This window comes from Equus asinus, chromosome 10 (genome assembly GCF_041296235.1).
Source record: "Equus asinus isolate D_3611 breed Donkey chromosome 10, EquAss-T2T_v2, whole genome shotgun sequence".
Classification (NCBI taxonomy): domain Eukaryota; kingdom Metazoa; phylum Chordata; class Mammalia; order Perissodactyla; family Equidae; genus Equus; species Equus asinus.
In genome coordinates, this window is record NC_091799.1 from 33,506,137 (window position 1) to 33,643,936 (window position 137,800).

The window sequence follows — 137,800 nt, forward strand, 5'->3', positions numbered from 1 at the left end:
CAGAGAGCAGGGATGGCTGTGGGCTGTCAATCAGGGTGGTCAACGAGAGGCTTCACCATCGGCTGGAGCCCCACAAAATGCTCTGTGAGTAGATTGGAAGATTTCCTGGGAAGGGGCCTTGGTGTGAGCGTTGAATCTGGAAAGAGAGGCAGAATAGAACATGGGGAAAATGTTACAGTCTCACAGAGGATGGAAGGATGGAGGAATAACAGCTCTCTCCAGGAGCGAAATATACCGAAGTATTATATCCTCAGAGTGGAATCCTTCATCACTTCAACAATTTAGGAGGCTCTAACTCAGCCTGCCTATACCCTCCCCATGAAGCGTTTGAACCAGATATGCACAGCTCACAGGTAGCCATCCCTTTGAAGAGAGAGACTTCTGCATAAACATTCCAACAAAATTGCAAAGGAACCCCACTCCTGCTACCAACATGAATAAGAAAAACTTTACATTTGTAATTGTATATGGTAAATCAGTGATCAACAGACATTTATGGAAAACAAAAGCACAAAAGAAGAGAGGCAGAAGAAAGAGGAAGAAAAAAATAATGGTGGAACAGAAGAGAACGTAGAAATTCGGTGATATCTTAAATGATACTTCATCCATAAAATAGAGGAAATAAGAATTAATGGATCTTAAAATATGTTATCAAATTAAAATAATTGGATACCATTATTTGTTTGGCAATGTGTACATATTTACATAATCACATTATTATAGACATTTTGCTTCTTTTTTCATAATTAGAAGCAACCAACAGTCAACACCCAAATTTTAATTGGTTGCAGAACAAAATGCAAATGTTACAGATCCTGACAGCACAGAAATAGGTGTCTGACTGACAGAGCATAAGGGAAGGGAAAAAGTGGTGGGAGGAAGTGTGGGAGCTCTTATTGTATCTTACATAGTCCAGCATCGACAGGTAACTTTTGTTCAAGTACATTTTTAAAAGTTATAATGATAAACAATAGAACTGACAATAAAAAGTTATATCTCAGGAGTTCGAGAGGAGGTTTGAGTAAAGGTGTTCTAAACTGCCCATCTTCATGAAGTGAGATAGTACATACCTTTTAAACTGATCAATTCAGAAAGAGATGTGAGCATATTTTTAGAGTTGCAGTTGTAATCACCAGAAGAACTGAAACCAGAAATGGTTAAAGTGCTTTTCACTTAAGGCTAGGACTAGAAATAAATAGCAGGAGGGGAATTTTTGTTTTTAAATTTGTACCCTACTTAGGAGTTTTTAAAAAAACGTGTAGGTATTGCTTTTATAAATAAACTACAATTATTTAAAAATAAACTAACAAAGATCATAGGGAAACTCCTATGTTTATGAAACTATCATAATGCTGATACCAAACTGTAACAGAGAAAAAACTGACAAACTTTTAATTTTATTAACTTATAAATATTGATGCAAATAAATGTTAATAAAACAGATTTGGTAGTAAATTAAAAGATTGATGCGACACACCCAAAGAGAGTTTATTCCCAGAACATAAGAATATTTCGACATTAGCAAATCAGTTCATACATCTACATATTAACAGATTAATTAAGGAAAAAGCCACAATCATCTCAATAGACTGAAAATTCAACATTCTTTCCTGATTAATAAAATCTTATCGTAAAAGACAAATAGAAGTATACGTTTTTAACGTGATTAAAGTGGTTGGAACATGTATGACAAAATTTAACTCCTTAATATATAAAGTGCTTTTACAAAGCAACAAGAAGATACATCCAATAGAAAAATAACAGTAGGAGGTATATCACAGAGTAAATCAATTGTCCCCAAAACATTGAAAAAATGTTCAACTTTATCTTATTTAAAGAAATGTAAGCATAGGCTACAAAATAAAAATTTTAAGCTGTTTATTGGCAATTATTAAAATGCTAATACTTAGTATTGGTGAGGTTGAAAGAAATGGGCTCTCCTGTCTGGCTGGAAGATGTATATGTTAATAAAATAATTCAGGAAGGTAATTTGTCAATATATTATAAAGCATTAGAAGTTTATCTACCCCTTGATCTACAAATTCCATTTCTAGTAATTATAGCTAAAGAAATCACTTAAGATAGACGCTCACAAAATTTAGCAACAGGATTAATTATGAAAATACTGTATTATATAAGAAAAAATAGACATAAACCAAATGTCCAACAATAGAATAATAATTAAATAAATTATAATAAGTCTGTATAATAGAATATTATTCTACCATCAAAAGTGATGCTGCACATGAATACTTGCTGATATGGAAGATGCTTATTGTACATCTTGTGATAAAGACAGAGATTGAAACAGTATAACAGTATGATCTTGTTTTCATTTAAAATGATTATCATCTATCTATTTACATACCTACCTACTTGAAAAAGACTAGGAGAATATTTATCATGATGTTAATGCTAGTTACTACTGGTTGGTGTTTTCATTTTCTTTATTATTGTACATCATACGTTATTGCTTATTATTTTTTCTTTTCAAAAAATAAACAAGTATTGCTTTTGCAATAAAAAGTAAATGTTATTTTAAAGTAAAACTATGTATATATTTTCTCTTTTGTGTAAAGTATGATAAAAGTTTAATCTTATTTTTATAAAATGACTCTTACAAATTAGAAAATGGACAACACAATAAAAAAATAGACTATAGATGATTCCCCCAAATACAAACAATAAATGACCTAGGAACAAGAAAAATTCAACCTCACTAGTAATTTAAAAAATAAAATCAAAATGAGATAATCTTTTTCTATAACCAAATAGACAAAAGGCTTCTAAAAAATAGAGAATTAATTCTCTATGACAGCAAATGTGTAGGGCTATGGGATCTCTTGTACAATGCAGAGATGGGAACTATTTCTAGAGAATGTGACAATACATAATAAAAGCCTTAATGTTCAGCATGCCATTTGGCCCAGACATTCCCTACTCAGAATTTCCATAAAGAGATAATTATGGACATGTGATGTAAGGATGACTATTACAGTATTGTTTGTAATAGTGAAAATTAGAAAAAACTCGTGTTAAAAAATGCGAGATTAAATGATGATACATCCATACAATGGAATATCATTCAGAAATCAAATTGGACTTTCAGAAGAATATTTAATGACATGGAACAGGTTCATGATATACTACAAAGTGGAAAGAAGTGTTCTTTTCCTGCTCTATTGCAATACCAGGGAATGGGTTTTTTGACATCATGTGCTATACTCTGTTCCTCTTATCATGTTTGATATATGACCATTTAAATGACTTGGTGCCTCACGGATGCCTGTCCTGACAGTTAGTAACAATGGCACTATAAGTGTCTCTCTTGTCTCCTGCTTTGAATTTGTACAATGATTCTACAGTGGGAAAAAAAATCTTTATTTAAAAAAGAAGACAATACTGGTAAATAACAGTTCGTGTTCCTGAGCTCCAGAACCTTGGGGTGAGCACTGAGAAAATAAGATTGTGATCGTAACATAAATTTAAAAGTGCACTTAGAGCTAATGAATAACTAAACTTGCCACCTCTTTGAGTTTTTGATGAAACTGACAACGCTAAAATAGACTTTTTTGCTATTCAATAAAAAGACTTGGGAAGGAATTAGTGGTAAAGGGGTATAGTGGGTGCTTTGAAACTGCATGCAAATTGCAAATCACCTCCACACAGTCTTCAAAGGTCAGTTATTTGCTCGCTGATGAACTGAAGCACATGTTATTGTGGTTGAGAGCCAAGCCTCTTCAGGTCATAAACGAGCCTCTGTTGCTGTGTGTGTTTGGGCCAGTTACACAATCTCTCTGTACCTGTTTCCTCACCTAAAAAGTGGGCATAATGATAGTTCTGACATCATAGCTATGTTGAGTGGTTTAACTTAATGTATTTAGAGGCCTTAGAATATACATAGTAAGCCTTCAACGAATGCTAGCTGATAGTATTATTTTTATACTACCATTACTATAATGGGAGTTCTACTTATTTTAGTTTTCAGTTACTTTAAATATTTAATGAAATTGAATGGTTTCCATAATATTTACTTGCTCACTCACTCACTATATTTACCTATATCTCTATGATTATTTTTCCTTTGGGATCTTGAATAGCAAAGCCTAAAAAAAATACACAGACTGAGCATCCGTGAGGCTGTAGAAGCCGCGCGGGAGAGACAGGGAAGTAAGGGCAGTTATTCAGCTGTGGGAGGGAAACAGAGACCAGCTCAAAGCGGCGGGCAACAGAACTGGCGCGATGGAAACCTGGTTCTGAGGGACAACATGGTACCTGCAGTACAAGCCACATGGTGGGTTCTCCAAGTAACTGTCTCTATCCTGCTTTCCTGTGGGGTAGCTTTTCCAATTGGCCTGACTTCCATGGCTTGCTTTTATCCATAAACTCTATCAGCTGAGGAAACCTGAGGACATCTTTGAAGTTGGCAGAGCATATGTGACCCACGTATGTGAACCATTTGAAGTATGCCATGGATATCTACATGAAAGTTCTAGACTTCTTGGTGGTCCTCTCCAATTTTTCTGCTTTCTTGGCCTCTTGGCCTTCTGTTTGGGACTCATGCTTCAAGCTTTTTCCTTCATCTAGCCCTTTGGATGACCGTCTCAATTTTGGACTTACAACCAGGACTTCAAAGCACTTCGTTAGGTCTCAATCCTAAAGTTCTACTTCTCTATTTATGAATCAGAACTGTGAATGAGCACATTCTTACATTGTGGAATCTGCTCTGGCCTGATAAGGGGGGGAGGGTAGATAACAGATAATTAGGCAGTGATAGCGCGTGAATAATGGGCAGGCAGATTGAAGGGGAGGGAAGGAGAGCAGGAGCATTTCAGAAAGCAAGACTGATAGAATGTCAGGGGTGAAGGCGAAGGCAAAGTCCAGGGTAATTTCTATGTTTTTGTCTTGGTTGCCTGGTGGGACTGTGAACAAGAAATGGCAGCTTTTCCAGCAAAGATGACAAGTTGTTGCATGCAGGTGGATTTGGAGAATTCAGGTGGAGCCTTCCAGCAGACCGTTGAAAATCTACTCAAGAATTCAGACCATTTCTCCATTGCCCTAACTACCAATTAGTTTGAATTAAAGTAAGTGGTATTGAGTAGACTGCTATTTTCTCTTCCCTGTTTATTTGCTTTTCAGGAGAATCTGGGTCCATCCTTTATCAGGAATAGACTCCTATCATTGATGTTGGCCTTAGATAAAGATATATTGTGTGGGGCTCCACTGAGAAATCTTGTATACCAGGAATCTGAGTTCCAGAGGGATTTTGTTTTTAAGAATCAAAAGATGTAACAAGATAGGTTAATAGTCGTGCATAAAGTTGGTAAGCAACACTATGTTAATCCTACTGCCTATCGAATTGGTTTCTAGAAGGAAAAAAATATCAGAATGCGCACAAACATCAAACATCAGGTTAGAAATAACTCAGAGCCACAAGAGCATCTTGTGAAATCCAATGGTATAAACCATGGTTTCAGAGATTTAATAGACTGTGGCAATTAAATTAGAGATGACAAATTTGAAATGTGTGGCCTCAAAAGCAGGTACAGAAGAAAATAGTAATACTTTGTAAAGGCATATACATACTAGTCCACAAGGTTATTTAGAATGTTATTATTTCTTCCAGGGTGTTTACTGTATGTATGAAATAAAAGGAAAAAAAATAGCCAAATAACTGAAAAAAGATAGGAAGTCCTGGAAAGAAGAAGAAATAAAGATTAAAGCAAATAAAAAGGTACCAATAAAATTTTCAAAGGAAGAGGAAAATTAATAAGACACAAAAACTTTTTTCAGAAAAAAACTATAGGAATAAAATAAGCAGATTAAATTCTTGACAAGTGCACACAAAGGAAACACTCCTAGAGAAGGAGTCAGCGACAGAAAAGGGAACTAAAAATCACACTAAGAATAGAGCCTTGCAGATTTGTCATTTTATTCCTTAGGCACCCTCTATCAATAAAGTAAACCACACCTCTGTAGCATACAAACAAATAGAAAGGTATGCATTTAATGCAAGAAAGAAATTCAATAAGAAACTAACACCCATCTTTGGGTGTGGAGAATGAATGGTTTTTTCCTTCTTTTTAGTTTTCTGAACTTTACCTAAATTTCTTACAGGAAGATATACTACTTTCATAATGGACAGGAATTAACTCTACTGAAAATGAAGCTCCGAATTATATTTCATATTAAAATTTCATACAGCAGAGTCTTACTCCACTGCCAACTAATTCAGGAACTGAACAGGATGACATTCTTTCCTGTACAATATGTAATACAAACTTTCCCCGCGAGGAATAGTTATCTCTGGTTATCTGACACAATTCCTAGCCTGCATTCGCAATCATCAACTTTCAATAGATTGGTCTACTATATGAGTTCTGCACTGTCTTTGTTTCTCTCAAGAAACAAACAACATGCTACTCGTGTCTACTATTAGTCTTTCCTATCTGTGTCTTCTTGGGCCTGTGGCATTGGATTCCTCTGGCTCAGAGAGTCTATTGACACATCTTTGACCCTAGACACTCACAGTTCCCTCTGCCCTCTCACACATGCGTTCCAGAATTCGGTGAATACTGGTGAAACTGGGTCTGTCCGCAGGTAGCTTGCTCCAACACAGCCGCATTAGATTATACAGCTCCAGGGGGCAATTCTCAGGGCAGGAGAGGATGTTGCCATCTCGCACATAGTAAATGACCTCCTCATGGGCCATCCCATAGTAGGGCTGCAGGCCGTAGGAGAAGATCTCCCACAGGACCACCCCGTAGGCCCACACATCAGACTCCGTGGTGTAGCGGTTATAGAAAATGGATTCAGGTGGCATCCAACGGATGGGGATAGCATCGTTTTCATTAGCTTTGTAGTAGTCAGCTGAGTAGATGTTTCTAGAGAGGCCAAAGTCAGCAATTTTCACCACCATGTTCTCACCCACCAGGCAGTTCCTGGTGGCTAAATCCCGGTGGACAAACTTGCGCTCTGAGAGGTAAGCCATGCCAGCTGCCACCTGCCTGGCGATGCAGAGCTGCTCAGCACAGGAGAGGGGCGGGGGTCCAGGGCTGGAGACCTGAGCCCTCGTGGACAGGTCACTGTGGCTGAGGCTGCACACGCTATGAGGAGACATGCTGCGGAGGAACTCGTTGAGGTCCCCATAGGCCATGTATTCAAAGAGCAGGCACATCGGCTTGCCGACAGCACACACGCCTGGAACCAAAATAACGTTCTTTGTGAGGTTGGGTTTGTAAAGTGACACACTGGAAAGAACATCCAAAAGGCTAATGCACAGATCAGAAAATATGGGGCCCTGTTTTTTTGTTGACAGCATTATAGCAGAACCCTGACCATGTTTCTTTGTATCAAGATCTCCTATTTACCTGGTAAGATGCAGCTTATTTATCACTCTTCCTTATTTATGGCTCCCGACCCTTCCAGTAACAGATTTTCCATCAGCCTTTAACAAAGCCCCTGCATCCTGCTATAATCACCCATTTATTGGAGGTTTCTCCCCCAACATTTTAGCACTTTGAAAGTAGCAATCACGTCTGATTCTCGTTTAAATTCTGCACACCTACCACATGTCTGGCAGAGCGAGTGCTCAATAAGTGTTTGGTGAACGAACTTATGAATGCTGTTTGCTTTGAGTCTATAACGTAATTCCTCTGTGTTTCTGCTACTTCTCTGGAGAAGGATAATAAGGAGGCTGTCATGTGAAATTTGGAAAGGATAACAAAAACAATCCAAGATCTTAGATGCAGTCTTCAGCTTGCTGTGATAAAACATTCTGAAATTTAGGTTTTACAATATTCATTCCAGAAAGGAAAATATGCTAATATAGACTCTTAGATTTAGTGCCTAGAGGACATTTGAAAATCTTAAATTCTTGCTATATTTGAGACAGAACCTGGACATCTTGGAGGGTTGGATCAATTGAGCACAATTTCACGTCATTGTAAAAATAGATTATTGGATCTATTTCTTTTTCAGGCAAAAATTAGAAGTCTCTGTCCAAAAAAGAAAGAGAAATAAAAAATAGCATTATCCTGGCTTATTTGTTCTGGGGTCAGTTTTTAATTGCAGGGACTTTAGCCATCATTCTTATTTATATATGCTAGAGAGAAAGTTAAAGAAATTACAATATATTTCTCTAAGCAATTTAAAAAACCAATTTTTTGAACTAGGTTATTTAATGAAATGTTTCACTCCCTGGTACAGAAAATATTATATGGAAAGGAGCAGAGACATCTCTTTGGTCAAAGAGTAAAGGAAAAAGCTTAAGTATGAAGGAGACAAACTCGGAAAGCCTCTCTTTTTGGATACAATAAGTTCATTTATTTATATTTCCCTACCTAAGAGTTTCACAATGTTCGGGTTATCAAATTCTGCCATGAGGGCTGCCTCCCTCTGGAAGTCGGCCTGCATGTCTGCTGAGGCTTCCTCCTTGAGCATCTTCACTGCCACCATGGTGAAAGGTTCATAGGGAAGTAAGCCTGGAGCCCTGAGAGTTACATTTATTTAGAAAGAAATCAAAGAACAGGAACATTATACATACTTACTTTGTATCTACCCACATTCATACACATCCCCCAGCTTATGCAGCCTTTCCCAGAGCCACAGAATCAAATAAAGATGCCAAGAGTAGATTGTACTTAAAACGCCTTGACTCCAATTAATAAACTTGCAAGGACTATTTTCAACATAGATTAAGTTTGAAAAATGCATTATTTATAAATTACAGGAATTCTAAAGTGCGCAGATCCAATGAGATTATCATCACCATGCTAACCCCTATATCACTGGCCAGAATCTAAATTCCTGGAAGGCAGGAACCATGATTTATTCATTTTATATCCCCAAAGGGCCTAAAATGGTGCCTTGCATATTTTTGGTTCCCAATAAGGATTTGTGTGAGATTTTCATTAATCACGTAACCTCCATACCAGGGCCACTATGAGTGGAGGTAAGGTTGTGTCCTGCCCAAGAGCACCAGGGCAAAGTCATAAGTGGTGATTAAAACCAAATCCGTATTCTCTGGCTCAGCTGTGTGTCCATGAGCTACATCTGCGCAGAGAGGGTATTTTATTCCAATACACACAAAGACATTAAATGGGCTAGTGTTGGCCTTCATGCATACTCATTTCTGGAGTTCATTGTTTTCTGACATTTTTGTATTATTTTTTCCCTTTTCTGTTCTGCCATCCCATGAACATCTATTTAATATCTACACATGTCAGGCTCTGAGTTCTTAAACGGAAACACTAGTTTGAAGTAAACTTCAAATGAAGTGGAGAATGTAGCAAGAGAAAATGGAAGAGAAGTAAATTTCAGAATTATTTACTAAAAACTGCAAGAAATTATGATTGAAAACATATGAGAAAATTATTTTCTGAAAAGGAAACATGATTAAATTTTGCTAACTGCTTGTAATTTGAATGCTACATGAATGAAGATTCTCTCCATATACACACTACCCTATTTTCCAGCACAGAGGGAAAATTAAGATTCAAAGTATAGTACTCAATACAAATAAGGTCAACGATGTGAAGACCGAGCTAATTTGTTAATAACTATTATACACGCTGTATAGACAGCAGATAATGGTCTGGTAGCTTTTCAGATGCAGCATATTTCACTGGAGAGATTTTTACATTGGTAACTTTACCTTGCTTGAAAGACCCTCCCGAATGCTCCCTCTCCGATATCTCTCACATATTCAATGTTATTCCTTGGATACTCCAGACTGAGCAATTTGGGATTCAGAAGGAGTGGCATCCTCTGGTACATGGGGTTGGGATGAAGTCTGTCTAGCAAGAGCTCAGAAGGAAGAGTAGTGAGGGTTACTGCTGCTGATTCTCTGCAGATAAGACAGGTAAGACCAACAATGAGCTCAGGACCAGGTGAGAGCTTTGTACTCAGACTTAGGTTCTAAAGAGATATGACATTAAGGAGGAAACAAAAGAAATTATACTAAGGTGGACAAAGATTCTTCGGTTCTAGAGTAAGAAGTATCTTGTTTGATCTGGAGTCAAAAGGCACATTTTCTCAGGAATTTTGTCACTACCCAATCTAGCAGTGGCAATGGGGCTGAGAGGGAAGATGGGGAGCAGGAATAGCCATATTCTTCCAAATGATTGTTTAGATTCTATCTGCTGTGAAAAATTAGCTTTAGGAGATGTGATCCTATGCAAAAAGTTATTGATATTTTTAAAGATTGTGGTGGGGGTACTTAATTTTAAAGCAAGGAAATGGATGTCAAAAAGAGACTGGCAGTGTTATCAATATTCCTCCTCCCATCATCAATTCCAGTATAAAATATGTAGATTTTAAAATATTACTACATGTGATTAGCTTAAATCAGAATCTCACCTTTTCTTATTTTTCCATTGTTTTCGTCTTCGGCAGCAGTAAAGAGTAGTTATGGTAAGAAGCACAAATATCGCAAAGCTGGACATGATGGAAATTATTACAGTCATGGAGTATGTAGGTGAGACAGCGAAGGAGGAAGAGGAGGAGGAAGGCAAATCTGGAATGTCCACACTCGGCTTTGAGGATGGCATTGGCGGGAATGCTGTAAGTAAACAATAATTCTTTTCATTCATTCTTAAACATTTTTCTTTTGGTGAGAAAGATTGGCCCTGAGCTAACATCCATGCCAATCTTCCTCTATTTTGTATGTGAAACGCCACCTCAGCATTGCTTGATGAGCGGTGTTGTAGGTCTGTGCCTGGGATCTGAACCCCCAAACCCCAGGCTGCCAAAGTGTAGCGGGTAAACTTAACCACTACATCAGTAGGCTGGCCCCCAAGTCTTAAACTTTTAAGAAGCAATTTTTGTATTCAAGCAATCAGTAAACTGAATTTAATTTTAAGACTATGGTTTTATGTATCAGGTTCTTCCTGGTTATCTATCTATAAAGTCCAATTGTAAGAATCCAGTGAGGTCCAGTTGTAAGCAAATCCAGTTTATAGAATCACAGAATTTTAAAGATGGGACTCAGAGAAAGGAAATATTTTTTCCAAGACAAATGCAGATGCTGAGCTAGTGCTCTTTACACTACATCACATATTGTTTATGACCTGACAACAATCATGGAATTATTAAGTTCTTAAATAAAATATTTTTATGAAATTATACTTGAGGTCAGGATTGTCTAAATAAAAATACATATTTACCGTTGATTTACAAACAGAATAAAAAGAATGGAAGAAGACGAAGAATGAAAATATGAGGACAGAAATGAGCAAAGTTAGCTCATCTAACAATTGAACTTCTATCAAACTCCTGTTTGAAAGGTCAATGTGATATAAAACAACATAAAATCTGCATTATTGATGCAAATTACAAGATATCATACTCACATCACTTTGTATGGTGCAAAGCCCATTGTATATCTATTAAAATAACCTTATTAATTATATTTTAAACGCTTTTGTTGATTGAGTAAAGACAAAAACATGGATACAGAGGATTTTAATAATATAATCGACAAGAATGTTTTAATAGTGAAGAATCAACTTTGTTCCCTAAAAAGAGAGAATAACCCTTATTTTCAAATATTTGCAGAACACTGACAGACATGATCTTTTGTCAGGCCACAAAGGTAAATCTCAATAAATTTCAAAAGAAAAAATTATGTAGATCTATTCTTTGACCAAAATGCAATTCACAATAGATTAAATAAAATCCAATAGGACATCTAACAAAAGAAAAAATTCAATAACTTTTCAATCAAAGAGTAAAAAGTAGCCGTTGAGACAGATTAGACAATAACTTCCTAATAGTGTGTATGAGATTTGGCCAAAGCTGTGCTCAATGATAAACTTGTAAGTTTCTCTCTTTCCATTAGATAGAATGAATGAAAATGAATGAACTAAACATTTAAATCAAGACTTTGGAAAAGAAACAAAAACTCAGAATACAAAGGAAAATAGGTGATAAAGTAACAGCCATGTCCAAGCAGAAGTTAACATGTTAGAATCCACATACTACAAACTATAGACTTAAAGAATAGGTCAATAGTGGGTCTTATTCGTATTTATAAGGTAGCCTAATCAGTGGAATTTTAATTTTAAAAAGATAAGAAAGGCACAAACATACAAAATTAAGAAGATAAAGGAATTATGACGATAGATTCAAAGGTCCATAAAATTGAAATAATATATAATTATTCAATTACATTTTTAAAATCTTAAGGAAAATGATAGGAACATATTAATTACCAAGTTTGAAGCATAGGAAAATCTGAATATAGCCACAACCAGGAAATTTAAACGTCCTTATAGAATTATGGATACATTCAGTCTTGGAAGAGATAAAATTTCCATATTTTATAATATGTTCCAGTAAGAGTAAAACCTTTCAAATTATTTTAGGAAGTTATGATAATATTAATATCACAACCTGACAATGTCAGCACAAACGTGCATGCATAGATTGTAGAATGTAGATTTAAAAGCTCCAAAATGAAATATTAACAGTTGACTGCAATACAGTAAAAGAATAATGATTTAATATAAGGAAATATATTAATATTATACATCATGAAGTCAAAAGAAAATATTTATTACAGCAGATGCCTAAAGCATTTGAAATGGGACCCTTGTAAAAGCAGAGATTACAGGAGGTGCCATGTATGACTTCTTGGTCCAGGTGTGGACTCAGAGATTACGCCCTTGACACCAATGGCTAAACAAGTGGTTTTGAAGCCTGGGGAGGCTTAATTTCATCACTGCTGTGACTGGGAGAACATCAGCACGGCAGTAAAAGATCTGTGAAGGACCAATGACAGCATTTCTTACCAAGCATTACAGCAATGGTGAATTTAACAGACTGCCCAGGTTCCTCTTTGATTGGTTTGAAAGCCAATATGACTTTCTTTGGATTGAGTCATCCAAAAGTTTAAAAAATCAATCCAAGATGGATGGAGAGTGGGGCTTAAACTGGGGAGCTAAACCTCTGGTGAAAAATAAAGTAGGAGCCGTCATTAAAAGACTGGGAGAGGTGACTATTTTTGTATCTGGCTTTTACAGAGCAGTTCATACCATATTTAACATGTGAAAGAACGTAATGTAATTTCTAAAACTGGCAGTGTAATCTCATTAGTAAATATAAGGGTAATTTTTCTCAAAAATATCAGAAAATAGAATTTAATGACATTACAAGAATAATCCACTGTCACTTAGTAACATTTATTTTCAAAATGCAAGAATTGGCATAGTTTGAACAATAATTTTGCTCTATGGATTTAATGATTTCTTCCTTTCAGCATAGTTTTGTCTTGTTATTCCTTGATCATTGTTTCTGATCTGTTTTCTCTGGCCTTCCTCACAGCGACATCAGTTATTTCTTTGGATTCAAGTTTTCAATTTGAAGCTCCAGTTTCTTTCCTTTTAAACTTTTTATTCTCATCAATTTTATCTCTTTATCCTTGTTCTTTGAACATCAGGGTAGTATTATTCACTCATTCATCCATACATTAATGTATTCACTAAATTAATATTGATTGTTAGGTATCAAGAATATTATGGTGGACATGACAAATCTTTGTGTTAAACCATATAACTGGGAAACAATTAGTAAGCAGATAATTATAATAAAATGTAACAAGTGTTACAAGAGTGGCAAGAACAGGATGCTTAAGAACATCCTCAGCCCAACTCCAGGTCTAAGGGTACTGGGTAGACTTTCTAGAGCAAGTATCTTTAAATTAAATGTAAAGGGTGAGTAGGTAGTTGAAGTTGAACATATAAGTGTGTGTGGGAGGCTGTAGTGGGGGAAGGCAGTGGGGTGGAGTCAGGGTGGGAGATAGTATTCCACAAAGAAGGAACAGCATGTGTCAGGGCCCAAACCAGGCAGTTGTAGTGCTTTTCTAAAAGTGCACCTAGAAGTTCCACTGTTGAGTTGGGGAGTGTCTATAGGTAAGCCGCAGATATCAGGTCTAGGTCATAAAAGGCCTTGCAAGACAAATTAAGTAATTTGGACTTTGCCCTGTAGTAAATGGAGAGAATCATCAGAGGGTTTTAAACAGTGGAGTAGCATGATCAGCTTTTTGCTTGAGAAAGATCACCTGGCTACAGCCTGACTTCTGTGATGGCTGACAAGCTACCAACATGAAGTCCTGAATGTGGAATTGGAAAGAGATGTTCGGTAACACACCGTTCCAAAGGATTTCCGTGATGCAGATAACAAGGAAAAAAGAGACAATCTGAAAGTTCTTTCTAGACAGAAAGAACAAATTACTTATAGGAAAAAATAACCAGACTCATATCAGACTACTCATTTCTAAAACTAGAAGCTAGGAAAGGATGAAATCACATTTGTAGACCACTGAGAGAAAAGAGATGTCACATAAGAATTCTATATCTAGCTAAATAGCTTTCAGCTATCCCAGCTATCCAGGTAAAAGAAAGCTATTCTGAAGATATGCAAGGATTCAGAGACTCTCTCACCCAAGAACTCATTTAAGGAAATACATAAAATTGTGCAGTCCCACAGAATTCAGGAATTCAGGAATAGTGAAATGTAGACAAATAATGTAAAAAATACGAAGGTATTACATGCTCAAAAAGATATCTCACTTCAACAAAAGAGTTATAAAAATGAAAACTACTGAAATTCTAGTCTGTTCAAGTGAGAAAGGAAAAATGTAAAAGATAAACTAGTGACTTTTTAAAAACTGTTTCATCATTCTTTAAAGTGAACTAACTGGTACTAATCTTTAGACTTTACTCAGAAATCAAGAAACTCTTCTTGAAATGTTTGAGGGCTTTACATGCTTCTGTAGAATATGAGACATTTTGCCTAATAAGGATGCCTTCTTTACTCAACTATTGATCTACCAGAAGAGCTAAAACCAATTTCTTTAATAATAATTGCATTTAACTCAGGGAGCACATTTTTACACATTCCTCACAACATGTTCAGATGAAATGATCATTTGGAGTTCATTTTGCTTACATGTACAAAAGATTTCATAAACCTTTTTTTTAAGAATAGGAAATTAGTTTATTGCAGTTAATTTATGCTTATATCCTTATAATCAAGGTACAGGACAGAAATATGCATGCTTTTTTGTGTGCGTTGTTCCCATCTAATCTAGGATTGAAGGTCAGCAGCTTTCACACAGTAAACCCTCAATGAATGAACAATCAAAGGATAGCAAAGACCACAGACATCAATTAAAAGTCTAATCAAAGGAAACTTTGGTTGCTTATATGACAAAGAATTGAAACATTTCTTTTTCACTCTTTCAACTTGGGAATAACAATTTGACAGACTTCCAGAATAATACTTTTTTAGGGTTTTCCATAACTGCTCTTGTTTACTAACTCTGAGGGAGTCAGTTGGGACCAGTAGAGTTCCTTCTTTTAGAATTCTAAGTCTTAATCCTTTAAGTAAGCTGGTAAAACCAAGTCCTGGCACTTAACCAAGTGCACAGGCCATTAAACCTGGAATATATATCACAGGAAATGGATATGATTTGAGCCTTAGAACATGAAAACCAGAGGAAGTTAATTTGCATGAAAAACTTTCCTAATTTCATTCTGAAGATTTCTGCATTCTGGTAGGTTTAAAGCATCATCTGATAAAAGTTAGTTTCCAGGACATCCCTTTGCAAGTAACCTTCTTGAATTCTTTCCTAGGGATTTTGAGACAACTCTTTTAAAACCATTTAATTTGACCCTGTAAACTTTGTACTGGAAACTAGCTGTCTTAAAAAAACTTCTATCTTCCAAAAGAAAGACCTCTTGTCACAAATGAAGATCTTGAATTGGCTCACTGAAGAAATAAACATTTGTTTTCATCTAGATATAAATAATATCATATAGATATAAATAATTCGATGGTACAAAAATCATGCATGCAAAATCAAAAGGTGACACTTTTAATTTGGCTTATTTTATATCTCTGGAAGAGATAAGACAGGTTAATAACCTTAAAGTAGGAGATATTGTTTGTATCATTCACTAAATATAGTGCTCTCCATGGCCTAATTAGAAGCTGTAAACTGGGATCCTCAATGATCTTCCTTCATGATCCACCCAGAGTAAGTACTGTGAAAAGCCTTTGAGAGCGGCTGTACATTCTGTTCTGGACATCCTGAAGCATGAGTGTAAATACGCATGCATGAATCCAATTACATACACGTAAGGTTTCAAGGGCATAAGAAAAATTACTTACTTGTTAGGTTTTCTTTTTTATAATCTGAAGGGGAAAGGATAAAAATTTGTTTTAAAAGAGCATCCAGATATCGCAAATAATCTGTGAGAGAGCACTAAGAAACGCAAGTTCTCTTTCAGTTTTTTAATATACAACTGGAAAACAGTCTTTGCATTCGAATGAGAAAGGACTGCGTCTTTGAAATTAAACCAGCTGTTAGGGCTAACGACAGAGTTCCTTACAAACGAAATTCATTAAAGCAACATGCAATGATTCAGCCTTGTCTTGCACGATCAGCATTTTCAAACATGTAGCTTATTTTTCCATGCTTAAAAGTCTGCTTCATTGGCTAAGAAAGAGGACTTTTTTCCCTTATTCCACTGCTCTGACAAAATATGAGATGTTTCCTAGCCATTTCTTTTCACATTCCAGAAAACATTACAAGCTCTCATAAAACCCCCTGTATGAAATACGGTAAGATTTTAAGCAGCAGTTAAACATACTCTTTAATTTATTATATGACTAGTGAAATAAAATCTTATGATTACCTCTGAAATTAGGATAGCAGTAAGATTCTGTTATTAGATAGCTAAGAAAGGCAGAACTCAAAAAAACGTTAGAAATGCCTAGAAATATTAGGAGATTTAAGTTCACACCTTAGTTTCTTCAAAACAGTAAATGTCTCTTAACTCCAAAGTCTCGAGAGAATTCAGTTACCTAAATATGGCAGTCTGGTACAGGCCATGGGGTCCCAGTGCATGCTGGGAAGCTTGTTGCATTCTGGCACTGAGAGCAGATGCATCCCAGATCTGTAGAGTCCTCTGTGGGTCTTTTCTTCCATCTCCAGCCATTCTTTTGCACAGAAGAGCTCCTTTACTGCCAGGCAGTATTCTCTAAAATATTTTTTGGAGAACAAAACTTGATGAATCATAACATGTTAAAGCCAAATTGGTGACAAAACATAAATTCTGTATTTTTTTTTTGAGGAAGATTAGCCCTGAGCTAACGTCTGTGCCAATCTTCCTCTATTTTATATGTGGGACACCTGCCACAGCATGGCTTGATAAGCAGTGCATAGGTCTGCACCCGGGATCCGAACTGGTGAACCCTGGGCTACTGAAGTGGAATGTGCAAACTTAATCGCTGCACCACTGGGGTGGCCTCTAAATTCTGTATTTTCAAAACGTCATCATAGTACCTTGTCTGTTCTTGCAAAAGTGTTTTTGAAAGGACTCTTCTATTGTAAATAATGTGAGACTTTATGAGATAAAGTATATTATCCTGTGAGATGAAATGCTATTTTGTTTTGTTTTTAAAACATAATTAAATGCTACCAAGGAAAAGAATGTTCAAGTTCAAAAAGTAATCAGTTAGGAATGCCTGATATGTTTTATCTCAACTTCTTATTTAAAATAATTACAGGAATTGGTGTCAAGATGGCAGCATAGGTGGACTCTGAACTCACCTCCTCCCATGGACACAATAAATTTACAACTACTCTTGGAACAATTACCCCTGAGAGAGAACTGAAAACTGGATAAAAAGAACCCCCGCAACAACGGACAGTGCTGACTGAGGTGGAAGAGGCAGAAATTGCTTTCTGGAGAGAAAAAAGCCACCTTTACAAACTGCGGTGCTTCATGGCCAGCCAGGAGCAATCCTAAGGTACGAAGCCTTCCCTGGATGAGAGGGAATCTGAGTGGGGGAGCATTACCACTATAAGCAGCTTTTGGACTCAGCACAACTGAGGCGAGTGTCAAAATATCTGGCTTTGCTAGCTACTAACAACAATGGGGAACACCCTAGATAAGCTATGGGGCATAAGGGGAAAAAATCCTGCTCTTAAAGGGCCCATGCACAAATTCACCCATTTCAGGAAAAACCCTAAAATCACCAGAAAGAAAGGTACACAGTCCTTTGGTGAAGAGATTCACATGATAGGCTCTGGGTGCATCTCAGTGAGAGGTGAGACATCTCCAGGGACTGAGACATTGGCAGCAGCCATTATTGTGACCCAGTATAGGCATGCTTACGCAGATGCTGGCAGATGTCATTAGAGTTCTTCCCCTGTCATGTTAGACCAGGGTCTGTCCTACCCACAAGAGAGCTGATTTAATCTATCTCAGCCAGGGGAGGCAGCCTGAGCTAGGATCTGGCCCTACCCAATGGCAAGCTCTCAAGCAACTTGTGGGCCTGCATAGGCTGGGTGCCTGGATCCTCTGCAGCCAGGCAAGTGGGTCTGCCTCTCCAGGGCAAGACATGCATGCATAAGGAGCAGGTGGAGTGTACGGGGCATTGGTGGAATGTGTGGGGCCTCTGCTGTGGGGTGCCTGGATCCACTTCAGGGGGCCCAGGAAGGCATGTGGGGCAGGACTTTGTTGATGGTGTGTGTGGCCCTGTGGGCAGTGGGGCTTGTGAGCTGCAGCAGACTTGTGCTTCTCTAACAGCTACACAGGGGATTGGCCCCACCTTCCAAAGCCTGAAAAAATTGGGTTTTCCCATGCCTGGGGCTAGCCCCAGTCAGCTGCAATCTTGAGAGAGCTGACAATGGCCTTGCAGGCCAGAGGCCTACAGCAATTGTAAGCCCCTGAGACCAGCCACACTGGGGGCCTACTCACTTAACAGAAAAACTGGACCAGGAATGTGCTATTAGACCTTGCAGCCAACTGTGCTGGGGCTCCCCATGCCCAATAAAGTGACTGAAGCATCCATAGCAGCCACACACAGCTGAGCATTACAACCAGTTGGCCAGGGGAACAGCCTATCCTCCCTGGGCACCTGCAGCAAGAGCAACTCTGCCACAACAGAAGGACACGTGTAGCCCACACAGGGGTCACTCCTGGAACATTTGGAACTGGTGATGAGAGGGAAGCATACTGCTGGGCCTCATAAGGCATGTGTTACATAAGGCCACCTTTCAAAGATCAGGAGACGTAGCTGACCTACCTAATGCACAGAAATAAGCACAGAGAAAGAGGCAAAGTGAGGAGGCAAAGGAATATGTTTCAAGTAAGAGAACAATAAAACACCAGAAAAAGAACTAAACAAAACAAAAATAACCTACCTGACGAAGAGTTCAAACAAAGGTTATAAGGATGCTCACTAATCTTGGGAGAAGAATGGATGAATTCAGTGAAAACTTCAACAAAGAATTGGAAAATATAAAAAAGAACCAATCAGAAATGAAGAACACAATACTGGAATTGAAAAATCACTAGAGGGACTCAATAGCAGAGTAGACAATACAGAAGAATGAATCAGTGAGCTGAACGAAAGATTAGAGGAAATCACCCAAGCTGAAGAGATAAAAGAAAAAAGAATTAAAAAGAATGAGAACAGTCTCAGGGACCTCTAGGACAACATAAAGTGCACTAACATTCATAGTATAGTTGTCCCAGAAGGAGAAGAGGGAGACAAAGGGGCAGAGGATCTATTCGAAGAAATAATAGCTGAAAACTTCCCTAACCTAAGGAGGGAAACAGACATCCAGGTACAGGAAGCACAGAGAGCACTAAACAAGAGAAACCAAAGAGGCCCACACCAAGCACATTATCATTAAAATGTCCAAAATTAAAGAGAGAATCATAAAAGCTGCAAGAGAAAGGCAACAAGTGTCATACAAAGGAAACCCCATAAGGCTATCAGCTGACTTCTCAGAAGAAACCTTATAGGCTAGAAGAGAGTGGCATGATAGATTTAAAGTGCTGAAAGGAAAAAATCTACAGCCAAGAATACTCTGCCCAGCAAGGTTATCATTCAGAATGGAAGGAGAGAGAAAAAGTTTCCCAGACAAGCGAAAATTAGAAAAGTTTATCACCAAGAAACCAGTCTTACAAGAAATGTTAAAGGGACTTATTTAAGTGGGAAAGAGAAGACCACAAAGAGGAATAAGAAAATTATCAAAAAAAAAAAGAGCAATAAAATCACTTGTAAAGACAAAAATACAGTTAAGGTAGCAGATCAATCACCTATGAAGATAATATGAAGGTCAAAAGACAAAAGTATTATAATTACCTGTTTCCATGATAAGAGGGTAATGGATACACAGACACAAACAAAGAGGTTAGATATGATATCAAAAACATAAAATATGGAGGAGGGGAGTAAAAGAGTAGAGCTTTTAGCAAGAGGTCAAACTAAAGAGACCATCAACTTAATATAGATTGCTATATAAGTAGATTATTATATATGAATCTCATGGTAACCACAAACCAGAAAGCTATAATAAATACACAAAAAATTAAGGGAAAGGAGCCCAAACACAATACTAAAGAAAGCCGTAAAACCACAGGGGAAGAGAGCAAGAGAAGAATAAAGAAACAGAGAAGAACTACTAAAACACCCATAAAAAAAGTAACAAAATGGCAATAAGTACATACTTATCAATAGCTACTTTAAATGTCGATTGACTAAATGCTCTAATCAAAAGGCATAAGGTGGCTGATTGGATAAAAAAATAAGACCTACGTATATGCTGCATACAAGAGACACACTTCAGACCTAAAGACACTCACAAACTGAAAGTGAAGGGATGGAAAAAGACACTTCATGCAAATGGCAAAGAAAAGAAAGCTGGGGTAGCAATATTTATATCAGACAAAATAGACTTTAACAAAAACTATAATAAGAGACAAAGACACTACATAATGATAAAGGGAACAATCCAACAAGAGCATATAACACTTGTAAATATCTATGCACGCAACATAGGAGCACATAAATATATAAAACAATTATTAACAGACATAAAAGGAGAAATAGACAGCAACACAATAATAGTAGGGGACTTTAACACTCCACTTACACCAATGGATAGATCATCCAAACAGGAGATCAATAAGGAAACCTTGGCCTTAAATGACACATTAGACTAGGTGGGCACAGTAGATATATACAGAGCACTCCATCCAAAAACTGCAGAATACATATTCTTTTCAAATGCACATGGAACATTCTCCAGGATTGATCACATATTAGGCCACAAATCAATTCTCAATAAATTTAAGATTGAAATAATACCAATCATCTTTTCTGACCACAACAGTATGAAACTAGAAATCAACTAAAGGAAGAAAATCAGACAAGCCACAAATATGTGGGGATTAAACAAAATGCTCTGAACAATTACTGGGTCAATGAAGAAGTCAAAGGAGAAATCAAAAATACCTGGAGACAAATGAAAATGAAAATACGACATGCCAAAATTTATGGGATACAGCAAAAGCAGTTCTAAGAGGGAAGTTTATAGCAACACAGGCCTACCTCAACAAACAAGAAAAATGTCAAATAAACAATCTCACAATGCATCTAAAGGAACTGGAAAATGAAGAACAAATAAAGCCCTAAATCAGTAGAAGGAAGGAAATAATAAAAATCGGAGCAGAAATAAATGAAATAGAGACTGAAAAAGCAATAGAAGAAATCAACAAAAACAAGAGCTGGTTCTTTGAAAAGATAAACAAAATTGACAAATCTCTAGCTAGACTCACTAAGAAAAATAGAGAGAAGGCTCAAATAAATACAATCAGAAATGAAAGAGGAGAAATTACAACAGACACCTTAGAAGTACAAAAGATTATAAGAGAATACTACAAAAAGCAATATGCCAACAAATTCGATAATCTAGAAGAAATGGATATATTCTTAGAATCATACAACCTTCCAAAACTGAATCAAGAAGAAATAGGGAATTTGAATAGACCAATCACCAGTAAGGATATCAAAACAGTAATGAAAAACTTCCCCCAAAATAAAAGTCCAGGACCAGATGGCTTCCCTGGAGAATTCTACCAAACATTCAAAGAAGACTTAATACCTATCCTTCTCAAACTCTTCCAAAAAATTGAAGAGTAGAGGAGGCTTCCTAACTCCTTCTACGAAGCAAACATTATTCTGATACCAAAACCAGACAAGGACAACACAAAAAAAGAAAATTACAGGCCAATATTGCTGATGAACATCCATGCAAAAATCCTCAACAAAATACTAGCAAGTCAAATACAACAATACATTAAAAAGATCATACACCATTATCAAGCGGGATTTATTCCAGGGATTCAGGGATGGCTCAACATCTGCAAATCAGCCAACATGATTTACCACATTAACAAAATGAAGAATAAAAATCACATGATCATCTCAATGGATGCCAAGAAAGCATTCGACAAGATACAGCATCCATTTATGATAAAAACTCTGAATAAAATGGGTATAGAAGGAAATTACCTCAACATAATAGAGGTCTTATATGACAAACCCACAGCTAATATCATTCTCAATGGAGAAAAACTGAAAGTTATCCCTCTAAGAACAGGAACCAGACAAGGATGCACATTTTCACCACCCTTATTTAACATAGTATTGGAAGTCTTAGCCAGAACAATCAGGCAAGAAAAAGAAATAAAAGGGATCCAAATTGGAAAGGAAGAAGTGAAACTGTCGCTATTTGCAGATGACATGATTCGTATATAGAAAACCATAAAGAATCTACCAAAAAATGTTTAGAAATAATAAATGAATATGGTTGAAGTGCAGGATACAAAATCAACATACAAAAATCAGTTGCATTTCTATATGCTAACAATAGAGTAGCAGAAAGAGAAATTAAGAATACAATCACATTTACAATTGCAACAAAAAGAATAAAATACCTAGGAGTAAACTTAACCAAAGAGGTGAAATATCTGTACATGAAAACTATAAAACATTGCTGAGAGAGATAGAAGAAGACACAAAGAAATGGAAAGATATTCTGTGCTCTTGGATTGGAAGAATTAACACACTTAAAATGTTCATACTTCCTAAAGCAATCTACAGATTCAATGCAATACCTATCAAAGTTCCAACAACATTTTCGACAGAAATAGAACAAAGAATCCTAAAATTTATGTGGAACAACAAAAGACCCAAAATAGCCAAAGAAATCCTGTGAAAAAAGAACAAAGCTAGAGGCACCACACTCCCTGATTTCAAAATATACTACAAAGCTTTAGTAGCCAAAACAGCAGGTACTGGCACAAAAACAAACACACAGATCAATGGAACAGAATCGGGAGCCCAGAAATATACCCACACATCTATGGACAACTAATTTTTGACAAGGGAGCCAAGAACATACAATGGAGAAAGGAAATTCTCTTCAATAGATGGTGTTGGGAAGACTGGACAGCCACATGCAAAAGAATGAAAGTAGACCATTATCTTACACCACACTCAAAATGGATTAAAGACTTGAATGTAAGACCTGAAACCAAGAAACTTCTAGAAGAAAACATAGGCAGTTTGCTCTTCGACATGTCTTAGCAGCATATTTTCAAGTACAATGTCTGACCAGGCAAGGGAAACAACAGAAAAAATTTAAAAATGGGACTACATCAAACTAAAAAGCTTCTGCCCAGCAAAGGAATCCATCAACAAAACAAAAAGACAACCTAACAACTGGGAGAAGATATTTGCAAACTATATATCTGATAATGAGTTAATATCCAAAATACATAAAGAACTCATACATCTCAACAATAAAAAAACTAACAACCCAATTAAAAAATGGGCAAAAGATCTGAACAGACATTTCTCCAAAGAAGAGATACAGATGGCCAACAGGCACAAGAAAAGATGTTCAACATCATTAACTATCATGGAAATGGATATCAAAACTACAATAAGATATCTCCTCACCCTGTCAGAATGGCTATGATTAACAAGATAGCAAACAAGTGTTGGAGAGGATGTGGAGAAAAGGGATGTTTCAGACACTGCTGGTGGGAGTGCAAACTAGTGCAGCCACTATGGAAAATAGTGTGGAGATTCCTCAAAAAATTACGAATAGAACTACCACACCACCCAGCTATTCCACTGCTGGGTATTTATCCAAAGAACATGAAAACATGAATGCATAAAGATACATGCACCCCTATGTTCATCGCAGCATTATTCACAATAGCCAAGACTTGGAAGCAACCTAGGTGCCCATCAAGGGATGAATGGATAAAGATGTGGTATATATACACAATGGAATGCTACTCAGCCATAAAAAATGATGAAATCTGGCCATTTGTGACAACATGGATGAACCTTGAGGGTATTATGCCACGCGAAATAAGTCAGAGGGAGAAAGTCAAATACCATATGATCTCACTCATAAGTAGAAGATAAAAACATCAACAAACAATCAAATAGAGACAGAGATGGGATTGATGGTTACCAGAGCGGGAGGGAGGAGGGCCAAAGAGGTGATTAGGTGCATGTGTGTAGTGATATATTATAATTAGTCTTTGGGTGGTTAACATGATGTAGTCCACACAGAAATCGAAATATAATGATGTACACCTGAAATTTATATAATGTTATAAACCAATGTTACCACAATAAAAAAATTAATTAAATAATTACAAAGGTACAGAAACAAGGTACACAGAGTTTTAGAAGCAAATATACTAAAAGTCATGGATCACTGTCGATTATTTTCCAGCCTGTGAGATTTTCTTACAAACTCAGGGCTAAAGGGCAGGACCTGAGGAACACAGTCAGCGCCTCTGCCTGCTTTGTTCTCTGAAACAGAACAGTACCACCTTCCTGGCAGGTTATAGGAGGGTATATGGGTCCTTACCCGGCTCTAGTGTTGAGAACGCCGAGTCCTGTCCCATTGCTAAGTGTGTGCACATCTGAGAAAGCCAGAGTAATATCTGCTTGAATATGAAGCTGTTACATTCATCCACGTGCTGTATGATGAGTGAAGATGCTGAATAAAGACTAGTTAGATTAATTAGAATTTTGTAGATTAATATGTGTTCCAGCTTATCCTATAGAAAATAGGATAGACTATATTGGAGAAACCTGATTAATTCCAAATTAAGATATTTGTGATTAATAAAAAGATGAAATTAAAGATAAAGAAATGAAAGATTATCAAAGAAATTGAAGATAATAGCAATGTCAATCATTCAATATCTGAAGGATTCAGAGAGGAGGAAATTGTGTGTGTGTATACCTACATACGTGTGTGTGTATATATATGTATACATATATATGCCACAATGGTGTCTTTTTTCAATACTCATGCCTACACTCCTGCTTTCCTAGGCAACCACTTGCCAATATGGGCCAAATAGGCATGGGTAGAAGAAAGAGCTGTGCATACGAATGTGATGGGATACAATGGGAGTCAGGGGTACAATAACAGGATTTAGAATTCTTGATATGTCTGCAAGGGAAGGGGGAGCGATGGGGCTTTCAAGGCTTCTGAGAAGCTGAAGAATTAGTGGAGCATACCTTAATTTGTTTTTTTCATGCCTGGGTCCCACCTTTGAGTTGCACAAGCACATCTTTCTGCACTCAGCACAAAAAGCAATGTGGGACATATGAAAAAACTCTGTAGCCCAAGTTATGTGGAGGAAGCAAATACCTGGGAGGATTTCTTGTTCTAAATGGAAGAACACATTAGAGAATGTGTTTTTGTTTTGCTTTGTTTTCATTGACGTGCTTTAAAGCATGCCCTGTATGGAAGAGTTTTTCACAAGGGAAAAAATCAGGATAAAATGGAAAATAGACTGAAAACTAGGTTAACCTGAACAAGGTAGTCATTGAAGAAAATAAAGACTGTAAAGAAGTGAAATGAATACCAAGAGATTTAAAATCTTCACGGAAAACAGTCAAGAAATGGCACCTCAGGAAATTGAACAAATAATAGAGGAAAACTTTGGAAGTCTTAATTGAATGCAGAAAGAAAGAACCAAAAGATGAAAATGATGTGTGAGTAGATAGCAAAGAGGCAGAAACAAGTGAGAAATCCTAAGTGTAAATAATAATGTTTCCCAACAAGAAAACCAGAGCACATAAAAAATAGAAAATAGTCAATGATGTACTATATGAAAACATTCTTTAGATAAAATGGACATAAAACTGATAATCAAAGCATATTATCCATTATTTTTTATATTACTTATAGGAAAGAACATAATGAAAAGAGATCTACGCCCAGATGAATTTTACAAATATTTTGAATCTCAAGGGTTAAAGAAATAATCTTTTTACTCTCTGGCAAGAGAAAATTATTCCCTACAAATGAATAAAATTCAGGATGGCCTTATATGTTCTTCATTACAACACCCAAAAAACAATAGGTCAGAGTGCACAGAATTTTGAGGAAAATTAAAGGTAACACAAGACTTAAATATCCAGTGAAAAACATGTATTTATAAGATTACAGAAAAAAAATTTTTTCTACATGTAATCTTCTAAAAAACACCTACTCTAGCTGAATGAGAGATAAGTCAAAATTGAGAATTTAAGAGAAGGGAATATTTTCTATGAAGTGAGTCACTGTGAGCATCAGGGATAAGGGACGTGAAGAGCTCCTTCAGGCACCTGTGTATGTGATTATGCAATCAAATGGAGAAGCTGAAAATAATGGTCCAAAAATTAAGCGTATGCAAATAAAACATAATTGAATAATACTAACCTGCTTATAATTCCAGATAACGTTTCAGAGAGCAAGTGTGGAGGACCCAGTAAAATTATGCTAAGTTAATTAGGCTGACCCTCAAGACTCTATTTTTAAATTACAATTTTCTCCCCTACCCTTAGCACTCCTCATCTCCCCTAGATTGGTGCTCATTTTTTCTTCTTCTATGACACTTAACACCTTCTTGGGTAGTATAGAAGTTATTTATTTCTCTTGCTCATTGACTTCTCCTGCTGGAATGTAAACCCCATGGACAAATGACCTAGAACAGTGCTTGGAGCCCAGTAAGAGCTCAATAAATATTTGTGGAATAAATGGAATTCCTTGTTATTCATGGAAAGAGGCATGAATTATCGAATGGCTGTTTATGGTTAGAAAATGATGAGCAAGAGTATGCATTTAAAAATCTTATGAATAACTGGAAGTAGAATACAAAATGGTGGAATGAAATGGTTTGAACCACTTCGAAAGCTAAAGGCAAACAAAAACCATTATGAAAGACATGATAAGAAAGCAAGGAAGCATTAAGTAAGAACATCTGAAGAGCAAACTTACTAGTTATTAACTTTTATTTCAAATGTTATTAGTGCAAAAAGCAGAAGTTGCCAGAATTGCAAGGAAACATTCTTAGAAAAAACAATCATGAAAAGATTTACTGCATCACTATTGAACTATTGAATCAAATAGACAAAACTCACTTAAGAGCAGAAAGGACTGGACAATTTAATTACCAATTATACTAATATATACATAATACATGAATTTTGTAACTTAAAAGCAGAAATGTCTTTTCTTAAATGTCTAATTTTTTTAAATAATTATTAATTATATATGAGAGAAAAGAAGATCTCAATAAAATGCAAAAATGTGAAAACTTCTAGACTATATTTTCTGACCCCAAAGTGAATAAAATGTTTAACTATAAGAATTTAAGGGGCCGGCCCGGTGGTGCAGCGGTTAAGTTTGCATGTCCCACTTCTCAGCGGCCCGGGGTTTGCCGGTTCACATCCTGGGTGCGGACATGGCACCGCTTGGCAAAAGCCATGCTGTGGTAGGCATCCCAGGTATGGAGTAGAGGAAGATGGGCATGGGTGTTAGCTCAGGGCCAGTCTTCCTCAGCAAAAAGAGGAGGATTGGCAGTAGTTAGCTCAGGGCTGATCTTCCTCAGAAAAAAAAAAAGAATTTAAAAAAAGGGGCTGGTCATGTGGCCAAATGGTTATGTTCACGTCTTCTGCTTTGGCAGCCTGGGGTTCACCCGTTCAGATCCTGGGCACAGACCTGTGCACTGCTCATCAAGCCATGCTGTGGAGGCATCCCACATAGAAGAACTAAAGTGATCTACAACTAGGATATACAACGATGTACTGGGGCTTTGGGGAGAAAAAAATAAAAAGAGGAGGATTGGCAACAGATGTTAGCTCAGGGCCAATCTTTAAAAAAAAAAAAAAAGAAACGGGACCAGCCTGGTGGCATAGTGGTTAAGTTGGCATGTTCCACTTCAGCAGCCCACAGTTCACAGGTTTGGATCCCGGGTGTGGACCTACACACTGCTTGTCAAGCCATGCTGTTGTGGCATCCCACATACAAAATAGAGGAAGATGGGCACAGACATTAGCTCAGGGTCAATCTTCCTCAAGCAAAAAGAGGAAGACTGGCAACAGATGTTAGCTCAGGGCCAATCTTCCTCACACACATACACACATACACACACACACACAAAATAGAAACAATTTTCAAATAAAAAATGCTTATCTAAATAATTGAAATTAAGAAAAAAATTTACACTACAAACGACTTACAGATTTAGGAGATAATTAACTATGCTATTCTAATAAATTTGAAATCTCAATGAAAGGGTTTTTTCCTGAAGAAACAAAAAAGCTAAATTATTTTCAATCTTAAAAAGATCATTTAAGGCCCATTCAGGTAAACTTAAGACATAAATGTTTGCAAGTTACTCCATAAATTTATTTGTACTAGCATACAAGATAGAATTTGATTTTCATTCTGGCTTTTCCTTGAGAGATACTTAGTTGTCATGTCTGACGAAAATATAATCTTCTTAGGGGAAGCAACAACAAATTATATTACTCTTAGAATGTCTCCAAACCCTCAGAATCTGCAGTAAGTTGAGGAATAGAGCACTCTATTTTAATGCTCTCACCGTAGTCCTTTTATGCTAAATAGAATGCCCTACAGTTATTTCAATATTTAAATAGTTCCTGGTTTTATCAAAACAGAGGTGGAAATGTGCTGTGTTGGTAGTTTTCATGTGTTTTCTTCAAAAGAAAACAATGTCTATCTAGTTTCTAATATATGCCATGGGAGCAATTTATCCTTTAATCCTCTCAACTCTTATTTTACTGATGAGAAAACTGAAGTTTAGCCAAGAACACAAACAGGATTGGAACTTTGTCTTTTCTACATAAGAAGTAAATAAAGGCAAAGATAATTCTATTGAACACGGATTTATGAATTTCAGTATTTAAAGAGTATGGGGTTTTTAAAGAAATATCAGTTTATAACCTATCCCCCAACCCCCCCAAAAAAGTGAGACAAGAGCATCAGGACTTAAATTAGATTATTAGGTAGAATGTATTTTAAAATAATATTCTGAAATACTCACCAAGATCTCATTTATTGGCAAATAACGCTGAAACACTTGAAATGTAGTCTTTATCTTCTTTATTTTGGCTCGCTAATGAGGTCCATGTTAGTTTAGGATTTCATCTTTTATTTCATAGAAAGCAGGGATATTTATGAATATGATTATGTGAACATAACAAGGGTAATAAATATTATACCTTTTATGACATTTTCTAGAAGCTCAGGGCCCTTATTTTATAATGTATCATCAGTGATTTATATGGTAGGAATTTTGTCCAATTAATGACTTTCTATTTTGGACAAAAGCCAGCTTTGCCTTTACTATTGCACATGACAACTTCCTCTTTTGAAAATGCTTCCTGTTTGCAGACAGACAAATGGAATTTTCCCATCTATTTATTTTTTTAAATTTTACCTGCAAATGGGTATAGGAGTAGGTACTACTCCAGGGTTGCATTCTTGGAAGATGTGGTTACACAGCAAAGCCTCAGCAGCTGGCCGGCAGAACGGGCTCACTGTGTTCAGTTCATTCCAGGCGCTGTGGACCAGTAGTTCTTGAGCCTCCTCAGGGTCTGCGTAGGAGTTGTTGAAGAAAACAAGAGCATCTTTTGCCAGGACAGCATTACACACCTCCCCTCTGTACTGGGCGCAGTAGCCTTTGTTATCTTTCTGTGGTTTACTGAAAGAGGCAGTGAACAAGTTCCCATCACACGCTATTTCTTAGCATTCAGTCTGCTATTTTTTTTTTTGTTGTTGGTTTCCACATCTGCATCACAGAAATAGGAGAAGATTGTATTAGCAAATTGGTGGAAATGTTCATCTGAATATTGTCTTCATTTCCAGCTATAATCATTATCACCTCCAGCTACTCCAGAGGGCTCGTAGGAAAACCAAATGTGATAATGGATGTGGAAAGCTTTGGGAACTATCAAGGATTGAATAGATTTAAGTATTTTTATTATTTACATTAAAAATAGAATTTGACTACTCTTAGTTAAGCTGCCTCATACGCTTCTTACAAATAAGTTGATTTAAGCAAATAAATACATCTAAAAAACATATTCATCATGATGATTAACAAATGATTAAGCATAATAATTGCTCTGATCCAAGAAGCTTGCAGCTTATGATAGTTAAATACCTGAATTTTGTGGAACATATCCATCTTTGCAACACCTTCCACACTCAGATCTCTCACTCACGCATCTTCCCAGCATTCCATTAAAGAATAAAAAGAAAGCCACGTATCGGGGAGAAAGCACAGGATATGGATCTCAGAGGAGCTAAGCAACATCTTTAGCTTTTCTATTTTCTCATCACATCTTGGGGAAAGTCGTCTGGTCCCTCAGAGCCCCAGTGTCCTAATCTGTAGAGTGATGTAAGTAATTATTCTGGACTCAGATTATTGTGTGTTAATGGGTAATATTATTGGGTAATAATATTAATGGGCATGTTAATACGTGCAAAAAACTAAATCCTATAGTGCTAGCACAAAAATAAGATTAAAAGCTTATCTGCTATAACAGCTGAAGAGGACAATAAGGAGAATGGAAAATGCTGCTAGTACTCTCTTCACATATCCACTGCCCCCTTAATGGAATGCCGGGAATTATAATAATAACTCCTATACTCACCTGACAAATAGTTATTGAACACTTATTATGTGTAGGCACTGTAATGGTCTCAACGCACTCTTATGCCTTCCGTCACATTTATATTGTAACAATGACACAAACCTCTTAACTTATATTCTCATTTAGATTTGTACAACTGTTGGAATTTAGCATTTTATTGTCTTTATATAAAGGATCTTAAGGTAAGAAAACTAAACCAATTGGAATTTGTAGGAAAATTTTAAATTAAGGGACTCCATTTGAATTTGAAAAATTGATTCTTTAAGTAGAAACCATCATTGACTAGTCTTTAAAGCAAATCTATTAAATGTGATACAACTCATTCAGGTAAAACAATGAACTTTCGAGAAATACTATATTTTAAAATAATGTTCCATAATATAGAATCCTCCTGTAATTCATACTAGCCTTTTCCTAATTAGCCAACGTGAGTTTTATTGCATTACTTGTAGTTTGTTGAAGATTTTTAAAATGATGGCCTTGAATAAGAAAACACACACACACAAAAACCTCCATGAAAACTTGGGCCAGGTAAGGTTGAGAAAATACCCAGAGAAATATCACATGACCCCAGCTCTTAGGGAACCTGGTCGATGATAGCACTAAGAAAGTTCAAGAAAAGCAAGGATTCTGGGCTTTAAGAAACAATAATAATACCTAATAGCTAGAAATAGCTCAAACTGGTTTACAAAATGGTCTCACATATTAATATCTTGGTAAAAAGGGAAGATGAGTAAGAGCAAGTATAACTCCGTTCACTTAATACAAAAAACTGTATCATGTCAGAGTTAAATACTTCCCCCACTGTCTCTGAGCTGAGAATCGCTCAACCAGGTTCTGCTGTCATGTGTTAACTACTGAATGACTCTGTTCTTTATTTTCCTGTGAGTATTTTTTAATTACACAGGCTAAAAACAGTTTTTGAGAAAACATTATAAACTAAGAAATAGTACACAAAAGAAAAATTAATGCAAGCTTCAGAGATAAGGATTATTAACAATTAGTTAATAATCTCTCTCTCTGGATTTATGCTGATTCTCTTAATAAAAGCCCTAGAAACATCTCTGGGACAACCTCTTGGGACAACCTCAGCTGACTTAACAGTATTGAGTCCTCATTTATTTTTGAGTGTTAGGGACATGATGCAAAAGAAAAAAATAAAAAACAAAAGTATAAAAGCAGAATAGATTTTGAATTGAAATTAGAGTTTAGCTGTAATTTTGGTTTTTCTTTCTACCAGCTTAAAGATAACTAGCCTATGAAAACCCTTTGCATGTTGAGCAAAACCATACAAATACGAAGTATAGGGTTCTTGTTAATTTTCTACATCTCTGATGTGTTCCTGGGAGAATTAAAAACTTAGTTTGGGTAGTATATCTATGCTAGGATGGCTCCACAAAGTAAGGGATATATGGGACCAAATATATACATATATTATTTATATATACATAGTGAGAGAGAGGGACTGCCTAGTCACAGTTTCAGAGTTTAAACAACTTCCTTTTCCTTTTTCTCTCCTCTTTTGTAGACCTAATAAACCTCAAATTTTAGGCAGTTAATCAAATTTTAGAGGCAAGATGTGGAGGCAAATTGGGCCATTTTGTCCCTCACTTGAAAAAATTTTTAAAGGAGTTTACAACAAAAACAGGCAAACAAGATGAAGGCAAAGAATTTCTATTGGTGTCTTCTGCTGTCTTCTGCAAGTAATGAGACCCCTCTCTATCCAAGAGGAGCTGTGTTTCTCTGCATGCAGTTCTTGGGGCTGCCGGTGGAGCAACACCAGAAGCAGCTGGTCCTGTTGCTCATGGGAACAGTGGGGAAGAGGTCACGAGGATCCGTTCACAGAATGCTGGTTATTTTGGAACGATCCGCCGGACTATCTCCAAAAATGCTAGTTAATATTGCACATGGAGCCAGGCCCTCTCTCGCCTCCTGACAAGCTAAAACTGACTGACCTCCCTTTTTGCAGTTTCTCTTTTTAGAAGCAACAATGGCTATTTGATCTGAAATCCTCTTTTGAACTTCTTTTCTAACAGACACCTCTCCTTGGTCAAATGGAATATTTAAAGGATTCTCAGTACAGCTTTTACTCTTAGTTCTCTCTGCTTTCACATGTATGAATCACGTTCAATAGAACATTTTAAAATGTGTTCTTGCAGTTTCTATGAGAGAGACCTCTACTCCCTTTGAACACATACTACTTTGTCCAAGGACACGTGCAGATGACCAGCTGTGGCTTGCTCGGGTTAACACAACCCTACTACTCCAGTGGAAACTCCACACCTTATTTTCCTGCTCTCCCCAGGAGGGGCCCATCTCATAGCTCTACCTCTCCTCTGGTGTAGGCAAATCTTTCCTTATTTAGCAACAGCCTGGTCTCCAGTCCTACTTTCCCAGCAAACGTGATGACGAGGGTTCTACGCCACTTCCGGTCTCCAAAGTAAACTGGAATTATCTGTATTCTTTCACGCCTATGTCTGTATATGATTCATTTTCTAAGGTGGAGTCCACAAATACAACCTTGCCTGTTGTCAAATTTCGGCAGCTCAAATTTGGCCTGCTGCCTGTTTTTATAGAGCCTGTGAGCTGAGAATGGTGTTTACAGTTTTAAATGGTTGAAAAAAATCAAAAGAAGTGAAAAAATATGAAATTTAAATTTTAGTGGCCATAAGTAAAGTTTTATTGGAACAGAGCCATGTTCATCCATTTCCGAATTGTCTGTGATTGCTTTCACGCTGCAACAGCAGACGTGAGCAGTTGCAACCGAGACCGTGTGGCCCACAAAGCCAAATATATTTAATATCTGACCCTTTAAAGAAAAAGTGTGGCAACCCTTGCTCTAAAACACAGGTCAAATGTCATTTTTCTGAAATGCCATACCCAATGTGCTCAAGAAGAAGGACACAGCCTCCTCTGAAAAATATCTCTTCTATTTCTCTGGCTAAAATTAATACCTATTTATTGTGTAAAATAAAGAGTGGTATAAATAAAAAAATTTTTTAATTAAAAAAGCTTGAAAATTAATTATAGTAGCCAAATAAACACTTTATATACTTGCACATATATCAGTTATAATCAGTATGTACCTAATTATAATATATACAGTATACTATGTAATATGTACATAGTATATATACCATATAAGTATAATTAGAATTATCCTGTACATACATTTTTGCATCCGGTATTTTTACTTAGTGTGATATTATAAACATTTGCCAATGCCATTAATTACTTTTCAAAAACATGGTTTTTAATCACATCAGTTTCCCTTATTGGTAGATATTGACATTGCTCATATTTTTCACTGATAAATATAAAGTTGTTTTTAATTCTGTTGTGCATAACTCTTATTATCTCATTAGAATAGTTCATTAAAAGTAGATTTATTCAACCAATAGATACAAACATTTTAAGGTTCTTAACAAAAATTGCCAAATGCTGTCTAGAAAGGTTATAAGAGTTTGAGAGAGTGCTTGTGTTATCACAGCTGAAAAATGGTATATAATTTGTCTTCATAATTCTTCTTCAGTTAATATTTATTTGACTACTAATGAGTTTTAAAATTTTCATTTGCATTACTTGCATGTGAATGATCTATTTCTGTCCTTGAGCACTTGAGATTTGTACATGCGTCCATTATTATATTGCCTTGTAATTAATCTTTATGGGCATGTGTGTATCCCCTAGTAAGATGTAAATTCCTTGAGGACAAGGCATATGTACGATTTGTTTTGTTGCTATGCTTTCTAATATATGCCAGGAACAGACTGAGTGGCTTAAAAATGCATGGGGAGGACAGGTGTGCTGACCGGTGTGAATGAAGATGACATCTCTTCTGTTGGTGGCCTGCATGGGATTTTCCTTTGACCACGTTTATGTTGTATAACCCTTCAGTAGACGTTTGGTTTTACCCTGAAGTCCTTACGAGTCAGGTCTCTGTCTTTAGAACTGTGATAGTCTCAACACCTATTTATCAGGTGAATGAATGTATCAAAGCTATATGAATTGGGACAAAATTGAGAACAAACCAGATATTTTTATGCAATGAATTACTTCATTCCATGGAATTAGAATCAATGGCTGGGGTTCCAGGTCCTGCTGAGTTACTGTGCTACCTGGGTTAGTGGGGTACTTATGAATCTGTGTTCTTAAGTCTGTCTGCCTGAGCTGAGATTGAGGCTTCACAGTTTGCTAGCTATGTGGTCTGGGCAAATCTTGGTGCATCAGACTCCTTAGATAAAGAAACAGGGATGATAATAGTTCTTGCCCCATAAAGTTGCTGAAATGTTAATGTGAGAAAAGTGGTAATCATAAATGTACCACCAAATTTAGCTGCTATTATCATTATTATTATTATTTATTAATCATTCTGAATCTCAGTTTCATCATTTGTAAAATTAGATAAAAATAGTGATTGTACTTCACAGCGATTTTATGAAAGTCGACATTATGCAAATAGAACACTGTAAGTTGCAGAATGTTGTATTACAAGGTGACACTTCCTTATCTACAGGATAAAGTTATGATGGAGAATTTGGGAGTCAGTACTTGCTTCATTTTCCATGCCTATCATTTACTAGCTTGTGTAATTTACTAGCTAGTATAAGTAACTTGAACTCTCCAGTTCAAAGAAACTCTCTTAGTTTCTTTTCTGTACAATAAGGATAATAACAGTACCTATTTCATAGGGTTGTCCTGAGGTTAATTTAAATAATGCAAGTAAAGCAGTGCCTGATACATAGTAAGTATTCAAAGATGTTACCTATCTTCATCTTCATCATCATTGCGTAAGAGTATTAAAAGGATTAGAAATGAAAAAGTTTCTGGAATATTATAGTGCTCAGTAAATAGTAGACATTCAATAAATGGCAGGTTAAACAGAACAAAACATTGGTATAGTAACAATATCTTACCTCCATTCTATTAACAGGAAAGGAAGTTCCCACAGGAAATCAAATTAAAGGGGAAAAGAAAGAAATGTTAGTCTATTTTTATCTCATGATTTGCAAGAGATAGTTTTGATACCTCTAATCTCTAAGTTTCTGGAAAGTTCTCTGCTTCTGCTAGGAGGCCAGGTACTGCATTAACAGGCAGATTTGGAGAAAGAGATTAAGATAATACTGAGTATCCCCAGCAACTGAATTCTTCTTTTCAAGTTGAGGCAACCTTGACATCATCATCAGCCCAAACTGTGTCAAAGCTCCGAATTTCCCTCTGTAAGCCACCCAGGGACTTTGCATCAAGAAAGCAAGGTGTGGAGGTTAAGCTGGAAAAGGTGGGAGAGGAGGGGTGGAGGAGAGGTTAGAGGGCTGTTATTCCCACAGATCCACTGGCTTCATGGATGTGTGACCTGTGCAGCCACACAGGGAACTGTGCTCAGAAGAGCCCTGTGCCTAGTTTAATGCTCTTCTGTCACCATCTTGAAACAAGGACCCTGCATTTTCATTTTGCACTAGGTACCATAAATTATACCAATAGAGGTGAAAGCTCAGGGCACTGAGGGGACTGCCCCTCTCCTCAGGTGAGTTATGGGGCTCCTGGCGTGAATAGCTCCAACTCACACTCTGCCTAGGCATGAGGGCTCTTAGGAGCATGTAATGGGACCAGCATTTCTGAATGATTCCATCTCTTTTTGTATAGGAAGTCTAAAACTTCACACTCTTTACCAAGCACTTTGTGGTTTACTTCCTCCTGTCCTCCCCAACCCCATTATAAAAGTAAGAAGTAGAACATATGCTTTGTCTAAAACTAATTTCCTTATTAGAATTTCTGCTAGTATCAAGGTCTAACTCCTTTTGAAGGTTTTATGTCCATCTGGGTGTTATTCTTTTGGTATTTTTAAGAGTTCTAAAATAAATTCCTCAGAGAAGTCAGTCTTCTTGAAAAACATCATAAACTCAGAGTTTTATTTCTAATCATTCCCTTTTACATTTGGGGGGTTGGTGAGTATGAGGTCTTGGTAACCTTGAGTGTGTGACTTTTTTGTCTTTATGGACTTTTTATTCAATGAGCCTGAAGATGAGGCACAGAAACCAATCTACACGAGGCACCTACAGGACCCAAACCTCATGACAATTCTGCCACTGTGCAGATAGAACAGATGGAAGGAGACGTCAGGAAATTCTTCCAGAGAAAATGGTATATAATTTGGAGGGGTGAAGGCAGATTCTAATTGAAGCTGAGCAGGGAATCCTGTTGAAACATGAGGAGGCCAAAGTCATGTATATGAAAAAACCCTCAATTTAAGATGTAAAAGGAGGATTCAGTAGCGTGGAGATGAGCCAATGTCTAAAAGAATCCAGCCATAGTACTTGGGAGGAGATAATAAGCTTAGACAGGCTTCTATTTCAAAGACAAGTAAGCAAAGAAAAATGAAGCTAATTGAAGGGTGCTTGGTTGTCTCAAGAATATTAAGAGAATCAAAGGATGCCCTCATTACCAGATTTCTACTAGTCATATTTTCTTTTTGGGGGAAAGTGGGGAGCAGGGAAGGGGTCCAAAACCCTTGCAATTATAAACAAGTGCTTTTATCTCAAAACTAGATTTTTAAAAATTCCAGAAATTTCCAACAGTCATCAATATTTGTAGTATCTTTAAAACTATCTGGAAAAGTGAGTAAAGCTTTGGTTCTCTTCTAAAACATACAGCTACTCTATTATAAGAAAGCTGCCTGTGCCACAACTAGAAGGACCCACAACTAAGATATACAACTATGTACGGAGGGATTTGGGGAGATAAAGCAGGAAAAAAAAAAAGATTGGCAACAGTTGTTAGCTCAGGTGCCAATCTTTAAAAAAAAAAAGAAAAAAAGAAAGCTGCCTGATTGTAAAAAGAAGGCTTACCTCTTAGGTCTAACTGCAGAACAGCTGGTAGCAATTTAGTGTGGCTACTGGCTGTTACTCATTTATTCTGTTCCCTTTTATTAAAAGCAAAAACAAACACCTTTAATCAATTTAAAACCAGATAAAGCCGCCGTGAAACACCAGGGATGGTTTCTATTTTGTTGATAAGAACACTATCTATTGTGGCTGAAGCACTGAGTGGTAAAGGGGGTATGTGCTCCTGCTGTGTCACATGTCTCCTAATTGGGGAGGACATTGGGGGGACAGAGAGTGTGGCTGACACGAGAGAGAGAGCGTGAAACATGGTAGTACATTCAATCAGCTATATGGATTTAAAAATATAATTCAAGGTTCTATGTACTTTCTGTAACAGCGTGAAATATTGACTCCTTTAAAATATAGAAAGTAAAACTATGTGCTACATTTGGGGGTGGGGGACTTCAATACCACCACATCAGATTTCTCCCTACTGCTCATTTTTGGTTAGGCTACACATATTCATTTGAATTTTAAATTTAGTGACCAGAAGCCCCAGACCCTGAGGTCAGTTCAAAGAAGGGACATTGCAGATGGCATGAGTCTTGGTAGAATGGGGAGTGACTTATGTTAGAGGAGGGATGTGGCCACAGGCTCATTTGTCTTGAGACTGAATAAGCATAGACAGAACTTTGGACCTCACACTCTCATGAAGGACCTATTAATACCATGGGAAAAGGGAAATGCAAACACGTATTTTCCTCTACTGAATCCCTGTGTCTATTTTTTTCTTAGCTTTATTGAGGTATAATTGGCATATAACATGGTGTAAATTTAAGGTATACAATGTGTCCATTTATACACTTATATATTGCAAAATGATTCCCACCATAGCGTTAGCTAACACCTCCATCACATCACATAATTACTTTTTTTTAGTGAGAACACTTAAGATCTACTGTCTTAGTAACTTTCAAATATATAATACAGTATTATTAGCTATATCACCATGCTGTACATTAGATTTCCAGAACTAATTCATTTTATAACTGTAAGTTTGTACCCTTTGATCAACATCTTCCCATTTCCCCCACTCCCAGACCCTGTTAACCACCACTGCACTCTGTTTCTATGAGTTAGACTGTTTTAGATTCCACATATAAGTGATATGATACGGAATTTGTCTTTGCTGTTGGAAATGGCAAGATTTCGTTCTTTTTTATGGCTGAATAATATTCCCTTGCATATATATACACCACATCTTCTTTCTCCATTTGTCCACTGACAGACACTTAGGTTGTTTCCATATCTTGGCTATTGTGAATAATGATGCAATGGACATGAGAGTGCAGATATCTCTTTGATATCCTGTTTTCATTTTCTTAGCTATAAACCCAGAAGTGGGATGGTTGGCTCATATGGTAGTTCTATTTTTAATTTCTTGAGGAATCTCTATACTATTTTCCATAGTGGTTGAACTGATTACATTCCCGTCAATAGTGGTCAAGGGACCCCTTTTCTCCACATCCTTGCCAACACCTGTTAACTCTTGTCTTTTTGATGATAATCATTCTAACAGGTGGAGGTGAGATCTCGTTGTGGTGTTTACTTGTATTTCCCTGATGATTAGTGATGTAGAGCACCTTTTTCATGTACGTGTTGGCCATCTGTATGTCTTCTTTGGAAAAATGTCTATTCAGATCCTTTGTCCATTTTTAAATCAGATTATTTGTTTTTTGCTATTGAGTTGTATGAGTTCTTTATATATTTTGGATGTTAACCCCAAATCAGATATACGATTTGAAAATATTTTCTCCCATTCCATAGGTTGCATTTTCATTTTGTTGATGGTTTCCTTTGTGAGGCAGAAGCTTTTTAGTTTGATGTAGTTCCACTTGTTTACTTTGCTTTTGTTGCTTGTGCTTTTGGCGTCATATCCAAAAAATCATCGCCAAGACTGATGTCATAAGCTTGCTACCTACATTTTCTTCTGGGAGTTTTATTGTTTCAGGTCTTACGTTGAAGTCTTTAATCCATTTCAAGTTAATTTTTGTGAGTGGTGTAAAATAGGGGTCCAATTTCATTCTTCTGCATGTAGTTATCCAGTTTTCCCAACACCATTTGTTAAAGAGACTGTCCTTTTGCTATTGTATATTCTTGCCTCCTTTGTCGTAAATTGACCATATATGCATGGGTTTATTCCTGGGATCTCTGTTCTGTTCTATTGATCTATGTGTTTGTTTTTATGCCACTTCCATACTGGTTTAACCATTATAGCTTTGTAATATAGTTCAAAATCAGGAAGTATGATGCCTCCAGCTTTGTTCTTCTTTCTCAGGATTACTTTGGCTACTTGGGATCCTTGGTGGTTCCATATAATTTTACAGTTGTTTGCTATATTTCTGTGAAAAATGCCGTTGGAATTTTGATAGAGATTGCATTGAATCTGTAGATTGCTTTGGGTAGTATGGACATTTTAACAATGTTAATTCTTCTGATCTATGAACATGGGTTTTTCCATTTCTTTGTTTCTACTTAAACATCTTTCATCAAAGTCTTGGAGTTTTCAGTGTATAGCTCTTTCACCTCCTTGGTTAAATTTATTCCTAAGTATTTTGTTTTTGATGCTATTGTGAATGGAATGGTTTTATTTCATTTTCAGATGTTTTGTTGTTAGTGTATGGAAACACAACTGTTGTCTGTATGTTGATTTTGTATGCTGCAACTTTATTGAATTTGTTGATTAGTTCTAATAGATTTTTGTTGGAGTCTTTAGGATTTTCTATATATAAGTTCACATCATCTGCAAACAAAGACAATTTTACTTCATCCTTTCTAATTTAGATGCCTTCTATTTCTTTTTATTGCCTGATTGGTCTGGCTGGGACTTCCAGTACTATGTTGAATAGCAGTGGTGAGAGCAGGTACCCTTGTCTTGTTCCTGATCTTAGAGGAAAAGCTTACAATCTTTCATTATTGAGTATGATGTTGGTTGTGGGTTTGTCATATATGGCCCATATTGTATTGAGGTATGTTCCTTCTATAGCCAACTTGTTGAGTGTTTTTTATCATGAAAAGATATTGTATTTTGTCAAATGCTTTTTCCACATCTATTGAGAGGATCATAAGATTTTTATCTTTCGTTCTATTAATGTGGTATTTCACATTTATTGATTTGTGTATGTTGAACCATCCTTGAATCCAAGCGATAAATCCCACTTAATCATGGTGTATGCTTCTTTTAATGTACTGCTGAATTCAGATTTCTATTATTTTGTTGAGAAATTTTGCATCTACATTCATCAGGCATAGTGGTCTGTAGTTTTCTTTTCTTACAGTGTCCTTATCTGGCTTTGGTATCAGGGTAATCCTGGCCTAGTAAATTTGTCTTGGAGTTTTCCTTCTTGTTCACTGTTTTGGAAGGGTTTGAGAAGGATTGGTGTTAATTCTTCTTTAAATGTTTGGTAGAATTAATACCTGTCTATTTTGATGGCCTCTGGCTCTTCCAGGACTATGCTCATTACAGGGATCATGGGCAGGTCTCTGGTGTCTTACTGGTCTCTGCCACACGGCTGAGGATTCTGATGACAAAAAGAAGGCATCTTGCCAACTATCTGGCATCCTGGCGAGTTTAAATTGCAACTTGAGCCTTTCAAGTTTGTGACTGGAGGGGAAATGCAACTTCCTGGTTCATAGGGAGAGGTTCCAAAAGTTTTTCTGACTCCTTTTGATGACTAACAGCAAATGTAAATGAGTCAGATAGAAGTATATCACATTTCTCAAACAATGCATAACGATCTGGGCATACACATGGAAGAGTTTTAGGAAAATGAAGGCTGGTCTTTATTTTTTGTTGTCCCTCAAACACTAAAATATCATTAGCCATAATACTAAGCACTAGATTAGATTTTTCCATTTCCAGTTTTCCTGCTGGGATGAGTAAATAAACAGATGGAATAAAAGCTTCAAAGCAAAACACGGAGAAATTGACAAAGGGAGCTGTTGACTACAGAACAGTACGGGAGGATAGGGATGGCTGAAATGAGAGAAAGGAGAGTCTGGGGTAAGGAAGCAATGACAGAATGTCGAGGGGAGGCACCATGTCTGACTGGAAGCTCTGGACCTCTGGTCAGCCCCATTAGAGGCCAAAGGAGACAGGCGCTGAAAGCATAAGTGGAGAAAGTAGATGCTACACCCAAACTCTGGGAGATCTGGGGAGCATAAGACCATGCTTCTTTGAAACAATTCTGAATTAAAATGGCTCTACAGATCTGATTTTCACCAGAGTGGCCTTATTTCCCTGAAATATTGGTTCAGGGAGCACCCCAGAGTTGGGAGGTAGTTTCCTCAGTGATGACAGAGGGACCCTCATAAGGCATCTAGCAGGTTTAACTGAAAAAATAAAGACAGGAAGAGAAAATGGCAGATGTCTCATGGGGTTTGAGGTCTTATTCCATGGCACTCATGAGACACCCTCATTAGATCTGCTTGGGGAAATTTTAGGAAAAGTAGGGGAGCTTCAAGTCTCATAGTCAGCAAGACGCAACAGGGAAGACAGATTAGGAGATGAACAAAAGAGTCTTCTAGCTTTTTATAAATTAGCTCCTTGAGGTCGTCCCTCTTTATTCATCTTAGTAACTTTTTTTTCCCATGTGCAGAAAGATTCACATTTATTAGTTCAAATAAATACCTAACACTCTCTAAACACACATCACCAGGCCCGTTGGCTGAAGTCAAGACATTACTGGTTCTAGTCTACATGACTGTTGCCCCACCTGGGGTCACTGCTCCTCATCTGCATTCAACTCTGCTGCTGCAGCAGATTTCAAGCCCTCTCTGCTGCTACACGCCAATCCATGCATTGCTCCCACATCAGTTTCCCCATGCACATTCTACTGTTATGTCCCTCATGTTACTGTTGCTGATTGCCCTCATCCTCACCCTGGTCTATTATCCACGTTGATGTCTAAGACCACTTCTCCCTGCATCCTGGGACATGCCTTTCTATGTTGCCTGTCCACATCTAAAGTTTCTTTCTACCACCAGAGGATACCATTATTTTTTAGGATTAGAGCTTCCTCTATTTGTATATTCCATTTATTAATGGAGTTGGATCAGGTTCTCATTTGGGCTAGGACAGGGATGAAGGGGTGATGCTGCCATATACGATATGGTGGCAGTCATGCTCTGTAGTCCTTTCAGCATCTTGGAGATCATGTCTGTGTGATGAATCTGCTTTTGTGTGGGGTAGACTACCCATTTTATTAAGTTCTCCTCCTTATTGGTCATAGCAGTGCCTTCAAGCCCATCTTTATACTTATGATGGGTAGGCTCTGAAGGTTACCACTCTGAAGGGCGAGTCCCTAACCAGTGCCTCCAGGAATCTTTGGTCAGATACATAGTTTATACATTCCTTTCTCTGAACCAAAATCCTAAAAGAGAGATATATTGATAAATTAAGGAAAAAGCCAAAAGCAGTGGGAATTTTTCCTACTTCTTATTTGGGACTCTAGAAACAGAGAACCTTATAGGGGTCCTTTACCCCAACGAGAGATGGCCATATTAGTGTAATGGTGCATGACATGGTTGGGTAGATGGCAGAACTGAGTTAGTAGATCTGAATCTCTCTTGGATTTTGTATGATATAAAAGTGAACCAGAAGTCACCTCAGGGTCCATGAGGGATAAGGAAGGAGCTGAGTTGGAATTAAGCAGGCCTGCCATAGTAAGGAGAGATAGGGTGACCTAGTTGCAGAGGTTTCAGAGTAGACTTTTAAGAGGAGCTTGCTGAAGGCTTTGACTGAGATATAGAGGGCTGTGCTGCTCCAGGAGGAGCCTCGAAGGGGCTGAGCCAGCCAGGGAGAGCCTCTGGGCCCTAACGAAGCCAAGAGATGACATCACAAGTTTTCCAACTATAGACTTCGCCAGAGATCAGGGGGGTTCCAGGGGGGTACCATTGCATGAATCCAAGTTCCCTTTTCCCCTGCCACGTAGTGAAGAGACAGAAGGAGGAGGAAGAGGCTGGCAGAGAATTGATCTTTGAATGACTGAATAGTTACCTGAAATGAGACTCTCTTAAGATTAGCAAATTAATTTTTCTCTTCTGCCCAGTGGAAGTGTGGGTTAAAGTAGACTAGATCAGTTTATTTTCTTGGATTTGAGCATTCATATGTAAATGTTTCTCTCTCTCTCTGCACACCTACACACATATGTTATACAAATAGATATATGAAATATAAACATATATATTTATTTAACATTGGGTCTGATCAAATATCAACTAAAACATAAGATAGTGAGAACAAAATAATTCCAAGGCATCAACAATTTTAATTATTTTATCATCTCCTGATTCTTCTCATGTTCTTATGCTTTGTTTCATCTATTGTTATTTGTCCTAGACACTTTCTTAGAAATCTCAGACATATCTTAACTCATCCTTCTACCACACTGCCATATTCAAGCACTTTCAAATCTTATCATTACCATCCTGAGGGGTCACATGCATCTCTCCTCTTCTCTCTGTACTGATTCCTGCTGCTGTTGTTCAGACCTTCATTCTAAACTCTTGGAATAGCCTCCTAACTACTTGCAATGCCTCCCAACCTTTTGACACCCAACATCTGTTACTTTGCTAAAGAATATACCTGACCATATTACCTGTCTCCTCTAAAATAATTAAATGACTTCCCATTGTTGGAAGAACACATTCAACCTACTCCCGTTCTTCATAACCTGGCTAGAGCCCACATTTCAAGCCTTCCTTCCCACTCTCCACCTCACTCCCAGTCTCCATCATGCAATAGAACATAGGCTGTGCCATAATATATATGGTTGACTGACTTCCTTTCTAGACTCCATTGCTAATGATCCCATTTGTTAATTAAGCTTGTATCCTTCACTCTACCTAACACAATGGCCTGAATCCAGTGTATTTAATAAGTGCATGTAAGAATGCTTTATCAGCAACAAAGTGCTATATAAATAGTAATTATTTTATTATTATTTGTTAAATTGAGTTGGATTTACTTTTAGGATTCCCACTATTGTCTAGGAGAAATGATTTCCCATCAGTGGAAATTCTAGAAAAACCTACATGATGTCTGAAAATACTATAGGCAGATATATCCCTGGAGGAGAAGGCAGGAGGATCCCTTGGTTTTGGAATCTTCTCTTTCCTTCATGAGCATGCCTCAGGGGGCCAGCCTTGTCTAATGCTCCCTATGTGTTTCTCTGTGTTCTCTATTCACCTCATATTAAAAATTACAAACATTACTGGAAATTTCCCCATCAAAGAAGATCAAAGAAGTGTCACTGAAATAAGAAATAGCAGGCTCTGGAGAGCTGGCCCTGGGCACAGGTTCTGCCAGTGCTTGCCTTACATGTGAGGCCAAGCAACTCTGCTGACCCTTGGGCGGTAGGCATGCTATGAATATAACATGCCTGGCATTTCCTGGTACAGGGAATTTCATCTCTAGGAATTCCACAAATGTTCTCAGAAGCCTTTGGGACATTTAAATTTTAAAAATAAACCTTTATACCTCAACACAAATATCCTAGAAATCCATGTGTCAGCCCTTTTCCTTGAAAACACCTGTAAGTCCTTTCATCACTTGCATGAAACAGGAAAGGGAAAGACCACAAGGCAGATCACATGCTCATAAGTCAGAATGCCCTCAAGAAATAGCCACGCAGAAATTGGCACAACTACGTTAAACACCTGCCAACTTACTCTTTGAAAGCCCTGGAAAGTTTGATTAACCCCGAGAAAGAAAGAGAGAGGAGGAAGGGAAGAAGGAGAGAGAGAGGGGGGAAGGGAAAGAGAAGAAAGAAAAGGAAAGAAAGAAAAAGAAAGAAAGGAAGGAAGGAAAGAGGGAGGTAGAGAGAAAGCAAAGAGGAAGAAAGGGAAGAAAAGAAAAGAAAGAAAAAGAGATAGAGAGAAATGAGCTCCTGGAAGCTCTTACCCATCACTTGGGCAGGTATACGAGGATTTAGTTTTTGAAGCAACAAATCAGCCAAAATCAATGATCGAGGTCAACCTCTGGAGTGTCCCCATGGAGGAAGAAATAGCCCAAAGAGACATGAGTAAGAGGTAAAAGCAAAAAGATTTCCCCAATATGAGATGTTGTGGAACAGTGCCAAATTTCCCCTCTCCTGGTATAATGCAAATGTCAAAATCTATCCTACCTGCTATACTGATGGTGGCTGCAGCCTTTGCAGTACTGAATTTCTCTCCATGCTTATTAGTAGCTATGCACGTATAGAGGCCTGGCTTGGTGATGAATAGCTGTAGTCTTGAATCAATCACTCGGTCTTTCACACTTTCTTGAATGGACCCAGAAGAAACCTGGTGGAGTAGGGGAAAACAGAAGATGAGATTAGGTCAAGGATTTCCTAATATGCTGCATCAGCAGACTTAAAAGGAAGTGGATTAGGATTATGATCAAAAGGCATGTGGTGGATTGCAAAAATAGCCAAAAACTTTTCCCTCCTTAGGCCCATGAACTTGCAATGTGACTTTGTATCTCTTCCCTCAGGAGGTAGCATCTTTCTCCATGCTTTGAGTCTAGATTGGCCTTCTGACGTGTTTTAGAAAGACATACAGACTTGTAAAGTTCTGGCATGTCGTGGCTTGCTTTCTTGTTGCTGTTGGAGCCTGTGAACTTCTGTGAACAAGCCAGAGCTACCCTGTTAGAGGATGAGGCTCACGTGGCCTGGTTATCCCCACTGCCCCAGCTGGGAGCCAACAATAACCACCAGATATACGAGTAAGGCCATTCTAGATCAACCAGCATGCAGTCCATCTGCGAACTATAGGAGGTTAATCAGTGAAGATCAGGCAATCCTGGCCCAAATCAGCAAAACCACCCAGTTGACCCACAACTTGTGAGCATTAATAAATGGTTACTGTTTTAAGCCATTGAGCTTTGAGGTGGTTGTGATAGAGCAAGAGATAACTAATGCAAGGTACAGAAGATATATTGTGTGGATATTTCAATATGTGATCTCTAAATCTTGAAGATAGAGGCAGTCAGTTTTGAGAGGTTTCAGACTTTTTTGACTTACTTCCATAAGTCCTGTTCAGTTCCCCACAAATACACATCAGAGAGATGGATAGTTATCAAGAAAAATGGTTTTGAAGCCAATTCTATTTCTGAGGCATGACATACATCATACCATACTACTTAAATCAGAAAATGAAATGTCCTTGAAGAGCCAGAATATCAATGCAATATTAGTACATAGTTGACAGGTTAATCTATGTAAGTGCTAATTTATTAGCCATCATCATTGCAACTCTGTGGGAAAAACAGCTGCCCAGCACATTCTGTTAGGTTGCAGAGTTGGAATTTGTACCCTAGTTTATTTGACCCCAAAGCCTGTGCTTTAATCATTATGTTACAGTGCCTTCCCTAGTGTAGGAGAACAAATAGTTGTTAAAAAACCAGAACAACAATAACCTCAACAAGTCAACCATGAACAATACAGATGTCTGACTTAAATGTATTGTTAAGGATGGTGGCATGTTTTTAAAATAGTGATACTTTCTTCACCATTTTCTTGAGCACTATGCCACCTTTTCAATCATTATTATTTAATTATCACTGTTTATATGAGGGAAAAATGTCAGTGTGAGGGAAGTTTGAATCGAATGACAGCCAAGGAATCAGCCTCTAGTTTGCCTTGGCTTTATCTTGAAGGAGTGGGAGTGGGTTCCATGGTGGCCTTGAAAGAGGTCTCTCTGTCACAGCAGTTGGGAATGAGAAATTTGGAGGCAGTTATTTTACTGCTTTGTACAAGGGAGGATTTTCACAGACTAGTGAGGAGAAGGGAAGCCCTGAGATGAGACTAGCTTTGTTCCTTCTGCTGCCGGGTGGCTGGCTGGTCTTGGAACCAAGCACTCTCTGTAGCAATTAAGCAGTGAAAGTTTGTCCAATTAGCTTCTTTGTCCTTTTATTCTCTCCCTTCACTGCTAGTCTCCATCCTTGTGATATACACTGGTTTATGCCACCATCAATTTACCTTAACTGGGGAAACTTCCCAGGTCAGATCAAGTATTGTGGCATTTTCCCCAGATAAGCAGCCTGGACTCTATGAGAAATTGACAAGGCAGAGAAAAAAAATGTCTTTAAGAGACACACTCAGGAGGGAATTCAAATAGAATTCATCACTATCATATTTGTCCATGGTGCAACTTCTTATGGATTTGAGCGTCCAAGTTAGACGGAAAGGACTGAACAATTTGAAATACAATTGTGGACTATCCCTGAATTTTAATACCAGAAAAAAACCTCACCCCTCTGTGCTCAATCAGTATGCTTTATGCTATAAGGATATTTTATTTATAAATATAATTTTTTTCCACTATATAGAATTCTGTAGAATAGTTATCTTCTTCCTTAACAAAGTTAGTTCCCTCCTTCAAGAAGTAGGTCTGTACAATGCCTAGGAGACAGCTTATTCCTCAAATGCTGTCTAAACCCCCACTATTTTCATGTTCACACCTAAGAAAGTCATTCCTAAATACCTCTTCAAGGTCACTGAAAACGTTCTTGGTAGGAAAGAGAAGTGAGTTTTGAACTGCCTCATCTCTTTTCTCCTGGACTTCATCCAGGTGTTGAAACAGTTCAGCAAATAGACCGACAAGTTACAAGACTCATTGCTTGATTATGATGTGGCTCCTAAATGCTTTTCCTCCTGTTTCCAGAGGCCTTGCTTGATTCGGGTTGTGACTCATGCACAGCAGGCCTTGTTAGTCATAGTTTGAATTTGTTTTTCTTTCTTCATGGATCGTCCTGACCAACAGTTTAGCATTTTTGATGACCTAAAAATAAAAACAACCCTTTGCCCTCCATTTTGATCTTTTGCCCCTCAGGTTTAAAAGATCAAAGTGATGAGTACAGATTATTACTGTGAGCATTGACCAAGGTATGCCTAGGCAACACCAAGTACGTAATTGAGGTGACTATACCTAGTATTTACAGTAAATACGTTATTTTCTCCAAGTCACCCAGGCAAACTAACCTGAAGGAGCTGGACAAACAGCTCTCTGCTCTGTACATGATGTTCTCTTTCTGAAATAGTGACCTCAAAAGGAGGCAGTCAAACAGGAAGTTCTATCAAATAGGCATAATGGTGCATATCTGAGATAACATGTGTAAAAAGCTTTTTGAAGGTGGCAAAGCATCGATCTGTGGAATATTTTTATATATCATTAACACATTTATAATGCTGTTTTGTGAGAATCTCCCCCCAGTTATGGCTAATCTCGTAACTTCATCATGATTTAAGTTTAGTATAGGAAGCCCTCTGAAAGGTATTCTACCTTCAGTGGCTTTGTCTTGCAAATAGTCCCAGCTGGCTGGGCATACCTGTTAGGGTGTGGCCCTGTAGGGACCATGTTCAGGGAGGTGTAATAATGTCTGTCTGTGCATCATAGAAAAAGAGATAGTAGGCTAAGAAAAATTTCCATACTGTTTCTGATCAACATAACCATAAATATTGACCTCTTTCCATCTGGGCTGCTGAAATATTCCACATAATATATCCCACTTGATATATGTAATTATTTTAGTTTACACAGCTAGTAAGTTAAGATGACTCCAAAGCTCATTGTACTTTGAATCAAAAATACTGCCTCTTACAAATATGTGTAAAATATAGGTGAGTCTTCCTTTAAGAAAATTAAAAAACACAGTTTTCAACATAGATGACTTGGCTATTTATTTTATAAAATCCTTCTAACAAATTAAAATGATTCAACTTTAAAAATATTTTGGGAACTATATTTACTGGACAAAGCAAGAAAGACCTGCAATTTTTCTACATTTTTTGTCTGAATGCCAAAATAATAGAGATATTATCAATGTAACTTTAAATAAATCTGTTTATCAAAATACAAGGATATTTTCTGTGAGAAAAATCAGCTCTGCTCTATCCACACAAAACTACGATTTCCAATCTTGTAAAATAAAAGGAATATTACCACTCACTCAGAAGTTCATCTAAGACTACAAATTTTCATGAACAATGAATGATGTTTCTGTAGGAAGAAAGCTAAATAATTCTTGACCACTTTGGGGCATGTTGCTTGCCTTCCTACCGTTCTTTGGCTCTCACTGTTCAGGGCTTTAGTTTATTGGCGTGTTCACAGATGGGGAGACAAGAGCCTTCATGCATTTTAGAGTACTCCTTATACTTAGTGGTGTGTTAGTAAAGTTACTTCCCTGACTTGTAGTAAGTGAGGAGCCACAGTTGAAACTCTCTCTTATTTTGTGCCAAACAGCTCCCAACTCTGTGTTCATCTTTGTTCAGTCACCCAAAATGAGAGCAGGGCTGTGGGCTCTTCCCTGTTCTCCTCAACAGATTTTTCTGGTTTGCTACTTGTACAACGTTAAACGCCTGAGATTGCCTCCATTTCCTGTGATTTGCGTCAGTACAGGCAAAGTCATCTCAATTTTGATTTGGGCTTGTGTAGCAACACCAAGGATGAAACTTGGCCGTAAGACCAACTCTCTCTCCGACCATGAGAACACAGTCAGATGTACTTCCGTTTTCTTCCTGGAAGAAAGTCACTATTCATTTGTTTTATTTCCATTTTAGAATGTGAGGCAATGGATCTATTTTGCCTTCTGCTTCTTGTGAATCACATCTTGAATGATTAAGTTGGGGTCTCAGTAAGACCAAAACTAACTCAAACCATCTGGCTTTTTTATGACTCCTCAATCCCAACAGAGAATAGTCATATATCCTCCAGATCTAAACTCACTGAATTTTTCAAAAGCATATGTCTTTCCATTTTCTTCATTACAGTTTTCACAGAGTAAGACAGATTAGTAAAGTCATCAGTCCTCCAGTTTTCTTAGGGCATATCTTTAGACTACCTGGAGGAGCTTAAGACAACTACAACAGCTTCCACGCAAGAGCCACAAAACATAATGCCAAATAAGATTAGAACTTTAAATGACACTTGAAATTTAATTAGAAAGCTAAAGAACAGAGACTACAAGTTACTTTACTTTAACTTAACGAAATTAGAGAGCTTTAGCCCTGATGTCATATTAGAGATTATCTTCTCCAGCCACCTGACATCTCTGTCATTATAGATATGGGAAAATCAATGTCTGAGAGGTAAATGGACTCCCCTAAAATTACATTAGCTGAAAAGGAGCATTTACAACTTAATTCTTCCAACTCCCCATCTAAATCTCATTCTACTATGGTAGAATGAGTTACAAGCCTATAAAGTGACATTAATTTGTTCACTTGCTATGTTTTGAAGAGGTGGATGGTAGGCAATTAGATAAGGTAAACTGATTTTAATAACAAATTATGAGAATGGTTTTGTCCAGGTATCAGAAAAGAAAAAAGAAGCTCTTCCGTAAACACAATAGTGAAAACAAAATAATAAATGAATTGTAAGGCTTACAGGGTGATGTTTAAGATGATGCTCTTTATTAGTTGGGGTAGCCTTAGAATTTGGCATCTTTTTCATGGTTTACAACATCCACCAAAATTTAACACACTGACACACTTTGTCATTCACACACTTCTCTTCCCTGCCCTCTTTCTTTTCCCATATCTAGTATCCTAGTTCTCATCTTTCCCTTTATCTTCTTTTTCTCCTCATTTGGAACATTCCTTTGATTTTAAAATGCTACTGTTAATATATTGTAATATGATAATATATAGACACTGCAGCAAAGGTAACAAAAAGTTAGAAAGGCACTATCCTGGAGGACTTGGAAAATGAAAACAGCTGAGAACTCCTTAGATGACTTATCAAGGTTTGACTTTTTAGCTGTACTGAGAGCTATCCACACTCCACCCAAAGGACTAGTTTGAACATGCACCCCATCTCCTTAAGGCATGAGTGTCCTCAATAAGATCACCTGGAGAGTCGATGTATGTTCTCTGCTGTGTGGTAAAAGGTTCACTCGGCTGGCTGGAGGCACTCAAACCCTTCACGTGTGAAAAAGAAGACTGGCCTTTGACTTGCTCCTGAGATAAACTTTCATCCCTTGGAATATCCTGCCTGATAAGAGTGTCTTTGTATACCTGAGACTTTGGGCCATGCCAGATAGTTTATATTAACAATGAATATGTAATATTTCTTTTTTTCACCAGGGACCCTGGCCATGCTGCATAGTTTGACCTTTGGGAGGGCTGGGGACTGGCTAAGATCAGTCATATGAGCTCTCCATGCTTACATAACTGACACTGAGTAAAAACTCTGGACACCAAGGCCTGGGTGAGCTTCCTTGGTACAATACTTTATATGATTGTCACATATTGTTGCTGGGAGAATTAAGTGCTCTCCATACAATGCCACTCAGAGAGGACAGCTGATTACTCTACTGATTTTAATCTGTATTCTTTCACTATAATAAACTATAACCATAGTTTCTGAGTTCTGTGAGTCCTAGTGAATCATCAGACCTGAGGGTGGTCTTGGGGACCCTGACTCACCTGCAATTTGTTGGCACAGCAGACGAGTATCTAATTCCCAACTGTAAAATCTGAAGAAGAGAGTCAGGCTGCCTGGTGGCTCCAATGGAAGGAGCCAAATTGGGTAGGGGGGTAGCTCTGTACAATGGTTTGGATCCAAGAGTTGGTGAATACAAAGGTTTTATAGAAGATCTGAGTTAGAGTCATTTTCAATCCTCCCCAAAAGACCTTCAGATAGACACCAGAGAGACTTTCCATCAACTAACAAATTGGGGACTAACAGGGGGTGGCTATCCTGAGGAAAATGTGTCACGGGGGTCATTTTGAATATTCTCTGTTTTCTAAAGAATTGTGAGTGTGTCCATGATGGAAAGAGTCAGTTTTAAATACTTGTCAAGGTACCAGAGTGTTAAGCCAACTTAAAAAGAATATCAGTTAAATCAGAACTTTTCCACTCCAATTACTGCTCCTCCCTTCTTCCCACCCCAAACCTGTGGGAGTCATAAATAGAAGTTTGGAAGTGGGGGAAGAATGAATGAGTATGAGCTAAAAAGCCAACCAAAGAACTTTTGTCGAAGGCAGGCCACACTCCTGCAACAGTCCGGACACAGGAAGAAAGGTAAAGGTTCTCATCTGTGAACATAGTCAGTGGCTCTGGTGATTATTTAGGGATAGACACTTAAAGTGACTAAATTGGAATGATGTTGGTGATTTAAAATCACTGAAAAGTGACCAGAAAAACAGCCGAGTCTGCTTGAGGCAGATCTCAATGGTGGGAAAAGAACTCGCTCTGCTGAATAAACATAAAAGAACAGAGTAAGCGTTAAATAAAGTTGTATTACAGGCAAGTCATGCCTGTTCAACACCTGAATTACAATAATAATCTTAGCCCATATGTTGAACTCTCTTTTTTCTACCTGAAATCCTGAAGGATAAATAAAATCTAAAAATAGGAAAAATAAATCCATAGAAAGATGGAAGAGTATCATCAACAAAGGGTCAGAAATTTTCAGCCACTTCTGGAAGATACAAAGCTATGTGACTGGATTGGCAGAAAAATTGATATCAACAAAGAGGCTGAAAACTGAAAGTTTACTGAGAGGAGAATGGATAAATTTTCCCTATAAAGTCATGGAAAATTCCAAAGTTCAGATAGCAAAGCTGTAAGACTTTGAAAGAATCAGTAAAGTAGTTGAAGAACTTTGTAAACTATTATGTATGCATAGCACTAGGCTGAGGCATCTGACTATGGGCCAGAGCTTGTGAATGAGATTTTCTTTAGTGGGTTCTTGTGGTGGCCATTCACAGTAGGCATTAGAGCCTGAGAGAAAGTTGCCAGAAGTAGGACTCCCCCTTGTCCATCCACAAAAATATTCAGAGAATAAAGATTAGAAAGATTGTAGCTTTAAAAGAAATTAATTTAGTAGAAATCTAAGCAGAAGCAATGTAGAAGAGAGAGAAGCAATAATTCAAGATAACAATAGAAGAAACATCCATGAGTTTAGGAGAGATTTGCATTTCTGTATCAAAGGAAAATATTTAAACTTGCCAATTGACTCTCTAGGGTTGGCGTAATATTGTTAACAAAACCTGATCATAGTAGTCCACTAAAAATAGACCATTCCTCTTTTTTAAAAATAGGTGCAACAATCCTAAATAAAATTACAGCAAATGGAAACAACACAATTAAACACAAATAGCCGTGTATTCAAATAATGAAAGAATGGTTCAACACAAGGGAAACTTTGTAATTTAAAGTGAAAAATTTCATGTTCATCAAAAAGTTGAAATAACTGATGACAGGCATTTATCAACTTTAAAATATATTTATATTAAAAACACTTAAGATTAAAAATAAATATTCTTAACCTCATAAGGAATATCAGAAACTAGAAACTGAGTGCAAATCAAACATAAACAAGTGGTTAAAGTCTATAAAATATAATTATGATAATAATCTATGATAGATTCCTCTTTCAGATATTGGTAAACTAGGTGATTCAGACCAACTCTCACAATGAAAAAAAATTCTGGAAAAATATTTTTAACAGCTATAGCTATAGCTATAGCAGACTAAGAAGCTTTTATTTCCCTTAAGATAATTTGCCAACCCCAGAAAACTTTAACTTTCCTTGGCCTTGAGCAGTGACGAGACAGAAGTCAAAGCTCAGGTTCTGCAAAATGAGGAGTTTGATAGGAGATACAATAAACTAACTAGATATCAGGGAGATATCAGTGTGAACTACAAGAGAAATAACCCACATAAAGAATTGCAGACTGTGTTATAATCATCTGGGATGTCAAAGGAGCTTCGAACCTTCAACCTACTTTCAAGCGGTCCAAGATTAGTAGTAGCCCCTGGTCCCTGGCAGAAACAAACAAAAGTTGTCTCTGAAGAAGAGTACCTTCATCTAGACCTCAAGTTAATCCCTGAGATTTTTTTTTTCAAAACAATGAACAGAAGGTAATCAAAGATAACTAGACACACAGGAAACAAAACACAAGGAATGAGAGTCAGCGGGAAAGTACACAATAGAAACAGACCTACGATGGCATCTCATCGCACTCGAATAAAAGCCAAAGTTGTTTCATTGACCTACGTTAGCCAATATGATCCACAACCCCTATACACACCCCTCACCTCTTTCTTTTTGCTCTCTCACCTCTAGTCACACTGACCTACTTGCTCTTCTCCTGATGTAGCATGTGCACCCTTATCTCAGAGACTTTGCCCAGTTATCTTCCCCCGGTTATCTACACAGCCTCGTCCTTCAGCTTCTTCAGAGCTTTGCTCAGATGTCTTCTTCTTAATGAGGTTTCCCTGACCACTCTATTGAAAATGGAATCTTTCTCCTAAGGTTGTACTTTCGGTCTCATTTTCCTGCTTTATTTTTATCCATCATACCTGACACTATCTGCCTTGAATATATATTCTCCTGTTTGTTTTATTTTGCTTGTCTTTTCCCATCATAATGTAAGCTCTTTGAGGCCAGGGCACTTTACCTGTTTTGTTTGCTCCTGTATCCACAATACCTAGAGTAGTGCCTGATGCCCAGAGATACTCAATACATATTTATAAAATGAATAAGTGAACACTTCCATGTAAAGTGGTTAGAACAGGGCCTGGCTGATAGTAATCATTAATGTATATTACTTATTATTACCAGTATTAAAAATGAAGAAAAGCATGTTGAACTGACAGACATGGGTTCTAATTCTGGATTACTTTTCATCAAAGTAGACTCCAGCAGTGAACTAATTCTTAAACTGATGAGTTTTATGAAAATTATTTTATTTGTGTGAGAAGGAATTGTTACCACTTCCCTTTTACACAAAGACATAAAGAAAGAATTTGATTTTCTACTGTTCTCCATGATACAAGAAAAGAAGTAAACCCATGGAGTTCAATTTCTATGGCAGTGACCCCTGGGATGAAGATATTGGGAAACTTTGAAAACTGGAAGTGCAGTTGGGACCAATGACAGAGATCAAGGTATCTCTACAAATATGTGGTCTATCCTGACAGTCACCACGAGTGGCTCTTCCCCAGACAAGTCCCCATACAGATGACACTCACGGCATTTCCGTTTTCAATCCAGGTGATGGTGGGGACAGGGATGCCTGTTGCTGTACAGCGCAGGGTCACAAAGGAGCCAAAGGTGACATTGTGGGATTCAGGAGCCCGCAGGATTCTGGCAAAAACTGTTGGGAAAACAGAAGTGGTGAGTGACTTTCCTGTAGGGGATGATCAGGCTGGAGTGGTCTTCAAAAATGCAAATCAGATCATGTTCTTCTGTGTAAAATCCTCTGTGCTCCCTCTGTCTTAAGGATAATACCAAATGCCATGCCCTGGCTTCTAAGCCATTTATACTACCACCTATGTTTCTCGCCACTCCAGGATATGCCACTCTTGTTCCCAACTCAGGAGCTTGCCTGTGCTTTCCCTTGGCCTAGAGCACTCATCCCTCAGATCTTCATGTGGCAGTTTCCTTATGTCATCCAAGTCTCTGTCTAAGTGACATTTTCTCAGAAAGGCCCTCCTTGACCATCCAACATGAAGTCTAATCCTCCCCCCATTCACTTTTTTTATCATCCTCTTTTATTGTCTTTACATACTTTACCGCTATCTGAAATTATGTATTTTTTATTTGTCTGTTGTCTTTCTCCCCCCAGTAGATTGTGAGTTCTCAGCAACCAAAAACCTTGCCTGTTTTGTTCAGTACCTAGAAGAATACCTGACCAAAGTAATAGTATTTAATTAAATGAAGGAAATAATTAATGCTGTACACCTTTGACTGTCATAATGGGAGGACAGACAAAATCTGTCACACTCTTCAGAGAATGAGATGAGCATAGTGGGTGAAAAAGAAAAGAAATAGTTTACGGGGCCAGCCCCGTGGCCGAGTGGTTAAGTTCGTGTGCTCCACTTGGCAGCCCAGGGTTTCACTGATTTGGATCCTGGGTGCAGACATGGCACCACTCATCAGGCCATGCTGAGGTGTCGTCCCACATAGCAGAACCAGAGGCACTCACAACTGGAATCTACAACTATGTACTGGGGGGCTTTGGGGAGAAGAAGAAGGAAAAAAAGGAAAAGGAATAGTTTAAGCAAAATGTGGGCAGGAGAATGAGTATTTTCTATTCCTTTCTGAGGCTGAATCCCCACTAATTAGATAACAGGAAGGTCTTTTGAAGTGAGAAGAAATTTTAAAGAATGGGGTTGAGGCTCAGAATGTACAATAAATTGAAGGATACTTAGAATTGCAGAATCACTAACCTTGGAATAGACTTCAGAGATCAACTCGATTCCCGCTCTTATTTTATAGATGTAGAAACCAAGTCCCAGTTAAAATAACTTGCTTTCCCAAGGTAATAAAACCTATGAGTAAGAAACCTGAACTCAAGTCTCTTGACTTCAAATCCAGTGTTCTTTAAAACCATAATAGAAGCTTTTCAATCACCCATTATACTGTAAATATAATAGTTTATGCTCTTTCCTTTTGTTTTCGAGGACTTAAGCACAGAACATAATATTAAACTATGAAACCCCAATTAACATAATGCTCTGAGGCTTTGTTCTAGTTAATTGAATTTTGTGAAGTTGGAATTCTGAAGGAAAGGAGAGGGCAGAGAGTATACACTAGACAGGAGATGTACAGGACATTAATAGATCAAGTTCAGAGCTGGGTTAGAAGTTGGCCTGATTGTTGAACACCTCTTAGAAAGGACCAGATAATTCAAGGAGATAAAGGGAGATATGACTTGTTTGACACTGGGGTGCTTTTTGCAGATTCTAATTTCAGATTTGCAGATTCAGATTAATTCAACTTTCTATCTTTTGATATTGAGGACTTTAAGTGATGGAATTTAGAAGACCATGCTAGAAATACAAATGTTGACCCCAAAGGCCAGGAGAAAGGAAAAGCAAAGAAGGCACCATCTTCAAGGCAACAAGTGGTTAAAAAAAAAAGTGAGGCCAGCCTGGGGGCATAGTGGTTACGTTTGCACCCTCCACTTCGGCAGCCTGAGGTTTGCAGGTTCAGATCCTGGACGCAGACCAATACACTGCTCATCAAGCCGTGCTATAGCGGCATCCCCCACTCAAAAAATAGAGGAAGACTGGCACAGATGTTAGCTCAGCAACAGTCTTCCTCAAGCAAAAAGAGGAAGATTGGCAACAGATGAGCTCAGGGCTAATCTTCCTCACCAAAAAGAAAAAGAAAAAGAAAAAGGATCAGATGTTTCAAATGCAGCTGATTCTTCCCCTAAAAGACAAAATTGAGCCTGATTTTAAGTAAATCCTGGGGTCTAACTACCAATCTATAAAAAATAAGGGGTTAGAACATGTTACCACTATGGGGATGCAATTCAATCAAATCCAGAATATAGACAACTTAATAGAACAAATTATTTAGTTTTCTTCAACAAATAAATGGCATCGGGGAAAAAAAGAAAAGGGGAGATATTATAGACTGAAAAAGACTGAAGAGACATAGTCGCAAGTGCAATGTGTAGATCATGTTTGGTTTCTTATTCAATATGTCAGATGTAAAAATATATATTTGAGACAATTGGATAAAAATTGCAGTATCCTGATAGTAGTGAATGGCATTAAGAATATAGTAAATGGCATAATTGGGGGTTGGTGGGGTGATGAAAATGATAATGTGATTATGTTTAAAAAAAGTCCTTATACTAAAGTACATATGGATTGATTGAACTGATGTCTGGGATTTGCTTTAAAATAAAAGAGCAGCAATAAAATGGTAACGGAATAAATGAAGCAAAATGGCAGACTGTTGATCATTGTTGCTGTTGGGTAACAGGAACATGGAAATTTACTATATTATTGTACCTACCTTTTTGGTAAGATTGGAAATTTTATAATAACATTAAAATAGAAAAAGAAAATTATAGTGGAGCCTATCCCCCAGCTCCAGAAAAACATGTAATGGGACGCATACTTCTTCTGCCATTGAAATAGCATAAGTTACTAGAAAACCTGAAACCTGAAGGAAGGTAAGGTTCTGAGGAGAAACATCTGGCAGAGGTATCAGCCCTAAGAGTTTCAGAAATTTCCACAACCGTTTTAGATCAGAACTCTGTGGGGGATGATTCCAAGTCGAAACAAAATGTGGGACTCAGGGAAAATTTTCCCTAGCAGGCAATATTTACAGCCTAAAAAATTCCATAGCAAGAGGAGGGACTGTCACCCTTGTGGTCAGCAGGGTCAGCTCCAAGAGCGAGTGACCTGTGTAGTCACACAGGGCCCCATGCTTGGTTTAATTTCCTGCTGTACATGTCTTGAAATTATTAGTGATTTTTGAACTAGGGGCCCTGGATTGTCATTTGTATCTGGCCCACAAATTATGGAGACAGTCCTGGTGGTTAAAGCTAAAAATGCCTGCTTAAAAGACGTGAGGAAGGCTGCACCTCTACTGCAGTTCCAGAAAAACAAGACTCAAAGGTGAAATGGAAAATAAACAGATGCAAATATGCTGTATGGATCCAAAGGAAATGTCAGTCAAGACTAGGTGACAGAGATTGTCCCCATTGGAAATTCTAAATTTCTCAAGAAGACAAACCAGCTAGGAGGCAGTGTACATTTGACAAAAACAGTGCCCCATCTGACACCTGATAAGAGATTTCTCCCAACTTAATCTAAGTTCACAGCTTGTGGACCCTTGACAACTGACACAGACTGACTGGCATCCTAGCGACGGTGCACCCAGGTATTCTCCTCTTTTCTAATATTTTCTGTCAACAATAATGGAGACCTAGATTGCACAACATATTTGAATCCGTGTTCATCGTTTGGCTGAAACAATTCTTGTTGAGGTTGGAGCTACACTGTTGTATCCTAAATTTTTTGAATGTGAGACTACTGTAGTGGTCATCTTGTGGGTTCCAGTGCCTCCAAGAATCTGAAAAAAGCAGGATCCTTGAGAGATTGGGAGTGGGATTATTTCAATCCTATGAGTGCTGGACAAGTGTAGACAGCAGGTGCTGAAGATAACACTGACTACGTCCTTGAACCTGAATGAGGGCCTTCTGGCTGAAGACGAGAAGAATAAGAAATTGGAGAAGAATGAAATCTAGGGGTTTTTTCTGCCTTGATTTGTTACGGCAAGAGTTTTCAGTTAGGGACTTTAAATTCTTCCTGGAAATTTAGTAATAAGGGAGGGTTTATTTTGTTCTAATTTATAGCTTTTTATTTTCTTTTGACTGATATATTACATTATTTGGAATATCACTTGGGCTCGTTGCAAAACCTCTGTTGATTTCTATTGCACAATACAGTTAAGCATAATGTGAGATGGTAAATGAAATAGAGTCAATTATCATTCTAGAATTCAAAGTGGCTCAGAGTCAATTTAATTAATATACTGCTCTGTCCCATATCAGAACCTTCCGGAAGGTCCAGCGGGGCACAGAAGGGTCTTAAAGGAGTATAATTGACATTGCTTCATAGCGGCTTCTTGAACGTGAGACTGTGCTGACAGACTGCGGTCTCCTCCTCCAAGAGGACACACATACCCTTAGCTGACCACAGGTTTCATTGTCAAGTCTAGTGAGTTAAGAGAAAAAAAGGCCAAGAATTAAAGGGAAGCTGGGTTCTCCTGCACTTCCACATTCTTGCCAAAAGATAAAATAGAAACTTGCCCCCTTTTTCGGTATGAAAAGATAGCTTCCACCCTCCCTGCCTGACTCCCTCCCTCAAAGAAGCTTGCGAAAGTTTTTTGGCTTTCGACTCCAGTGTCTCCTTCTCTTGATGCTTTCTCGACCCATCCCTCTTACCCTTATTTATGTTTCTTCATTGCACTTAATCACCATCTCATAACTATTGATTTGTGTTTAGCCGTCTCTCTCCCTGGAATGCAAGCATCACAAGGGCAGAGCTTGCTTTCTTCATTAACCCAGGCTGATTGATAGATAGATTGACAGACAAATGATAGCTTGATCGAGAGAAAAATAGATCCAGAATACTGCATGGTACATGGTAGGAACTCAATAAATATTTGCTGAAGGAATAAATGAATTAACGAGTAACTCCTCTTATTGGTGAGATTGGAGAAAGAGATTTGTATATGTTATGAGTATCTAAGCCCTTTCTGAGCCATCATTCTCCCAGCTACCCTGCAAACAAGATGAGTATGGGACTAATGTGCAGTAGGTAAGACCCCAGGTCAGGGCTTCTCCATCCTACAACTCAGGTTGAAGGTGGAAGAGTGGGGAGGGGCTGAGGAGGATGAGGAAACAGATGTGATGTTAGTCTAATTCTTTGATGAAGGAATAGAAAGCTTTGTTTTTCCATCCAGCATTAGCAGCAATAAAGCTAATATTTTTATACCTATCTGTATTTGTTACCAGTTCCAAACATGAAAGATGAAGGGGTGGTGAAAAAAATTCCACCACATTTACCAAACATTGAAAACAATAAAGCCAGTTGCAATTAAAAATAAATGCCAGGTTAGCCTCCATGGATAATAACACACCTGTAATAATAAACTTGGACATAGTCCAAGAATTGTTGTTGTTAGTGCCGTAGAGTCGATTCTGACTCCTAGTGACTCCACAGACAGCAGAGCGGAGCCCTGCCTGGTCTTTTTGCACCATCCTCTCACCTCCCGGCACTGTATCAGACAGTGCTGTGCTGCTATTCAAAGGGTTTTCATGGCCAATTTTTTCAGAAGTGAGTGGCCACGTCCTTCTTCCTAGTCTGTCTAGTCTGGAAGCTCTGCTGAGACCTGTCCACCATGGGTGACCCTGCTGGTATTCAAAATACCGGTGGCACAGCTTTCAGCATCACAGCAACACACAGCCACCACAGTATGACAACCAGCAGCTGGGTGGCGGGTGGTGTGGTTCCCTGACTGGGATACGAGCTCAGATCGCAGCAGTGAGAGGGTGGAATCTTAACCACTAGACCACCAGCCTAATAATAAACTTCCATTATTTTAGTGGCAGCCACAAACTGAAAATACATTCTAGGTCATCAATTTAAAAAGTAATGTGATACGTTTCATATCAAATAAAATGTGCATTTTGAATATCCCTATTTTGTATATTATGTGCATAAAAGAAAGTATAAAAGTGGGTTTTTTTTTTTAACAAAAACAAGTGGCTTAATTGAAGGGATATGAAACTACCCAGTAATTTGGAAAATGTTTACAACTATTTTGATTTGTATTTTTAATGAAAAAATTGTCCAAGTCCTCTTTCTGTATATAGTCTCATCCATCATTCTGCAATTCACTGTGAGCTCTTTTCCACTCACTTTCCTGTGGGCAGGCAAGTTCTTGTTCATCTGCACCATGGAAAATAGACACAGGCAATCTATTTATCCCTGGTTTTTCTCTCACAAGATCTATTCATGAGTTTTGGGCTTTAATTTCTCTTGGGCAACTTTATAGTGCTAACTGCAGGTTAAGAATCGTATATTCAAAATAGAGGGGCTGGCCCCGTGGCCGAGTGGTTAAGTTCGCGCGCTCCGCTGCAGGCGGCCCAGTGTTTCGTTGGTTCGAATCCTGGGCGCGGACATGGCACTGCTCATCAAACCACGCTGAGGCAGCGTCCCACATACCACAACCAGAGGAACCCACAACGAAGAATATACAACTATGTACCGGGGGGCTTTGGGGAGAAAAAGGAAAAAATAAAATCTTTAAAACAAACAAACAAACAAACAAACAAAAAAAACCAAAATAGGGCTTACGCAGCCAGTGATTCCAAAGTCCTTTATGACATAACCGTATTATATTCTCATTCTCTCTCTCTCTCTTTCTCTGTCTCTCCCTCTCTCCCTCTCTCCTCTTTCTCTCCCCATTTTTCAAAGCACTTTCAGATACATAATCAGTTTTAGTATTGATTGTCATTTTAAGGGGTAATTTGAATTTGTAATAAGGAGATAGAGCCATTATTCACTCTGAAATTGCACTGGTGGTGTAATGGAAAATACGACAGGCAGGGGGCCCAAATTAAGTCCTGAAATTAATGAGTAGTTTGGCTTGAGATGAATTAGCTCTCTTTTCTTGGTAAGAGAGTCGGACCAGAGGAATACAGTACTTAAGTCCCTTATAAATGCTGTTTCTGAGCAATTATTTCAGAGGACACAATGTGCTCACATGGATTTTATTTTCTTTTGTTCTTTTCTTTCTTTATTATTTTCTAGCTTCCCCTAAAGAGGTTTTTTTAGGTTACTTGATTCAAACCGGCAATAACTGATAGGAGTAAATTGAAAACAAACAAAAACTAAAAAAAAAAGAAAACCACACAGGAGCAGGTGAAATGATTTTATCTAAATTTAGTTATAAGCAGCCTGATATTTAGAAATAAGAAAACATCTCAGATGCCTTATTTGAGATACTATGAGGAAGTGCTGTTTCAAATAATTACCAGCCTAAGGTTTGTTCCTAGAGTCAGGCTGTATTGTATGAGAACCTGTGAATTTCACCCCCAAATATCAAAGTTTAGCTTAGAACAGCACAAAGTTTGAGTCTTAATCAGGATGAAAGTTGCTTTCTTTGAAGGAAAATTCTTGTCCCACAGTGGAGTTTCTCCCAAACAAATTTGATTTCCAGCCACTTTCCTTTAAACATTTCCACTAAATATATATGTCTGTGTGCAATTAAATTTAACTTAATTTTGATTCATTTGGTTTGGTTTGGAGCAATTGCATAATACTTCTTGTCCTCTTGAAGTAATAACAATAAAAACCTAAGCTGGTCCTGTGACTTTTTTGCATTTCTCCAAAAATTGTACCTCCTCCTACCCCCAGAAAAAAGCTTTCGGTCAGAGGGTAACTTTCTATTCCAATCTGTATGAGATTTATATTCTCATACTGAATTATGTCATTTCATTTTGTTTGCATTTTCAGAGTTTAGAATAGCAAGGCTAAACAATTCTGTTGACTCAGTCTTTTCTTAATAAAAGCAAATGGTCAATAAGTTTATAAAATATACTTTTTATATAATAAAGCAGCCCATCTAATAACTGTTAAATGCTGTGACTTAATATTCCCCACACGTCCTTTTTTATTTCTTAACAAAATAATGGCACTTAGAGTCATTTATAAGGTTAACAAAAATAAACAATTGAATAGACCCACACATTTAAAAGGAAGCAGTGCAGAAAGAAAAAGAAATACCTTTAGTATCTTGCTCAAGTTCACTTTCTTCTATTAATAGAAACAAGACAAAACAAACATAATAAACACACAAACAAGAACAACATGTCATGAGAAGGGAACTCTTCGACCACAGAAACACCAGTTGTGCAACAAGATTAATTAGAATCTGTTTGTTTCTCATTTCAATAAGAAACAAATGCAGTCAAGGGAAACTGCTGACCTTTTAAAAGCAAACTATTAAACGACATAAAATTTCAAGGTCTTACTTTTAGTCAGACAGTACTACACAGAAAATAAACTGCATCATACCCAACAACATAGCTCATTCATGCATTTTTATTTTAATGTTGACAATCGTCCTTTCTTTCGAGGCAACAGACTGCCTACTATTCTGATAAATTCTATTTCCCTTTGTTAGTTTGGCTTCTCCTCTTAGGAGGCCTTGCTGTGAAGTCAGTGATGTTGAATCTGGGATCTCAGCTATCATTTCTATGGCAATAGACTCATGTTGTGGTAAACAGAGGATTAGGGGGTTTCTGTAGAACAGAGCCTACCACCAACAGAGATTCTTTTCTCTGTATCAACTCCTAGAGGCTGCTCACAGAGCAGAGAGGAGCAAATCATTATCGTCTACAAAACTACTAGGAAAGCAAACTACAGAGAAAAATGTGAAAATGTCTAAATTAGGTATACAGAATTGGGAATCTACAAATTTTAAAACATCTTAGAAAAGAGACAACACCAAGTCAACTGTTCCGTAATGTTTAATGTAACCGTAGCAGGTGTAGATCCCACATGGAGCTCTATTTTTCTTTCCCGAAGTTTTACTTGTTTATGTCAGTTTAGACCTTTCTTTGAATTAGTGATGAGCAACTGCAATATTTGTTTATAGCATAAAATAGCAAGACTCTTGTTAACTACTTTTAACGATAAGGATACATTTTCATAGTTTTTCACAGATTATGGATATTTTCATACATATTGTACATTCTCTCTTTTACCCCTCACTGTATGCCTGTGATTGTATATAATTGATTTTATTCAGCCCATTTTCCAGGCAAGGAATCTGAGACTCAGAGATTTGCAGCAGGTGCAGGGCCGGAAATACCACTCCAGTTTTCAGACATCATCTTCTATTCTAGTACCATGGTGAGAAAGCCTCATTTTTACATTTAGCACCCAATCCTCTTAAATTTCAGTGAACTTATCATTTCCAATGTAGATTTTACTCTGTCTGAATTTTCCCTACCTCTACTAACCAAGTCAGCGGTACATGCTTTTTAAAAATATTTTTTAAGTATCAAAGTCAAAGACTACCTAAAATTTCTAAATTGAATACATTTGAGGTTAAAGGAGATGTAGAGATTGTCTGTCAAACGTGCCTCTAAACAAAGAAATCGTCCTTTACAACATCTCTAATGTGCCTGACAAAGCATAGGTATTGGATAAATAGGAGATCTTTTCATACTTGAAACAGGTCGCACTTGAAACTCCAGAGATTCTCTGTAACACAGATATTAATCAGAAGAAATAGATAAATGAAGGCCCATAGTTGGGCCAGATTAGGACTGAAAAATTGCATTTGGATGCCTTTGGGCTGGGCGTGTCTTTCCAGTTCCTCAACACAATTATGCTTGGGGAAAAAACATCCTATTTATTTTTCCTCAGGCATATATTCATTTATGAGTGGCTGTGATGAGCTTGGGACTCTTAGGGGGATGTGAAGTGTCTTTATTCCCGGGCTGCTGTATCTCCAAAATCTTATTCCACTACAGTTGAAGGAACTCAGTAAGTTCTGAGAGTCTTACTCACTCATCATTTTCTTCTCTCACACTACTCTTTTTAGGGTTCTGGGGTAAGTGCAGGTAAATTCTGAGTCTCCTTTCAATTTTGCTCCAGTGATCTTTCACTGGACTGTACCTCAAATTATACTCAGAGGACAATGCTCATTTTCCTTTGCTGTTTTTCACTTTGCTGTTATTGTTGTTACGATTGTTTGTTTTGCTTGATTTGTTTAGAATTGGAAGCGGTGTGAAGATTTGAAAGAATGCACCCATTTCTTCCACTGCAGATATCTAGAATCAACTCAAGAGACGAAAGAATGTCTAAAATTTGCCATTTTCCTAGGAGGAGGCTTAGAAGTTCTACCAGAAATTACATTTTCCTATATAGACTATCAAAATCTCGTTCTATGAACAAATACATATATACATCTTTGTACATACGTCTGTATATATGCTTGTGTGTTAAGATACACACACATGTACACACAGTCACACACATGCACACACAATTAAGGTTGCTTTAAATTAGAGAAAATTGTGCAAGAATAATCTGCAAAACCTATTTAAGCTTGAATACACTCGTTCAGTATATGAAACTGTTCATCATTTCAAGGTCAAACTGTAGTCCTAGTTTTTTGTGTATCCTGCTTGCCTAGCCTACTGTGATCCCTCTTGACTTCTGAAATTATTGTTTAAACACTTATCAATTTTTAAATATTCTGCTTCATGGTCTCTATTCCTATTTATTTGCTAAATTCTCATTTAACTGCTTTATGTGAAATGCATCAGTCTTCCAAATTGATTTGTAATCTTCTTTGAGGGGCAGGAGAGGGAACAGAATATCATACTTGGCTTTTGTTGTGTTTTACTCCCTAAAGTCCAGCACAGTCTCTTGTAGAATAAAGAAGATACTTAAAAAAAAAGAGTTGGATTAGTGACACATTTTCCTTGCTCAGTAGGACATTTAGAATAGGGAATCAGAGACATCTCTTATTGGAATAATCTGAGATATAATCAACATCCAAGTTAAATAGTATATCCATCATTTTCTTGAATACTTTGATTCATGGGGAACTCAGCATTATCATAGCAACCCATTTTTTAAAACTCTGTTAAAAAAAAAGTTCTAAATCAAACAAAATCAGTGTCCTTATAATTACCACCCACAAGACCTAGTCCTCACTTATGGACAAAAATGAAAAAAAATCCATCAAATATTCTCATTTTTCCAACGTTGCTAGCCCCAGTTCACCATCCTGATTGCTCTCTTTTGAACTTATTTTACCGTCTTATCTTAACTTACCCTTTTACCTTGTGGTACCTGGAACTGGAACTAACATACACATAGAGTCTAGCAAATTCAAAGAATATGAAGACTCTTTCTAAATAATCTACTTCTATGAATATCAGTTTGCATAAGTTTTTATTTACAGTCATTTAATAATACAGTTAGGTTATTGATTCCATTGAAAGTCGTGAATATCCAACATATTTTTATTCTTGCTCTTATTAAGATCTGTCTCCCCAATTTTGAATGTAAATGTGTATATATGTGAATATGGTTTGTTTCTAAGAAAGATCAAATAAATCTTTCCTACTCAATTTGCTGTATTAGTTGATTGGAGAAGGAATTTGGAGGGGAAATGTATTGTTTTATAGAAAGAGGGAAAGCCATCAAAGTCCCCTGGTAAACAAAAGGAATACATTTAGTAAAATCATAAAGGTCATGTAGACCTTGTGGAGAGAAAAAAACAAAACCAGAAGAGAGAACAGGCTCTGTGGAATGGTTTCCATTCTTTTGACTACAAGAGTGAGCAGAACTAAGAAGATAATAGGAATTTGGCTACCTAGAGTTGAAGTCTCAACCAGGGCTGAAATAGCACCTTGCTTGCTCTTTGTAGGATGGCATTGTTTATAACTTTTTTCATAGGCAATATCTTAAAGAAATCTCTAACCTTCTGTTACTCTAGGAACACCATTCTATGCTCTTTCTAAGGATATACTCAGAAATTGAGAAATCAAAATCCTATTAATAGATTTGTTTCCTTACAGTTATGTATAATTCCTTTATCACAAGCCAGGCAGGTGGATCTGGGTTTGAATCCTCACTCTACTGCTTGTTAGCTATTTATCTGGGCTATTGCTCAACCTCTCTGAACTTCAGTTTCTTCACACAAAAAAGGTAGGTATCAACTCCAAACTGTTAGAATTATGGAGAAGATGAAGTGAAATGATTTGTACAAAGTGGTTAACATAGCAACTAACACACAGCTAGAAAGTATTGGAGGCTAATTCTGAAGCCAGATCTTCTGGGTTTTTCTTTTTTTCCTTTTTTCAGAGCTATTTCTATCTCCAGAGTATCTTCCTGACTCATGAAAGCTGTTCTTCCAACTGGCTCCCAAGGGAGACAGTTTTTAAATTTTATCTTCTTTTTAACTTAATTTTTAATTTCAGCCTGCCTCAGCTGGCTGCATCCCAGATATTGATCATGATGAGTACCCTTTCCCTAGGTGTTAAAAGAATGTGCTTAAATCCAATCTTCAATTCAATTATCTGAGAAGGGAAGAATCACTCTGTAGAAAGAAAAATACATTCTTCAGGCTCTTATTAAAACATAGATGCTTATCAATACTAGATTGTTTGAATCCGTTCTTCAATAGGCTACATTTGTCTCATCTAGCGGTGTATTTTAAGAATTATTGAGTCAGAGGTGCCTATAAGAAGACAAGTACTACAAAGAACAAAAACGGTCATTTTAATTGCTTTAATTTTTACTTGAAAAAAAAAAAGGGCCCAGAGTGGTTGAAAAGTAATCAGATTGAGGCTCTGTGGTACTTTGTTTCTGAACAGATTCTTCTTTTGTTTTCCAATCGTTAGAAGAAAACCTGACATTAATAATGATAAACCTGAGTAAATACTTGGTTTTTTTCCCCTGACTTCTTGGGAGCTAAAGCAAAGAAACCCGATCCTGGTGTGTTGTCACTGTTTACATTTCTGTCCCCTTTGAAGCAGAGCAATACATGAGGAGGTTTATCCACTGTGGCTTCATCTCGGAAGGAATCCGAAAGCAAGCTCCTTTAGAAGACATAGTCAGCACCCTCACAAACAGGCACTCTTCTCCAAGTCCTCAAAGTCAGGCTTGCCTCCGTGACATCATGATTCTCTAAAGTGGCTTGAGTTGGGAACATTTCTGTGGCCTTTAGGATTATAACATTTTCCTGGCTTGTAAATATGGACGATGAATAATGACAATAAGCATGAAGTGTTTACCAAATAAATCAGACAAGAGCCACAGGAAGTTAGCTTGTTTTTATTTCAGTCCTAGATGTAGATAGTACAACTGTTAAGAATATTTTTGTTAAAATGGTTCTGAAAATATATTAGGAATTTAACCATAAGCCAATCAAATAGTTAGACTTAAGTTCTGATTCACTTTTTCATTCCTTAAAAAAAATTCATTCTCTGGTTTTAATGGGAGGAGATGCTAAACTGATTAATTACTAGGACAGAAGCCTTTTTTAGTTTACCCTTTTAAAATGTCCTTATTTTGAAATAATTTTAGATTTACAGAAGAGTTTCAGAGACAGTATAGAGTTTCCACGTACCCTTCACTCAACTTCCTCTAATGTCAGCATCTTAGATAACTATAGTACATTAATCAAAATCTTAGTTTACTTTTAAATAACATTTTTGAACTAATCTCATGAAAAGAAAGATAACTGAGCTCTGACCACCATCAAACAAGCTAAAGTTTATTAAAAACCAGAATTTTTTAGCTAACTACAAATTTTAGCTGGAAAAAGAAATAGGAGCCATAACCTTACTCTTAAATGACACCATAGTATCCCACTTGTCTAAAGTGTCTTGGATTAGGAACATTTCTATAGCCTTTGAGATAGAATTCTGGATACCCAAATAGGGCCAAGGCCTCCAAACTGTAGGTTCCAATGGTGATGAGATAGTTGATATATACCCATTTAAAAATTACATCTAAGAAAGGACATTATAGAGTACCATCTCAGTGTTGTCCATGAGTTAAATCACAGCTCATTCTGGTTTTTATGGCACCAGCAATAGGTACTGTCCCAAACTCCCTAGTCCGCCATTTGCTCCTTGGTTTTGAGTCAGTGTCAGCATTTTTACCCTCTTTTTCCTTTTTCTCCTTCACTGTGAGATGATCTGCACCATGAGCAGCTATTTATCAATTAAAGCCCTGTTGGACCTCACCTCTCTGAAGCTTTCCCTGACCCCTCACTATCTCCCCTGTCCTGTGTATGTATCCCACCCAAACTTCTACCATCGCAAATACATTGAACTTTAATTATTGTAATTACTTGCTTGCATGCCCATCTTCCTCACTAAATTTGAAAACTTTCCAAGAAATAAATCACATATTATTTATCTCTATATTCTTAGGAGTTGCCTCCTTACATGGAATATGGTAGACACTCAACAAATGAGTAAACTTGAAGTGATCCTAACATTTATCCTACTAATTGTGGATAAGCTTTCTCCTTAGTTTTTAAGTTTCATCTGGAATAGATATTCCAAGTAGAAATCTTTAAGTCAATGTTTCTCAAAGTGTGGTTCATAGACTACCTGCACAAGGATCATTTAGGAAATTAGTAAATGGCCCTAACACAGACCTGTCAAATCTGAATCTCTGGGGAATGCACCCTGGAGCTATGCCTTTTAATAAGATCTGCAGTTGCTAGTGTTTGAGAACCACTACCTTGGAGGAAGAATTCTTTTAATCCATCAACTTAGTTATTTCCATCTCTTTCCATAGAGGTTTTGAAGTGGATATATTCAATTATATGTCCATAAATTAAATGAAATAACAGCACATTAGTATCAGGGAAAAGGAGACTTCTGGTTGGTTTAGTGTAACAGATACTATAACTAAGCTTCAAATTGGATTCTGAGATACACGTCAGGCAGGGCAAATAATAAGGTAAAAGAAAATAAAGTACGTAATTCTTAGTACAGGAAGGAAAACAAATGCCAGTTTCTCAGGAGAGACCATTTTTTCCCCCAAGCACTAGATTTTTAAAGCAATTTCTCACTTGAGATTTACTTTGGAGCAGTGAGCGATGGAATGATCAATATTTTCAGCAAGATTTTTGGCAAACAGGATACGCACTAAGGTTGTCTGGGATTTTATGCTGTTATACTATTTTTTTTGGACAGGTTGACTGTAAACAGCTCCTTTCCAGTTTGCCAGGAAAGGCACATCTTCATACAGCTCCTTAGAGAAGCTTCTTTGCATCACTTGTCACAGAGGGGCCAAACCAAAGTTATAATCTCTAACAAGTACCAAGAATGCAGGTACAAAGCGTTGCTGATTGAGCGCAGATTTATGTTCTTTGGAAACAAGAGGAGCAGTTGGTAATGTTGACAATCTATTTATGAAATTTGAGAAGACTAACTAGCAATATTCTCTGGGTAGAAGTCATCCAGCTTTATAACGATGTAAACAACAGACAACAATGCCAACAATAGACGATGTTAATCAAAGAGCTACCACTTAGACACTGGATATATGCTATCTTAGCCCATTTTAAGAACTCTGTGCTCTAGGTAATATTGCCCCTATTTCACAAATGAGGAAATAGACTTGCAGAGGTTAAATAAATTATCCAACCTCACATAACTAGTAAGTGACAGAGTCAGGATTAACACCCAGGTCTGTGTGGTGCTAAAGCATGTGAATGCTCCAGAGTACTGATCTACGCAGCATAAATATAGAGAAAGAAAAGACTCAAGAATGGGGCAACGGAAGCTGTCATGGCCTTGGAATCAAGACATCCAAGCTCCTTGCTAACTTGGGGGAAGTAATGATTTTTCTGGTCTCAAGTTTCCTTATCTGCAAAATAAGAGATTGAGTGATATGGCTTTGAGGGCCCGCTCCAGATTTAAAGTTTATGATTACTCTTCTGACAGGACCCAAGTTAATAAAAATTAACTCTGTATTAAATAAAAATTTAGTTTTTGCCATTGAACTTTATTGCTTCTACCTCAAAGATAAAGATGACACGTGGACTAAAGAGCTGTGATTGTCTTCACAAGTATTGAAATGATTGCTTCTGTTGCACAGAAGTTACATTAGCCCTAGAGCTAACATTGGTAACTGTTATTTGAGTGACACCCCATGCCAAGCACTCTTGTAAGAGCTTTAAATATATTAGCTAAGTTTATCCTTCCACAACTTATGAGGTAGAGAGTACTGTTAACCTCATTTTACAGATGAGGAAACTGAGGCACAAAGAGACAGAGTAACCTATCTGAAATTACACAGGTGGTGAGTGGTGAAGCCAGGATTTGAACTCAGAAAGTTGACTCTAGACTTTAGAGCCCATGCAGTTTTCTCAAGAGTCTAGAGCCCGTGTAATTAGCGAGTGCATTAAGTTCCCTCCAAGTCATGCCTCGTATATTTAACATTTACGGAAATTAATATACTAATTAAAGGTTGAAAGTCATATATTTGATTTCTGAAGGAAATAACTGAATGTAATGTTATTCAAATTCCATATTGCCGTAGCGTTCTAATAGCTTTCTGTGATATGTTGCGTGATTCGAAATAGTGACATTTTGAAATTAAGCCCAGTGAAGGGATGGCCTTCTCTGTCTCGCACAGTACCTGGCGTATCACTCAATGAATCTTTGTTGGCTGAATGAATGCATTAAAGAGAAAGAACTTTTCCGTTTTTGTGTATGTATGTTTGAGATTGTGCATCTCATTTTAATACCTAAAAATTGGAAATGAAAGCTTACTCTAAAGTATGCATACTTCAGGTCACAATAACTTTTCATTTCAAATAATATGTCAACATTATACTGAACAATTCAATTATCTTAACAATTTAAGACAAATCTTGGAAGCACATTTTTCTTCTAAGCTGCCATTAAAGAGAGCCTAACTCAGCTATAACTTGAAGTATTATCTGTTCAGTGCTATAATCATTATATAACTTTTTTTCTCCTTAGAGAACGTTACTGACAATTAATTCTTTAGAGAACGTTACTGACAATTAATTCTTCCATTGAAGGACCACTTGACCATTGTTTCTTGAAAGCACTACAGAACTTTTTAAATGAGAATGCAACATAATATCCCCTAAGTCAGAATCAAGGGGTCAAACTCTTCTTTTAGAGCATGCACTCTATTAATCATGCAGACTTAATTTTCCCCAGGATAGCCCCAGGGATATCAAAGGTTTATGTTGTTTTCTTTTGTTTGGTTTTAAAATACACAATGTACTCATGACAGCAAATCAAACCTGTTAGTGGCATCAAACAAGTAGAATTGATGCCGGGAACAGGACCACTGCAAATTTTATTAAAACTGCAAACTGAGAGCACAGCACACGTTGGGGTTTTAAATACCTCTCTCTGTGGCATTTGTCATATTAAGAGCTGCAGCATAAACAAAGGAAAAAGCAAATCAAATGTTGTGTAAACATTACATGAGTTCCACTTTTCTAGATGCAATAAGGAAATCTGATCTCTAGGAAAGAACGCAGCCAGAAGTCTAATGTTTTTGAAAACAGTGCTGATCTCTTATAGTTAGATCTATTGACATTTGCCTCTGGGACATCATATGGATATATCATCACATGCATATATTTTTTGTGCATAAAATGATTTATTTTGGTCTTTCGGAATTCTACTTGTCTTATTTACTACATATGTCTGCAAAAAAATCTTCAAAAAACCCCAAAAAGCCTCTGATAGACAAGGTCAGCCCTAAGGATAGGAGGTGAAGCTTTTTGGACTGTGGAGAAATGGCCTGACAGCACTCAAGTGCCATGACAAGTGATGCAGACTGAGGCACTGAGGTCACTTGAACTTGCCAAATGGCTCACCTTCTGTCCTCACTCCCCAATACGGCTCTCCCAAGTGATGAGACACGGCTCTGCTTTGGAGACCTCCTGCAAATGAGGAGTTGTTTAAACATTAGGCAAGCCTACAATAAGCCTCTACCTAGAAGGGCTTTGTTCTTTTTCTTGGTCTGCTTCTAGGCTCTCATTTCCAGCTTTGCACTGGTGCCAAGCCACCTCTTCCCACTGGTGATGGATGACTGAGAACCTTCCCTCGGTTCCAGCTTCACTTCTGCCCAGTCTTTTCCTTAATGTCTTAAGGCTCCAACGATAAACAAGGTAATAGAAAATGCAATCAACAGGGAGCCGACTACACTCCAACATCCATCTATTTTAATTTGAGTCTCAAGTATTCTACACTCAAACAGTTTCTATACACAAAGCAGGATTCATCTGAATGTGATATTCACAATAATATGGTCCACACTCAGCTCCAAATAAATAACTTATTTCATAACAGTTGAGTCAACGAATATAAGCGAAATATGTAAGAATATAAGGGAAATATAAAAAGGTTAGATATTTGTGAACTTTTAAATAGATCTTCTCCAATAATGAAAAAACTCTTAACAATGACCTCTCTGGCTATAATAGCAAGAAGAATTACATGATCATATTAAAAGTGTTTAATTTCTGTGTCGCAGTATTTATTAAACCCATTTTTTAAAGGGAGAATATGCCTCTGGTCAAAAACAGGAAAGTAAAATCAGAATCTTGCACTTCAGAGGTTATCTAAAGCCACAGGATGGCAGGATCTCCTTGAAAACTCCAGCCCTACTACTCACATCAGCACATTGCATTGTTGTTTCGCTCTGCCACCAAGGGTCTATCTTCCTATCCTTTAGAGTACTCAGGAGAAAACTGTTTCAGTAAAGATACATAATAGAAACAGTATGGACCATTCTTTGGATATGCACCATACCTAAATGAGAATATGAAGCAGATTGGAGAAACAGACAAGACTGTCTTTTGACTTAGAAGAGAATTCTTTCTACAGGGCACTGAAAAGTCACTTTGTCTCTCTTTTCAACCCAACAAAACGTAATAGGCAGCAAATCTAATTGTTGGGGAGGAAAAGGCTATATGGAAGACCAAAAACGATGTTTTCACCTCTGTGAGGAACTAAGTAGAAATGATCTCAAGCAGAAGTTATATTTCTAGTTAAATATAAGGAAATCTTTATAAGCCAATATGATTGATTTATCTTTATCATTGTATATTTGTTCTTTGGAGACAGCGATGGAATGATCTTAGCTAGAGGGCAGAAGCCACAAGCCAGATGTGATTGCCTTTAAGACAAGTCTCAATTTCAGAGATATTAAAATGCACAACAAAGAAACAAAAAAATCAGTCAATCGTGATTATATGAAACTGATGACTCTGAGATGCATCCCAGATATGGTAAAATATGAAAAAATGAACATCTTAGAACCTATGAAATGTGATATGGAGATCTCTCTGGCCCTCATCACATCCCACTATGAAGCCCATCCTAAGGCCCATTGTCACAGAGGTACCTGATTCAGGGGTTAAGATTTCCAAAGGAAGAGCCTCCAGAGTTGTGAGACTGATGGCTCTTTTCTGCATTCCAGGTGACTACGGAATTTGGGAAACCACAGAGGCTTCCCTGCCAATGTCAAATCAGTATACCTATAGAATTCTCACCTAGCAGAGCTTCACTTTTCTATGGGAACTTACCTTTATTTTACCTTTGAATCAATAACACCCAACCAAGTGTAGAAAATGTTCATTGAGAAATCAGAACCCAAATCAAATTTTAGTGTTGGATCCTCCAAGCCATTAGAGAATCAAATTCCAGGTTTCTACCCATAAGCAAGAAAGAAGAGTCAAAGGGGGAAAGAATCCACCAGCAGCTGCTGCTCTCTGAATCCCTTCACTTCCTGCTCTGTTTAGGTGGCTCCCTTACTTCCTCTCACAGGCCTCAAGCTTGCTGTCTTTGTGGACTGATTCCTTCCTAAGGAAATAGCAAGTTCCACGTTCTGTTCATCAGGACCCACCCCCAACATTCTCCAGCCAATAGCCAAGTGTTGTAAATTTCTAATCAACGTAGAGATCAACTGCCTTTGACAAAACTTTTTTCATCTCTGATTCTGTTCTAGGGCAGAATGGAGGAAGAAAATTGCAAAAATAATATATCAAGCCAATAAACAGAAAGGTTGATGCTACTTTATCAAAATAGTTCAATATTTAGAAGAAATAATTTTTCCCAAAACATAAATGTATGTATTGATTCTTTCTAATTATAATTGTCTCTTCATAAAAGTTCAAAAAGTATAGAACTATATAAAGTATATGATAGAAGAAGTTAACCTCCCCATATACTCCTATAGGCAGAGATGATGACTATTAACAGTTCGGTATACTTAATATATAATATAGCATACTGTTAACTCACTTTTTCACTTATTAACACATTAACATTTGTAATGAGTTAATATTCATAAAGAAATGGAAAGTACCTTACACATGGTAAGCACTATATATGAACTTAGTAAATAAATGTAATAAATAATAATAAAAACAGCAAATAATTGTATAGTGTTTACTGTGTGCCTATATTAATTCATCTAATCATTGCAACACCCTAAGAGATAGGTGCTGTTTTTACCCCTATTTTAGAGATGAGGAAACTGAGTCTCGGCGATGGGAAACACACCCAAGTCACATGTATGGAGGACTTTTTTTTAATGCTTTTTGGTGAGGAGGATTGGCCCTTAGCTAACATCTGTTGCCAATCTTCTTATTTTTTCTCCCCAAAGTGCCAGTATATGGTTGTATATCCCAGTTGTAAGTCATTCTATTTCTTCTACGAGGGATGCTGCCACAGCATGGCTTGATGAGCATTGTGTAGGTCTGTGCCCAGGATCTGAACCAGCAAACTCCAGGCCACTGAAGCAGAGCGCACAAACTTAACTACTCAGCCACGGGGCTGGCCCAATATAGAGGATATCTTTAAAAGTTAGTACATAGAGATCGATCTTATTCTTTTGAATGACTGCATAGAATTTCATAGCATATTTTGTCAGTCTCCTATTAATGCAAATTTAAATTCTTTTAAAATTTTTGCTGTGATAAACAACTTTGTGATAATCTTGAACACAGACTTGTGTAAATAATTCCTTTAGATAAATTATCAGAAGTTAAATTATTGAGACAAATCTATACACATTTTAAAGTTTGATTTTTATTTTTTAAAACAAACCCACCTCCACTAGGCTTTAGCAAATTGTAAGAACAGAGGAAAATGCTGATTTCCCCATATCCTCTCCATTGTTGTCATTCTAATTCTTGTCCTTCATAAGCAAGAACCTCTGCTTTTCCTCAATATTTTAAAATCATCTTTTTGTTTCTGGTATTCATTATGATGTGTCTGATGTGAAATTATTTCTTTGTCTGCTCTTTGTATTTATTGATTGGGACTCTCACTTCTCATACTTGAAGATTTGTTTTTCTTCAGTTTTGGCAAGTTCTCATTCATTATACTTTTGAGTATAGCCTCTCACATTTTCTCTATTCTCTCTGTAACTTATATCCTTAGTTATTTCTGAAATTCAATTTCATATTTCTCATCTCTTTTGTCTCTCTGCACCGAATTCTAAACTCTGAAGAGCTAACTTCAAATGTGTGGATTATCTCTTTATCTCTAGGATACCATTACTCATCCATTGAATTTTAATTTCAATCATTATATTTTTCATTTACTAAGATTATATTTAATTTTTTTTACCTGAACTGCCTTTCTTCTTCCTAGTGTATTTTTCTTTGTTTTTGTGTTCCTCCTTTTGTGTCTTTAATTAGTTTAAACATATTTATTTTAGAATCTCCATTATATTGTGTTGTTAAATGAATTTCCTGGGGTTTTAATCCCTTTGCGTATTGTGTCAACTAACTCTCACTCAGGGCAGGTTGTTTCCTGTGGACGCTGTAATTTTGCATTGTGAATTCATCCTCAGGGTGGCTTTATCTATGAAAATCTTATGTAACATGCGTAAGGTATTTCTTTTTTGTTGTTATTAAATTTTTGGCCTGGTATCAATGGCGGTGCTGGCAGTATGAATTCAAAATCAAACCTATATGACATATAGTCCTGAGTGTCAAATATTCATTCATAAGAAGACTTGGTTTTTCTTCTTATGAAAATACAGACAATTCTCTGCGCTGTCTTTCTGTGCCAGTGGATGGAATTTTTCTGGCCCATCTTTTCACCTCTGTGATTCTCAGCTTTATACAAGGGTCTCAGTGCTAACCTCCACTTCACAGGGGGCCAACCTCTGTCTCCTGTTCCTTGAAGAGTCTTAAATCCCATCTTCTAGGTTATAGAGACAGGCACTTCTTTCACTACCTCCAGGACAGTGCAGAACCAGCTCATGAGCTTCTTGCTCTGTTTTTTCAATTCCTATTTATTCCCAGCCTCTGGATATTTACATTTTATTCTTATGAATTATACAACTAACCCAGCATTTCTGGGTATTTGTAGTAGGAAGATTTTCACATTATCTTGTCTGTCATATGGCTGGAGCTGTAAGTGTTTCATCTCAGGTTTGTGTATTTGGTACATAAAGATTCCATGATCCATCACTTCAACCATTCTCTTGCAATATTCTCAAATCCTTCATCTTATTTTTCTTTCTGGCGAGACTCCAATGCTTATATTTTGCCTTTGGATTTAGCTTTCTACTTCTTCTGGACTTATGCCTGCACTGCTGAGCAATCTTGGGGATAAAACCTTGCAACTATGCAAATTGATGCCACTCCATATTTACAGTCCCCTTCTCTACTGAAACCTTAAAGTTGCCTGGCAATCCTAGTTTCCCTTGTGAGTCATCTCTCCCATTCCCCACAGCTATTTTAAAACCTTTCCATTCTCCCCACCCTTTCGCCCCCCTCCCCCCCTTTACAGAAGTATTTTCAGAAGATAACCTTACTTTCTGCTTCCTAGAGGAAATAGAGACCATCAGAACAGACCTTTCTTAAATGCCATGCACCACACTTATGAACTCATTTATACCGGAATGCCCCCCTTTTTCTCCTTTCTTCCTATCACAGGAAGGAAGTTTCCTCTTCCTGTGTAAGTGGAGTGCTCATATAATTTATCATCGAAGGCTGGATCCTTTTGGAAGTAAAAGAAGAACTCTATTAATAATTATTCCAGGATAACAGGTGTAAACCAGAACTGTCCTGGGCAAACCGGGACATGCGGTCACCCTCTATAAAGTTTATTGCTCCACTTGTCCCCTGAATGCATCCCTTTTGCTCCTCAAGTGCCATGTTCCCTTGAATAGTCCCCCTCTCTTTCGTATGTTCAAACTTTCCTTCTCTCTGGGCTCCTTCTTAACATTTTCAATTTTTTTAAAAACATTTCGATCTTTTTGAAAGAGAATTCTTACAAAGCAACACTACCTATATGCCACATATACCTCTAGCTACTGCTCTATTTTTTGCCTCTTCCCTTTTCTCTTCCAAATTTATTGAAAAATTTGTCTAAACTCACAGCCTCTTTTTTTTCCAGCTCCCATTCCCCATCATTTGCAGGATTCTGGCTTCTTCCCTCATTCCCATTCTGACACTACTCTTGACAATGTCACCCATGATTACCTTGTTCTTTAATGGAACAGACGGCATTCAGCGTTACTGAATTTCTTAGACACTTCTATCTCTGTGGCCTGGAGTGAGTTAGTTATCACTTCTGTCCCTCGGTTTCCTAAAATGGCACAATGATAGGGCCTTCCTCACCGACTGTTAGTGAGGATTAAATAAAATAATACATGTAAAGCATTTAGCATTTTAAAATGTCAGCCATCCCATTGTTCATCTTTTTAGTAAGACATCCATGTTTGACTATGCTTGAGTTGGGTGGTTCCATCAGTAACGTTGTGTGTCACTGTTTGAACCTTTTAAGACAAGACAGAAGGGCAGAATATCTTTCCACGGCCATTCCAGAGATCCAGCAGCCTGAGGATGACATTCTAGAAAGGGAGTTTTACTTCTGTGTTGAAAGGTCTTTCTTTCACAGTTGTTATGGCAGCTAAGATTTAGTGAACATGCTGTACCAAATCCATGGCCTGGCATGCTGATCCTCATTAGAAGCTGGCAGTGGCAGACAAAGCCCTGTCTTTTCCTGGCATACCCATTTGGGCGAGAAATGTAGCCCAGAGTCAAATGGCACTTCTGGAGTTCTCTTTCTAATTTGCTCACAGAGTTACTGACACAATGTGTAACAAATACTTATCTACCCCAACTGACTACTACCCAGCCTCATCCTCCCTTCACCATTGCCAAGCTATCAGCCATTTGTAGGCACTTTTGGGGTTCTTCCAATTGCTTCTCAGTTGCTTTTTCGCCTGTTCTGCGTTGTAGGTTGAGTTGGCCCTTCCTTTAAATAGATCATGTCTACATTTCCTCTTGTGGAAATTCCTCAACTATTTCTTTCAGTGGAAGCCAACCTTTCAGAGCTTTAAGAGCCAAGACAGATTTGCTGCAATTTTTATGTTCTAATAGTAATAATTATAGTTCATGCCACTTATTAAATAGTTGTTATGTACCGGCAGCGGTGCAAAACATGTCACGTATTTTCATGTATCTTGGCCACTTTAGTAGAGATTGGAATGGGGTAGAAACAGACATGTGTGCTAAAATGATCATCTTACCTACTGTTAGAGTGACTTTAAAGGATATTATGAGCTCTCAATACCAGCTAGTTTAATAAAGCCTCTAGCACATATTAACTGTTAAAGCAATGAATATCACCATTGAAATGTTAGGAAGAAAGACAACATTCAGTTTTACTGACAGGCGTGATACAAAATTAAATCGCAAGGCAAGACCAATTGTAATTGGACTCCAACTAATTGAGATTTGTAATAATTTTCTTTAGGCCAAAACTAAAGCAGATCATTTCAATATCTGATGACAGTGACCTGAACAATCAGTGATATATATTATAATATAGAGGCTCTAGAAGAGGAGAATCTTTATGATATTACATACAAATTGATAACATTAATTCTGTATCATTCCACATATAGTTCAAGGAAACACTAAATCCAAGAAGATCTTCAATGTGTCTGAGTGGGTTTGTATGTTTATTTATTTTTCATTGAATAATTCACATCAACTGGTTGTCGCATACTGAGCTTTAAATAGCACGGATAACTTGGAAGACGTTAAATTATAGCAACTATGCTGAAAATACATCTTTTGTACATCTGACAGGTACTATTCCCACCGACCTCATTCTTTCCCATGAAAAGTTAATGGATATTTTATGAGCAATTGATGCAACGACATAATAAAAATATGTTCCTTCAACTAGAAGCAAATGTTGAAATTGAGATCATTAAAGCTGTGAGTGGAAGGTCTAGCTAGGAAATAAAAATAATCTTAAAGGAGCAAATACAAAACTGTATGATTGAGAAGGAAGAGATATGGGAAAAGATAGATTTTGGCCTAATGGGAGTAGGATGGAATCAAAGTAAGCTCTGGTGAACCCTTGAAGTCTTCCCTGATTGAACTACAATTTGTGCCAGTGGGCGATAGTCTGATCGCTTTATCAATCAGATAAGAGAAAAGCAGAAAAATAGGTAATTATTCTTATAGTCAATATTTATTGATGTTTACAAAGAGCCAGACACTCTGCTAAACCTATCAACACCTCACCTCATTGAATACTCACAACAAACCCCACTTTACAGATGAGAAAACTGAGAGCCAGAAAGGTAAATTCTACAGCTTGTAACAGGAAGAGCTGGGAAGAGTTATGTACTTAGTGCGATTAGCTAGCACAGGCATGCTGGTACTTTCTATTTTTAAGCAAAATGTGATGTAATTTTAGGTCGAGAAGGATCCGATGACCTAATGGACAGAACCAGCCCTATCTGAGTTCTGATTTCCCAGTGAAGATCTTCCACAACTAGTTGTTGCATTGGTTAGCTTTAAAAGAACATTTTAAAAAGTGAAAACTATTTTGACACTGTAACTCATAGAACTAGGACCATTTTTGGTTATACATTTTGGGTCAGTATTTTATTTTTCTCAAGCTTTGTGATAGAATACAATCTGAAAAAAAAGGTGCTTTTTCTCTTTCGATATCTTTTAAGAAGTCGTCTATACACTGTAAAAGATAGGATGAGTGTTTTCAAATTTATAAACAAAGGAGAATTTTCCAAGCCAGGCAGAAGTTCTAAAATGGTGTCCTACTGTTTTAGTATTATAGTGAGTTTATCTGTTTTGGTCAAAATTACCAGTGATTGTGGGCAATGGAGTGGGATGGAGTAAGACCTATTACACTAGCGAAAATTTCTTTATCTTTTCAGTTTGTCTTTTCCTAGTTTTGACCTCAGCGTCTAGTATCTGGAACAGTTGAGGGAACGGGACTACCTACCACTCTGTTTCTGCCAGCTAAAGTGCAGCCTTCACAGTAGAACGTGAGGCCCTCTGATAACACGATAATGGGAAGCACTGCAGTTCCTTACCCTCAACTTCCAGCTTCACCAATTTGGAATATGCCGTCCCGAGGCTGTTTTTTGCCACACATCGATAATGTCCTGCATCTTCCTTTTGCACATTATGAATCCTTAAACTCCCAGATTCAAGAACTGCAATGCGGGCATTTTCCTGCCAGGGATACGGACAAGAATTTTAAAACATCCATGGCTTTATCAAGGACACAGTTGCCATATCTCATCAAGTCATCATCATCGCTGTTATCAAAAATATCATTTAAACACTTATTTGCCATTTATTATGTGTAACGTACAATATTAAATGAGACAGTACAAGATTACCTAAATTAATTTTAACAATGATCCCATAAGATATAGTTTATTTTTATTTCCTTTCATCACACATAGACACCAAGGCTTATTTCATTTCCTAAGTCACACCCAAGTCTGTTGATTAAAAGCATTGCTTTTAACTACCATATTTACTACATATCCAAATGGGATCCTTAGGCGAATATATGTCCTTTAAAAAATTGGAAAATTCTACTAATGATACAAAAACTGGTCTTTGAAATGAAAATATTACATTGATTTTCTTTTTTGGGACTCCAAATTCGGTATCATACAAAGAGCCACACTTATTTTTATTGTAGGAAGAGCACCAATATTTATGCCAAAGGAAAGCCAGAGAATTATATAGGTTACCATAAAAAATTTAATGTAAAACAAAGCTAATCAATTTTATACTTCCTTTCAATTAATTGACATATATCAACCCCTATGTATTCTCCATGGAATGTTCTGAGCATCGTAAGATCAAAAGCATAATATCTGTGACCTCATTGAGTTCACAGTTAGGAGATGACACAAGGATGGAAAAAGGCAATGATGGTACAGTGTAATAATTTATTGATAAGTGTAGGCATAAGATATAAAAGCAGTACAAAATAGGCAGGTGAATAATACATTTTTAATTTGACTACTCTTTGTGATTGAAGTATCTGTCAACGTGTGTCTTCACCAGTCTTGAATCTTCATGTTCTACCATCACTCCAGTGTTCTCATTCTTTTTCTTTTAAACCTCATCTCTCTCTCTCCTCCCAGAAACTGTCTAGTCTAAGACCTGGATATTAGTTCTATCTTTTTTATCCCTTAAGTCTCAAAGATTCCATGTTAAAAAATAAATGATTCGACTAACCAACCAACCAACAAAAAAGACTCTAGCTTTGCTCTGCCTCTTTTTTATCCCTAAAAAGGACTACTAGTTCCCATCTCTTTTTTTCCTTAGCCAGCCCCAACTGGAATGCCTTACAGTTTGTGTATATGGGAACAGAAATATTTAAGTTTGGTTGAAACATTATGTATGGAAAAACATTTATACTGGAAAATTGTAATCGTGTTACTGAGTTTACAAAGGATTGTTGTATTTGAAAACATGTTGTATATACATGTTTTAACATAATAATCACTTACCCTGAGTGCATGGTCCCCCTTAATCCACGTCACTGATGGTTTGGGATTGCCCATTGTAGTACATGGTAGAACTGCCTTTAATCCTTCTGTTATCTTTACATTTATGGGAGGACGAGTTATTTTAGGTTCTAAAGGGAAATAAGAATTCAGAATTAAAAAGGCAATATGGCTGTACTAAACTTAGAGTTTCTAACCTCCTATTTAATTCTAAATCACTTTAAGAATAATTTGTTACATTACAAAATTCTCCAAATTTTAAGGTTAATTTTTAGTGCATATCAAAAGAAATCATTTTTTAAAAGTTTAGGTTATCTCTCTTTTATTAGTATCTTATTTGAAAACACAAATTCATGAAACAGGAGTTTGAAGTTGTAGTATTTTTTGTGTTAAAAATAGTTAAAAAGTTGATTAAAATAAGCTGTCACCAAAACAATTCATTATTTAATTCATACCAACAGACATGAAAACATTTGAAAAGACATTTTTAATATAAATTTATATTTTTAATATAATTCTGAGTTATGACCTATTATCCCTTTAGTTTCTATCTAAAATTGACTATTAAATTTAATGGTTAAAAATTAGAAACATTTATCCCATAGAAAGTAAATCAGATATTATTATATAAGTAATCAGAGAAATTCTAGTCATACAATTTAGGGTATCTGCACTCTGCAAAGCAAACTTGGGTAATTTATTGTTCTGTAAAACACTTAATTCTTTCAGAACAAGTAGTTTATGTCAATTTTATTCTCCAATGTTAAACTTTCAGAGGAAGAAGTTATTAAATCCAATGTATAGAAGAATTGACAAGTTCAGGATGCCAGTTATTTTACTACTTAAAACATTCATAAAATAATGCAAACTACATTTATTTCCGTAGTAATCTTACATTACAGATACAAAACAGAAGACTGTCTTTGCAGGAGAGACTACCGAGAAGAAGATGCATTTCATTTCTTTCAGGTCATGTGCCATAATCAATTTGTTACTTTGACAGAAAAGTGCATGCAATAATGATTCTTTTCCTTCTACTTTAATTGTGTGTGTGTGGGAGGGGGTGGTTTGGTGGTGGTTGTAAGTGGCATTTGCAAAGACTCATGGTCTATTGATATTTAATAGAGGAATTTACTGTCATATAGAGTTGGTATGATCCTACATTGCAGCAAAAATACAAGATAGGCTTAAATAGGTTATTGGAAAACATCAACTTAGTCACTTTGCCTGCTATCTAAAGCATACAGCTCTTCTTCTAATCAACAACAGTGAATTCCTACATTTAGATAATGGCCAGGCACCTCAATTGTGAGTTGGGTTGTCATATAGCTGCTGGCAGAAGCTTAGCTCAGGAGTTGATATACTTATGACATAGTCAAAGAGAGTGTTATCAATTCCTTTCGTTGAGTTTCCTGTGCTGATCCCTATGGCAAACATGAGTCATAGATAATATCTTAGGCAGAAAACCTTTGTTAAAGCAAATAACTTCTATCTTCTCAGTGAAATACAGGTCTTAGTCACCTCTTGGAGGAGAGGTGAGGGGAACCCTTGTGGGAAATTGAATACAAAGTAAACTAGGAATGAATTGAGTATTGATGTGGAGTCATGGATTCCCCACACTAAGGGAACCTGATTCACGTGGAGCCATGAGCACTGACTCATGAGAACTGGTCACCTTGCTGGAGCAAGATGCTGAGAGTATCTTGCTATGCCAGCATTGAGTCCTTAGTTGATGGACCATAAAGAAGTTGGGGGAGGGAGCTCCTGGGGGAGATCCTAAGGTAGTTGGAGTGACAATGGAGGTGGGGACCTTAGGGGCCTCAGGAAGCAACTCTTCAACAAGTAGTGCAGAAGCATTGCAAAATTTTAACAACTAAAAGAGCCACACCAGTGTATACCTACATGAAAGGGAGAGCTTTCCTAAGGAGAGGGTGGAAAAAAGAAGAAAAGAGAACATGACCATGTTGGTGATGGTTTGTAGTGGGAATTTTTGTGAGAGAGTGAGACAACCAGACTGTTCTTAGCTGAGAAAGAGATAGATGGAGTTTGTGCCTTCTATTTGGAGGCAAATCGTGAGTGCAGGAAACTGCTCCCTTCATCGGACAGAACTAGAAATAGAAGTGTTGATGATCACAGTGTGACATACTGGAGGTTTTTTAAATACAGTCTATTTCCTGGGGCTGACAGGTCATTGATCGAGTAGGCTGATAAAGAGTTAAGGCAAATGTAACTGGACTTGTGGAGGTCAAGGAATTATAAGGATGAAGTGGCTAGGGGTTCTGTTTCACAGCTGTTAAAATCCCTTAGGATAACGGCAGGAGTCGTGGTGGATAGAAGACAGTGAGTCTGGAATCAGAGACTTTGATAAACATGAGGTAGTGCCTGGAAGTGAGTAGATGACTTGATGAACAGAGTTAGAGGAGAGAATGGTCAGAATGGCATAAGCCCTCATGAGAGGAAAGATTTTGTTCAGGAATACAAAATACAATGGTTTAAAAACAGCAAGAAGGCCTAGGAGATCAGCCATGACTACTTGTCAGCCTTGTAGACATGAAGTGGGGAAAAATAAACAGCTTTCATTTAAGGAGAAAAGTCACTCAAGTTTGAAAATTTGCTCAAGAAAATTGAGTTTGATATAAGGCAAAAGGGTAGAAGAAGTGCCTGCAAAGAGGTTAAAGTTAAAAAAGATGTTTGGTGGCTGGCCTGGTGACCCAGTGGTTAAGTTTGAGCACTCCACTCCAGTGGCCCGGGGTTTGCCAGTTCGAATCCCGGGTGTGGGCATACACACTGCACACTGCTCATCAAGACATGCTGTGGCAGCAACCCACATACAAAATAGAGGAGGACTGGCATGGATGTTAGCTCAGAGATAATCTTCCTCAAAGCAAAAAGAGGAAGATTGGCAACAGATGTTAGCTATGGGTCAATCTTCCTCACCAAAAAAAAAAAAAAAAAAAAAAAGGATGTTTGGTTGTAATGGAACACTTTTAAAGGCACAGGGTAAAGATTTTAGAGGGAGCTTCCCTGGTGAGAGAAGTCAGGGTGGAGCAAATAAAAAGCTGCATAAAGGCAAGAAAATGGAGAGAATAGAGAACTAAGAAGCTTGCCTTTAGGGCGGTGGTTGATGGCAGGAATAAGAGGGGTCGCATTAACTGCCTCAAGCTTGTGTTTTGAACTTGAACTTGTCTCACTGCTGAACCTCCAGATATGAGGGAGTCTCTATTTACTGCCTGCTTCAAAGTGGACCAAGTTAACTTTAGAATCAATAGATGCTTCTCTTTCTCACTCACTCATCTTCACTTGCAGGGCTCCACAACTCTCAGCAGCTCCTCCCACACCATTGTTGGCTATGCAGCAGTAGATGCCATCATCGCTGTCTTCCACACTCAGGATGGTGAGGAGCTGTCCGTTCTCCCGAATGCTGTACCGGGTATCAAAGAGCCTGCAGGTCACGGAGGAAAATGGCAGGTTAGGGCTCATCTATGACTTTTTGGCTATAACTAACTGATCAAACAGATGATTGTTAATAGAAGAAGTAGATTATAGGTAAGAGGAAACTTGAATGAGTTCTGCATAATAGAATAACCTTATTTGATAATATAAAGCTAATGTCATATTCTAATTTTTCCTAGGCTCCAATAGTCAAAGCACCACTGAGTCCTCCAAAAATGCTTTCAAAAGATAATGTCTACTGATAAGACCAAACATAAAGTTTAAAGAAAGCATATTATTACTAAGATGTATGAGTCTTCTTTTAGTTACTGGGAAGTAGCAGCTGGATAATGAACACACACACACATAAATGTGACTAGCAGAAAGGGTTAAGTACTTACAGAAGTAACCAACAATTAACTGAGTATTTGTTCATTCATTAAACAAATATTTGTTGAATGCCTAACAAGTGCCAGGCTTGGTTCTAGTTCTTTGGGATACAAAAGGAAGCAAATAGCCCTGACTTCTCCACGTCAATTAAATCACTGTGTTGCTTTGGGCAATTCTTTTAACCTCACTGTAGTTCAGATCCTACATTTATGAAATGAGGAAATTTGCATTTTACATATTATAGAAGGTGAACTTTAGTACCGCCAAGAACTATGGTTGCATTTATGTCAAAGATAAATCACAAGGCAAATGTGGGCATTCTTATCAGAAAAAGGCAGAATACTTACTTAATGAGAATTTTATTTTTAGTCCAGGAAATTTCAGGCTGGGGATAGGATTCCACTGCACACATGAAAGTAGCCACTTCTTCAACTAAGGCATCCACTGTTTCAAGAGGAGTGGTGATGACAGGAGCTGAAAGGAGAGGACAAATAAAATGAGAACATACTAGAATGCTGTTTACTAACCCTTCTGTAAGCAGTCAGAGGCCACTGCATACCTGAATGAGAATTGTATTTCCCCACAGCATAATAAATTTGCCAAAAGGAAGGAAGATTTTATTTAGAGAATTTTGCTTCTACTTCCAAACTAGGCATTTGAAAATCAAAAAAGAAGAGTCTCGGGAGAATAGGACTTAGAATTTATAGTATATGAATAGGGGCACATCCAGGCTTTGTGAAGCCCAAAGTTATATAATTTGGATGCCCTCTTTAAGGAAAAATATATAAAATTATGAATACAAACTGTCTGTGGCCACTCCAACATCAATCAACTTGAAAGGAGGTGTGATTGAAGGGAAGTTAGAGTGGAAAGAGACAGAAATCTTAACAATTGTTGTTTAAAAACAATTTTTCCCAAAGTTCATAAAAATACATTTTCATACGAATACATTGCTAGAGTCTGCTGAGGGTTTTAGAAAGGGATCCTGCAATTAAGAGACTTTGAAGCTTAAGCTTCATCAGATTTATAGAGAATTCATATCTGCATATGAGTAGAGTAGAAAAAGACTCAATAATAAAAAGATAAATAACCCCAATTAAAAAGTGGGCAAAGGATCTGAATAGACATTTCTCCCAGGAATGTATACAAATGACCAACAAGCACATGAAAAGACGCCCACCATCATTAGCCATTAAGGAAATGCAAATCAAAACTACAATAAGATACCATTTAATACCCCTAGAATAGCTATAATCAAAAAGAAAGATAATAGCAAATGTTGGCGAGGATGTGGAGGAATTAGAACCTTTGTGTATTGCTGGTGGAAAAGTAAACTGGTTCAGTCACTGTGGAAAACAGTATGGTGGTTCCTCAAAAAATTAAACATAGTATTAGCATAAAATCCAGAAATTCCACTTCTGGGTATATACTCCCAAAAGAATTGAAAGCGGGGACTCAAATGTATATTTGTACCCTCATGATCACAGGAGCATTATTCGCAAGAACTTAAAGGTGGAAGGAACCCAAGTGTCTGCCAATAGATTAACAGATAAACCAAATGTAGTTTGTCTATACAATGGAGTATTATTTAACAATGAAAAGAAATGAGGTACCAATACATGCTACAACATGGATGAAACTTGGAAACAGTAAGTTAACTGGAAGAAGCCAGACACAAAGACAACATATTGTACAATTCCATTTGTATGAAATGTCCAAAATAGGCAAATCTATAAAGGCAGGAAATACATTAGTGATTGCCTAGGGCTGGGGGACAGGATGAAGGGATGAGAAGGTGACAGATGGCTAAGGGGTATAGGATTTCTTTTAGGTGTAATGAAAATGTTCTAAAATAGATTATGATGATGAACACACAACTCTGTGAACTGTACACCTTGAATGGGTAAAGTGCATGGTATGTGAATTATATCTCTGCAAAGCTGGATTTGTGTATGTGTTTTACAAAAAGAAAGACAACAGGAGGAGAGGCTGTAGACGTGGTCTCTTTTCTCCTTCCTCGCCTCTCCCCCATGAAATGAGGGTCACCTGGATTGGAAAAATTGGGGAGGAAAAAAAGAAGTTAAGAAGGGTGGGAGTGTATTGGTAGTGGGATACACCCCTCTTCAATGCTTCAGGAAACCTGAGAATCCCACCAAAACAAAGGAGTAGGGTCCTGGTGACCTCAAGGGCTAGATGATGTGGGAAAGAATGTGCCAGCACCTGTATTTGGGTGAGTCTGGAAATCTACCCTATTGCACAGTCTGATGTAAAATAATTTTCATCATCACCACTTTATCATTATTATTATTTATTATTATTTTTTTGGTGAGCAAAATCTGTTGCCAGTCTTCCTCTTTTGGCTGAAGAAGATTGGCCCAGAGCTAACATCTGTGCTCACCTTCCTCTATTTTGTGTATGGGATGCCACCACAGCATGGCTTGATAAGCTGTGTATAGGTCTGCGCCTGGGATCTGAATCTGCAAACCCTGGGCAGCTGAAGTGGAGCACACGAACTTAACCACTATGCCACCAGGCTGACCACTCATTATTATTATTTATCAGATGTTTATTTACTATTTTCCCTGTAGCAGGCACTGTGTTGATGTGAAGCAAAAAGATGCATAACACACATCTCTGCCTCCTAAAGGCCCACAATCTAGGTGATAAGGTAGGATAGACACACAAAATGATCAGCTGTGATAATAAGTTATGCCTGCTATCCTGGTATAACTATTAATAGGGCCCCTTATGCTCCAAAAAATACCTTAGTTTGGACAGTAAAGGATATGGTCATTTTAGTTAAAATGCAAGGCTCATAGGAAAGCCAAGTAAGCAAAGTGAACAATATCTCAGATGTGGAGTAAGTGGTGACAGCCTCATGAAACACTTCAAACAAACTGACACATGGGCCATAAAAGATGCATCTACTGCCTAAACAAACCTTATTTTTTCAGTAAACGCATCAGCTGAGAGTGAAAGAAAATGGTGGTTGAGAGTGTTCCACTTATTCCATATCTCCCTTGTTAGTGTTATTCTTTTCTTAAGATCCGGTTTAAGCATCATCTCCTCCCAATTTCTATGACTTGCCCGATAGAGTCAAATGCCCTTTTCCTTAACCTCAGGTTATCCTGTATATGTCACTCTTATAGCACTTGTCACACAGATGCTATTAAAATGATCTGTGTGTATCTTTGTCCCACACTCAATTATAAAAACCTTGAGCTTTGGGTCAGGGACCATATCTCAGACCTCTTTCAATTCTCAGGGCTAGCACATTGACTGATGTATTGTTTCAGTGAACCAGACTATATTTCTGAGGACTTTATAAAAGGTATATATTTTTTAAAAGGCTGAAGGAGAGTAGCTGAAATAAGAGAGCAGAAATTTTAGGTAAAATGACATCTTATAAATAGGCATCAAGGCCACCCTTTTCCAACTTTCCCCTGAAATAACCATTAAAATATACAGAACGAAGTAGGAAGAAACAAGGATATGAAAGGTATTAAAGAATAGTTAAGAGGCATAGAGTATAGATTGACAGGCACTGATATACTTCTAATAGAATTTCCAGAAAAATAAAATAGAGAGAAAGCTGTTCATTTTTCAAAATTGAAAAAAAAAGCATAAATATTAAGATTGAAAATTCCCACCAAGTGCCAAGCCAGATAAAGAAAAATCAATTCATCCTTAAATACATTGGATTAAAACTACAGAAAATTAAAGATAAAAGAAAATCTTAAGACCTACCAGAAAGAAAGGATCAGTTACCTTAATAGGAATGCCAATTAGGCTGACCTGAGATTATTCAGATTGTTCAGCAACAATTGATACCAAAAGGCAATGGACCAACATCTTTAAAGGGCTGAGAGAAAAATAACTGTTATCCTCGAATTCTATAGTCAGCTTAGATAATCGTTTTGAAATGTAGACAAAATAAAGACACACAAATATTGAAAGTGTTTACCACTCTACCTTCTCTGAAACTGTCCCTAAAGAATATATACTCAGCAAGAAACAAATTTTTCCCAAAAGAAAGGGGTGAAGGACAAGGAACAATAGCAAGCACAGATGGTGGTAAAATATAATTGCAATTTTAACGCACTGTAGAATATTAAAAAAAACAAACCACTAATTTTTGTGTTTAAAAAAAGAGTGGAACTAAAATTCTAAATAAACAATTACAAGATGAAAATTCAGGGGAGAAGTTCAGCAGATAGTTAAAACATGTTAAGCTCTTTACTGTAAACAGGAAGATGACAGAAACGCTGAACATGGGGAGAAAAATATATGGTTAAATGCATATGTTACAATTTTATTAATGGTCACCACTAAAAGAATAGATGAAGTCAAAACTTCCAAAGTAGTAGGAGAAAAAGAGGGTCTAGAGGTGAATCAATCAAAAAAAGAAGAAGGGGTCAGCCCCGTGGTGTAGCAATTACGTTCACACACTCCGCTTCGGCAGACCGGGGTTTGCTGGTTCAGATCCCAGGCATGGACCTAGGCACTGCTTATGAAGCCACGCTATGGGAGGTATCTCATGTATAAAATGGAAGAAGATTGGCACAGATGTTAGCTCAGGGCCAAGCTTCCTCAGCAGAAAAAAAAAAAGGAGGATTGGTGGTGGATGTTAGCTCAGGGCTAATCTTCCTCAAAAAAAAAGAAAAGAAAAAAAAGAAGAAGAAGCAGAAAAAGAAAAAAAAAGGAGGATAAATAAGCCAAGAAAAGGCGTGGTTAACAGAAGACGTAAAAGAATGGGGGAAGAAACATGCCCAAATAAATCAGAAATCACAATGAATGCCAATGGTGTAAACTGACCTATGAAAAGATAGACACTATCATACAGTATTAAAAAACACAAAAGACACACCTAAATAAATTACAACAGAAACGTTGGAAATAAAGAGAAGGGAAAATATATACAAAGTAAATACCATTCAAAATAAAGTGATAAAGCAATAAAGCACTACCAAGAAAAAATCGAATATAAGGTGATAAGCATTTATAGGATGAAGAGAAACATTACTTAATAATAAAAAGAACAATCCATCAGGAAGAGACAACAATCATGAGGCTTAATTATTTAAAAATATAGACTCAAAATAAATAAAAACAAAGCCAGAAGATATTACAATGAAGTAATAGGCTCCTAAATTTTTAAAGAAAATCACACACACACACGTATATGTCAGAGAGAGGGAAAATGGAAGAATGAACGAGTACCAAAATGTTAAAAGCATTTATCCCTAGAGGCGAGCATTCTGCATAATTTTTTTTTGTTTTGCTGTATCTTATAATGTTAAAAAATAATATATATTATCTCTATAATAGAAAAAGTTACAACAAATAAATCAGAATGTCACAGGAATGTTTATCTTCCAAAGAAATGGAAGCAAACTTGTAACTGATAAGAAAGTTTGAGAAAGTCAATCTCTTAAGAAAAAATTATGTATTTTCTAAACAACTAGTGAGTGAAATAAGCAATTGATTGTATAATTATGTAGAAATTAAGAGATAAAAACTAAAAATATTACATTAATTTTATGCGATGTAGGTTGTGATGAGCCCAAAGTTAAACCAATAATCTTGAATGCTTTCATTGTTTGAAAAGAAAGACTATTGAGCAACTAGGCATTGAGAGTCAATCTAGGACAGGGCTTGACTTCAAATTCCTGATCCCATCACTTTCCAGTTCCATAAAGTCACTTAACTAGTGCTTTGGCATCGTCAGCTGTAGATGGAATGATAATAAAACCACCACTTGTCATGAGGATTAGAAAAATGAATATACGTAAAGCATCTAAAATTGTCCTTGGCCCATAGGGAACACTATGTGTTATTTGATTCTGTAAGTTAGAAACAGAAACCTGAGCTGCTCAATGGTTCTCCTGGTCTCTGGATTACATGCAAATTTACCATTAATATTTACTCCTGGGACTCTATCCAAGGAAATAATCACAAAATGGAAAGGCACATAGATGACTTTCACTGCACCAAACAGATTAATTGTACTAAATTGTACTTATAGCATGAAAGTGGGAGAAGAGTTAGGCATGCGGTTTGGTCTTCCTAACCATGTTCTGCTAGAGCGTGCTTTTACCGGCTGGCAAGAGCAAGTGTTAATTTTTCAGGAATTTAGTGAGATAATTGTTAAATACAGCTATTGTTAAAAATTAAGTCATATAAATTTATAACTAAATAAATTATGTTAAAAACAATATAATAACACTAAAAATTTGTCATTTCCTAATGGTTGTACTGCATTTTACTAGTATCTGTGTTCTTGAGGTTATTCGCATCTAGTGAATCTGTATGGTAGAAACAGCATATAAAGGTGTGCTCCTGCACGTCTCTTCCCCATTCAGTGTTTGTTGTTACCTTGACATTGGCTGTGGTTGGAGTATTTACAGTACAGAAACAAACAAATGCAACAAATCAGGGCCTTTTTATTTTCTCAGAGAGGCAGATACGAAACATATACCAGCCACTCTTATCCAAACAGGATATTATTACACAGTTGCTTCAAATGGTATTTTGAAGTATTGATGATATAGAATACGCTCATGCTTTAGTGTTAAGTAAAAATGGAAGGCAGCAGAATTGTATAAACAATTTTATGATACCTTTTTATTAGGCTATATAGAAAAGAATGGAAGAAAATATACCAACATGTTAACAGTCCTGGATGTATGTGTGACTTTTTCTATTTTAAACTTTTGCATATTGTATGTTTTCCCAAAATCATTCTTAATCACCCTGTATTATTTTTATTTAAAAAATAAACTTTGTTCATTAGTTTCTTCTTACTTAATACACAGATGCAGAAGTGACAGAGTATTAATAGTATTAAATAATTAATATTAATACTATTAATATTACTTTTCCAATGAGGTGACACAAACTCTGTTGAGATCAGTTAAGATCAAGGGAGGAAATCTTAGAATGTCTTGACAAAATGGATGTGGAGAAATACACGAGGTGTTACTAAGTATCTTGTTGACACCTTCCCATGATGTTCAGTGGCACGAGAGTCTTGTGTGATGTTTGCCTCTGTTTTTAGCAATTTTGGTATCTAAAATTGATTAAGAACCTGCTATGGGTCACACGTTATAATTTTCATTCATTATCTCATTTACCACAACAAACATAAAGGCAGATATTATTATCATTCTCATCTGGAGATGAGGAATGGAGCTAAGAATGGTTAAATAACTTGTCTAAACACAACAAAAGTAGGAAGTGATAGAGCTGAACTTCAAGGTTAAGGTTGGTTTAAAGTTCCTATCTTTTAACTCTAAGTTATACCATGTCTTCAGCATAGTACTGGTTACAGACGGGGGAAAAAATAAGATTTACATCAATATCAATTTCTATAGGCAGAATATGGTTGGTTACATCCACTTTGCCTATATTCCAAAATTGTCCAAACAAATCTGCTTTCAAATTTTTACTGACACGCTCACATGGTTATATTTAATGATATTTGTTGGCTCAGCAGACTGTCTCTTGTTTACTTTCATTCTACTACCCAGCTTTCATCTCAGTCAGAGCCTGTTTAAGCTAGGGCACTATTTCTTCCCTCAATCCAAGGACCATAGGAATAACAAATACATGAAAATGAGCACAACGCTCTTCTGGACCAAAAGAGTAACTTGACTTGAATACCAGCTTCTTGAAGAGAAGGACATATTACCCTTTTTATGGGCTCTTGCACAGGCCATTGACATACCAACTTCTCATTGAATAGTTGCTGATTAACATGACCAAAGAATGGAGTAAACAAAGAAGTCAGGTGTAATTGCTCCTTTCTTTTTTAGTTAAATTAGGTTTCAGATTTGGAACATATTCACATTTTTCTAAAGTCATGAACATAGTATTGTTTTTTCAGTATGAGAAAATGCTTTGGTGTTGGAAATTTTTAAAATCCCCCAAAGAAAGAGGATACTCAGTGTTGGTCATTATTTGGCATCTCTTAGAAACTGACACATTTATTCTACTGGTGATGTAATGAAATATGTTATTTTTTATAATGATGTCGTTGGAACTTGCAAGATTTGTTGATAATCTCAGTAATCACTTAATGCTGTATCTTTAATTCCTTGTCACAGATCACAGTCTTGGTCTTTGCCTTTAGGAACGGCCCTGGGCATAGGCAGGTATGAGTTCTGGCTTAGCCTGTTAGAATTTCTGAAATTGTCTCTTCTGGGGGCATTCATTTGAGTAGGACATGATCTCATAGGGACCCATTTAAAATATGCCTGTGGTCCAGGAGTGATCATTTCACTGATCATTGACAATCACAGTACATAAGATTATGTGTTGAGCACCAGTAGGCACTTCATTTTAGGAAGAAACTGAGGATTATAAAGACTACATGGTCTCCCTAAGGACACACAGAAAGACGCTGGAGACCAGGAAAAAGAACTTGATCTTAACATTCTCTTCCAGGCCTTAAATGTGCTCATTTCACTTTCTTCATTATTCAACCTAGACTGCCTGGTATGTTGCCATATAAGCTCAACTCCCTTACTCTCTAGCCCATTAGCTGCACTGACCCCGGAAAGCTCTAATCCAACCAGCTGTCCCTGATGCTCCTATGTTCATATAGTATTGTTGGGTAAAGTGAAACAATGGTGCAGATCAGGGCCACTGTAAAGGTGCAGTCCCCAGCCCCAGTTGAGCCCTCAGCACGGCCCATCTAGTCCTTCTATATTCTCTGGTCCACTCCTTCTCTCATCTTCCTGAAAGGGACCACTTCCTTTGGGTCCTCTACTCACTCCTCACTTGTCAGTTTTTGCTAGTGACCTCAAGTCCTATTTCACTGAGAAGTTGCCTATTTCGCCTTTGGAATTATGGTAGAAATCTTGACATTTCTGCTTCTTCTTTTTGTTCTGCAAGGTCAATAACATTTAACGCAACTGTGTTTTCGCCAAAATGCAATGAGTTACTCTTTCACTGCACGTCCATATAAAACATTCATCCAGGACTTGGTGTTCTGGATTTCAATGACAGCTGTGCTTGCTCTGACTTAGTCATATGTCAAACCTGTGAATCCTGTCCCTGTATACAAAACGATTTAAGAGGAAGTTACTCAAACATATCTAAAGATAAATCACTTAGACTCAGAAACTTCTAGGTATGGTAGTAAATGGAGAAATTTTAAAAGTGGAGTTTGGACAGGAGTTCTTTGTACACATTAAACAAATTCAGTGCTGCTTACATGAACTGCTATACTCCCACATAATTTAAATTCAACCATACACTTAATATTTCTCGATAAAGCAGTAAATGCTATTGAAGTACGGGGTTAAGGCAATTATTCAGTGAAACGTTGGCTGCTTTCATACATGATGGTTTGTAAAGTTCTCCTGCTTATGGGTTATGACATTGAGCTTATCATGGAAAGTATCACTAGTCGAAATGATTCAGAAAGGTAGTGCCTTTTCCCCTTGTCTTTGAACAGTAGGAATCTCAATTAAACTAAAACTAAAACAATAAACTATTAATCCTACAAAGTTCATTATTAATTTTATTGAAAAAATGATACACCAACAGAAAAGGATCCACTGAATACTCTTGCACTATTTTGAATCTTTCAATCTATTTTGTAACACATTATCGTGCAGATTCCTTGATTCATTCATGATAAAGGATTTAGAAATAAGGTATCCCATCTTAAAAACTCTTCTTATTATTGCCTTCTATCAAGAATAGAGAAAGCAACCTATGAGGTAGTTTGTGTGGAATGTTTTATTAATTTAAATAGCATTAAAATAATAGCATATTATGGGGGGGGTTTTGTACCAATATATTCCATGCACTTTGACATTTAAAATTTTAGGGACTGTGTTTTCACAATAATGTTTATTCTCAGAACTGGTTTGTGTAGTTAATGGATGTTTGCCCTGCTAGGCCTGGTGTTTTGGGCTAAGGGTGATGTCAAACCCATACTAATTTAGATTTTACAATAAATACAGTAGACTAGGCAAAAGCATTGTTTTAATTTTCGATTTTACAATTGAATTATAGCAGTAAATAAATTATAAACCAATAAACAAAGTTGGATTAAAAATCTGATCACTTTATTTAAAAGCCAGGATGTTTGTTTTTGTCGCTGTCATGCCACCAGATTTTCAAATTTTCAAAATAGAGATGGTGTGCATTTGAATTAAAGGCTTTACCTGTAAAGTTTGGAAACTGACAATCCTTTCCTTCTAGAATATAAATTAGGAGTTCAGATAGAGAGGCTGTGTTTTTTTTGTGCACCAAATTCTAATTTGAACCATCAAAATCAATTGTCCTGCTCCTCATAAAGTTGAATTCTAGAAAAGTTCAGCATTTAATCATGTTGTTATTATGTAACTTTGTGGTTTAGAAAAGCACAAATAAGACTTATAGCAATCTATAAATTCGAACATCCAGGTGCTGCCTTCCCGGACATCCGTTATATGATCAGGAAGTATTAAAATAATCTGAAGCCAATGTTAAGTCTTTCTGGCTATTCTTAGTTGTTTGAAAAGTTCTAGGTTCTCTTTTATCTGGAGATACCTTAAAGTATTAGTTGGAATTAGACATTTAAATACATTTGAAGACACCATTCTGCTCATGTAAATGGAAAAAGAAACAAAACAAAATAAGTCTATGAAATCAGACTGTGTGTGAAGAAAGCTGTATCAGCATGTGAATCTTAACCTTGTGACTCCAGAAATTTTATTGAATTTCTATGTTTCCCATCTACATACAGACACTACCTTCACTTATCTACACAATACAAATGTGTTTAGTTCTTTGGTAAAGTAATATAAAGGGAAAATAATTCAAGCATGTCATCAAATACGGAACTCGTTTTACTCTACTGTAATATATTTAACTTGGATATTCTTTAATTGATACCATTCAATCTATTTCCTCATGTCTTTTTAAAAAAGATTTCAATGAAGCCCTCGGTCACTTTGCACATCATACTTTCCAGTCTTTCTTCCTGATTTGAAATACACTAGTCTCAGTTTCATAATACGCTGGCCAGAAACCATTTCGCTGTGGACATTCTTGCTACTGCGACAGGTGTTTGTCAGTTTCTTAAGTTGCTTTCCTTTCCCCCGAGGTGGTGTTATTTCCGGTACATTCCAAAGGCAGTGAAAAAAACTTTTGCAGTCCCTTGCCAAGTCAAGTCGTGATGCCAGCTTCAAAGTTATTAAGAACCCATTGTCTTCAGGCTTTTATTATATAGGCGAATTCTGTGCATCTCTCTCCAATTTTGATTTTTTTAGGAACTAAACTATTTACTAAGAGTTTTGTAAAACTAAAACTGAAAATGGAAATGATTTTTGTTCAGAAGCAGACGCTCTGGATGTCTGGGAGTAGGGTTGATTATATTCCTGGCAAACCTGATGTGAAAAGGTTTTCATCATCCATTGAGACCACCCTGAAATTTGACACACACGTAAACAATACAGACCTTGATAACTTCCAGTCTACTTGCTGTTTCCCCTACGAGTGAGGGCTGTGCATGCACTTTATGGCTAAACTTTTTAGTGCAAAACTTATAGGAGGGAGGGATACCAGTAGAAAGGAGACCATCAACCAATTGCTTATTTATCCAGTTTTCTCTCTCTCCTTACATTGCACTTCTACTTCACCAAGTAAAACCCAAACCCACCATAATATGAATTGGTCGTGATCAGAGCACACACACGTACTTTAGAATATGACAAGGCAACAAGAAGACAAGATTGCTCAAACCAACCTTTTGGAAGTTTCTCAGTCCCGCTGAAGGCAACCAAAGTAAGAATATGTACCAGTGGAATGTTGACGAGCTCTCTCATGATTAATCCAGGCTCAGGCAGGAGAAAGTTCCTTCTGGACAACGCAAGGAAAATGCCCCCACAGTTTACATTTTAAAGCATAGTTTGTTACAAAAGGGTCGACTGCTAATGACTGTTTGTGTCAGCAGCTCCACAGGCTCTAAGTATAATCAGGAATTCTCAGACTTGGCTGTAATGATGGACACGGCCAGCTGGTGAGTATCCACTTAGGCCAGTAATGCAAGTGTAGGGCTGGAGGAACAAGGGAAAGAAAATCCCTTTAGAATCCCTTTTAAGACAGTGGCAGAAGGACAATACCAGATGCCTCTTGCAACCATCACCATATTCCCTGAGGTATAGTTTTTGTGACCTTCGGATTCAGCTCACCACCTCTCTGCGCTCAAACCAGAATCCTGGGTGTATGTGATCGTGACTCCTCCCATCTCTCACTCCACCTCCCGTATCTAATCCATTACCAATTCCTACAGATTGCATCAACTCAATATTGTTTGCTTTCCTCTCCTCCTTTGATTCCAGCTGGTATCGTGCTATCTCAACCTCCTTTTCAGAAGTTCATCTTTTCTAAATGACAGTGATAGCCTCCTGTTACCATCCTCTAACCTCTTTTCAGATAGCCTGTCCTGCTTAAAAGCCTTCAGTGGCTTCCCATCACATCAAAACATATTCAAACCTCCCTGATATGACACAGGAGGCCTTGCTGGACTCTGCCTACCTCGTTAGCCTTGTCTTTTATAATATTTGCTTCTTATTTTAATATTTAACAACTTGTTATAGGTTTCCTGTCTACAGTTTTCTCGACCTCATGAATTGCTCATACTGTCCTGCTGTCTTGGAATGCTTTTTCCCTCCTCTCCACCCAATTAATACCTATCTCAGCTTGATCATCATCTCCTCCTGGGAGCCATCCCAGACCAAAAATCCCATATCTTCCCAAGGTTGCATTAGGCTTGCCTCCTCTGAACTTCTGTAATATATTGTGCACATCTCTATCATTGCATTTACTGCCTTGTTTGAAGATTTTTTTCCTGTTGTGTTGGTGGTGATCTCATGGCCTCATGAGTCTACTGAGTCAGCAACTGTGGGCCGTCAGCCAGTTATACTCCTTGCAGTGGGTTCTCCTGAAAGTGCACCTCCATGGCTCCCAAAACTATGCAAATCACCTTTTCCCACTGAGCAATATGTCCTGGACACTTTTCTAAGTTAATATATACAGAACTGCTTCCTTATTTCTGTTGGCTACATGGTCTTCTAAATACTGGATATATGATGGTATATTTAACTAATCCCCAGTAATGATGAGAGAACCCATTTTCCTACACTCGCATCAACACTTACCTTTGAATACATTTAAATAGAATAAAAACAGTATTTCATTGTTTTAATTTACACTTATTTCACTGAATACTATTGGTAATGAGAATTTTTCATATACTCGTTAATTATTTTCCTTTTCTTTGGCTTTTGTCTATTTTCCTTTTAGGTCATTTTTTCTTTTCTTATTAATTTATAGGATTTTAAAAAATATTCTAGATGCAAATAATCTATCATTTATCTGTTACATATTTTGCAAATAATTTCTACATAGAATACCTCCACTATGTAGCCATAGTGATTGATTTGGAAATGGGCTTATGGCTCAAGCTGGCCAGTCCAAGTTCTCCCTGGTGCATAACTAGGCCTGATGCAAAATAAATTCTTCCTTCTCAGATCACCACCTGTGAGGACCAGGTAAGCCAGAACTGTTGGAGGCTGCCATGCGCCATTAACAAGAAATAATGTGCAAAGCCAGATCTATCCAGTGGACTTCCTTGTTATTTAAATTAATAAATTCCTTTTTGGGTGGCTTGGCTAATATGAGTTTGATTCCTTAAATTGCAATCAAAATAACTCTAATTTTAATAGAAGAGATATAGATTCGATCAGGTTTCTGCTCTGAGAGTATCCTGCGAATGCCACATATTTCATGGGAAATTTAGACATTAGCAGAATGAGCACATTTTTAACGTGAAATTTAGGAATCAGCAGGATGAACAGTGTGGTTACCTACCATTCCCATAAGCAGCACTAGGTAAAGCACAGAGTTATGGAAATCTGGTGACTATATATTTGTGAGCCAAATTCAGCTCAGGATCAGTACCATCAGTGAAGAAGTCCAAGGTGTGCCAGTCAGGGGGCCTCTTCATTCAAACGTCCAAGAGGAGGATTTGTGAGGGAGCACTCTCCATCCTCATTTCCATTTCCCCCAAAATATAGAACAAGTATTGATGGTGCCCATTTGGAATCCAAAAGGAACGGCACTCTCTAGAGCAGTGACCCCAGCAAGTTATCCCCTACTTCAAATTCCATCTTGACCTGAGTCTGAAGGTGACAACAGTACTGTGTAAAGCTAAGAGGAGACAAAACTCAACTGAGGGAAAAATCAAGCCAGAATTTGAGACAGAGCGCTGGTTCAAAATGAATCAATCATTGGCTGAGAGAAGCGCGTGGAGAGTGTGGCTTAGGCGTAAACACTGCAGCAGATCCCAAAGTGTGGCAGCTGGAGGCTGTCAGCCAATTATGCTCCTTGCAGCAGTTTCTTGGAACCTGGATACAACATGGCCTTCCATCCTACAACACAAGCAAATTTATTCCTTACAATAGCAGGCTCATTCAGCCGCGGAGAGTGGAAACTGGATGCCAGCCAGTTATTCGGCTTCCTTCTGGGCATGAGGAGAGTCCATGGGGCTGATGGCCATTCTTCCCTTTAATAAAATACACCCAGCCACCAATTAAGCCTGCTTTGCCACCTGTAGTCTCTCTGCTTCTTCATCTCAAGCTGGCCAAGACTCCTGGGAAGCAGGCTCAGAAAGCAAGTAGCACCATTCTGAGTCACATCTTGAACTAGACACCAGAATTCAGCCACACAGCAGCTGATAAGAGCAGCCCCATTCTTGCTGGAGTCAGCACATCACCAACTAAGTGCTCCTGGACTGCACCATGCTCTCATACATCTGGTGAAACTTGGCAAAGAGCCCCTTCTAATTATCACAAAGGCCAATGACTTAATTTTATGCCTCAATGGTCAGCAGACAGTTGGTCAGAAATGGATTGCTCTTTCTAGAAAAACTCTTGGGGAGTCAAAAAAATATTCTGGAGTTATATTTTTAAAAAGTGGATGAATTCTCCCATTAAATATTAGGATAGCAATTAAAGGTGCATCAATATTTTGCAGGGGGCATACACCTTATAAAATGGTGAGAGACTCTTAAAAGAAAATGTTTGTTCAATGAATGAATGAATTATATTGAATACCTACTGTATGCTGGGCATTCAGCAATAAACAAAGTAGCTTAATGTCTGGTGAGGGAATGAATATTAAACAATTACATAAATAATCAACTAAATTGTAATCTGGAGAGATATATTGTATTGTGAAATTATATAAAACATGAACTTGGCCTAGTCAGAGGGCTCAAGAAATGCTTCTCTGAGAAAATGCCCCTGAGGCAGAGCCCTGCAGCATAAATAAAAGTCAGACAGCCAAATTAGGTAGGTCTGGGAGTGGACTATAACAGGTAGTGGGAGAAGGATGTGGGAATGACCCAGGACATCAAGGAACATGGTGATGAGATGGAAATGAAGAAGATTAGCATGTTGGAGTATGGAAACTGAGGGTAAAAGCTACAGAGGAAGGTAGGGAAGATCATTTGGGATCTCGTATGTCTCAGTAAGAACTTCATTCTAAGAGCACTGAAAAGCCATGGGAATGTAGATTTCAATTAAAGCTATAAAAGTGAATCAGATATGCTAAGTATAGAGCATAGAAGGAAAGGAAACTCTAGAACTGAGCCATGAAACACCCCAGCCTTGAAAAATCAGTGAACAACAAAAAGTTAGAAAAAGAGATTGAGAAGTAGCAGCTAGTGAGACAGAAAAAAATATTGATAAAGTAGAGTGACACAAAGGTGAAGGGAAGGGAAGGGAGCATTTCCAAAAGGAGAGCACGCTTTCCAGGAGTATGTTGAATGCTACCAAGAAGTCAAGTAAGGAGGAACTGAAAGATTTCCACTGAATTTAGCAACATAGAAGTAATTTATGACCATGGTAAAGGGTAGTCTCAGGGAATAGTGGGGAATGAGATGAAACCAGAGTAGTATAGATAGATTGAAGAGTGAATAGGAGGTGAGAAAATGGAGACAGTACATGCAAGTGATTCTCTCAAAAAGAGTGACTATGAAGGAGAGGAGAAAGTTAAGCAGTTGCTGGAAGGAGAGATTGGATGGAGACAGAATTTATTTATTTTTCATTTATTTTGAAGGTATACTATGAGAGATCCTGTAGAGAGGAAGAGGTTAAAGACAGAGGAGAGAAAAAAGATAATAGTTCAAGGTCTTGGGGAAGGCAGAAGGAGCTGTACTCGAGCACAGGATCTTAGAAGATGATGAGCGAGAGACGAGTAGTGAAATTTGCAGGCTGCATGGCAAACAGTTTACCAAACCCTCATCTGATGACTTCTATCATCTCTATAAAGTATAAGGTGAGATTGAAGATTTAAAACAGTTATTCTGGAGAATGAGAGAGCATACAGTTGAGGTTCTTTACTATAGGGTTGTACTGATACTCTTATGCCCTGGTGTGATTTTTTTTCTCTAGCACTTCTCAGCTTCCCAGATGACAGATGTTGAATGGTTAGGTTTATTTTGGGGGTGGGGGGAGGAAAGGGTATTTGTTAGTGATATATTAACCCAAGGAAGCAGCATTCCAGAAGAGAGAATGAAATGTGATGCTAGGAAGCAAAGTGGATGCATTGAGAACAGAGATAGTCAGTAAACAGGTGATGATACTGGCAGGACAAAGAAGGTAGGAAAATGGACAATGGAAGCAAGGACTATAAAGGGAGTGATTCAGCCATGTGGGTATGTTCAAGCCAGTTTAGGAGTTCAGAGTGGGGACACAGCCCATGACCTGGGGCCATTTTGCTTATGTTGGGCTCATTTCTCAGAGTGGAGACCAGCACTGAGGCCATTGTTATTGTGCATGGAGGACAGTGAGGTTGTAATAGTGTGCATGGAGAGGGAAGGATAGATTTGAAATAAATATGGAAAGGGGAATTAGGATTGGTCATAAAGTCTAGATGAATTGCTGATTTCCAACTTGAAAAATTGAGTAAATGTAGAAAGTGGAGTATTTAATTATATGCTAGCAGGAACTTCCAAAGAGAAAAGTTGTCTACTTAAACGGTCAATTTATATCTTATATGTCTTGGGCTATTGTCTGGCTCCCTAAACAAAATAGATGGTCCACCCAAAAACAATAAAGGGAGATATACAAAGGCATCTGGTGTTGGGAAACCACAACAATCAGTGCAGAAACTGAACCACTAACAGTCCCCCTTTCCCATCTCTAGGCCTGAGGGTCCAGAAACCTCAAAGAAGCAGAAACACAGTTACTGGAACCTAGAGGCAGAGATGACTGTATTGACAGAGAGCTTCCTAATAGGAACTAAGACTTTTGGTTGAGGGATTCAGCCAGTTCATGAGGATGCCTTTGACTTCTGGCAGATTCTCATCATTGGCCAAACCCAAGAAGAAACTAGAAGGCAGGAAAGCCCATTGATAAAGTTCACAGAAGTCAGTTTCCACAGGCACAGAGGAGGGGGGAAGGGAACCTGGAGGACAAATGGAAGAACACTCCTGTTGACCTTTTTAAGGAGTCCCAGTTTTTCCCGGAGCACAAATGAGACACCACATAATAGAGGCATTCCTGTACTCCCATTCATTGCAACAATTGCTTTTTTTTAAAAGATTTTATTTTTTTCCTTTTTCTCCCCAAAGCCCCCAGGTACATAGCTGTATATTCTTCGTTGCGGGTCCTTCTAGTTGTGGCTTGCAGGACGCTGCCTCAGTGTGGTTTGATGAGCAGTGCTGTGTCGGCGCCCAGGGTTTGAACCAACAAAACACTGGGCCGCCTGCAGCGGAGAGCGTGAACTTAACCACTCGGCCACGGGGCCAGCCCCAACAATTACTTTTTGAATCAATCAGCATGTCACACTTTCATCCATCTCTCTACTTGCTCCCAAAGACTGACTTCACTGCTTTTTTGTCATACCAGCCCTTGCCCCTTTGAAGTACAACTTTGATACTCCAATGTGTTACAAGGGCCTTTCCGGACTATGGATCTACTTCTCTGGCTTTTCCAGACTATGGAACAAAACTGCTCTCTAAGACCTCTAACCAGTTCATTATATCCCTGGATTCAGCACTTCTTCCTGGTTCATCCTAGTCCCCGTGGCAGCATGGAGATATCGGTCTGAAAATGCTATGGAAAATTCTGATATGGCTACAGCTCAAAGAACTTGAAGTTCTCATATATGGCTTAAATAATACTGAGGGAAGAAGCCATCCACCCTGCCTACTGGGGATGCCAATGTCATCAGCCACCTGCTGGAGAAACCTACAGAGCTCTTGTTATTCTTGTGGGCTTCGTCTACCTTGCTTCTCTCTGCTGCCACAGGCTGTTTAGACCCTTAATGCTGTTGCCAGAGGTATTTTCAAGTAATTAAAAAATTATCTACTATACTCCTATTAGGATGACCAAAATCTGGAACATTGACACCAAATGCTGGTGAGGATGTGGAGCAACAGGGACTCTCATACACTGCTAGTGGGAATGCCACTTTGGAAGACATTTTGAGTTATCTTACAAAACTAAACACACTCTCACCATATGATCCAGCAATCATGCTCCTTGGTATTTACCCCAAGAAATCTTCAGTAGGTGAATGGATAAATAAACTGTGGTACATCGAGACTATGGAATATTATTCAGTGCTAAAAAGAAATGAGCTATCAAGCTATGAAAAGACATGGAGGAACCTTAAATGCATATTAGTAAGAGAAAGAAGTCAATCTGAAAAAGCTACATACTGTGTGATTCCAACTCTATGACATTCTAGAAAAGGCAGAACTATGGTGACAGTAAAAAGACAGTACAAAGTGATTGCCGGGAGCTGGAGGAAAAGGTGAAGAGATGAATAGGGAGAAGACAGAGGATTTTTAGGACAGTAAAAAGACTTTGTATGATATAATGATGAATGGATACGTCATTATATATCTATCCAAACGTATAGAATGTGCAACACCAAGAGTGAACCCTAAAGTAAACTATGGATTTTGTGTGATTATGATGTGTCAATGTAGGTTCATCCTTGTTAAAAAATGTACTATTCTGGTGAGTGATGTTTACAATGAGGGAGATACACAGGTGTGGGCGCAGAGGGTATATGGGAAATCTCTGTACCTACTTCTCAGTTTTGTTGTAAACCTAAAACTGCTCTAAAAAAAAATAAGTCTTAAAAGAATTTATGCAAAGACTCAAGTACAATGACATTATTCATGTTTTGTTTACAGTTTTCATATTCAAACATTATGACAACTACAGAGGTGATTTTATGAGCAAATCCTAATCATAAAAACATCTTTGCAAGGAAGACAGTATCCTCTATGGTGAAGTGTTTGTTTTTTGAAAAAAACTCAGTATTTGAAAGTCTTTCTATGTTTGTGTGAGTTTCAGTAGGAGGCAGGTCCCTGGTCTCCCTACAAAAGCCAAGAAAAGTGAATACTTACTCTTGTGAACACTGAGAGCTAAGTATGAATAAGTGACCTAAGCTCAGACAATCAGACGCCTTCCTGGGACTTTGAATTTGGAACTAGTCGCACAAAAAAGGAGGTACTTGGAATTCATTCCAGTGGTGGTGGCATCAAGTGTTTGGTGGCAGCAGTGCCAAGAGCAGCATTCAGTCATGGCAGTGCCTCAGCAGTATCCAGTGTCCGATGATGGCAGTGCCAGTGGCTGTGCCCAGTGTCCAGCAGCAGAGCTGTGTCACCCTGACCAGGCTGTTCCTCTGGTGAGATCTTTGTCATAGTTATTGTCACCTCACTTCCTTTGGTTCCTGCCTGGCTCTCCAGCATTCCCAGGGATTCCACAGATACCCAACATCCTTACCCAAATTCCATTTCTCCTAGGTTAACCAGAGTCATTCTCTGTTGATTGCAACAGTAAATGTGTATTTTGCAGGTAAGAAAATTAAAGCTCCGAAAGGTTAAGAAACATGTTCGAAGTTTTGTAATTAGTAAATGATGGAGGCAGAATTCTAATGCTAACTTCGGAGTATGAATTTTCCCCCCAAGCCACTGCGTCCACATTGCAGATGTACACTTCTTATTATAGGTGGGAGTTTTAATGTCCAACCAAGCTTAGAGGTTAAACTAGTCAAGGTAAGTGGTGGTTTTATCTTCTTCTCTGATGAGTACAAATTGAGAAGTCAGGGAAACAGCAAACATGATTATCCAGTGACTCTGGAAGAAGAACAGGGATGGCAAATGCTATCCCAAGATCACACTGGACATGGCCTACCATAGGTGGATGAGTCATCCAGGCTGCTTTACAAATTGGTGTGAACAGTCGTGGCCAGCAGCCTGACTTAGATGGTGACTCAATATCTTTGCATGTCTACTGATGAGATCAGTCAGGGTTCTGGTGGGACTTAGCCTAACTTGGGAAGGCAAATAGGTGTATGCCTCCTCTCTAGCACCAAAAGCAACTTCCTTGGCAGGCACAGCTTAGGTATTCCTGAACTTCTAGGAGACTAGACAATTCGTGCAGGACTTTCACCCAAGTCACTGACCCCCGTCCTGCCTTCAAACTTGACCTCATTCCCAAAAGTATTCCAGTTGTCTATGGAGATGTGGGAAGTAATGTCGTCCTTGCAAGAATAGGAGCTGATATCCTCAGGAATTATTGACCCCAGAAACCTGAGAGTTTCTCCACCGAATTGCTGTCATACGTGTTCACCCATTGTTTTTGCAACTCACAGGACTATGAATGGGAGATTTGATTACTAGATTTTATCTACTTAGCCTACTGTCATCAATATTGATTATGAACTTCTTGGGCACCTACCTATCTTGGGGTATCAGTACCCAAGATGTTGGACAAGTGTACAAGTGACGGAGAGATTTTGGGGTTTGTTTTCTTCTTAACAGAAAGAAGAACATATTTCCCCTCCACTGGGACCTCACTTTTATATCAATCCTATGCATGTGGCCTTAGTTCATGTAATCTTTCTTGGAGCTAGAGATCTAGACACTAAAGGAGAGTTACTTGCAGTGGGGTTTCATTTATACTTCAGTTTCTCCAACCAGAATCCTAGTGCCGTTTGTGAAGAAGAAAAATGGCAAGCTACATTTTTAGCAGAACTATTACTCCCGGAGATGGTGTAGTCTATACACTTGAGGTAAACCCAGTAAAATTCCAATAGTATATTTGGAACTAGAATAACTGATTTTAGAATGAATATATAGAAACTAAATGAGCAAAAATAATCATGGAAAATTGTTGAAAAAATAGAGTAACAAAGGTTAATTTGTCTACCAAATGTTAAAACATGTTGTAAGGCTGTAATAATTAAAATACTGTGGTACTAGACTATAAATAGATAAATCAATGGAAATTGAATAAATGATAAAGATGACATTTTAAATCACTGGGAAAAGATGACTTATTAGGTCGACTGCATAGCCAGCTAAAAAAATTAATTTTATCTGTACTTCATATATTACACCAAAGTAAAATTCCAGATCAATCAAAAGTAGTAGAAGAAAACATGAAAAAATGCATATATATGTATATTCTTGTGGGAAAAACCTTTCATATGACACAAAACCTATGAGTCATATAAGGATGAATACATTTGACTACGTAGAGTTTTAAAATCTGCCTGGGAACACATTTCCAAAAGTCAAATATCAAAATGAAAAAGAAAAATACTTGCTAACTTAATAGATATCTCAGCATGTATCCTTCTTGAATTTTCCTCAACATATGACAATATTGGCCAATTCCTTCTATTTGAAGTTCTTTTTCACTTGGCTTTTTGGATAGTGCTCTTTCCTCGTTTTTGTTTTTTTGTTGTTGTTGTTATTTTTTGTTGTCTGCTTCATAAAACCCTTTTATTCCCCCATGTAGAATTTAAACGTTGATTTTTCCCAAAGTTAAGTACTTGGCTTGTCTTTTAACTGAACACATACCCTAAGAGTAAGTGGTTTTAACCATTTTACAGCATCAGGCAACATCTATATATGTTTGACTCCTATACCTGTGTCTGAATTAAATCTCTCTTGGAAACACCTGTATATCTGGTCACCTACATGCTGTCCCATGTGCAGCTGAAATGCAACAGTTGAGATATAATATTGTTAATCTTAGAAATGTTCAATATTCAACTAGAATTAACAAATGAAATCAGAGAGGATAGAAAACCTTCAAACTTTGCTTTCTCTCCCCACTACCAGGGGCTTTTTAAGACAAAATGCCATTTACAAGCCATATCTCCATAATGGCTTTCCACTGTTCTCACTGGGCTAAAATATTTCTGGAAACCAACACACCTCCAGACATGTGTGGGACATACCCAGTTCCAAATTCCTATAAATGAAGGTATTGGAGGGAAAGTTGGAGAATATGCGTTTCCTCTTATTGGTGAATTCTATGAAAGCAAGTACTTTAGAATAATGACTGGCACATGGAATGTGTTTAATACATAAGAGTCAAATATAAATTCAGAATTTTTTCAAGTTGTCATGGCTCTAAGTTGACCCACAAAACATGATTTTCAGTGTTAAAGTGCCCTAAGGGATAAGTTAGTATCAAAGAGCTAATCTTACACAGCTAGCTCTATATTTATATAAGGTAGTCTCCATCATTTGTTCCCCTATTTACCCCAATCCCTATACGGTAGTGGGAAGTTATTATGGGGAGTTGTGAGTGACAGCTTAGGAAGGTATTATGATTTCAGAGCTGATCAAATCTGATTCAAAACTTTTTCCCAAGGCTCTCAAGACCTGGGGTCTAAATTTCTACTGATCAAAGAGTCTGTCTTAATTTGAATGACTCTAATATCCTAGTAGTAGGGGAAATGGATCCTAAGTCCCTGTAGCATCAATATGTCCAACACTAAACTCATCATCTTCCCTGAAACCTGGGGATTTCTCTCTTGTTTTAGTGAATATCACCATCCTCTTCCCAAGCCATTAAGCTGTGAATCATCCCTGACACCCTTCTTTTTCCTTAACCCTACATTTAATCTGAGTCTTATCAGGTTTACATTCTGAAGGCCATTCTAATTTGTCCCTTCCTCACTGCCCTCACCACCTTGCTTTAAGCCCTCTTTAATTTATCGTCTGTTTATCACTGCAGCTCCCTAGTGCGTCTCCCTGCCAATCATTTCTCTACACTGATGTCAGAGAGCTCCTTCTAGTAGATAAATTTGGCCACATCGTTCTCCTGCTTGGAATGTTTAATGGCTTCTCATTATTTGGATGAACTCCACACTCCCTAGCATGGCAAAACTCTGTTTACCTCTCCTGCCTCTACTCTTGTCTTCCCTTCCTCACACTCTTTGTCCAAGACATAACTATAATACCTTGGGATCACCAAGCTCTTTCTGACCTCCATGCCTTTTAACATGATTTCCTTTCTGCTGGGGTGTGTTTGTTTTGGCCTGCTTATTTTTGGCCAAACACAGCTTGTCCTTCAAAATTCCACTTGCCTCTTTCTTCCCTGAGAAGTCTTATTCGATGTCCCAAACCAAGCAGGACATCTTCTCCTCTGATCTCATCGGGAGCTCCTACTCTGTGCCCACCTTCCTCTTAACTCACAACACACTGTACAATAGAATTCTTACCTGCTCGTGAGTTTCTCTCTCCCCAAGAATGTGAGCTTATTGAAGGTTGATTTTTGTCTTTTATCTCTGTGATTCCTGCATCTATCAGATTTCCTGATGTACTGTACCATTTGGTACCTATTTTGTAATGAAATGAATAAATTATTGAATAAATGAGTGAATACATGAAACCGTATCCGCCTTTCTCCCTATGACTTTTAGGCCCTTGTTGTAGATTCTTTTGCTAGGAGAGTGATACATTGAAAGAGATTTCTTTGGCTTACTCTCTTACGTCTTATTTCTTCCTTTCCTCTAGAGTAAAACCTTTTGACTCTCGGGTAATGCAGAATTGCATTTTGCACCTTGGGGAAATGAGTGTTTGAAGGCACACTCAATGCTGGAGAGAAAGCAGCACTAGGTTGCAAAGTGCTGGATATTTGAAGTCTATGCTTTAGGTAGAGAAGAAAGATTATCTATGTTATTACCCAGATCACTGGGGGAAAATGGCAGGCAAGAATTCTGGACATATTCTGTGTTCTGGAAAAGAGTGAATTTGATTTGAGGCTTCCCTGACCTTTCTCATTTGGGAACCTGAGGGAGATGGTAAGCAGATGTACCTCTCTGGTTCCTCTTATAATAAAACTGGTACTTGAGTGCCCTGCAAGCCCCACTTCTCCATCCTTATCTCTTCTGCTTCCCTAACTTGTAAACTTCATCCAAAGTTGCCTGAGGTATTGTGAAGAGAAATATAGAAATCAGAAAGCGATCATCTAAGCCCCTTCCAGGATGACAAATACATCCCTATTTCTCCCTGCCATCTCCTTCCTCCTTCTTCATTATAATAACTGGAGTGTTCCAGACTTCTACCACATATTCCTCAAAAACATTAGATATGTTTTTAGGACACTGTGGAAAAGATAGGAAAACACTGAACCAGATCATCTTCAAAGGAAGCATCCAGTCTTGTGAGCTTTATTTCTCAGTTTAGTCCCAACCATCAGGACTGTTGACATATTCTGACCACGGCTGAGAGATGTACAATTCAGTTCATTGCTAGGCCCTATGCCAAGCACTGGAATCCAAAAGAAACATTGACAACTGCTTCCACTAGGCCATGTGGTAATGTAAGGAGAGAAGCTCTTGGCAGGGCTTGGAGTACTGCAGAAGGATCAGAGCCATCCTCACCCAGCCTGCCCTAACAGTGGTGGAGTCATTAGGCAGCCTCTAAGATGGCCCCAAATGTGGGATGCCCCTGTGGAAACCCCTTTCCTCGAGTGTGGTTTGGATTTAATGAATCTAGACTTCTAACGAATACATCACAGCAGAAGTGATGGCAAGTCACTTCCAAGATTAGGTTATGAAAAGACTGTTGCGTCCATCTGGGGTAGTCAAACAACAGGACTTGGTGAAGCAGAAGGAGGAACAAAAATGATGCATGGGTTCTGGAATGAATAACTGGATGCATGTGGTGTCATTTACTAAGATGCTAAAGATTGGATTTTAAAAAATTCATAAAGGAAAATCATGATTTCTTAATTTTGGATTTGGATGTGAAGTTTGAGATGTGACGTCAAAACAAAAATATTGGATTTAGGTCTGAAGCTCAGAAGAGAAGTTTAGGCTTGAGTATAAACCTGGGAGTTTCAGCATGTTGATATTTAATTATGAGACAGCAGAGGTTGTCATGGCTGAGCACAGGTGAAGCAAAAAAGAGGGTCCAGGATTGAGCTCTTACTAACACCAACTTTTGGAGGCTGTATTGAGGAAGAAGAGCAAGTTAATAAGGTGGAAGAGAAATAGAAACAATTGCCAGGGAAGTTGGAGGAAATTCAGGCATGTGCACTCTTATGGGAAGGAGAAGGAAGTTAGCGGAGAAGGATGGAGAGTTTAACTTGGTCAAATGCTGCTGGGAGAGTGAGGGAGTTTAGCAATGGGAAGCATCCCTCTGACTTGGCCACATGGTGGTTGCTGATGACCTTGACAGGAATAGTTCAAACTTGCAGATTTAAGGGCTAACATGAGCACAAAAATACAAGATTGCACATATTTCACATGATGAATCCTTAGGTGATCTCGGCATCTATTAAGTTTCAGTTGGATTTAATTTGATTTATGGAATCCTCATTTCAGAAAACTAAAAAATAATATGTTTGAACTGTTAACACCATGTTTAAAGTAGCTTTGTAATTTGCTCCCAAATTTACTAGCCCTCTTTTTTTTGCCAGATGACTAAAAGATGAAAGACAAATACAGTCAGCTCTCCCTTCTCTTTACCTAGCAGTAATTGCTAGGTGCACACATAGATTATGAAAATGCTTGTTTATAGGATTGAATTCACTCATCTTGAATTAATTCTAGAAGATGTTAAGTGTATCTTCTATAAATAACATAGTACACTTATAGTGACGATGCTGGGTAAATAAAGGCTCAGGAAGTTTGTACTAATGTCAAGGCTACCTAGAAAGGAATTTTCCAGTTTTGAAAATATACCACTGCAGGGAAAGAGAATCATTTATTTAGCCCCTCAGCAGCTCGGCAGCACAAAATAACACTAGGAAAATTACACCGCACACTGAATCAGTATGACGTGGTCAATTTATTCATAGTCTATTTTTGTAGTGATCTCTTTGAGCTGACGCAAGGATTAATAAATGTGGTTTATGCATAACTCTGACACTCTCGGGGAGATTTAATTTAATAAAAATATCAATCCACAAATAAGTCTTATTTTTGTAATGTCCTGGTAATCGCCAGGATTACGGTAGGCAAACCAACGGTGCTTCTGGCCCTTTCTCAAAGCCTGGGTGTGTGGCCCATGGACCAGATGAAAGGTTGCTTTAGGTTAACCCAGGGCAGGGGCTGGAATGGACTGTGCTGACTAGGGAAAGTCCTGGAGATTTTTGAGGTGTGATTTATACAGGCCTATATGTATTATTACAATATGTACTCAAGGAGACATTTTCTGTGGTTTTCTATCTTTGTGAGTGAAGTAAGATTTTTGAGATGTTTCTTTGGCTGCAATCTGCTAAAACATTTGTTGATTGTATCTCCTGGATTAGGAAATATTTGGGGACTGCAATAATCTGATATGATTTTTAGGTACTTTTTGTTCTCTGACCTTTTTTTAAAAAAAATCTTCTTATGACTTTTGCTATTCAGTGTAAAAAATAATAAGAAGAAAACAACCATAAAACATTGAAAACAATAAAAACCATAGTCAATCATTTTAACAGTAGCGCCTAGACTTAGAAACAAACATTATTACCGTGTTTGTCCATTTATTTCTCAACTTCTTTCATATTACGTATATGGAAAATATATGTTAAATAAAATTTGAAGCATATGGCACATGGTTTTTTGTACATTTATTCCATCAAATGTTATTACAAATTTTATTTTAATGTACAGATATGCATTAAATATCTGTGTAATTATTCACTCATTTTAGTTATTTCCAATTTCTAACCATAGGAATAAAATGTCAGCATCTCATCCATTCCTTTTCTTGTGATCCTCTAATTATGGCCTTCAGATAAATATAGAAATGGAATTACTGAGTCAAAGTATGTGAATATTTATGAGGCCCTTGATAAATGGCCTCAAATTTCTTTCCAGATATTTTCACCAACATGCACTCTATCATGACATTACCATTTGTGAAGTATCTCTGATAATTTGATGGGCTAAAAAAAGGTATTCTCTGTTATTTTGTTGTTAGTGTGAAATGCAGCCTTTTGCAATATGTGTATTTGCCATTAATACTTCTTCTCTTCTAAATTATGTTTTTTCTTAGTCTAGTTTTCCTCTAGAATGTTTGCTTTTTCTTATTTAATTTATAAGATCTTTATATATTAAGAACTTTAAGTATTATGCACATTGTCAACCTTTTCCTCATTTGTTCAGTTTGCCTTTTAGGACTGAAAAAAAGATTTTAATATTTTTAAAACCTAATTGATCAGTCTTTTTCCTTATGTCCTCTTCCCAGCCTCTATTTTTATGTTCATAAAAGTTTTCTGGGTCCCAAGCAAAGATAGTAATCACCTATATTCTCTTCTAGATCATGTAGGAGTTCATTATTGTTACAGTGCATTTTTTAAACAATCCAGAATTATTTTTAGCATGTGATGGAAAGTAGAAATATGACATCATTTTTAAAAGTGTCAATTGTTCCAGGACTATTTATTGAATAATCTTTCATTCAACTCATTGATCTGAAATCCCACCTTTTTAGTATATTCTATTCTTTAGGACAATAAGACAGTGGGCAGGGAAAGTCAAAAGGGGTTACCTTGAATGATAACTAAGATAATTGCACAGAGCATCCTGTTAAAACATATTCTGGAGCAAATTTAGGATCAGAACAGAACAGAGCGCCATGATTGATTACTGATGTCTCCTATGGGCACATAAGTGGGAGGGTAAAAGTAAAGATGCTTTAATATTTGTACTTTGTGCTTTATTAATGTCTGTCTATTCCTGACCCATTATCTTATATGGTGGCTTTATGTATCTAATAATATAGCTGTAATATGTATATAAAGCAAAAATTTATAGAATTACCATAAGAAATTGGCAAATCCACAACCATTGTGGAAAGTTTTAACACATCTCTGTAACTGAAAATTCAAGTGGAAAAATAATAGTTTTTTTCTAGCTTCATTGAGGTGTGATTGACAAATAAAATTGTAATAAATTTAAAGTTTACAATGCGATGATTTGATATATGTATACATTATGAAATGATTCTAACAATCAAGTTAATTAACACACCCATCACCTCACATAGTTACTTTTTTTTTGGTGAGAACACTTAAGATCTACTGTCTTACCAAATTTCGAGTATACAATCCAATATTAACTGTAGTCACCATGCTGTGCATTAGATCCTCATGTACGTACTTTTCTTCTAACTGAAAGCTTGTACCCTTTGACCACCCTTTACCCATTTCTCCCAACACCCAGGCTCTGGCAACCACCATTCCACTCTCTAGTTCTATGAGTTCAACTTTTTTCTTTTTTTAAGATTCCACATATAAGTGATATCATACAGTGTTTATCTTTCTCTGTTTGACTTATTTCACTCACCATAATATCTTCCAGGTTCATCCATGTTGTCACAAATGGCAGGATTTCATTCTTTTTTTAAGGCTGAATAATATTCCATTGTATGTATATACCACATTTTCTTTCTCCATTCATCCATCAAGAGACACTTAGATTGTTTCTATAACTTGGCTATTATGAATAATGCTGCAATGAACATGAGAGTACAGATATCTCTTCGAGATAGTGATTTCATTTCCTTTGGATATATACCCAGAAATGGGATTGCTGGATCATATGGTAGTTTATTTTTAATTTTTTTGAGAAATCTCCATATTGCTTTCCATAATGGCTGTACCAATTTATATTCTGACCAAAAGTGGACAAGGGTTCCCTTTTCTCCACATCCTCACCAAGATTTGTTATCGCTTGTTTTTCTGATAATAGACATCCTAATAGGTGTGAGGTGATATCTCATTGTGGTTTTTATTTGCATTTCCGTGATAATTAGTGATAATGAGCATCTTTTCATACACCTCTTGGCCACTTGTATGTCTTCTTTGGAAAATATCTATTCAGATCTTTTGCCCATGTTTAAATGGGTTATTTGTTTTTATGCTATTGAGTTTTAAATGTTACTTGTATATTTTGGATATTAACCCCTTATCAGATATACGGTTTGTAAATATTTTCTCATATTCCATGGGTTGCGTTTTCGTTTTGTTGATTGTTTCCTTTGCTGTGCAGAAACGTTTTAGTTTGATGTAGTCCAATTTGTTTATTTTTGCTTTTGTTGCCTTTGCTTTTAGTGTCAAAATCAAAAAAATCATTGCCAAGACCAATGTCCAGGAGCTTTTCCCCCTATGTTTTCTTCTAGTTTTGCAGCTTCAAGTCTTACATTAACTCTTTAATCCATTTTGAGTTGATTTTTGTGTATAGTGTAAGATAGGAGTCCAATTTCATTCTTCTGTATGTGGATATCCAATTTTCCCAACACCATTTATTGAAGAAACTATCTTTTCCTCATTGTGTATTCTCGGCGCCATTGTTGAAAATTAGTTGATTGTAGATGCATGAGTTTATTTCTGGGCTCTCTAGTCTCTTTCATTGATCTATATCTCTATTTTTATGTCAGTATCATACTATAGCTTTGTAATATAGTTTGAAATCAGAAAATGTGATACTTCCAGCTTTGTTCTTCTTGCTCAAGATTTCTTTAGCTATTCAAAGTCTTTTATGGTTCCAGATGAACTTAGGATTATTTTTTCTATTTCTGTGAAAAGTGCCATTTGAATTTTCATAGGGGTTGCATTGAATCTGTAGCTCACTTGGGGTAGCATAGTCATTTTAACAATACAAATTTTTCTAATCCATGAACCTGGGATTATCTTTCCATTTTTTTGTATCTTCCTCAATTTCTTTCAACATTGTATTGTAGTGTTTTGTTTTTGTTTTTGTTTTTTTTTGAGGAAGATTAGCCCTGAGCTAACATCTGCTGTCAATCCTCCTCTTTTTGCTAAGGAAGACCGGCCCTGAGCTAACATCCGTGTCCATCTTCCTCTACTTTAACTGTGGGACGCCTACCGCAGCATGGCTTGACAAGCGGTGCCATGTCCGCACCGGGGATCCGAACCAGCGAACCCCCAGCTAAGGAAGCGGAATGTGCGAACTTACCCACTGTGCCACTGGGCCAGCCTCTGTAGTTTTTTTTAATAAGGAGGAATTCAGCAGCAGATGAATAATTATACAAGATCTTTGAGTTTGGTCAAATTCTGAGATTCAGTGCACTGGTTTAGCCTGTGGGATATTTGTGTGGATATAGGCTAAAATCTTGTCTTATGGACTGAAAACAGCAGAGCTCCTATGAGAGAATAAGAAGATGGAGATTCCAAATAAGGAGAAGATGAACAAATTAAGGCTCTAATACAGGAAGGCACATCATTAAGGCCAGACTTAGGGTTTAATACCATAACGGCCTTAAAGGTAAGGAAGGAGTGGATCTTGACATAAATGTATTTTAATTTCAAGGAAAATATACTCACTTGTGCATGGAAATAGGCACTTTGAACAGCACCTGCAGCTGAAGATCACAGGACACACTCCATGTGTACATATGGTAAGCAAAAAAAAAAAGTAGCTGCTCCCAGTTCAGCTGTTTTAGCAGTGTGTTCTCACACATTATCATTGTCAGTATTTTATCACTGGAAGTAACATACAGCAATATATAAAAGTTTTTTTTTAATCTTTGATAATCAAAATATCAATTAATCAAATACCAAAATCCTATTTGTATCATTCTTTAGTTCAAGCCCAAAGTGTCATAGACCATCCCTAGTATAATGGCTGGCACATATTTGACACTCAATAAATTCACATTAAGAGAATGAATCGGATCCTAAGACTCTAACAACCATGCAAGTTTTGCTCACAACATTATAATAATATACAATTGTTAAATATGGCATTTTGTCCCATAGTATTTATCAGTAAAGCCTTTAAAACAAAATAAAACAAATACAATGATTACCTCCGTTGTTACAGAATTATGTATATTTATTATGTTCTTCTTCTTTCCTTTCTAAATTTTATAAAATTTCCACCCTGAATCTTTATTACTGAGATGGCCCTCGCAAGAACTCAGAAATAGGAATAATACAGCTGCCATCATAGATAAGCTCTGACATCCATGCATAATGAATCAGTACATAGATACAAAGCATCATGAAAAGAAAATAGAGTGCATTCCCCGCTGGAAGGGCTTGGGTGTAACCTGCTTTAATATAATCAAATATTTAGTTAAATATTTTTTCTCTTACCAAAAAGATAGGTCTGCTAAACCATAGAAACCTAAAAGAAATCTTCAGAGGTTAGTATTGATTGCACCCATCCCAGTCATGTCCCAGGGAAATTGAGTTTTAGCAATCAGACTTTCAATTTTTCTTAGAATTAGCCTTTGCAAGAAAATATTAAGAGCCAACTCTGCTTGAGTACTTACTCTGTGCCAGTCCCTCTTCCAATTAGTTTACATCTATTAACTTACTTAATCCTCATTAGAATGCTGTGAGGCAGGCACTCTCGCTGTCCTCATTTTACAGATAACGGATCTTATTTTGTAATTTGTTTGAGCTCATGTAGTTATGAAGAGGCAGAGCCAGGATTTCAATCGAGGAAGCCTGAATCCAGCACCTGTGCTCTTAGCCACTACCCCATGCAGCTTCTTCCATTTATTCATTTAACAAATATGTACTGAATGCTTGCAGATGTGTCAGCCACTGTGCTTGGTAGTGAAACCTAGTGGGACTCAAACAAAACAAAACAAAACAAAACAAAACAAAACATGGTGCCTGCTCTCCTTGAGTTTGCAGTGTAGAGAGAACTTAAAGCAACAAATAAGTATATAAATACAAATTGAGGTAAGTGCTATAAAGGGAAATGACAGAGAGTGCTCTGGAGTGTACAGTGGGGGCCCTTTCTTAGATAAGATGACCAGAAAAGGTCTCTCTAAGAAAGTGATAATTAAGCTAAGATTAGATGGATTAGTAAAAGTTGGTGAAGAATGGGGAAAGAATGTACCAGGCTTTGGGAAGAGCACGGCAAAGTGTTTCTAATCCTTTGACAAGACCTCATAGGGAGGCGGACGTTTCAGGCTCTCAGTACCATTAAAAATAAATTTCTCTGTTTCCCCTTGTTCTGACTTTATGTTCACTAACCAATCTTATTATAATTTGGCTTCACGTGTAGTTCAACATTAAGAGAATGCACTGATTGTGCAGGCCTGTAGTATTTTGGTTATTATGAGAGTCCTTTCTTATCATAAATTAATAAATTCACATTTATATCAATCTCCAGTGCATTCTTTTCTTGTTACCAAACTCATCAATCTCAGAGTCCGAGCCTTCAAAGCAGAAGACTGAATCCTCAAATCGAACAACCTGGATTCCAAGTTGAGTTCCCGTCCACCTCCAACCTGCCTTTCCTTTGACAATTCACACACTTATATCTGATCTTTCTCCTTTGTGAAATTTTATTTATATGCAATATTTGCTACAGTGAAAGAAAGATGAATCTTTTAAGAAAAAAGTGAAGAATAGATTTAGAATGCACATGATCCAGGATTATTTTGATTAGTTTTACCGAAGAGAAGGTCCATCTGGGAGTCTGAATGAAATCATGTTTTGAATATTTAGAGAACAAAACACACACCATCTTGTCTTCACAATCATGTGCTGAATGAGTAATGCTGGTATTCTTTTACGAGATTGTTTTAATATAAGACTGTAGTAAACTCTGCTAGTAAGTGTTTCCCCACTACAAGCATGGAAACGAGACTTACTCATAATATTTATTTCTTCTCCAGAGTGCCTTTGCAGACCTGAAACATCTGAACTAACAAAAGGCCTCCAACTTATAATATAACACAGCTGCTCTGAGGATTGCGTGCGTGCGTATGTGTGTGCACGATGGGAGGGGATTTCCTCGTATTTATTCGTTTACGTGCCCTCTGGAGAAGGGGCAAGTTCAGTCCAACTGGAATTCTAAGTGTCTTTTACTGGGCATTTGTTAGATGTAAAAAGTTGGCTCGTGTCTAAAGTATGTTCCAGGCAGTGTGCAGCTGAGAGCCATAAAAGACAAGATTGTATATTGTTTAGGAGCAGCAATGCTAATGGGGAGCGGTTTCACAGTGAACAATTAGTTCTTCTACCACTGCAGAATAGTGCATTTATTATAAAGAAATGAGAATTATATAGGAACTCTTATCGAAAGCTGTGTTTATAAAGTTATCTGCTGTTAGTAATTATTTACAATCAGTAAGTTAACCTCCAACACGTTGCACTGTGCTTTTAACAGAGCATAAACAAAAATGATTATCAGCTCAAGAATCCAGCTCTTTCTTTATTCTTCACATTTGCCCTCCCATATTGGCTAAACACAGCATGAGAGATCTTAAATGATACCAATTTAGGAACAATCTAGAGGTTCTAAGGAAATTTTTCTTCTTATCTTTTCTATCTCTTTTCCAAAACTGTTCATTCATTTAATTTACTGAACTTGACCTGGGATACAGTGATGGGAAACTTTCCATCAGGGAACTCATAGTCTGGCTAGGGAGATGGGTGAATACATCAACAATGAGTATAGAGCACAGTAAGTGTTAGAAAGTCATGTTTAGAGCATGCTGGGGCACAGAGTATGGGCACTTCTAGGGGTCAGGCAATGGGGAGGGCAGTATGAGATGACTCAGCAAAGAGGAGAGCATTTGAACTGCGCAGTTGTTAATTAAGTAGATGTGAGAGTAGGGAGAGGAGTAGAGCTCACAACAAACAACCTCTTCAATATGTGGGGATATGAGAGAAATGTGCTATTTCTTTTCTCATCTAATTCATTTTGCTTCATACCTTACTGGCAATGCCAAGAGAAGGTAATGAGACAAGAATTCAAAGGAAGAGGTGAAATAAAATATAAAAAGGACAAATGCAGCCCACGTTGCCATCTGTGGGAAGGTGGCTACTTGACAACAGATGTCTAGCATTTCTGTTCCCAGTAACTAGTGAAATCAGCCAAGAAATGGAGAAACAACGACATTCATATAGAAAACTAGAGAAGGGTAACATCCAAATGCTAGAATTTCTGTTCATTACAGAGCACATGGGACCTGTTTAAGGTTAATCAGGATTGACTTGTAAATCGTTTGCCTTAGAAATTAGAGCCTTTCAAAAATTAACAAGAAATTCCAAATGCTGTAAACATACATTAGTTTATATGGTTTAGGGCTTGAGTTGGAAATGGACCATCAGGTCATAAGAACACCCTCCTGGAGGACCTTTGGCAGCTGCTGCTCAGCAGACTTTGATGGTGTAGATGCCTTGGGGGAATCCAAGAATATTTGAGAGTAGCTATCCCGAGAGGTCTGAGCCACGGAGGGCTTTATCAAGTCACTGGCTACTGGCGTGGTGACATTGGAAAACTTTTGTCAAAGCTCAGACTAAGTATTCAGGGTGTTAAAATGGGGGTGAGTGGAGGTGGGGAATGGTCTCCTGTAGGTGGCACATTTACATCATTTCCATGGCTTCTGCTGCACCAGGAATGGGGTCCACACATACAAGATGTGGCATCTAGTATGTAAGTTTTAAGAGACACAAATGAGAACTCTCCATCAATGGAATTTACCTGCAAGGACTGCCCATTGCCCCAGAGCCCTCTGCACTCAGTTTGGGCTACTGGATCAAAGAGTTGGATATCAGCCATCCCTGGGGAGATCCGTAAGAACCCAAGCACCTTATTTCTAGGAAATTAGCAGGCCCTTATCAAAAGGATGAGCAACAGAAGATATTTCTTTCACCAAAAGTATAAGAAAAAAGACCTTAAGAAATATCCTTTTCAAAACAAATTATTGCAGAACCTAGCTTTTTATTACATAAGTAACAAATATTCAAAATGTTCAAATTTCAGGTATAGAAATCCATTGTTAATATATTATTTGTGTGTATATTTCTTTCTTTTTCTCTTTTCTTTCTTCTTCTTTTTTTTCACTGCTGTCCAACACCCAGTCTCTCCCCTCCCACTCTCAGACCCTTGCTAAGGAGTGAAGGCCTTGCCTTCCAATAGGGAAGACCAAGGTTCCAGATTCTCCCTCCTTGCCTTAAAACCCAGGTGGGCACATGACCAGGATCAGCCTGATCAGGACTTTGGGTCTTGAGTCTTTTTCTTGAAGCAAAAATCAAAGGCACTTTAGAATTCATTCACTATCATAGAGCAGGGCAGTGGTAGAGTCCGGGGCAGAAGTGCTGGTGCCAAGATGTCACCAGATCCCAGCTGCTCCTGGGGCCTGACTTTGACATAGTGCCTCCTGCCTAACTTTGCTTGGTTTTTACCCATTTTTCAAGTTTGATTCTCTAGTCTTCCTGCTGATTCTGTGAGCTTTACAATATTCTTCCAGTAATTACTTTTCAGCCTATATTAGGCTGAGCTGGTATTAATTGGTGCCATCTAATACAACAGATCAGGACATTTTTTTAATAATCTTTGCCTGGTGAAGTGGTACATTTCCATTCTCTCATGGGCATTTAGAGTTTTCACAGACATAAAAATGTGAAAACTTCTTGTTATAACTCATGAAGCTTCAGTGCTGGGATCTCCTCCAAGGTTGTCCTACTGACTGGTATTTAGCGATCCTATATTCTTCATGCTGGTCCTGATTAGTGTCTTGCCAGCCAAAATCAGATCTCCTAGATCATAGGTGTTTTCCCAACATACTCCTCGTTATCAATCCCCTTCTTCATTCATAGTTGATGATATATTCCTCTTACCTGATTGAAAACTCTAGTTACAACAGTTTTCATCATCGTGACTTAAACGCGAGACCCTGTGATATTCCTCACAGCTCAATCAGATTAAAAATGTGACCTAATTAATTGTGTCGAGCAAGCAGGTCGAAATTCTCTTTTGAATACAAGCCAGTTGTGTCTCTCACATATGGGTGTCATAAAAGCTTTAGCAAGACCTTCTCATGGCTCAAAGAGAGTCATGCCTGATTTACGATTTCTTGATAGCACTTAACATTTTATTTGGATTTAGAGACAACTCTAGACACATCAATCAAGCAAGCTGTTTTCAAATATTTCTTCTCAGCTGTTCCTGGTGCCAGATTGTCTAACAAATAGAGGCATAAACAGATGTAATTTTTAACTGGTGATGACCATTCTCCATCATGCAACAGGCCAGCTGGTAGCACAATCCCCAGTATAGTCCATGGCCTGACTCACAGGTGGTAGGTTTCTCACTCCTCGTACACATGGACAATGTTTAAATATCATACTTATAAAATGAAAGTTTACTCCAGGAAATTCATTTAAACACTTGCTTGCAAGCTTGATAGTTGAAAATTGGTATTTTATTATAACATGTATTCACATAATCAGATCATGCAAAGTAGAACTTTCCTTACCTGATTAAAAAAATATATGGGGCCGGCCCGGTGGCGCAGCGGTTAAGTTCGCACGTTCCGCTTCTCGGCGGCTCAGGGTTTGCTGGTTCGGATCCCGGGTGCGGACATGGCACTGCTTGGCAGCCATGCTGTGGTAGGCGTCCCAAGTATAAACTGGAGGAAGATGGGCACGGATGTTAGCTCAGAGCCAGGCTTCCTCAGCAAAAAGAGGAGGACTGGCAGTAGTTAGCTGAGAGCTAATCTTCCTCAAAAAAAAAAAATATGTAACTGTGGTAATTGAAAAATAGAACTTTGGCAAAAGATTGATATATTTGACAGTCCAGAGATCTGACATATATGAATATGTATGTAAACATACATATGCATATATATGCATATATACATAACATAAATATATGTGTATATATACACACATATACATATTTGGTATAGGATAAAGTTATAATTTTGTGAATAAAAAGGATTATTTGAAAAAGTTGTGTCACAGTATTTTCTTAATTATTTGGAAAAGAAATCTTCACATTTTGTACATAAGCTAATTTCAAATGGATTTAAATAACATACAAAAAGCCAAACTATGTAATAGCTGGATGAAAATACAGATAAATCTGAATAATCTTAGCACGGGGAAAGGATATTCTAAGGATAAAAGCAATGTAAGGAATAGAGAAAAGCAGCAATAAATTTGACTTCCCAAGAATCAAAAAATAAATTTTGTATTATAAAAACCACATCATTAAGAAGTGAAACTCAAATAAAAGGAATTCAAACTTCCAGTAAATAGTACCCCTCTACTCTGTCCAACTTCTGAACCAATTGAAAAATAAAGGAGATGAGTCAATAAATGGAGGTCAAAATATCATCTTTATTAGTATCAAGCTAAAGCTGGTGAATCTTGTTGGACAGTGGTAGACATTAAGTTTACTAAGATATTGCTGCTGACTTAAGCAGATATTTCCCCATAAACCCATATGGTTCCTGCCCCTGCCAAATTTACAGCATGAAAGAGCAGAATGGAACTTGTCCCTTCTTGTCTCACCTTGGGGGACGTTTGCTCCCAAACGAGAAAAAACTTGAAAGAGTGCTGGGCTAGCTATGCCCTGATTCTCCCCCTAGACTCATCCGTTGGATCATGATGCTTCTTCTTCCTCAGAAAGAAGTGGTAATAAGGTCAGAAAATGTCCAGGAATCTTATGCAAATAGAACTCACACATAAACATCAAGAATGAGGTAGACAGAAATTAAGGGGAAATATTTTTTACAGAGATTGCAATTGATTACTAACTATAGTGCGCAAAGAGCTTATACGAATGAATAAGGAAAATAATTCCAACAGAAAATTCAAAAAGGACATAAAAAGTTCACTGAATTACAAATTCCTAATAAAATAATATGAAAATTCTTAAACTCGTCAGTATTCAAAAATACAAATAATAAACATTAACATAAATATGAAGTTTCTGAGAGTTATCAACCCATCTTGGGCGATGAGAAGAGAAAAGCAGGGTCCATTAGCTTTGTGAAGCTGGCATCATGATAAACTACAAGCAACGACCTTGTACCAATCAGCCACTGGTGACTACAAGATTGCCTTAATTTCTGATGTTATTAAGATTTATCTCATCAAGGAGTTAATCAAATGTGCCAGTAAGAATTGGTATCCTGTTTCTAATTAGCAAATTGTAGGAGAATGTTAATCAGTAAGCAGCATTTACTGTACCATGCTCCTAACTTGAACCTAACTTGCTTTGCTCCAGTCTGTATAGCGGATGGTGTGAGAATATGATACATCTCAATAGAAAGACAGACAATGTCATGAGAGAGTGGTGGATGGAATGGTAGAAAGTGGGGCTGGTGTGGTGGAGGAGTGTGTGTAGTGAGGATGTAGACAGTTTATTTAGATAAGGTATTGAGATAGAACCTGATTCCTTGTCTCCTTTACCAGCCACATTTATCCCGGAAGAAGGCCCCAATTTGAATTTCTGTAGATGACATAGAATCTGAATGGAACAAAATATGATGCGTCATTTCCTTTAAAATTAGAAGATGAGTATGGCTATCGATGACATAGTGAGACCAACACTCATACACAGATGGTGGTTGTATAAATTAATTAGAAATTTTTATCAAGAAATTCATAAAGACAACAACTTTTGAGTCACTAATCTCACGGTCAGGACTCTATCCAATGCAGAGATATAAAAGATATTTACATCCATGTTAAGTATAATAGCCAAAAAGTAGAAATGATCTAAAGACCCTCAAAAGGAAGTGTTTTGAAATGATAGGATATCTATAGAATATATATTATGCAAATATATTAAAAATAATGTTTTTAGAAATTAAGACTATTAGATTTTACCCATTATTAAGTAGTTAAAATATGAGAATGAAATTTGCTTATATAATATGGCTTGTAACATGCATTTGGCAGCAGGAGAAATTACACTGAAATGTAAAGAACTTTTTTTCATAGATAGAATTGCAAATGATTTTTTCTTTATACCTTTTTTGCTCCCTAAATTATCCACCATGATTTTGCACTACTTTTAAATATACATACACATGTATACACTTATAAATAAGCATTTATATGTAACTTTAACATTATGTCCAATTTTGTAGCTACTTTTACAACATTCATTAAACAACTCCATACATTATTCATGTACTCATTAGTTCTTACGATCAAAATCATCTTGTGAATTTTGATTCATTTTTCTATTGAGCAAAATATCTTTTCAAGAAGGGCACATAGTAGGTATGTTTTCTGAGACTTTGTATAACCAAAGAATACCTACTGAAGACTCTACGTGTAAAAGGCAATGGATTGACTACAGATTCTTCTTCATTGTCGTCTAACATTCAGTATTGCACAGAAGTTTGAAGCCAATCTAATTTTCGTGCCATTGAAAATCATGTTTTGTTTCATTTTGTTTTTGCCTTCTCTAACAGAATTTCATTATCATTAAACTCAAAAACCTTCGGGTCCATTTGTCACTAATTTTACCCATAAGACAATGACTTGCTTCAATTTGAAGGTCAGTGTCACCTGGAATATGGGAAGTTGAATGGTCATCCTTGGTGGCTGCACCAAGGCGATCAGATGTATGTCTTCCCTAAGAGCACCAAGCTCAGGGCAGTTGGCTTCAATCCTGCAGGTGAATTTATAGATAGTCACTCTGACTAGTTTAGTAATCATCCATAAAAAACTATGGCGTGTAACATATGAGGGATTCTTTTTAAGTCCTACATTAGCTGTCCTCTGAGCCCTGGTTTTATCATTTGCAGATGCTTTAGTGAAAAGACTGATAGACTCAGGATCAGCATAACTGGATCTAAGCCATCATAAAGCATTGAAAGCCAGCTATGAACTAGGGCTGTGCGAACCAATCCTTCGATTTTGCAAATGTGACTCCTGCCGAGTAGGTTATCTTGCCTTTACCTTCTCAATACAGCATCCCCTCTGTAGTAGAAAAATCCTGTATTTTCTAGACCATACTAGCAGACAGGTTAAAGTAGGGCTATTTCTCAAGAAACAAGGAAAACTTTCTTCTTTTGAGTCCACCCCCTCATGTGACATCAGGTCCTTTTCAGAGTCTATCATATTTATTGGAATCCCCAAGGCGGGTGGGGAGGGGTTGCATTGCATTCACGATTGAGTCTCTTCAATGACCCCCATATCTGCTGTCATCTTCCTCTCTTGCACCAGCCCCTTCAATGAGGTGTCTTGCCAAACCTCACTTGTGAGAGCCGCTCATCACTGTCACTGCGTCTCTTGCTGGCCATAATAATGTCACCAGGCCTGCCAAAGAGACTGTCTTCTAATACTCCCTAAGCTGTCAAAACAACACTGCGGTGGCCTAGGTCCTGCCACTGGGCACACCGACCACGGGGCACTAAACAATACTGTGTCACATACCATCATTTTACAGAGCTTTAAATAAAATCAGCACTTTCAGTTTTTATTTGCAGCCTCTCTCTTTCTGGCATGGTTATAGAAATAAAACCACAAACAGATATTTTTTTGTGTGTGGGTTTGGATCCCAGCTGTCTTACTTTGGACAAGTAACAATCTCTGTTTCCTCATTTCTAAAATGTTGCAATATTAATAATTAATAATTATAATAATACCTACTTCTTGTGGATACTTTGATGAGTAAATACACCTATCCTTTCCTTAAAGATTTTAAATTATTCCTGAAAAACCTGTCATTAAGTGAGTGGCCATTATTTTAAAAAATCCCTTAATTTTAATGGGAAATATTCAATCTCAACTAGGCAGCCCCGTAAACATTAAGCACATAAGAGACATTCACATCCTCTTTTATAGCATTTATATTATGGTAATCAAACCCTACTAATCCACAATATGTGATGACATGGACCTGTGGCAGGGTTCCAGTTTGAAGGAAGCCATTGAAAAAAAATCAGACACACGATGAGTAAAATGTTTAAAGCTACTGAAAGATCAAACTTTTCAACCACTTTAGAAGCATCCATTAATTGATATAGTAATAATATACTAGTTGATACATTAATTAGGGAGAATATTAAGTGTAATTTGAGTTTGAAAAAAAGAAGAACCAGGCTGGCCCAGTGGCCTAGTAGTTAAGTTTGTGTGCTCCACTTCAGTGGCCTGGGGTTCATGGGTTTGAATCCCAGGAGTGGACCTACACACTGCTCATTGAACCGTGCTGTGATGGCATCCCACATGCAAAGTAGAGGAAGATTCATACGGGTGTTAGCTCAGTGACTATCTTTCTCAAGCAAAAAGAAGATTGGCAACTGATGCTAGCTCAGAGCCGATCTTCCCCACCAAAAAAAGAGAAAGAAACAACTGAACTGAAATAAGGCAAAGAACTTTTTTAAAAACCAAAATGCAAAATCTACACTGAAAATGAGTTAAAAGCCTTTATGCATCGAATAATATAATGACAAAAATATATAAAGAAAAAACAAAGACAAGTGGAAAGAAACACAATTGTTGGAAATTGTAGCATCTCTTTTCCATGAGAAGTCAAGTGATCAAAAAATAAATAGCACTATATAGAGAATTTGAGAAATATAACAAGATTGTAAAATTTGAATTCTATAGTATACGAATACAGACTCTTTTCGTAACCCCTGTGGACATTTATTAAAATCAATCATAAAATAACAATTAAAGAAAAGTTCAATAAACTTTAAAAAGAAGAAATACATACTTTCTAAAGTAAAATAATGCTCTCCTAGATGACTCTCGGGTTAATGGCATTGGGATATTTAGAATAACCTTATCGGCAATGATAACCTTAATCTATAAAGAGTGCTTACCAAAAAAGTAGAGAAATCATGAATTATTCTGCTTCTGTTTTTAAAAAGCGGTAAAAGACATGAATATGAAATTCACGAAAGTCAAGTAGATCATAAACCTAGAAAAAGTTTGAAAATATTTAATCAAAGACAGACAATTTTTTTAAAAGTTACATTTTGTACCTATTTTGAAGGAAATTATTTTTAATATAATATTCAGGGTATATAAGTCAAAGGAAAAAGAAGAGTGCAAATTAGTATGTCCTTTCTTGGCACCAATTTGAAAATAATACTTCAAAAATATCGATATATTTTAAAACAGAAGTTCTATTTTTAGGATTTATCCTGCAGAGACAATTAAGTATGTGATCCTTAAGGAATTAGGCACAAGGATGTTCATGACAGTGTTATTTATGAGAATAAGAAATTAGAAATAACCTAAATTTCATACAACATGCTATTGGTTAACTAAATTACGGTATAGTTTTATAACCATAAAAAATCATGTTACTTAAAAAGATGACATGGAAATTTGTTTGTAATACATTGTTCATTTTAAAAACCTGGCTACTAAGCTCTTGTAGGATATAGTCCATTTTGTTAAACACGTTAATACAAATTTGACTATGCACTAAAACGTTCATAGTGATTTTATCTATAGTTACGGATGATTTTAAATTTCTTCCATTTGCTTAACTTTATTTTCTCATTATTCTACAATACACATGTGGAATTAAAAATTAATGACAGCTAATTCTTTCAAAAAATCATGTCTCCAATTTTTAATGCATCTAGGAATTGGTTCTTCAAGTTAGCAGTGCCATCTGCTGATCATGTCGGGAGCGTTTCTTCAGAACAACAAAAAGAGTGTTCAGAACTTAGGGAAGTCAGTAGTTATCAAAATTAAACATTATAAAATATTTAAGAAAAAAGAAGAATATATTAGAAGCAAATTGTGCAATTTACTTAGTCTGACTTATATGGTGCCATTAAAATGGTTATCAAAATCTGAACATGGATTCTATCATTCTTTTATCCCTTTGTTTTATGTTATAGTTTGATATCTTTAATTTACAGTCATCACTTTTCATGAAAGTAATCAAAGAGAGAATATAAATTCTAGCCAAATGTAGCTGCTAGCCAGCAAATGGTAATGAGCAATAATTCCAAAGCTCAAGATAAAGTCATAAACAGAAAAATAAATCGGGTCAGAAGTTGGGGTAGAAATAAACATGAAACAAATAAGGGAAAATTGTTTAGAAGATGGTGGTGAAAAAAGATGTGCGGTTGGACCTCTTTATGGTGGAATGAGTATCTGATGCAAAGAGAAGTCTAACAGCTTAGAGGAAACAGTAAGAAACAGATAATATTATAATATAACCTATATTTTTCCATTTTGTCCAAAAGGATGTAATAAACGATTTGTCAAATGTCTTCTCAATTCCAGATACATAATATTTACAATAATCCCCAAATCTCTTTATCCTATCAAAGAAAGTAGTCTAGCTGACTTGATAGTACTTCTTCACAATGAACTCATGTTCAACCAATGCTTCATCTGAGTAACTCCAAACTACCTTTTTAACAACCATTCTATAACCCTATTGAGGCTCAAAATCAGAATTGCTATAATTATCTTACATAATCCATTTTTCACTTTGTGAAAGTTTCAACAATATTTACCCACTTGCAATATCCTTGAAACTATCCCATGTCCCTTTGATATCCCAAAGACCATCAGTAGTGATTCTGGTAACTTGATAGCAATTTCTCTTGGAGCACAGGCCTGAAGACTTAACATGTCTTTTGCTGCAAAGCACTTTATGCGACTTTGTAGATTTTTTTTTGGCTTTAAAAAAATACACATTGGGACTGGCCCGGTGGCACAGTGGTTAAGTTTGTGCACTCTGCTTTGGTGGTCTGGGGTTTGTGGGTTCGGATCCCAGGCATGAACTTAGCATTGCTTGTCAAGCCACCCTGTGGCAGCATCTCACCTGAAATAGAGGAAGATTGGCACAGATGTTAGCTCAGCAATAATCTTCTCAAGCAAAAAGAGGAAGATTGGCAAAAGATGTTAGCTCAGGGCCAACCTTCCTCACCAAAAATAAAAAATAATATGCATTATATTTGAAGTTACTTTCAGTTAAGTTGATGATAATATAGTAAAATCTACCACCTAAAACCAAAATGTGGGAGATTGGGGAAGCCAAAGCAATGGCAATGGTGTAGATTCAATTCTCCCAACATATCCTCTAAAAAAAAAAGTCAGAACAAGAAGAACAAGTAAATCTATGCAAAACTCCCATTGTAGAGAATGTCCAAACTTCAAATAATGTGTAAAATTATAAAAATAAAAACAAAAGATCATGAACTGTATATCACGCTCCTGACAGAAGTGTCCACTGAGAGCAACTGCAGTTCATTAAAAACTGCATGGAAAAGAGAAGAGTAACTAGCAGTAGGCTTACGATTGAGCTAAAAATCATTTCCAGGGAAAGAAAATCAGCCCTAAGTGTAAAAATACAATCATGTACCACAAAACAATGTTTCAATCAATAATAGATAGCATATACGAGGATGGTCCCATTAAATTAGTACCTTATAGCTTAGATGTGTAGTAGGCGATACCATCTAGGTTTGTGTAAGTACTGTGGGGGTAGAAGAAACTCTCCACTACCCTTCCAGGTTCTTCAGGCTGGTTTAAGAACTAAGTTGACATGAGACAGACTAACAGGAGAAAAACAAATGAAAGTTAATAACATGTATACATGAGAGAAACTCAGGAAAACTGAGTAACTCACCAAAACGGCTGAAGCCCTCTCCTTAAATACCATCCTCAGCTAGAGACAAAAGAAGATGTTGGGGGGGGGGGGGGAGAGTCAGGGACTTCAAAGAGAAGAAAGTCAATTCATAGATAGGTGAAAAGGAGGAAATGTAGGGAAACAAATGTTTGTTTGGCCACACAGAAACAGAAGAACACAGAGGGGAGCCCAACAAACAGGCTTTTCTGAGTTTCTCCCCTGTCTATCACCTAGTTCATGCTATGTGATGAATAAATTACAAGCAATAAAGCTAGTAAGAAAATTAATATATTGAGGCATATGAAAAAGCCCTTTGGGTTTAAAACTGATTTGGCTGGAACTTGCTGTTCCAGAATGGCCTGACTTATGGCCTGTGAAGCATGAATTATACACCTGCTTTGGACATTAAACAGTATCCCAAAGCAAAGAACCTTGCCTTTAAAGACAGAATTGAATGCCTCCCTCCCATATCAGCATTTCTTTTTCTTTTTTTTTTTTATCAAACACATTTATTCTCATACTTGGGAGATATACTTCAGGTATTGCCAAATATCATTCTTTTTTTCAATTATTTTTTGAGGTCATAATAGTTTATAACATTGTATAATTTCAGGTGTACATTATTGTTTACCAGTTTCTGTATAGACTGCATGATGCTTGCCACCAATAGTCTAGTTTTTATCCATCACCATATATATGGGTCCCTTTATCCCTTTCACTTTCCCCCAACCCCTTTCCCCTCTGTTATCTTTGTCCATGTGTTTGTTTATCTTCCACATATGCATGAAATCACATCAGCAATTCTTTGGAGATAAGCATTCCTTTCCAGAAATCAGGGTCACATTGACCTGCTATGTACATGGCAAGACATATTGTAACTGTAGTAAAAGAAAAAAAGTATTCCAGTCATGTTTGATGTATGTTCTTTGTTTCAAAATGGTAAATAACCATTCTGTACATCTTGTTTCTCCAGAGTGCTTTCTTCCCTGGTGGAGACTGCACTTCTGGGCTTCACTTCTCAGACTGGCTCATATAATAAATTCACCTCACTTTTAGTCTATAGATTAATTATTGGTTATTTGCATCAATGTATGCTAAGACGATAGCTCGCTTCCTGAGACAGGTTTTTCTACCTGAATTCCTTTAGGTAGTTAATGGGGAGGTAATAAGAAAAACTTTCTGAGTCTTTTGTTTCTTAAATATAATCAGCCTAACATAATCCTTATGTTAAACAGATCCATTTTAGGGTGGCAAATTTTGTTCCCCTTCAGTACACTCTGTGATGTTTGCACAATAATGAAATCACCAAATGATGCATTTCTCTGAATGTATCCCAATTGCTAAGCAGCACCTGACTATACTGAAAAAGAGTACTGACCTCATGAGGGACTTAGAAATGCATGGAGGATGCAAGGAGGTAACTGGAAAAGAATAAATTTGGGGGGGGGGGATAAGGGTTAAAAAGATGAGAGAGACACTTCTTGGAAAATACAGAGTGAATGATAAAAAGAAGCAAAAGAGGGAAATTTAAGATCCTAGAAGACAAACAGAAATAAAAATATCAAAGAGGATACAATCATTCCCCCTACCCCCTACAGAAAAACAAAAGCTATCTAGAAAGAAGTTATCCTTTGTGACACTGACAGAAAAATGTGCTTTTGAACTAAGAATCTCATAAACTACCCATAGCAGAGAAACAAACAGTCTTTGTCCGTAAAAATTACTACTAAAAGAAAGGACAAACGAAAATCAAAAGTTTATCTGATGAACTTTTCTCTAAACAGAAGAAAAGTAAAGCAGAAGGAAACTATAACACAATGTTCCAAACTGAATTAAATATTTTCAAAAAAGCATTTGAGTATTAAATGAAAAAAACCCACCTTGTATTAAAAATTTGGAAGTCCAGAATAGGAAGAAATGAAATGGGAGTTGGTTGAATTTGGGGAGGGGAGGGAATCATGTAAGAAATAAAGACTAAATTATAGGGAACTCAAGGAAGAAAAGATATAAATGAAAACTTAATAAACTGCAATGAATAAAAGTAAGAAAACAACCAAGAGAATGAAAAAATAAAATAGAAAAGAGTTTTAAAAGATCAAAGAAAAGTGGTTGAGATGGTATTCAGGGAAAGAAGAACCAATTTATGTATAACTGGACTTTCAAAAGAAGAAAAATTAAACAATCAATCAGAACTAATATTTGAAATTACAAACTTTCTGGACATAAAGAAGATCTATTTTCTTTGAAATAAAGTTATTGAAAGGACCCACCAAGTAGTGAGGAAAAATGACCCACAGTGATCAATGCTTGAGGAATTGAGTGAAAATAACATTGAAGCAGAAGCAATGAAAAGAGACTGCTTTATAGATCTCTATACAAATACAATTTTAAAACCTTGATAAAATAGATAATTTCCTAAGGAAATTGTAATAGCTTCCTAGGGCTGCCATAACAAAGAACCAGAAACTTGGTGGCTTGAAATAACAGAAATTTATTCTCTCATAGTTATAGAGGAAAGAAGTCCAAAATCCACATGTTCCCAAGGTACCATGCTCTCTCTGAAGGCTCTTGAGGAGGATCCTTTCTTGCCTCTTCCTAGATTCTAGTAGTTGCCAGCAGTCCTTGGTTTATAGGTACATCACTCCAACCTCTGCCTCTTTCTTCACATGGCCTTCTCACCTGTGTATCTCTGTGTCTCTTTTCTTCTTCTTAGGACGCCAGTCATGTTGGAGTAGGGTCCGCCCTTCTCCAGTATGACCTTACTTAACTAATTGCATCTGCAAAGACCTTATTTCCAAATAAGGTCACATTCACAGGTACTAGGCGTTAGGACTTGAACCTATCTTTCGGTGGTGGAGAGGAGGGACACAATTCTACCCACAACAGAAATACAGGTTGCCAAAATTACCAACTAGACATAGAAAGCTTAAACAGACTAATTGCCATAAAGAAATGAAAAAAGTGATCAAGGCACTAACCAATAAAAAATTACCAGAAAGTTCTGTCAGATATTCATAGAGCAGATAGCCTCTACATTCCATACATTTTCCAGTGTCTAAACCTGATACCTAAATCCAATAAGGAGAGTATAAAATTAAAATGACTGAGCCAGCCCTGATGGCCTAGTGGTTAAAGTTCGGCGCTCTCACCACTTTCACAGCCCGGGTTCATTTCCCAGTAGTGAAATCACACCACACATCTGTCAGTAGCCATGCTGTGGCAGTGGCTCACATGGAAGAACTAGAAGGACTTACCACTAGGATATACAACAATGCGCTGGGGCTTTAAGGAGGGAAAAAAAAGAGGAAGATTGGCAACAGATGTTAGGTCAGGGAGAATCTTTCCCAGAAAAAAACTAATTGAAGTGACTAATATCATTTATGAATATTGATGCAAAATTTCCATATAAAATATTAGCAAACAGAATTCAACACCATATTAAGCAAACAATACACCATGACAAGTGGGATTTTTTCCAAGAATGCAAGGTTGGTTCAATATTAAGAAATTTATTAAAATAATACCTTGTGATCATAGGTCTAAGAATACCATAGATAATGAAAAAAGCCTTAGACAAAATTTTATATCTGTAACAAAAACACAAGAAAATAAGAATCGATGTATACTCTATCTATATTCTATATGTATTCTAAATATGTATATTTAGAGATATGTATTAGAATATGTTCTAAAAATTATATACATATAGTCTAAAGAATATATATATTAATATATTCTAAAGCCAGAGTCTTACTTAGTAGAGAAATATAAGTACTATAAGCATTTTCACTAAAATCAGGAACACGGCAAGGATATCCACTATCTCCATTAATATTCAACATTGTATTGGACAAGAAAAAGCAATTAGAGACAAGAATTTGGAAAAACCTGTCACTATTTACAGTTGATATGATCATATACAAAGAAAACCCTAGAAAATCAATGATAAAATTACTTTAAAAATGCAGAAAAGTAGCATGATAAAAATGTTCGATGCTGTAATCAATAGCCTTCACATATACAAAGCAAAAGCAATTGGAGTATGTAATCGCAAAAAACAAACAAAACCCCATTTACAATAGCAATAAAAAGTAAAATATTTATGAATGAATTTAATGAGATATGCGTAAAATTTTTATGAGGAACACTTTAAAACACTCCTGGAAGACACAAAAGCAGACTTGAACAACTGGAAAAATAGTTCTGTTCTTAGATAGAATGATTTAACATCATAAATATATCAGCTTTCCCTAAGTTAATTTATAAATTTAGTGCAATCTCAATAAATAGCAACAAGCTTTTAAATGAAGCTAGATAAGTTGATGTTGAAGTTCATATGCCAACGTAAGAATGCAACAATAACTGGGGAAACACTAAAGATAGGAAATATTGGCATTTTATTTTATTTTTTTTAATTTTAATTTTTTTTGGATGTACATCATATTTCGAATTCTGTATACATTACATCATGTTCACCACCCGAACACTAATTATAGTGCATCCTCTCACATGTGACCCTAATCACCCCTTTTGCCCTCCCCCCTCCCCCTTCTCCAATGGTAACCACCAGTCCAATCTCCAATGCTATGTGGGTTTTTTTTTTGTCGTTTTTATCTTCTACTTATGAGTGAGATCATATGGTATTTGATTTTCTCCCGCTGACTTATTTCACTCAGCATAATACCCTCAAGTTCCATCCATGTTGTCACAAATGGCCGGATTTCGTCATTTCTTATGGCTGAGTAGTAGTCCATTGTGTATAAATACCACATCTTCTTTATCCATTCGTCCCTTGATGGGCACCTAGGTTGCTTCCAAGTCTTGGCTATTGTGTATAATGCCGCAATGAACATAGGGGTGCAAGTATCTTTATGCCTTTGTGTTTTCAAGTTTTTGGATAAATACCCAGTAGTGGAATAGCTGGATCATATGGTAGATCTATCCTTAATTTTCTGAGGATACTCCAAACTGCTTTCCATAGTGGCTGCACCAGCTTGCACTGCCACCAGCAGTGAACAAGGGTTCCCTTCTCTCCACACCCTCTCCAACATTTGTTGTTTCCTGTCTTGTTAATTATAGCCATTCTGACCGGAGTGAGGTGATACCTCATTGTAGTTTTGATTTGCATTTCCCTGATAGCTAATGATGTTGAGCATCTTTTCATATGCCTGTTGGCCATCTGTATATCTTCTTTGGAGAAATCTCTGTTCAGATATTTTGCCTATTTTCTAACTGGATTCTTGGTTTTTTTGTTATTGAGCTGTATGAGTTCTTTGTATATTTTGGATATTAACCCCTTATCTGATATGTGGTTTGCAAATATCTTCTCCCAATTGTTAGGTTGTCTTTTCGTTTTGTTGATGGTTTCCTTTGTTGTGCAGAAACTTTTTAGTTTGATGTAGGCATTTTAAAATAGGAAAACAGAAAAGAACTACACATTACAGAAAAGAAAGATTGTTTAAGTAAGAGGCATAAAGTAAGAGACTATAATTCAAAAATATAGTCACAGATGAGCAAAAAGATGGAAATAATCACACCACTTAGAGGTATGGTGGCAGACTAGGAAGGAACCAAGAGACTTCCTTGGCTAAAACTAAAAGAATATTCTAGAAGAATTACAATAACAGGGGAAGGTAAACATTTTAAGAAGTCACCTAGAAAAGAACTCAGTTGGAGATCGTTATCTAAAATCCCAGATGAAGTCTGAAGTACAGGAAATCTGAGAGCAAATCATAGCCAAAGCCAAAGTCCCATTTTCCAAAAGGTTTCCTCGTGCGCCCACTCTAGTGACCAACTGAATTCAAGATGAGACGCTTACAGACTAGGGCAATACAAAAATATAGTTCTAATGTTCACCAGATTGCAGAACTGATATTTGTTAATGGTATTTGCTGCTAAGTTAACATGTTTCTGTAGCACTGCATCTAGATTATACGCAAGTTTAGAGTACCAGGCTGCACTTAGAGTGTATCATTTATGTGAACTTTCATGCCTAATAGCACATGATAACACCAACACCATCA

At 37.2% G+C, this 137,800-nt stretch overlaps 1 protein-coding gene across 3 annotated transcripts; it reads right to left on the bottom strand.

Moving 5' to 3' along the window:
• Positions 1-1,387: 1,387 nt before the first annotated feature.
• MUSK (muscle associated receptor tyrosine kinase) lies at positions 1,388-99,378 on the bottom strand. 3 transcript variants are annotated; one of them, XM_070519022.1, is made up of 15 exons: positions 98,914-99,378; positions 87,518-87,644; positions 86,639-86,790; positions 83,352-83,479; positions 81,909-82,050; positions 55,701-55,825; positions 45,863-46,022; positions 35,772-35,778; positions 29,637-29,900; positions 16,870-17,045; positions 16,174-16,197; positions 10,360-10,561; positions 9,656-9,847; positions 8,343-8,491; positions 1,389-7,200 (listed from the first exon to the last, which is right to left on the bottom strand). In XM_070519022.1, exons 1-15 carry the CDS (start codon positions 98,990-98,992, stop codon positions 6,518-6,520), a joined length of 2,610 nt encoding a protein of 869 aa, XP_070375123.1. In that variant the 5' UTR covers positions 98,993-99,378; the 3' UTR covers positions 1,389-6,517. The 3 variants fall into 3 exon arrangements, with proteins under 3 accessions (XP_070375122.1, XP_070375123.1, XP_070375124.1); XM_070519023.1 differs by lacking the exon at positions 16,174-16,197; XM_070519021.1 differs by lacking the exons at positions 16,174-16,197; positions 35,772-35,778; positions 45,863-46,022; ... (4 more) ...; positions 87,518-87,644; positions 98,914-99,378 and having other exon boundaries at positions 1,388-7,200; positions 29,637-29,932.
• Between the last annotated feature and the right edge of the window lie 38,422 nt (positions 99,379-137,800).

Excerpts from the sequence above, each read along its gene's own strand:
- MUSK (XM_070519022.1), bottom strand. The coding sequence starts at position 98,992 with ATGAGAGAGCTCGTCAACATTCCACTGGTACATATTCTTACTTTGGTT. Across the intron at positions 83,480-86,638 it reads AGCCCTGCAAGTGAAGATGA|AACCTAAAATAACTCGTCCT; the intron begins GTGAGTGAGAAA and ends ATTTCCCTTTAG. Across the intron at positions 82,051-83,351 it reads AGGGGGACCATGCACTCAGG|GAAAATGCCCGCATTGCAGT; the intron begins GTAAGTGATTAT and ends TATCCCTGGCAG.